General features: G+C 35.6%; 2 pseudogenes across 1 annotated transcript; one reads left to right on the forward strand and one right to left on the reverse strand.

The window, feature by feature from the left end:
* The first annotated feature begins 58,209 nt into the window (after positions 1-58,209).
* On the forward strand, positions 58,210-115,764 carry LOC140502442 (alpha/beta hydrolase domain-containing protein 17A-like; annotated as a pseudogene).
* Positions 115,765-116,374: 610 nt separating this feature from the next.
* On the reverse strand, positions 116,375-119,255 carry LOC140501000 (beta-arrestin-1 pseudogene; annotated as a pseudogene). The gene has a single exon (XR_011966011.1). The product of XR_011966011.1 is annotated as a beta-arrestin-1 pseudogene (transcript).
* Between the last annotated feature and the right edge of the window lie 24,924 nt (positions 119,256-144,179).

Genomic DNA, 144,179 nt, shown 5'->3' on the forward strand with positions numbered 1-144,179 from the left:
TGAGTGGAGATAATAAAGAATATACCTTTTTCTCAGTAGTACATGGCACATATACAAAAATTGACCGTGTATTAGGCCATAAAAATCTCACAATCCAGTGCAGAAAGGAAGAAATAGTCAATGCATACTCATCAGATCATAATGCAATAAAAATTATATGTAATCAAAGGTCGTGGAAATATAAACCAAAAATTAATTGGAAACTAAACAATCTAATCTTAAAGAATGAACAACAAATTATAGAAACAATCAACAACATCATTCAAGAGAATGATAATAATGAGACAACCTATCAAATCTTATGGGATACTCGAAAAGAAATTCTTAGTGGAAGTTTTATATCATTGAATGACTACATGAATAAAATAAAGAAAGAGGAGATCAATGAATTGGGCATGCAGGCAAAAAAGCTAGAAAAACAACAAACTGAAAATCCCCAAGTAAATACTAAATTAGAAATATTGAATACCAAAGAAGAGATTAATAAAATTGGAGTGAAAAAGCTATTGAACTAATAAGTAAAACTAAGAGTTAGTTTTATGAAAAAATCAATACATTGATAAACCTTTGGTCAATTTGATTTACAAAAAAGAAAGAAGAAAACCAAATTACCAATATCAAAAATGAAAAGGGTGAACTAACATCCAATGAAGAGGTAATTAGAACAATAATAAGAAATTACTTTGCCCAACTATATGCCCATAAATTCGACAATCTAAATGAGATGGATGAATATTTTAAAAAATATGAATTACCCAGATTGACAAAAGAGGAAGTTGAGTACTTAAATAACCCCATTTCAAAAAAGGAAAGTGAACAAGCCATCAATGAATTCCCTAGGAAGATATCTCCAGGGCCCGATGGATTTGCAAGTGAGTTCTATCAAACATTTAAAGAGCAGTTAATTCCAGCACTATATAAACTATCTGGGAAAATTGCTGAAGAAGGAGTCCTCCCAAATTCTTTTTATGATACAAATTCCGTTTTGATATCTAAGCCAGGAAGAGGCAAAACAGAAAAAGAAAATTATAGACCAATTTCTCTAATGAACATAGATGTAAAATTTAAAATAAGATATTAGCAAAAAGAATGAAGCAACTTATCACAAGAATAATACGTTATGATCAGGTAGGATTTATACCAGGAATGCAGGACTAGTTCTTTATTAGAAAAAAAAAAAACTATTAGCATTATTGATTATATCAACAACAAAACTAACAGAAACCAAATGATTTCTCAAGATTCAGAAGAACCTTTTGACAAAATACAACACCCATTCCTGTTAAACACACTGGATAGCATAGGAATAAATGGAACTTTCCAAAAAATAATAAGCAGCATCTACCTAAAACCATCAGGAAATGTTATATGCAATGGAGATAAACTAGATTCATTTCCAACAAGATCAACAGTGAAACAAAGATGTTCATTGTCACCACTGTTATTCAACACGGTATTAGAAATGCTAGCTGTAGCAGTAAGAGAAGAACAAGAAACTGAAGTGATTAGAATAGGCATAGAAGAAACCAAGTTATCACTCTTTGCAGATGATATTATGATATTCTTACAGAATCCCAGAGAAACAAATAAAAAACTACTTGAAATAATAAACAAATCTGGCAAAGTTGCAGGTTACAAAATTGTTGTTGTGCTCGTCCTTCATTCTCAAGGACGACCACGACATCAAGATGATGAAATGACTTGCAGCTGACTGTGATTTTAGTGAGAGAGGGCTGTGTAAGGCCACTAACCTCACTTTCTTCTCCTGAGCCATCTTGGTCCAGTGGGCTGATATTCATCTGAACAACTGGAGATGGCCCAGGATGCAATGTGAGACACTGGCCCTTTCAGGCTAAGTTCAGATTTATTCTAAGAGTATTATATAACTTATATTTTATGTACTATATTGTATATCATTTTATTTATTTGTATATTATAGGTATTAGAAATTTTCAAGCAAATTTTTCAACAAATTTACTGTATTTTCAGAAATTTGTATCAGCAACTATCTACATGTGTCATATTTCTCATCCAAATTTAACCCTATGATATATGATGAGGGTCTTTTAATATCAGTTTAAAATTTAAAATCATCATTCACAGGTTTTATTTTTTTGGAAAAAGATATAAACTTGAAAGAAAGTCTTATAGGGCTATATAAATAAGCTCAGTTTTTAGAAATAAAAGATACTTTGTGCTAGTGAAATGGAGGGTGGCTAAAGACAAACTCGCTAGAACCAATAATTTTCTATCAGAGTGGTCAAGAACTCAGTGTCACCTTCTGTACTCAATGAGTTATCAGAAGAGTCCTTTTGTTGTGCTTCTTAAATACCAACGCTAATTAATACACATAGACTAAACATGCTGCATTGGAATCATCTTTGACCTCCTGAGTGGGAAACCTAGAGTAATATGCATATACCATCTCCATTTAAAGACATCTTGTTAAAAATATTATAGATATAATATCTGGTATAATACAACTAAGGGTTTAATTATAAATCATCTGCATTTCTATATATTACTAACAAAGCCCAGCAACAAAAGAAAGAAAGAGACATCCCATTTAAAGTTATGGTAGATACTATAAAATATCTAGGAGTCTACCTGTGAAAACAAACCCAGGGCCTATATGAACACAATTACAAAACACTTTCACACAAATAAAATCAGATCTAAGTAAGTGGAAAAACATCAGGTGCTCATGGGTAGCCCAATTTAATATAATAAAAATGACAATTCTACCTAAATTAATTTACTTATTTGTTGCAACACCAACCAAAACTCCAAATAATTATTTTCTAGAGCTAGAAAAAATAATATCACAATTCATCTGGAAGCAAAAAGATCCAGAATATCAAGGGAACTAACGAAAAGAAATGCTACGAAAGGTGGCCTAGTCCTAAGAGATCACAAATTGTATTATAAAGCACCAATCATCAAAACTGAGGGGTAGAGCAGTGGAATACGTTAGGTACACAAGACACAGTAGTTAATGAATACAGCAATCTACTGTTTGATGAACTCACAGACACTAACTTCTGGGATAAGAACTCACTATTTGACAAAAATTGCTGGGAAAACTGGATAACAATGTGGCGAAAATTGGGCACAGATCAATGCCTGACACCTTACAGAAAAACAAATTCCAAATGGATATATTATCTAGGTATAATTATTGATACTATAAACAAATTAGGGGATCAGGGAATAGTGTATTTGTCAGATTTATGGAGAAAGGAGAAATTTATGACCCAACAAGAGATCTAGAATACTATGAAGTGCAAAATAGATAATTATGATTACATTAAATTGAAAAGTTTTTGCACAAACAAACCCAATGCAACCAAGATTAGGAGGGAAGCAGAAAACTGGGAAAGAATTTTTGCAACTAGTGTTTGTGATAAAGGCCTCATTTCTAAAGTATATAGAGAACTGAGTCATATGTACAAGAATACAAGTCATCCCCCAATTGATAAATGGTCAAAAAACATGAACAGGGAGTTTTCAGAGGAAGAAATTAAAGCTATTTATAATCATATGAAAAAATGTTTTAAATCATTATTGATTAGAGAGATGCACATCAAAACAACCTTGAGGTAATACATCATAACTATCAGATTGACTAACATAAAAAAACACGAAGATGATAAATGCTGGAGAAGATTTGGGAGAGTTGGAATACTAATTCGTTGTTAGTGGAACTGTGGGCTGATCCAACCATTCTGGAGAGCAATTTGGAACTATGCCCAAAGGGCTACTAAAATGTGTATACCCTTTGACCCAGCAATATCGCTTCTAAGACTGTATCCCAAAGAGATCATAAAAATGGAAAAGGGTCCCACAAGTACAAAAATATTTATAACAACTCTCTTTGTGGTGGCCAAAAACTGGAAATCAAGGGTATGCTCATCAATTGTGGAATGGCTGAACAATTTGTGGTATATGAATGTAATGGCACGATTCAGTGCAGAAAGGCAGAGATAGTCAATGGATCCTTTTCAGAATATAATGCAATAAAAATTATCTGTAATAAGAGGCCATGGAAAGATAGACCAAAAATTAATTGGAAACTAAATAATCTGATCATACAGAAGGACCTGGTTAAAAAACAAATGAAAGAAATAATCAACAACTTCATTCAAGAGAATGAAAATATTGAGACAATCTACCAAATCTTATGGGATACTGCAAAAACGATTCTTAGGGGAGGCTTTATATCTTTGAATGCCTAGGTGAATAAAATAAAAAAAAGAGATCAATGAATTGGGAATGCATGTGAAAAAGCTAGACGAAGAACAACTACAAAATCCCCAAGTAAATACTAAATTAGAAATATTGAAAAACAAAGTAGAGATTATTAAAATTGTAATTAAGAAAACTATTGAACTAATAAATGCAACTAATAGTTGGTTTTATGAAAAAACCAATAAGATTGATAAATCTTTGGTCAATTTGATTTAAAAAAGAAAGAAAGAAGAAAATCAAATTACCAATATAAAAAATGAAAGGGGTGAACTCACCTCTAATGAGGAGGAAGTTAAAACAATAATTAGAAATTACTTGGCCTGACTTTATGCCCACTAATTCCACAATCGAAATGAGATAGATGACAATTTTAAAAAATATATAAATTGCTCAGATTAATTGAAGAGGAAGTTGTATACTTAAATAACCCCATCCCAGAAAAGGAAATTGAACAAGTCATCAATGAACTCCCTACATAAATATCTCCAGGGCCAGATGGATTTACAAGTGAATTCTATCAAACATTTAAAGAACAGTTAATTGCAATATTATATAGACTATTTGGGAAAATTGGGGAAGAAGGATTCCTCCAATTTTTTTTCATGATACAAATATGATTTTTATACCTAAACCAGGAAGCGTCAAAACAGAAAAAGAAAATTATAGACCAATTTCTCCAATGAAGATAGATGTAAAAATTTTAAATAAGATTTTAGCAAAAAGAATACAGCAACTTATCATGAGAATAATACATTATGATCAGATAGGACTCACACCAGGAATGCGGGGCTGGTTCAGTATTAGGAAAACTATTAGCATTATTGACCATATCAACAACAAACCTAACAGAAACCACATGATTATCTCAATAAATGCATAAAAAGCTTTTGACAAATTATGACTCCCATTCCTATTAAAAACACTGGAGAGAATAGGAATAGATGAAACTTTCCATAAAATAATAAGCAGTATCTACCTAAAACCTTCAACAAGCATTTTATGCAATAGAAATAAGCTAGATGCATTTCCAGTAAGATCAGGGGTGAAACAAGGGTGCCCATTATTACCACTGTTATTCAATTTGATTCTAGAAATGTTAGCTGTAGCAATAAGAGAAGGAAAAGAAATTGAAGTAATTAGAACAGACATAGAAGAAACTAAGTTATCACTCTTTGCAGATGATATGATGATATAATTAGAGAATCCTAGAGATTCAAGTAAAAACTACTTGAAATAATAAACAACTTTGGCAAAGTTGCAGGTTACAAAATAAATCTGTACAAATTTTCTGCATTTTTGTATATTAGTAACAAAGTCCAATGGCAAGAGATAGAAAGAGAAATCTCATTTAAAGCTAGAATAGATATTATAAAATATTTTGGTGTCTAACTGCCAAAACAAATTCAGGGATGATATGAACACAACTACAAGACACTTTTCACACAAATAAAGTCAGATCTAAATAAGTAGAAAAACACCAGTTGCTCTTGGGTAGACTGAGCATTTATAATAAAAATGACAATTCTACCTAAATTAATTTACTTATTTAGTTCCATACCAATGAAAGTATCAGATAATTATTTTCTAAAGCTGGAAAAAAAATAATATCAAAATTCATCTGGAAGAACAAAAGATCCAGAATAGTAAGGGAACTATTGAAAAGAAATGCTAGGGAAGGAGGCCTAGCTCTACCAGATCTCAAATTGTATTATAAACAGCAATTATCAAAACCACTTGGTACTGGATAAGAAACAGAAGGGTAGACAAGTGGAATATGTTAGGTACCATAGACACAGTAGTCAATGAATATAGCAATCTATTGTTTGATAAACCCAAGGACTCCAGCTTCTGGGACAAGAACTCACTTTTTTACAAAAATTGCTGATTAAACTGGATAAAAGTGTGGCAGAAACTAGGCATAGACCAATGTCTGACACTATACACAAGAAAAAAGTCCAAATGGGTACATGATTTAGGTATAAAGATTGATACTATAAACAAATAGTGGAGCAAGGATTAGTGTATTTATCAGATTTATGGAGAAGGGAAGAATTTTTGACTAAAGAAGAGACAAAAAACATTATGATGTTCAAAATGGATAATTTTGAGTACATTAAACAGAAAAGTTTTTGCACAATCAAATCTAATGCAACCAAGATTAGGAGGGAGGCAGAAAACTGGGAAAGAATTTTTGCAAATAATGTCTGTGATAAAGGGCTCATTTCTAAAGTATATAGAGAACTGAGTCAAATGTATAAGAATAAAAGTCATTCCCCAATTGATAAGTGATAAAAGGATATGAACAGGCAATTTTCAGAGGAGGAAATCAAACTATCTATAACCATATGAAAAAATGCTCTAAATCATTATTCATTAGAGAGGTGCAAATCAAAACAACTCTGAGGTACCACATCACACTATCGGATTTGCAAACATGACAAAACAGGAAGATGATAAATGTTGGAGAAGATGTGGGAAAGTTGGAACACTAATTCATTGTTGGTGGAGCTGTGAGCTTATCCAACCATTCTAGAGAGCAATTTAGAACTCTGCCCAAAGGGCTTCAAAAATGTGCATACCCCTTGCCCCAGAAATATTGCTTCTAGGACTATATCCTAAAGAGAGCATAAAAAAGTTAAAGGGTCTCACATGTACAAAAATATTAATAGCAGCACTCTTTGTGGTGGCCAACCACTGGAAATCAAGGGGATGCCCATCAATTGGGGAATGGCTGAATAAATTGTAGTATATGAATGTAATGGAATACTATTGTGTTATAAGAAATGATGAACAGGAAGACTTCAGAGAAGACTAAAAAGACTTATATGATCTGATTCTGAATGAAAGGAGCAGAACCAGGAGAACTCTGTACACATCAACAACCACATTGTGCAAGGATTTTTTTCTGGTAAACTTAGAACTTCATTGCAATTCAGGGATCTAAAAAATTCCCAACGGTCTTTTAAAGCAAAATATCTTCCACATCCAGAGAAAGAACTATGGAATTCAATCACAGAATGTAGTAGATCATTTTCTTTTGCATTATATTTTGGATTGTTATATGATTTCTCCCATTCATTTTAATTCTTCTACACAACATGACTATGGTGAAAATGTATTTAGTAGGAATGTTTGTGTAGAACCTATATAAAATTGTATGCTGCGTCAGGGGGTAGAGGAGAGGAGGAGGGAGGGTAAAAAAATCTATGTTATATGATAGTGATTGTAGAACACTGAAAATAAATAAAATAATTTTTAAAAAATGAATGTAATAGAATAAATACTATTGTGCTATGAGAAGTGATGAACAGGAAGACTTCAGAGAAGCCTGGAAATACTTATATGAACTGATGCTGAGTGAAAGGAGCAGAACCAGGAGAACTTTGTACATGCCAACAACCACAGTGTGCAGGGAATTTTTCTGTCAGACTTAGTACTTCATTGAAGTGAATGGACTTAAAAAATTTCCAATGGACTCAAGGCAAAAACCTTCCCTATCCAAAGAAAGAACTATGGAATTGAATCACAGATAGAAACAGACCATTTTCTGTTGTATTATGTTTTGTTTTGTTTTATGGTTTCTCCCATTCATTTTAATTTTTCTATGCAGCATGCATTTAATAGGAATGTACATGTATTACTTATATAAGATTGTATGGTGTCTCAGGGAGCGTGTGGAGAGGGAGGCAGGACTGATGGGGAGGGAGTGGAAAAAAGTCTTAGATATAAGGAAGTGATTGTCGAACACTGAAAAAAAATACAATAATTCAATTTTTAAAAAAGAGAAGAAAGAAAGTTTAGAGGAGCCACTATGGAGAATAGTATAGCAGATCAATTAGGGTTGAGTAGGCTAATTGCTTTACTGTAGTGATTAAAATTAAGATTAGGCAACTGAATTTTGTGTTGTACTACTTAGCAAGGTATTTGATTTCATGGAGCTTCATTCAGTGGCATGTGGATAAGAATGAAAAAGGCAAGTGATGAGTTAAGGTTCAAAATTGTAGAATCAGATAAAGGACAAAAGCCATAAGGATTTGAAAGCTGAGGTGATTATTGACTGAATGATAGTAATTATTGCTCAGTCATTTCAGTTGTGTGCTGCTCTTCATGATCCCATTTGGGGTTTTCTTGGCAAAGATACTGCAGTGGTTTGCATTTCCTTCTCCAGCTCACTTTACTGACAAGGAAACAGAGAAAAAGGGATAAGTGGCTTGCCCAGGGTCAAAAAGTAAATATCTGAGGTCACATTTGAACTCTGGTCTTTCTGACTCCAGGAACTGTGCTCTATCTACTTCACCACCTACCAATCAAAGTATCAGGTCAAATGAATTACAGTGTTGATATTTGCTAAAGACCTGATGGTTGATGGTTTTAATAATTTGCTGATAATATTCTTTTATAGTTGAGAAAATAGCCATTTAAGTATTTAGAAATATGTATCAGTCCTCACTAAGATGGTAATGGTTTTAATTTCTACATATTATTTACAAACAAAGGCATTATATACACCCCACATTTCCATTTTCAACTTCAGATGGAAAACGTAACATTTAACTTTCTTCTTTGTAAAGTAGGGAGTCATAACTAATTTGAGGGAGACAAGAAATACTTTAACAAAAAAATTTCTACATTTTGTGGGGTTTTCTTAGAATATTGTTACCACATAACTTTTTTTCCTTATATTTTCAAAACTATAAACCTACAGGGATCATCAACTTGCAAGTATATCAGATTAAATAAAGTTGACAACCAACCTTGGCCAATGGACCAAATATTCTCCACTTTTTGTTTATATAAAGCATTAAATTAATACTGAATTTCCAGAAGAAATTTTGGATATAGGAATGATGAGAGTAGACAAGTCACAGCTAACCACATGGGCCATTAAAAGTGGAGTAGTATGTCACACACAAATAAACCTGACCCAAGCATGAGCAAGAATAAATAACAGTGTTATAAGCAACTCAAATATTTGAGATAGTGTTGAAATTTTTCCGAAACTGTAATTAATGTAAATTTTCTGACCATTATTAAATTCTGATTCAAGCATCTTTCTCCATATCTCACAAAGAACAAAACTTACTTCAAGAAGCATTATATTTAGAAGCAGTGCCACACACAGGTATAAACACAGTGGGTGATTATCTATATGTGTGATTTGAAAGATTTTTTTTCCCCAAAACTATCTCCCTACCTATTTCATGCTGTTTCCATTGCTTGAGATTCTAATATGATCAAATCACCAATTGAAAACTTGATGATTTTTTTTTAATCCTAATAATTCATTATACATGTATTGATATTTTGGGCAGCACCACTTTCATCACAACACAACTTACTAGAGGGGCCATCTACTGTCTTCTAGGTAACAGTAATGGCATGGGCTATAGTCATGAGTCCTTCCACAATGCCAAAGTTGTCATGAATGACCTTGGTGAAGGGGGTCAAGCTTTTTTTGAATGTCAATATTTAGCTTAGAGAGGATAAGTCTATGATCAGTCCAGCACTTTGCACCACACATTACTTCAATCACTCTCACATACTGTCTATCTCTTCTCCTTACAATCACATAGTCTACTAATGCCAGTGTTTGTTGTTGAGGGTACATTCATGATGTTTCATTGCATTTAGGTAAATGGAAGACAGTGTTGGGGATGAGATCACAAGATACACAAGTCTTCAGTAGTAAGTGACTATTGCTGTTGCTGTTTCCAACTCCATTCCTCCCTACGACTCTTGCTAAGTCTGGTAGTCTGAATCCACTGTTTCATTAAAATCACCCAAAATTCTGAGCTAGTCCTCTTTTGGCACATTGATGATAAGGATCTTTGTGTCTTCATAAAATTTTTCTTTGACCTTATCAGGGTTCATCATGTATGCTGGATGCGTAGGCACTGATGATAGTGGTGTAGCACTTTCCTAAATGTCAATCACATTGTCATGAGCCTGTAATTTACTCTTTTTGGTATTCACAGAAGCTTGTTGACTAGATTAGTTTTGATTGCAGAACCTATGTCTGCCTCATGGCACTGCACTTCATGCTGCCTCTCTAGAAAAATGTGTATACAATTCTGACTTCTCTAAGCTGGCCTTCATTTGCCAATCTTGTTTCACTCAGGGTTGACATTTGGATGTGATACGCATTGAGTTTCCTTGAAATAAGAGATATTGGTATTTCAGGCCTATTGGACTGTGTGACATATATAAGTTTGTGCACATTCCAATCTCAATTTTCCCAAAGACCCATTGTTTTCAATCATCTCATGTTCAAAAAATTCAGTGGCACTCTTAGTTTCCAATTACTTTTTCATTTCTTTTTTAAATCACATTAATTCCCTTATCTTCTTAAGGCAGTCCTCCCAAACCATAATTTGTAATTCAAGAAAAGTCACAAAAAGACACAACACATAGGTAGTAAAGGCTACTTATTTAAAAAGAAAAATGATGCTATCCTAAAATAATTCAATGCTGCAAATGTATTTCTACATTTTGCATGTCATAAAAAGAAAAAATCAAATAAAGTTTCTCCTATTCTTCTTATCTCAATGGGATCAAAACCTCTTTCCAAAAACTCCACATCCTTTATTTTCAAAGCTTCATTCACACTCAGTGTAAACAAACTACAATTTTCTATACTTTTTTTTTTTTTACATATTCTCCTCTCACTGCTACTTCCTCAAACTTTTTTTTTTCCTATCTTCTTATGTTCTCCTAATGGACTTTGATTAAGGGGCTTCAAAACTGCGTCATTCTTTTCTCATCTGATGCTTCTCTTGCTCTCTTGTACCTTTTTAATTCCTGTAGTCTTTATTTTCCAATTTTATCCCAGGTTATTTGCAGAACTAATCTTTACTCCATTGAATATTTTCTTTATAATTAAGAACAAGTTTTTATTATAAAAAAACCCAATAAATTGCAAGACTGTTGCTTTTGGAATTTTTAAAAGCTCACAAAAACATGGTCTACTTCAAAGACTTTTATTGATTTTATCATTAGTTTACATAAACAATTGAGTTTTTTTACATTATTCATAGGAGAAATATGTTGGTAACACAAAACATTCTTTCAAATTTTATTTAATTTTAATTTGCTTCTTGATTTAATCAAGTTTGTTTCTTTTCATAATCAAGAAAGAATTAAAAATAATACATGTTTAAGTACGAGATAAATTTAAATTACAGGTTGAAAAATGATTTTTTTTATGATTTTGCATCTTTTCTGATGCTATTTTCAAACTAGCTCAGTGAAATAATTTTTCTCTCTTGCACTAAAGCAATAAGTCAATCACTTTGCATGGATAAAAGATCAAAACATTGCTTTTGTGGAGTTTTCATGGAGCTTTATTCTTATTTTTCCATAAAACAAATGCACACAATAGTACTTCAAAGCTCATTAAAACATTTCAGCATTTTTAGAAACATTAAACCCACAATTTGAATTCTACAATTCAAGTGGAATTTTTGTGACATTTTTTAAGTCAGATGACAGTGGGGAAGAGGAGCAATTTTATGAAATCTAAATCAGGTGACTTACATGTAGTTGAAATGGAACTTCACAAAATGGCGGATAAAAGCAAAATGGAGTCACCAATGCTAAATTTTAATGTGACCATGGGTAAAATCATCAGACACATACTCAGGGAAGATCACTTTGAAGATAAGTTGAGGATGGATTTAAATGGGGCTGGAAGAGGGAAATAGACTTGTGTTAGGAAAACTAACCAGCAGGCTATTGTAATAGACCAAGAATTAAGTGATGAGGGACTGCAGCAGGGTTTTGGCAGTGTCAAAGGAGGGAAGGGGATATATATGTGAAATTATATAAAGAGAAAACTCAATAGGCCTTAGCAATAAATTGAATATAGGGGTGGTAAGAGAGATAAAGAAGTACAGGAAATGGTAGGGAGCCAAGATGGTAGAATAAAGACAGGGGCTTGCCTGAGCTTTTCCCAAAAGCCTTCCAGTTACCTTTTTAAAATGACTCTCAGCAAATTATAGACCAGTAGAATCCACAAAAAAAATGGAGGGAAACAAGCTCAAGACAATTTGGAAGGTTGGCAGGAAAGATATGTTGCACCAGAGTAAGAGAGGAGTACAAAGCTCAGACCATGACAGCACAGTCACAGACAAAATAAACCAGGAGCAGGTCTTGGGAGTGCCTCAATGCCAGCTGTTGCTTCTGGAGTTCTTAGCCCACAGACAGGAAGGGGGTTGAACAACTGGTCAGAAGAAGATTACAGGGATCTTTTTGCTAGCACTGTGTCAGGACACTGTTGCTTTATCCATACTAGGATGAAGGTGACAGTCCTGAATGGCAGTCCCAGGGCAAGGAGGAGTTTGTGGCCACAGTAGAGGGGGGATCCTCCTCACAGTTCCAAGACAAAAAAAGGAGTACTTGTGGTCACTCACAAACCAAAGCATAGGCCAGGAGAGTAGAAAACACCTCTCATTAGATTATAACATCTTGGAAGAACTGAAAACTCACAAGTCCCCAGGAGTACCTCTGAAAGCAACTTCACAAAACCCCTAAAGCTTGAGACAGTGTGCCCTCCACCCTGGAAGCAGAGCCCTGTTTTTCAAAGATTCAAAAGTCAAATAATAGGTTGAGAATATGAACAAATAATGGGAAGAAAAAAAAAACCTGATTGTAGAAAATTACTGTGGTTACAGGGAAGATCAAAACACACACTCAGAAGATGACAACAAAGTCAAGGCTCCCATATCCAAAGTCTAAAAGAAAAATATGAATTGTTCTCAGACCATGGAAGAGCTCAAAAAGGATTTTGAAAATCAAGTAAGATATTTAGAGGTAGAGGAAAAAGTGGAAAGAGAAACGAGAGTGATATAAGAAAATCATGAAAAACAAGTCTAGAGCTTGGTAAAGGAGATGCAAAAAAACACAGAAGAAAATAACACTTTGGAAAATAGATTAGGTCAAATGGTAAAAGAGGTTGAAAGAACCAATGGGCAAAATAATGCCTTGAAAAGCAGAATTGTCTAAATGGAAAATGAAGTCCAAAAGCTCACTGAGGAAAAGAACACCTTAATAATTGGAATGGAGTAAATGGAAACTAATAACATTATGAGAAATCAGGAAACAATCAAACAAAAATCAAAAGAACGAAAAAAATAGAAGACAATGTGAAATATCTCATTAGAAAAGCAACTGACCTTTTAAATAGGAGCAGGAGAGATCATTTAAAACTTACTGGACTATCCGAAAACCACAATCAAAGAAAAAGATACTAGACATGATCTTTCAAAAAATTATCAAGAAAAGTTCCCCTGATATTCTAGAACCAAAGGGTAAAATAGCCATTGAAAGAATCAACTAATCACCTTCTGAAAATGATTACAAAATGACAACTTTCAGAAACATTTATAGACAGTTCATTAATTTATTTTTCCTTTGAATCTCTGTATTTGTACTTATAACAAGGGGACTGTCCCCTGTAATTTGTCAATGGGTCTCCCTTCCCATATTCATATATAAAAGGGAGATAGATGAAGAGAAGAATTCACAGTGGAAAGAATGTGAGGAGGTATTTATTGATTAGATTTAAGTGTGGAAACAGAAATTTTAATATAAAAGGAAAGGAGGAATATGGGTGGGATGTGCTTGAAACTTGTGCCACCTATTCCCCTATCCCAATTCAGAAAATCTTTAGCATGATTGGGAAACCAGTAGACAAAGTTATGGAAGGTTATTGCATTTAAAAATTTTGAAGTTGTTTACTATCTTTTGTAATTATTACTATTAGTTATTAAGCTCCCAAGTCTCATGCTTGGAAGGCACACTTTGTCAGTATTAATTTTTTTTTCGGTCAATCAATAAACATTTATAAAGTACCTACCATAATAACACTGTGCTAAGAATACCAAGAAAGATAAAAAGACAATAAATTCCTGCTCTCAAGAACTCAACAATCCCTCCATGGGATACAACATGCTTGATCCTGTATGAAGGGACATACACATAAGAAGCATATGTGTCTAGGGCAGCTTGTTCTCACAACAGTACAGAGATGCTGATGTCTGCTGGGAATACTCCCTGATGGTCTTCCATGGTATACAGTCCCTGAGGGATGTATAGTCACCATTGGATGTAATCTACGCAGGTTTTGCTATTTGCTGGTTTCATGTAGAACCTGATCAACACTGCACTCACTGGTTGTTTAATGATAGATTGGGCTTCACAAAATCAAGGCTGTAGACCTTCCCTCTGCTTTTAGGTAGGTTCCCTCTTCCTCACAGGAAGAAGGGCTCAGTCATAGTCCTACTATTATTAGTTTAAAATCCAGAGCCTTTCCATAGCTCTTTTTAGATAGCTAAAGCCTTAACACAGTGAGCCATCAGACTAAGTCTAACAAAACAAACTTTAGCTTTTAATCTCTGAATGGCATGTTTATTTCTTTCATAAACTTGACAAGAAAAGAGCCATGGTCCCCAAAGAGAATACTTTCTCCAGGTGCCAAACTCTCTGGAACATATAGCATTGTAGAGAGAGTAAGCTTAATATTGTAGATTAAGTAGAACCCTTAGGTACAGTTCTAGATCTTGAATCCTATTTCTTGATCATTTCCTCTTGGGTTTCAATCAGAAATGGACATCTTACTTAGGGCTACAAAAACTGTGTCTCCTGATCTGATTTCTAGGAATTCAGCTTTACCCAGTCCCTACCCAAGTAGAGGCTACTCTACCAGCAAATGGTCGATGGTTTTGGGTCTAGGACAGCTGGGTTTCTCAGTTCCAAAATTATTTCAAATGCAAATGAATGGGGGATGGGGAAGAAGAAGTGTTGGGGCAAAACTAAGCCTCAGGGCAAGGTCATTTTACTTCTTCCTAGCCACTTTCCAGCCTTTTTTTTTCATTTATTTATTTAACTTTTAACATTCATTTTCACCAAATTTTGGGTTCCAAATTTTCTCCCCATTTCTCTCCTCCCCCCACCCCAAAACACCAAGCATTCTAATTACCCCTATCACCAATCTGCCCTCTCTTCTATCATCCCTCCCTTCCCTTGTCCCTATCTTCTCTTGTCCTGTAGGGCCAGATAAATTTCTATACCCCATTGCCTGTGTTTCTTATTTCCTAGTAGCAAGAACAGTACTCAACAGTTGTTCCTAAAACTTTGAGTTCCAACTTCTCTTCATTCCTCCCTCCCCACCCATTCCCTTTAGGAAGGCAAGCAATTTAAGATAGGCCATATCTGTGTAGTTTTGCAAATGACTTCCATAATAGTCATGTTGTGTAAGACTAACTATATTTCCCTCCATCCTATCCTGCCCCTCCATTGCTTCTATTCTCTCTTTTGATCCTGTCCCTCCCCAAGTTTTGATTTCAAATTGCTCCCTCCTCCCATTGCCCTCCTGTCCATAATTCCCCCCACCCTGCTTCTCCCCTTCTTTCCTGTATTGTAAGATAGGTTTTCATACCAAAATGAGTGTGCATTTTATTCCTTTCTTTACTCGAATTTGATGAGAGTAAGCTTCATGTTTCTTTCTCTCACTTCCCCTCTTTTTCCCTCCACTGAAGAGTCTTTTACTTGCCTCTTTTATGAGATAATTTGCCCCATTCCATTTCTCACTTTCTTCTCCCAATATATTTCTCTCTCACCCCTTAATTTCATTTTTTTTTTGGATATGATCCCATCCTATTCAATTCACTCTGTGCTCTTTGTCTGTGTGTGTGTGTGTGTGTGTGTCTGTGTGTAATCCCACCAACTACCCAGATACTGAAAAATTTCAAGAGTTACAAATATTGTCTTTCCATGTAGGAATGTAAACAGTTCAACTTTAGTAAGTCCCTTATGACTTCTCTTTGCTGTTTACCTTTTCATGCTTCTCTTCATTCTTGTGCTTGAAAGTCAAATTTTCTTTTCAGCTCTGGTCTTTTCATCAAGAATGCTTGAAAGTCCTCTGTTTCATTGAAAGCCCATTTTTTCCCCTGAAGTATTATACTCAGTTTTACTGGGTAGGTGATCCTTGGTTTTAGTCCTAGTTCCTTTGACTTCTGGAATATCATATTCCACACCCTTCTATTCCTTAATGTAGAAGCTGCTAGATCTCGTGTTATCCTGATTGTATTTCCACAATACTTGAATTGTTTCTTTCTAGCAGCTTGCAATATTTTCTCCTTGACCTGGGAACTCTGGAATTTGGCCACAATGTTCCTAGGAGTTTCTCTTTTTGGATCTCTTTCAGGCGGTGATCGGTGGATTCCTTGAATACTTATTTTGCCCTCTGGTTCTAGAATCTCAGGGCAGTTTTCCTTGATAATGTCATGAAAAATAATTTCTAGGCCCTTTTTTTGATCTGGCTTTCAGGTAGGCCCATAATTTTTAAATTGTCTCTCCTGGATCTATTTTCCAGGTCAGTTGTTTTTCCAATGAGATATTTCACATTATCTTCCATTTTTTCATTCTTTTGGTTTTGTTTTGTGATTTCTTGGTTTCTCATAAAGTCATTAGCCTCCATCTGTTCCATTCTAATTTTTAAAGAACTGTTTTCTTCAGTGAGATTTTGAACCTCCTTTTCCATTTGGCTAACTCTGCTTTTGAAAGCATTCTTGTCCTCATTGGCTTTTTGAACCTCTTTTGCCAGTTGAGTTAGCCTATTTTTCAAGGTGTTATTTTCTTCAGCATTTTTTTGGGTCTCCTTTAGCAAGGTGTTGACCTGCTTTTCATGCTCTTTTTGCATCTTTCTCATTTCTCTTCCCAGTTTTTCCTCCACCTCTCTAACTTGATTTTCAAAATCCTTTTTGAACTCTTCCATGGCCTGAGCCCATTGAATATTTATTCTGGATGTTTGGGATACAGAAGCCTTGACTTCTGTGTCTTTGCCTGATGGTAAGCATTGTTCTTCCTCATCCAAAAGGAAGTGAGGAGATATTTGTTCACCAAGAAAGTAACCTTCTATGGTCTTATTTTTGGGTATTTTTTGCTTCTTCTGGGCATTTTCCCAGCCAGTCACTTGACTTCTGAATGTCCTCTCCATGCCCTCCTCACCTCCAGATCTGCCCAGCCAGTGCCTGGGGTCTGAGACTCAAATGCTACTTCCTAGCCTCAGGGCTTTGAGTGGGGGCAGGGCTGCTATTCAGTGTGAGATTAAGTTCAGGTGCTCAGATGGCGACAGGGCTGTCTCATGGGGCTCAGTTCCCTCAGGGTGTTTATCTGGAGACCTTCAACAATGAATCCAGACTCCTGCCTGCTGGGGAAGCCCTTGTCTGCTGCTGCCTCTGCTGTTGCCTCCAAGCCATGGAGACACCCCACTTCCCTCCTGCGAGCCAAAAAGACCCTCTCATTCATCCCTGGTGCCTGTGGGTGGAGGGACCTGCGCAGCCACTGGACATTCCATCCCTGAAGCCCACTGGGATCTGCTCCTATCGGTGCCATGCCCCCAAGGCAGGGCTGGGCTCTGCTCTGGGTCTGGTGAGTGATGGACCTTTGGTGTCTGTTTTCAGGGCTCTCTGGAACAGAAATCTCCTCCACTCTGTTGTTCTGTGGCTTCTGCTGCTCCAGAATTTGTTGGGAGTTCTTCTTTACAGATATTTTATGGGCTGTGGGTTCAGAGCTAGCATATGTGTATCTTTCTACTCCACCATCTTGGCTCCTCCTCCCAATATTAAATTCTTTAGGCCTTTTTTCTTGGGCAAGGAAGGAGGGTGGGTGCCAGGGTAAACAGATGACAGAGATGATCCTGATGATGGGAGGAAACTGATAAGCAATGTGAGACTCTTACAGGAATAAGAACAAAACATTGGTTGAAAGTGGGCATGTAAGAAGTCTTCAAAGGAATAAACTAAGAGGAGGGATTGAATGGGAACAGATTTAGTGAAGATTTCTCAGGGATGTGGAGTCTTCTCCGTAAAGCAAAAGAGACCTTAGGCCCACGTTTTCATTCCTCCAGTCAGGTGATTTCCATATAAGACTACCTAGTGCATTAGGATCAATGATTCGATATGACTCACTAACTCCTCAATACCTAATTTGCATATGAGCACACAGTCCTCACATAGGTCCATCTGATTTGCATAAGTTCTCAATGCCCAATTTGCATGAGTCGTCAATGCTTCATTTGCATATATTTTCAATGCCTAATTTGCATATAATGATGAGTATTTTCACAGGCTTCTTAAAGGTCTAGGGAGGGGAAAATTTGAACTGGGTTCCAAAAGGGATTGGTTAGATTCTGCACCTAGAATGAAAGACCTTGCTTCTCAGCCAATGAGAATAAAGCTCAGTGGTGGGAGGGGGATTTCCTCATCAGGGTCTATATAAATTATGATTCTGCTTCTATAAGATGCCTCTCTACTCCAGCTTTACTGGTCAAGGCAATGCCCACTTCTCGGGAGAACCGAATAAAGGAGATTTTCGGTTTAAAAAAAAAGAAAAGAAATAGTATAGAGAAATTCCAAAATTCTTAGGTCGTGGGGAAAACTTTGCAAGCAGTCATAAAGAAACAATAAGGATAGCACAAGATTTAGCAGCTTCTACCTTAAAGGGTTGGGGGCTGGGAATATGATATTCCAGACGGTAAGGGAGAGAATTAGAACCAAGTATCACCTACCCAGCAAAACTGAGTACAATCTTTCAGGGTAAAATGGAAATTCATTGGGATAGAGAAATTTAAATCATTCTTTATAAACATAGTAGAACTGAACAGAAAATATGATTTCTAAATACAAGACACAAGAGAAGAATAAAAAGATAAATATGTAAGGCACATCATAAGGGACATAATAAGTTTAAACTATTCACATTCCTACATGGGAAGACGATATTTTGAACTCATAAAACCTTTCTCATTATTAGGGTAATTATTAGAAGTTTATACAGATGGAGGGCATAGCTGTAAGTTGAATATAAAGGAATGATATCTAAAAAGTAAAATCAAGGGGTGAGAGAGGAATGTACTGGGAGAAAGAGAAAGGGAGAGGTAGAATGGGGTAAATTATCTCACATAAAAGAGGCAAGAAAAAATTACTACAGTGGAATGAAAGAGGGGAGAGGTGAGAGAGAATGAGTGAACCTTACTCTCATCAAATTGGTTCAAAGAGGGAATAACATACACACTCACTTGGGTACAGAAATCTATCTTCCCTGACACAAAAATATTAAAGGAAGAGAGGTGATAGAAGGGAGTGAAGACTGGGGGATGGCTAGTCAGAAGCAAAATAGTTTTGAGGAAGGACAGGATGAAAGGAGAGAGAGAATAGAATAAACAGGTGGGAAAATAGGATGGGGGGAAATACAGTTAGCTATAGTAAATGTGAAAAAAAATTGAAGCAAATTTCTCCAACAAAAGTCTCTTTCTCAAACATGTAGAGAACTGAGTCAAATTTATAAAAAAGAAGAACCATTCCCCAAATGATAAATGATCATGATTAGTTTTGAGATGAAGTAATTAAAAGTATCTATTGTCATATAAAAAAATACTCTAACTTGGGGAATGGAGCCAAGATGGCAGAGTAGAAAGAAGCACCTCTAGAAACTCTCTGCCTACAGCCCACAAAATATCTGTAAAAAATGACTCTAAACAAATTCTAGAGAAGCAGAAACCACAAAACAACAGAGGGAAAGAGATTTCCAGTCCAAGGCACCCTGGAAAGCCAACAGGAAAGGTCTATCTAAGCAGAGAAATTTTGGGGGGGCAGGGTGAGTTAATTAGCTTGGTTTGGATATGTTCAGTTTAAGATATCTCTAGGAACTTTAGTTTGAGATGTCCAATAGGCAATTGGAGGTGCAAGAATGAAAGTCAGGTATGACCTTCAGAATGAAGAGGATTAGGTAGGTCTTCATAAGTAGTTCTGAGACTCATCAGTGCAGAGATAATTATTGATTCCCTGGGAACTGATGTGACTAACATGCAGAAGTGGGACATCCATGTTTAATGTGCATGATCTTGATGAAGATCCAGGAAAATAAAGTAAAGAGTAGTCAGACAGGTAAGAGGATAACTATGAGAAAATGCTGTCTCAAAAACTGGAGAGAAGAGATGAACAATGAAGTGATTGACTGTGTCAAAGCCTACAGAGAATTCAAGAAGAATGAGAGTAGAGAATAGATCATTAGATCTGACAATTAAGAATGAGATCATTGGGCTATTGAAAATAATTAACATAAGGTTGAAATATTTCTGGCATTCAGGAAATGATGAGCTGATGTTTTAGAAAAATATGAAAAGACTTGGACTTATGAAGGAAGATGTTATCCACCTTCAGAGAAAATGAACAAATAAGTATAGTACAGTCTTACATAGATGCATATAAATGTATATGTGTATATAGATGAATGATTATAGATATATATGTATATGCATGCAAGTATATGTATGTATACATGCTTGTGTATATATCTGTATATATGAATGCACATATATAAATTAGTATATGTACATGTATACATGGTACACATATGTGTATATATGTATGTACATATATGAGTATATGTATTGTGTATATATATATGGGACTTGGTGTGTGTGTATCCACACTTAATTGTATCCTTCTTGGGGAGGAAGGAAGAAGGGGAGAACAAAGGAAAAAGTGCACATCAGAGAACAAAATAAAACTTACAAGGAAGTAAAGATGGACAGTTCTGAACACAACACAAAGTTTAGTATTCGTTATATAGCCTTTTTTGGGATGTTTTTTATTATTTATATTTAGTTTTCAACATCTCTCCCCCTCCCCGCTCCAAGACACTGTGAATTCTGATTACCTTTTCCCTCAATATACCCTCCCTTTCATCACACCCCTCCCTTCCCTTATCCCCATCTCCTCCATTTTCTTGTAGGGCAAGCTATGTTTCCATAACCCATTAACTATATTTCATATTTCCCAGTTGCATGCAAAAGCAATTCTCAACATTCATCCCTAAAACTTTGAGTTCCAATTTCTCTCCTTTCTTCCCTCCCTACCCATCCCCACTGAGAAGGCAAGCAATTCCATATAGGCTATACATGTGTAGTTATGCAAAAGACTTCCATAACAATCATGTTGTAAAAGACTCACTATATTTTCCTCCATCCTGTCCTGTCTCCCATTCATTCTATTCTCTCTTTTGACCTTATCCCTCCCCAGAAGTGTTTATTTCTAATTACTCTCTCCTCCCATTTGCCCTCCCTTTTATCATTCCCTCCAGATCCCACTTATCCCCTTCTCCTCTACTTTCCTGTAGTGTAAGATAGATTTTCATACCAAATTAAGTGTTATTATGCTATTCCCTCCTTAAGCCGAATGTGATGAGACTAAACTTCACTTTTACCTTCTCAACTCCACTCTTTTCCCCTCCATTGAAAAAGCTTTTTCTTGCCCGTTTTACAAGGAATAATTTACTCCATTCCATTTCTCCCTTTCTTGTCCCAATATATTCCTTTCTCATGCCTTAATTTTATTTTTTAGATATTATCCCTCCCTATTCAACTCACCTTGTGCACTTTCTCTCCCTCTCTGTCTCTGTCTCTGTCTCTCTCTGTCTCTGTCTCTCTCTCTCTCTACACACACACACACACACACACACACACACACACACTTGTGTGTGTGTGTGTGTGTGTGTATGTATATATATAATCCCTCCAACTACCCAAATACTGAGAAAGGTTTCAGGAGTTACAAATATTATCTTTCCATGTAGGAACGTAAACAGTTCAACTTTATTAAATCCATTATGATTTCTCTTTCCTGAAAACATGCTTTTCTTGGTTCTTGTATTTGAAAGTCAGATTTTCTATTCAGCTCTGGTCTTTTCATCAGGAATGCTTGAAAGTCCTCTATTTCATTGAATGACCATATTTCCTCTGAAGCATTATACTCAGTTTTGCTCGGTAGGCAATTCTTGGTTTTAATCCTAGTTCCTTTGACTTCTGGATTATTATATTCCAAGTCTTTCAGTCCCTTAATGTAGAATCTGCTAGATCTTGTGTTATCCTGATTGTATTTTCACAATACTCAAAGTGTTTCTTTCTAGCTGCTTGCAATATTTTCTCCTTGACCTGAGAATTTAGCTACAATATTCCTAGGAGGTTTTCTTTTTGGATCTCTTTCCGGAGGTGATTTGTGGATTCATTCAATATTTATTTTACCCTCTGGTTCTAGAATATCAGGTTAGTTTTCTTGATAATTTCATGAAAGATGATGTGTAGGCTCTTTTTTTGATCGTGGCCTTCAGGTCATCCCATAATTTTTTAAATTGCCTCTTCTGGATCTATTTTCTAGGTCAGTTGCTTTTCCAATGAGATATTTCACATTGTCTTCTATGTTTTTATTCTTTTGGGTTTGTTTTGTAATTTCTTGGTTTCTCATAAAGTCATTAGTTTCCATCTGTTCCATTCTAATTTTTAAAGAACTGTTTTCTTCAGTGAACTTTTCAACCTCCTATTCCATTTGGGAATTCTGCTTTTTAATGCATTCTTCTCCTCATTGGCTTTTTGAACCTCTTTTGCCATTTGGGTTAGTCTATTTTTAAAGGTGGTTTTTCCTTCAGCATTTTTGGGGTTTCTTTTAGCAAGCTGTTGACTCACTTTTCATGATTTTCTTGCATCACTCTCATTTCTCTTCCCAATTTTTCCTCCACCTCTCTTACCTGATTTTCAAATTCCTTTTTCAGTTCTTCCATGGCCTGAGAAGTTTTTGATGCAGAAGCCTTTACTCTTATGTCTTCCTCTGATGGTATGCTTTGTTCTTCCTCATCCAAAAGGATGGAAGCAAATATTTGTACACCAGGAAAGTAATCTTCTACAGTCGTATTTTTTTTTTCCTTTTTGGGGCATTTTCTCAGCCAGATACTTAACTTTTGAATCATTTCCCAAGTGAAGGGTATATCTAGGAACCTGTAAGTTCTCAGTTCCTCCAAAGTGGCACAGTCAAGGGAGAGGAGTTTATTCCTTTCTTAACTTTTCTGCCCAGGATCTATGAGTAGAATTCCCTCTCCAGAGCCTCTACTAGCTCCACCAGTCAATGCTCCTGCTCACCCCAGGACCACCACTTAGGATTGATTCACAAATCAGCTGCTTGATTCTCCGAGGTTCTTTAGGCTGAGGGCTCCAAAAGTGAATGCTGCCACTATCAGAGGCCAGGGTCAGAACATATTCCCTTCTTACACAAAAGAGCTTTCACACTGACCATTGAAGCTCTCTTAGATATTTGTGGGTTGAGAAATCTGGGAAAGATAGCTGCTACCCAGGATTCTGTACCCTGAGGCCTGCTCCTGTCTTGTCCCTGCTGGGCTGTGCAGCCAAGGCTGGGCTGTACTCCATGGGCTGAGCTACAACCCAAGCCTGGTGTGATAGACCTTTCCTGTCAGCCTTCCAGGCTGCCTCTGACTGGAAATCTCTTACACTCTGTCCTTTTGTGGCTTCTGTTGCTCTGTAATTTGTTTAGAGTCATTTTTACCAGTATTTTATGGGCTTTGGTGGTACAGCTAGAACAGATATGTCCTTCTACTCCGCCATTTATATATAAAGCCTTTCTTGAAGTGGACATTTATTGCCTTATATTTTGAATCCTCTTATATTCTGCTATGCAAATGACAATGCTTTTTTTTTCTTTTCTTGTTTTGTATTTAAGTTTGAATTATTTTTTTAATTACACAAAAAGAAAGAGTTCATTAGTAACTTTGAGTAGAGTTAGTTCAGTTGAATGATGATGTTGAATGATGATGTTGAAAACCAGACTGTAGAGAGTTAAAAAGAGAATGTCAATGTATTTAATTTCACTTTCATGACAACACTGTGAATTACTTTACAACATGTTTTACTCTTTATTTTACAGATGCAGAAACTGAGAGTCATACCCAATAAATGATTTCCTTAAGGTTGCACAATGAATAAGTAGAAGGACTTGAATCCATGTCTTGTGAATACACATCTATTTCTCTAAACTCTTTTTAGTCATAGAAGTAACAAGAATTAATCTCCCCAGATTTTATTGTAATTTATCTCTGATATTACTAGTGTCATTCCTTACAAGGAAATTCCGTCTACCAATGTAGATACCTTCTCCATTATTTACATTCTTATACAGTTACCTGGAACACTGAGAGGTTTTAATCACTTGTCCAATGTCAGACATCCTATGCTAGAGGCCAAATCGCATCCAATTTTTTCCTAAGTCCAATGCCAGTTCTCTATTCATTATGTCTCACAGTCTCTCTAAGTATCATTCTCTTCTAAATGCATGCCAATCTTCATAAAAATCCTAGATTGTGATTACTTGTCATTATCTATATTTCATAAATGAGGAAACCTTCAGCAGTCAATAAGCATTAATTACCTTCTATGTGCCAAGCACTGTGCTAAATAATGGATATACACATAAGTAAAAAGAAAGACGGTCCCTTTCTTCAATTAGCTCACAATATGACAGACATATTGTGGGAAGAGGAAAAGGGGCAAGGCAGAGAAGTTAGGACAGTACGAGGTGAGAAATGAACGCAGTAAATTGTTATCACTTCTTATTTGGAGACTGGTTAAAATAATTGGTGTAGAAGCATCCTTGAGAATTAACTACAGTGAATGTTGGCAAAAATGTAACACTTGGAACTTTTCTTTTTGTTTGCTTATTCTGAGAATATCTTTATAATCAAAATATTCATGTGAAAGAAACAAAGAATATAAGAAGTTCTTCACTTTCCATAATTCATTAACAAAATACAAAAGACCTCAAAATTTAGCAGCTCCTGTGGTAGATGATTTAAAAAAAAAAAAGTTTGTCTATGTAAACTATATGGCATGTGTCACCAACTATGTGGCTGCAGTGAAATAACTATGGATGAATGCCACTATGTGTCAAAGCAAAAAGATCTGATTTTATAAGATTTAGTCTTCTTTATTTGTAAATTGTTTTTGTTCTGTTTGGATTCAGGTGAACTTTAAAATGTGAAATCAGTGCTAGGATACAAAAACCTCAATGAAGTGAAAAAGGAATTGAATTCTATTGCCCCAGCTGTCCCTTCTCCATTCACCCCATCCAGATTCCTCTCCATTCCATGAATCCCTTAGGGGAAAAAAAGTTACTGAGTTGATGATATACATGGGAGCTTGAGGTTTGAAGTAGGAGAAAACTGGGTCATGGTTAACATTTGAACTTAATCATGTGTTAATCAGACAAATTTTGTCTTTGATGGCTAAACTGAGACTGCTTTTATACAATTTCTTTTGTATTACAAGGCATAATAATTGATGATTTTTGCATATCTAGAGTAGAGTGTCACTGCCAGAACCTTCTTAGAAATTTTTTTAGAAGTAGATATGAATATAGGTGAATTACAGCAACAGATATTCTAACTAATATATTTACATAAAACACAAGTTTTATGTAAATTTCCAGTCACATTGTAATAGTGCCCTATTATTACATCATAAGGAGTAAAAATATATCGAAAATAAAGTGAATTTAAATGGGCCTGAATCTAAAGGGAAAGTCTTTATGAAGTGAATAGTGGCTATCAATAAACTTTCATTAAGTTCCTCTGACCTCCTTGGTGTGTTCCTTTTCCTCCTAGATTCCCACAGGTACTATTTATTTATTAGTACCAACAATGTGTAAAGCACATAGGAGAGAAATGTTCAGAAAGAAAAATAAAATTATAAAATCACAAACTCAGAGAAAAAATCAAGGGACCAAAACCTAGAAATTAGAGTACATGAGGTCTAGCCCTGCCTCTAATAAATACTAGCTTTGTCACCCAGGATGGTGTTACTTCTATGAGTTTCAGAGGAGATATCCATCTGTATTGGTAGAAAAAAAATTCTCTCACATATAAAACCTTTTCTGAATACCCAACTCTAAAGTGACGTCTTCCTTTTTGAAATTCTATAATTATTTCTACTTCTACTATTCCTCTGACAACTAATGTTGTGACCTTTGTAAACATCTTGTGACCTCCAATCTTATTGTTGTCTTAAAGTGATGTTAAATATTTTATTATTGTTGTTATTATTATTTGAGCTGTATTTCTATGAAATGAAAAGAGAACTTAGATTTAGAGACCCCTAATATGTAGAGTCTTCACTTTCCTGGCCTCAGTTTCTCATATGTAAAATGGATTAGATTACCTCTAAGATACCTACAGGTCTAAACTGATGAATCTGTGTTTTTGTCTTGCATCTCTACATTATGAACTCTTTGAAGTCAGAGACTATATCTCCATATCTTCCACAGTCCTTTACATAATATTGTGCATGTGTTCATCCTTCATTGCCGAAGACCATGACATCAGAAAAATAATGACATGACTTGCACTTGACTTTCTTTTGAAGGAGGGAGGGCTGTGCAGGTCACCAGCCCCTCTTCTTCTCCAGAGTCATCTGAATCCAGTGACCAGATATTCATCAGGATGACTGGAGATGACCCAGGATGAGGCAATTGGGGTTAAGTAACTTGTCCAAGGTTACACAGGTAGTAAGTGTCAAGTGTCTGAGGTGAGATTTGAACTCAGGTCCTCCTGACTCCTACACTGGTACTCTCTCCACTGCACCACCTAGCTACCCTAGATTTATGAGAGAAGATACTTCAAGAAATTTAAAAAAAAAGACAAGGACTATTCCATGGCCTAAAATCACAAGAGGAAAATTGCCCCAAGATGGGCAGAATACAAAAGTCCCACTCTGTGACAACAAAAATACAAAGGATTCTAATGATGAAGAAAAAGTGGGTCTAAAGAGACCACATGGAGGTACTGAGAACTCACCAACTCAGACTTTTAAAAGATTGTAGAGAAGATAGAAGGAGAGATAACAGGTTAAAAGAGAGTGGCTACTCAAACATTTGTTGATTTCATCAAAAATAAATTTTAAAACTATTTCACATGTATTCAATATGTTATTTTTGTTCAACAAATCTTTATTAGAAGAAAATTCATCAGAATGGACTCCTGCTGCTCCATGGATTGATTTACCAGGAATGGGGAGAAAGGAGGACTATCTCTAGAAATCTATAGAGTAGAGGAATTGACATTGCATAGAAAAGACTTGTCAAAATTCAGCAGTACCCCAAGGAATCAAGGAGGAAAATTAGAGGCAGATCTTTATGAGGAAGGTTTATATGGGATTTATTTGCATTTGCATTTGCATTTGCACACTAAAGCTGTGTCTTCATCAAAAGTCCCAGTGAAACTGCCCCTTTCCAGATATAAATTTCTTATCAGTTCCTGAGAAGGTGTGGAGGATCAATCACACTACCAGTGTCTAAGTCCACCTCCTTACAAGTTGTTCTTGAGCAGAATTTCATAGACAATAACAATAACCTCAACAACTGAATGATAAAGCCACTTAGCTCAATTTTGGGAGGGAATTCAGCAGTCATATTTCCTGGGAAGATGTATTCTTGTCTGTACTCTCAAACACACACACACACACACACACACACACTCACACACACACACACACACTCACACATTATACATATATTTGAGCCATGAAGTGTTCCTTCCTTTTACCCCCAAGTTATGCTTCTCTGGCATAGTAAAAAGAGCATTGAACTCAGAGTACTAAGAATTGTGTTTAAATTAATCATTATTCTCTCATTTGGTAGTTATATGATCATGGATAAGGCATGTAATTTATCCCTGTCTCAGTTTCTTCATAGGCAAATAATGCTTGAACTACAAATCTGACACTTAATAAGAGTCCCAACTCTGCCTCTTAAATAATAGAGTGGCCTGAGATTAAATCACTTATCCTCAGCATGCTTCAGTTCCTTCATCTGTAGAATCTGGAAAATAATATTTACATTAAAATAAGAAACTGTGAAGACATGGATAAATTGCATTTATCACTAGCTTGTTAAAGGGGAGAAATAGCTGATGAACAATTCACATCTTTGACTAGTATCATTACAAAGATAATTCCAAATAGCTGAACATAAATATGCCCAATGGGTTTTGTTTATAAGAAGAAATGGTCTAATGCCATTTGAAATAGAAGTATCCAATGAATTTTAGAAATGTTTTGATATAAATATCTATTATTCAAAAGTTTATCTTTTTGAATCCTGACACATAAAAGTAGCCTGTTTAAATATCAAACCATACCCCTAAAATGAAGCTGAACTTTTTTATGCCAATTTACAATCCTCTGGAAATAATGTATTTATATGAAATACTTGTTTCTCCTACATTTATTGTATGAATAAGTCAGGAAAACTGAAAAAAATCTCAGAAATTATTATGACTTCCATGTAGATTTGTGTACCCCTTGTGGAAGAAGATACCTGTATATTCTTCCATTATCACTATAAAGACAAATAAATGAGTATGTCAGAAGAAGTAGGAGGAGGAGAAAGGAAGGTCCCCAGTATGCTAGGTGTATGACTTGGGACAAAATTATGAGGGAGTAAGGACAAGAGCCAAAGTATGAGTAGGTGAGAATGGAATGTGATCTGCACTAATATTTTCAAGGACCTATTGGAGTAACTGAGAGGTAATCAAATTCTAGAGCTCAGAATCAGTTTGGAACACACTTTTATTGCTTATTATGTATGACAAAAATTTATTGTTATTATTTTTAAAGTTCTTTTCAGAAGAGGTGAAGTGTACAATGAACTGGCCTTAGTAAGACCTGAGTTTAAGGCCTGCCTATGACAAATATTGGCTCTATATCACTAGGAGAGTCTCAACTTCTTAGTACTGTGGGACACACTCTTAAGACTCTAAGTTGAAGAACACTTGGAGCACTGGCAAAGGAAGGAATTTTTCTATTCTTATGAAACCACAGGTCCAGTACAAATTATGGAATCAGAAGAAATCGATCCAGTGCTTGGAATAGTTACTGTCTGAATGATTTAAGGAAAAAAATAAGAATAGGCATTAAGCTATCATCCCTCTCACTCCTGTATTTGTTATGCCATACTCAGTACCCTTAGACAATTAATCACTTAATATTGGTCCTGCACTAACTTCCATCTTGCCAGGTTGGCAGTCTCCAAAGTTTCGACTGAGTAGATTTGGTCAAGTCTACCAATCTGGTGCTGAAAGGCGTGAATGCCAAGAGAAAGAAATAAAAAAAAAAAAAACAAAGAGAAGAAAAGAAAAATGGAAAGAGATGAAGAAAATCAGCTTGACTCTGTTAGAAACTAGTGGAAAATATGACATTTTGGTAAATTTTCTGGAACCATTACAACTGAAACAGATAAAGAAACCTATGTTCACATTTGAAAATTTGTGATTTGATATCGCATGTGATATTTATCACCTTGATAATGGCTTTTTAACCTGTAAAGCTACACATGAAGGAGATGATGAGGACCCCAGTATTCTAAAAAAAGCTTATAGCAGTCAAATGGCCAGATTTCAGAATTGCCTTCAAGTCTGGCTATGAAAAATATCTCAGAATTAATTTAAATGATCTTCTTGTAAGATAACGTATTTATAAGATGCAATGAAGTAGGAGATATAGAAGCCAAGAGAAAGACTGTGGGAGAATGTTACCAAGTTTCATTCTTGTTCAGAAAAAGAAACCAACAGTAAAGGAGACCTTCCAAAAGACAACGGAAATATGAAGCAACATTATATAAGCTATGTAAAAACAAACAATCCAGGGTTTCTAAGAATGCAAACTTAAAATAGAGTAAGTACAATATAAGGTTCTTTAAAAGACCTGGATAGATGGACCTTTTCATTAGATACTCCTAGACAGGAGAGTAAAATTGAAAGCTCATATATATACTGTCAACAAGGGTAACAAATCAAGGCCTGAGTATTACTGGGCACAGAGAATGGACTGGAAAAATATGTTCCAAAGGAAGAAGAGGCAAGATTTTAAAAAAAGAAGAGTTTCATAGTTTGGTTTTCAGAATTACAGAATGTCAAAGTTTGAAGGAACACAAATTTAACCTGATCAAGACTCCTCTCTAATGCATTCCCAACCCATGCTTATCCAGGTAATAGTAGTCATTAATATCTTAACACAGATTAGTTCATAAGGTTAAAAAAGATAAAAAGTAGAACAGAAGCATGTCAGAATGGGAAAAATCAGGTATGAATTGGTGGTCAACACAAGTCAGGGAAACAAAACTTTATGGGAGTGTCAGTGTTTCAGCCAAGGAGTATTGTGAACATTTTAGAAGGTGGTTCCAGAAAGGAAACTCAGGAAATGTGGGGAAGGGAAAAGAAAATCACAATCTTGCCTATTACAAACCTTGTTTGCTCTTTTAAAAAGGATTCTGAATTTTTAATATTTCATCCATGTAAAGGTTGTCAATCATATCTGTCCATCAATTTAGAATTTAGTGTTAAATCTGATTGGTTGCACTGCTCATTTTTCAGGACTCTCTCTGCATTGTGTGGACGTTAACAGGTGTGAAAATCAATGGACAAAAATATACTTTCTAAGGAGCAAACAATCCCAAGATGTACTTGGCTCAATTTGCCAAAGCACTAAGTGTAGAATTGTATCTCCAATTGGGACAGCACCATTAGACATGATAAAAGAAATAAAAAGGGGACCAGCTGAAAGAGACTCATTCATTGCCCTTAACAATTCCTTGCATTAATCATTGCATAATGTATTTTCTCCAAAAATTGAAAATACTAATTTCTGATGAAGGAAGAATATTTATTTTTGAACTCCATAATGGATTCACTGTTTGACAATAGTTCATCTTTGTCAAAATTTCAATCCCATAATTCCACTGAGGTCAGTGTCTATATGATCCATCTGCTGCCTTTGCACTGACTGATTAAGTTAAAATTGCCTGGGGGAAAATTAACATATGTGCCAGACTTTTCAAAATATATAGCTTTTCAGATATGAATTGAGATTCTTTTTTCTTTTGTACAAATTTCATCAACTACTTCATATTGTTGATGTGATTTTTAAAATGTGTATAAAACTTTGGCAAATTCTGAAGGTTTCTCTGTGAATTTCCTTTGGATAAGGTATGGATTGATTTGTAATTCAATTTATGGGAAAGGATGATTAATGCAAAGCATGAAAAATACACTTGTTGTCATCCTCCAAATTTTGATTTCCTTTAAATACTGAAATATAAAAAGTTTGATACGTATAGAGATACCTCAATTAACACGTCCTTTAGGAACAAAGTTTCTTTGAAGACAGCCATCCTAGATACAAAGAAGGATGGAATAATGTCCATTCTTCTTGGTACTTGGTACATTGAAGAACAGGAAGGAATGGTGCTCACTTTTGTGTAGGCATCTTGAGCATAGTCCAAGTTCACCATATTAAATAAAATTACCATACACTATCATAACAGTACCATAGAAGTAGAAAAGATTGGATAAATTAAATACTAAATGTATAGTACTTTATTGCTTCAAAAAAATGTGCTCTCATCATTGTGGATATCCCTACATTGGTTGGCAGGTTACAACCCATCCTCATCTTTTCATCTTATGTGATTCTTGTGCATGTCCTGCCACAATTCTTTCCAAGAGGATATACTGTATATATTAGAATAACTTCTCTAATTCTTGTAAGAAATTTATTAGTGCAGGACTCACCTATTATCTGACTTCCACAAAACTACCTACTTTTCTAATCCCACATTTCCTTTATTATAGGAGACCATGAAATGCTGTTTCTGGTTGAATTTGATTGTATCATGAAATCAACTCTGTCAACTTAATTATTCTCTTCTCCAAGGAGGATTACTGAATGATCTTTCCATTTAGCCACAGCATTTTAGTTTTCTACATTGTTTTATAGGGAGAAAGTCAATACTGGTAGTGCTTTATCAAAACTAATACCCTGATAAGCATTTGTCCATTTCATTATTTTTGTTTTTAATTAGTTTTTCCCATAAACTTATTTTATTGACATTTGTATATTTTTCCTCAAATGAAAAAAGTAAATTATGGTGAATCAAGTTTTGGTTAGTAGTACTTTATTACATTAGTCCATGGGCAGGTTTCTAGATAACAATAAAAAAAGAGTACCTGTCAGTAGATTTGGGCAAAAAAGAAAAAGTACTAAAGGAGATAGTTTTAGAATTGAGTGGGTGAAAATAATAATGAATGATGATGATGATGACCTACATTTTGTTACACTTTTTTAATATATGCATGTATACATATATGATACATACATATATAAGCATGTATGTATATGTTTTCCTTCAATCTTTCCAGACCTATCAGGAAAATAATGCAAACATTATTCCCAATTAATATAGGAGGAAACTGATCCCAAGGGAATACTGTAACCAAGGTAGCACAATACATCTGTGGCAGAGAAAGGATGTTTAACCAACTCTTCTGATTCCAAATATAGGAATCTTTTTATTGGAGCATGGCTGTCTTCTTGTTAGTACCTGAGGGAAATAATTTATTGAGTTAAGATCAGAATCATTAGCATAGGCAAAGAATGCTTGGAAGAGACATATTATTATAAGGAAAGGGTAATCATAAAATGAAATCAGTGATTAATGATAACCTGTGATTTATGTCGAAGCTATGCCAGTAAATTAGTAGCCAAAGGTATAAAGGGGTTATTTGGATAACTTGACTCTTTGAGTCAAATGTTATTGAGGGAGGAAAATAGTATGATGTAGGAGTTGCAATACTAACTATATTTTATCAGTCTGATACATAGTGCTGATGAAAAAATTGCATGTGTGATTACTTACTATCCAACCAAATGGTTTGAAATTAATAATAGGGAACGATTATTACATTATGTTCAATTGTTAATTGATATTTACAGCAGGATTGCTATATTTATGTTTTGTATTTCATCAAAATATAAATGCTGATTAAATAATCTGAGGTTTTTGTTATAGAAGTGAAGTGCACTGAGTTTTCAAAGTTCATTCTTATTCTTTAAAAAGAATCAGAATCTATTCACTGTCCCAGGAGGATTTTTATTAACAATATCTGAAGACTCACTTTTCCTATACACGTTCAAGAATCTAGCAGGTCAAATATATTAGGTGGTTCTATGATTCTTAGATTAGGTAAATATAGAAAGAATTTGTGAAGGATCGGTTATTTCCACAGAACAGAAAAATTTCACTATGGAATTTCCTTAATGCACACAGGTAACAGAGATTGGAACTTATTCCTTATTTAGTGTGAAAATCCTAGGGATTTAATTAAGACTCACAGAAGTTAAATGACTTACCCAGATGCAGGTGCCCTCCATGTCACATACTCTCCTGCTTTCCAACTATGGACTCATAAAGGAATGAATACTGTAATTACTACTGGAATGAGTATATTAATCTACCCCTCCAAAATTCTATTTACCACCATTATAATTTTCAAAACCATGGACTCCCTTGTCCACTACTCCTTTATTTACATTGTCTCTCCTACTAAAAAAGGACATGAAGAAAAGGACTTCTTTTCTTTTATGTTTATATATTCAGCACTTAGTACAAGAGTATAAAGCAAATGCTTAACAAATACTTCTCCATTCCTTCATCTATTCATTTATTCAATCATTAAATACCTATTATTATATACAATCATTCATTCATTTGTTAACTACTTCATTTAAGATTTTGTGTTACATGTGAGCATTTACAAAGACAAATAAGACAGTCTCTGCAAAAAAAAAAAGTTTATTTTCCAATAAGAGAAATGACATAATCAAATGTAGTGATTGTTTGAGAAATGTATGAAGGTGAAAGGAAGTTTCACAGATGCAAGTGCTCAATGTCAGCAGTGGAAATTAACAATAAAACAAGGGAGATGATATTTAAGTTAAGACTTGAAGGACAGGTCAAATTTCCATAGCTTATGATGGGTCCAGGATGATGATGATGATGATGATGATGATGATGATGATGATGATGATGATGATGATGATGATGATGATGATGTGATGATGATGACAATGATAGGGCAATGAAGATAACTAGAATTTATACAGTGTTTTAAGGCTTGCAAAATACTTTACAATATAATCTTATTTTATCTTCACAGCAATCCCGTAAGGTAGGTGTTATTATTATCCCCATTTTACAAATGAGGCAATTGAAGTTTTCAGGACTTAAATGATTTGCCCAGAATCAGAAAGCTAAGTAAACATTGGAGCTAGGACTTGAACTCAGTTCTTCCTGAATCCAAGTCTAACATTCTGATGGACTACATCACATAGGAGAGAATACACTGCAAAGGAAATGGTATGTATACTTTTCAGTTTACTCTTCGTCTCTATGTCTTGTATTTTCCAAATGGATAAGGCATACTGGTTTCTGTATTCTTGGAACAACATCTCCAATTTATTTTCTTTTGCCTTGGCAACTCAAGACCATCTTCTCCTTCCTAAAATCAATCTAATAATCTCATTGCCTTCACTGTAGTGGATCAGACCTAAGAGTACATGTGAGCTATGCAGTCTCCTAGGAATTTTCCTCTCTAATTAATGTTCTACTAGAATCTATTCTTATGCACCTGTGAAGACTTAGATCATATGTCCTATCCTCTATGAAGTCATTCTTGATCTTTCATACAGAAATGACCCTTCCATCCTCTAAAGAAGAGGCATTAAATATCCAGCCTACTAGACCATTTTGGCCCACACCAATTAAAAGTGTACTCAGGAAATATCTAATGAAACAAAAATATAATACAAAATAGATCATGTTAATGCATGATTTTTTAAGTTAGTATGTAATAGTAAGGATATTTATGTATACTTCAGTGGCCTCATTTCTACTTGAGTTTGACACTGCAGCTCTGAAATAGCAACACATTTTTTTTTTACCTCCTCTATGGATCTTATCAAATTTTACCTAGTATTAAAAACAGTTCCATAGGTCTCTTATCTCTCTTGCTAGATTATAATCTCAATTGAGACAGGGACTACGTATTTTTTCCCTTTTGATATTCCATTTTGCAATAATAAATTATTGTTTAATTGAAGCTAATGGGAAGAAAGTCAAGCAGGCAAGGATATAATTTCTAATATTTGGTTTATGAATATCTTCTCAGACAGCTACATCTGCAAAAGATGGAAACAGGATTTCCATCTGCCCTTGAAGCATTAAACAAGCAATGTCATCAAGACTTGGAGTCGTTCACTGATTTTGCAATTTGTACACAGCTCATAAAATCAGTATTGTGCAAAGGCCATGGCAGCAGTCTCCTTTGCTTTCCAATTCAGTTTACATTTTTCAAGTATCATCAACACTGAGCAGGAATATGGCATACACAAAAAAAGCCAAATAAAATTCCAGTTACATCAACAAATAACGTTACAATAGGTTGAATCACAACATATTGAGGGATAATGACTAATTCTGAAATAAATCCTCTTGAGTGCATAAAAACCATTAACACTGAGGAAACTATGCACATAAATTTGCTAAATTTTATAAATTTATTCTTTTCTTTCCTGAGAACAACTGGCCATCATCTTCTGTGCATAACCAAACAGTGAAAAGTGCTTACAAAATATTTACAATTTCCCTTATGCTGATTAACATTTTCCTTCCTTGTTCTTTTTCTGGGGAAAATAAGCATGCTGCTTATAGGCTTTCATTTTCCATTTCTATAAAATTATATGATGTGATCAGATTGTCTTTGCCTATCACTTATCCTTTATAGGAAAAGGATGGAGACATATATTAAAATCCTATTTCTATGTTAAGGAAGACACTGAGCCTTGGAGATTACATGAGAAAAATTTAACACAAACATGTATATATAGGGTGAAAGTATAAAAGTCATACAAAATAGCTTCTATACTTACAGAACAATAATAATTACTAGCATTTATATAGCACTTTCAGATTTGTAAAGCACTTTATAAATATTATATTGTTTTATCTGTACAACAATCCTCTACAACAATATCCCCACTTTACAGACAAAGAAACTCAGATAGGTAGGGGCAAATAAGCAAATGTATTTACCAAAAGTTGCCTAGGTAATAAGCATTTAAGGCCAGAATTGAACTCAGGTTTTCCTGATTCCAGTTCTAGGTGCTAGCTACTATGCCACTTTAGAAAATACTAATAATAAGGCAAGAAGGAAGGGGAAAAAAAGTCTAAAGTAAGACAGGTCACATGAACAACACTTTGAAGGACAGTAGGGCTCTAAATGGAGGTGAGGAAGGAGTATGTACAGTCTAGATAGTGGAGAAAGGAAATAAAATGGAGGACCAGAGAGAAGACCAGTTTTGCTGGATCAAAAAGGGTGAGAATGGAAGCAATATAAAATGAAACTGGAAAGATATGCTGGGGTTAAGTTGTAAATGATTTTAGGAGCTAAAATATAAGTCCAAATTTTATCCTAGAAGAAATAGGGAGCCACTAGAGTTTATCAAATAGTGGAGTGACATGGACAAATCTAAGGTTAAAAAAACCATTTTGGCAGGAGTGTGAAAGATAGAATAAAATTAGAAGAGACTTGAGAAAAAGAGATAGATCAATTAAGAGGCCATGAAAATAATCTAATTAAGGAGTGATGAAGTCCTGAAGTAATGTGGTAGCTGTGTGAGCAATGAAAATGGAAAGGATATGATAGATACCCGGGGAAGTGGAAATAGCAAGATTTGACAACTGAATGGATATTCAAGGAAGTATCACTTAAGTTATAAACCTAGGAAATGGAAAGAAATGTGGTGTTTTCAAGAGAAATAGGAGAGTTTCAAAGACAGTGAATTTGGGCACAAAGAAAATAATTTCTTTGTTGGACATAAGTTTGAGATATCTCAAATCCTCTCAAGGTGGTTGACTCTTCATGTAACCAGAATTTCATAGTAGATGGAGTGCTGGACATGAAGCTAGGAATGCATAGGGTCAATCCTAACCTCCAACACTTGGTAGTTTTGAGACCCTCAGCCAGTCACAATCTCTGGCCATAAGCTTTCTGATCTGTAAAAGAGGGATAATCGCACCTATCTTATGGAGTTTTCATGATTTATATAAGATAATGTCTATAAATTATTTGCAAAACCATAAATGGCTCTATTAATGTCAGTAACTACTAATAATAGTACCACTACAATTACTACTGCCACTACCACCACCACCACCACCACCACTACTACTACTACTACCACACTGACCACAAAAACCTACAGTGCTTAAATACTTTCCAGAAGCTCTAGCAGAACTGAATCTTTTAAATACTTTATTCAGCAACTCGAGCATATATGGTATTGCTAATCCATGAATTTGGTAATAATAACAATAATGGATAAAATATTTATTATTATTATTATTATTATTATTATTATTATTCAGGTTGCAAAGAGATGCAATGTGGGCATATATATCCACAGACTCTGATATCTGGTAATCTAGGTGATGGTAAAATTAGAATTAGTGAAAAATATCCATAAGATCTTTGAGCATTTTAGATTCTTGAAGTTGTTGCAGACAAAGATGAAGTTATACTTCCTCAAGATGATGTCTTTCTGCTCCAAATTTGTTGTTTAAAAGATATAGTAGTAGTATCAACAACGAGTTGCTGCTGGAGATCTTTAGTAGAAATAGGAGTCTTCTAATGCATCATTACCTACATTAAATGTGGAATCATATTCTTTCTAGCCAGTGTTGTACCTTAGCAATTCCATCTCTCCTTTCTCAATTGGGCATTTCTCTAATTTCTGAAATAGCTAGGGCTGGCATATTTGCTGCAGTATACTTCCAATTAATTTGTCAAGGTGTGACAAGCCCAGGAAGTCGATGAGTATATCATCAGACTAGACAGATATTTCATGTTCCAACAAGTTGTGAAATAATTATTCCGTAAACCTTTTAAAAATCTAAGTGGGCATTTCACAAACCAAATGTCATGATCTAAATTAATTCACACGGCCATACAAGTTCTGAAAGACTGTTTTTTTATTCATTACCTTTACAGGTTCATAAGGGAACAGAAAATTTCAGATTCTCACAATTAGAAGAAAACTCAGGGGTTTTATTTTTGAGAAAAGGTCATTTAAATTTGCTTGAATAACTCTAAGGAAGGGAAACTTACCATCCCTTGAGACAGTCCATTCTATTTTGGATATATTTAAGCGTTTCGGAGGATGAATACAAAAGTGTAGTCTTGTCATATAAAACATTGTTTACAGTGTTATGTAGAGAAAGATCTGAGGTTAGATAGGTAAGGTAAGTGCAATTTGTCATTTTGTTCTTATTGTTTGTTTGTTTGTTTGTTTTTTTATTTCAAGATAAAGAGGACAATCATAGGAAAAAGAGAACTTCTCACTGAGGACATTGATGATAAAAAGAAGATGGACATGTTTAATTATCTTTGTGTTTCAGTTATTTCAATCAAGAAGAGGATTTTTGGATGAGAAAGAATAGAATGAAAGCCAAGATAAGAATACTACTAAGTGAACTTCTAATTGTAATTGATAAGTTCAAATCAAATGGCCAAAGTAAATTATATTAAAATTATTGGGGGAGGAAGAAGTTGGTAGATGAACTTACTGAGGCATTATCAGTAGTATTTGAAAGACCATGGGGAAGGAAATAAGTACTATAGAATTAATATAGTCCTGTGCTATTTTGAAAAAAATAAAATAAAACTTGGTTAAATCTTGACTTAAATTCCAGAGTATCTTATGAAAGGATGTTGGTTAATTAATAGTTAAAAAAGGAAATAATAGTCTAGTATCTATTACAAGAACTTAATAGATGCCTATTGGCTCTCAGAGTCTGAGACCAAAGAATAAAATTTGAAGGCAGGGAAGATTCCTTTCTTGAAGGCAGAGACATTTCCAGGTCAAGGTTAGTTCTCCAGCAGGGACTGGGGTGTTGTTTCATTTTCCCTACACTCCTCCACCTGAAAGACCTCCACTCTATTTAGGCAGAGAGTGTCTTGACAGACTGCCACTGGTTCCTGAAATGCTAGGAAACTGTTCTGCTCTTTGTAATGGGGTTTCAAACTATGCTTGAAAGCAGCTCCTGAAGCATTAATGCCAGTGACATATGCAGGACAACACATGGGGCCAAATATGGTATTTCCTCTCCATTTCTGCATTGGAACAGAGCTCAGATCTCATTACCTGGTTACAGTCTCTGCAGCAGTTGTGTTCCTGTGGGACCCTATTTCCATTTCTATATTCACAACCCTGTCATCTTGTTCAAAAATTTCAAAGCTCTACATCAACTCCATCTTGGTGCTTTACTACTACCATTACCACTCCCATGATACCAACACAAAATTTATTCCTTAGAGATTACTTCATATAGCTATTTAAATTATCCATTGTGAGGCAGTTCTTTCCCTTGGGTAAATCTTACCTAAAAACAAAGCCCAAATTATCCCACAATTTTTATGCATCTGTGGAGAGATAACTGAGGTAGATTGCTGCAAAGTAGACATGCTTTATCTGTGGTTAGTATGCATAGGAAGATTGTTATTTTTTGTGTAAGTAGCAAAATAAAAGAGTAGTTTTAAGTAAGTTATTTTGAATAAGTTGTAGGAGGAGTGGTTTTGAGTAAGATTTTGTTGTTAAAAATAAAACAAGGATGAATATATTCCAGATGTAACAAGGAAGATGGAAGACTAATTTCTCATACTTTACCCTGAAAAACCTCAAAAGAAGAAAATATGCAATAAATATTGAGTACATGAAGCTAAATTCACAATCACACAAGAATTTCATGAAATAAGACCCAAACATTACTGAAAAGATAAGTAGTAAAAGGATATAAATAGATAGTTTTCAAAGGAAGATAGGCAAGCAAGCAATAGTTATATAAAAAAATGCTCCAAATCACAAATAATTAGAAAATACAAATTAAAGAAAAATTGAGGTTCCACCTCATAGCAATCAGATTGGCAAAGATTATAAATAAGGACAGATATGGGAGGGGCTGCAACAAGCATATTAATGCATTGTTGGTGAAATTGTGAATTGATTTAGCCATTCTGTAAAATAATGTGGAATTATGTTCCAAAATTTACTAAGCTATTCATATCATTTGACCCAATTATATCACTTCGAGGTCTATACCCCAAAGACATCAAGAAAGAGAAAGCACATTCATAGCAGCTTTTTTCTTTCCTAATGGACCAAAATTGGAAATAAAGTGTTGCCAATATCTTGTGGTACCTGAACGTAATAGAATAACATTGCATTATATGAAGTGATGGAATGAACTATTTCAGAAGAAATTGTGAAGACTTTTATAATCTGATGCACCATAAAATGAAAAGAACCAGAAGGTAAATGTATACATTGATAATAGCTCTATGAATAAAAAAAAAAAGTTTTCAAAAGGTTATAGAACTTTGATTAACGAGATCACAAACCAGGAGTCCAGAGCACTGAAAAGCAATCATGATATCCACCTTCTTCCTGAGAGGGAATGGATTTAAAACCCATAATGAGACATATAAACTTGGATATGGCCAATATGGGATTTTGTTTTTCTGGCCCATGCATAGTGGTTATGAGGTTTTCTTTTAATTGTTCATTTGGTAAGAGAGTGGGGCAGTTGGAGGGAGAGATGAAAAAAAATTAAAGCAATCTGTAAAGTACTATAAAAATGTAGTTTTATCATGAGACAAAATAAGATAATGCATAATTAGCACCTTTTAGAAAGTGAATAAGAAGAAAGTTTATTGATAGAGACAGTGAAAATCTACTGACATTTTATGAATAGACAAATATCCATGAATTTAAATATACAGTTGCAAAAAAACTTTAATTGGTTATATTGATGGTTAATATCACAGGAAATCGATATTTCTAAATAACAAGAATAAAGGCAAGTTTGATTCATCATTTGAAAAATAAATACTATAATTTTTCATACTGTATGGGTATTTAATTATTTTATTAAATTATTTTATTTGTTTTCAGTGTTCTACAATCACTTCCATATATCTTAGATTTTTTCCCCTCCCTCCTCCTTTTCCCCCCCTCCCTCCTTACTCCCTCCCTGAGATGGCATACAATCTTATCTAATTTCTTAACATACATTCTTATTAAATACATTTTCACCTTAGTCATGTTACATAGAAGAATTAATGTATAGATATTTATTAACCATAATAGTGGTATGTTAAAATTATATTTTGTTCTGGTCCATCTGGCCACCCAACCTTCCAGTTAGTGTATTAAGTTTATAAGTAGTCAGTACAATGTAAAATTAGCAGGAAGTAAGACTGTAAAGGGGAATCTAGAAATCATGTACAAACACTTCCAAAAATGAAAGATCATAATTTTAAAACTATGCAATATATTAACCATAAATCACAACCTGAGACTACATGCTAAGTCAGGAAATGTCATCTAGTCCTTACTGTCTGAACCTTTTGGTCTTCTGATATGTAAATCTCAGTAAATTCCAGACATCCCTAGTAAAACCATCAAAACCCCAACGGTGATGACAAACTTGAGATGGCATGATTCTATAAATGTTCAAATGTTACTGAAAATTTTGAGATGATTTGGATGTTAATAAATTAAAACCAATGTGACAGATAAAAGTTAGTCTGTCCCCAGCAAAATCCGAGAAAAATGAAACCTCAAATTCGTGCCCCCTAAGCACTCTTTCATCACCATCTGGGTGCATGTTGCCAAGTGCTGCCAACTCTAACCCATAGTTACATGAGACAGTCTCTGTGAATTTCCCCCTTCTTATTTTCTTCTCCATGCTTCCTGCCTTCTTCAACCTCCCCAATACCTACCCTCATACCATCTGCCTCTGTACACACATACACACACATACACACACATACATACTTTCTGGCACTTATATCTGTATTTTCTTTGCTGGTTCTCCTCTGAATCCTCTGTGCTTTATTAAAGTATGATTATGACCTCATTTCCCACTGTCATCATGGTCTTCTTTCTTTTTTAGTACTCAAACAAACAGGCAAGCCTGTCCCTTTTAATAACTTCATAAATTAATTAGCAATTCAAGTTACTATTCCATGATGTACTAACCCTGAACGCTGGCTGTTTCCAGATAGCTAAGTGGTGAAGAATTTGGGATTTGGGGATGATACAAAATCATTTTGTTCCTATGAGACAACAAGAGGAAATGGCAGACAGTATTATCCACTAAACCAGGAATTGCTGTTTACTCTTTAGGTCTTTAAGGGAGTGATCTCACCTTCTAAGACAGATAAGGTTGTTTGCAAAGCTAAAAATGTAGCATTTTATTATTGTTATTTAGTCATCTATACTAAGAGAAGAAATTCAAAACAAAAAAAAAGACATCTAGGACTTTGAGATCCAATCTCAAATTGATATAAACTAGCCAATGTGTTTTCCATTTCTGCTGAGGTGATGAAATAATTACTGAGTATGAATGGAGAAGGAAGGTTTGTTATTCTTACTCCTGGTGGTAGAGAGCCCAGTTCATCTTTTCTGATTTATTTCACATTAAAATAATAGAACCTAAGTAGGGAGCCCTGAGCAATACTTGAGCATCCAACCAACTTCATTCTTGGGAAAAGACAGGACTCAATATTCCTTCCTGGAAATAGACCTCTGCCTCACTAACTGGCCAGTAGTAACAAACCAAGCCATTTTCCACGATTGAATTCATTTTTACATATTGTCATTCCCCTTTAGAATATAAGCACCATCTCCAGACAAAGCCAGTCTTGCTTGATTGCATTTGCATATTAGTACTACTACAGTACCTGGCATGTTGCTGTGATTGTTGCTATTCTTGTTGTTTTAGGTTGTTAGGAGCATTTGAATCCATCTATCTATGATGAATTAACCTAGCATTATATGACTACTTTCTTGCTATATTATCTGACAATTGGTGTGCTCTAGATTCAAATGATGCTAACATTGTTCTACTAGTAGGATTATACCATTCTAAGTTCTTACTTAACGTCTAGAAGGAGGGGACATTCCTTTACAACTGGAATAAGAATCAAATAAATTTGCTTGCAATCTTATATCTAAGAATGTGATGAGTAGAGAGGATGAAGAAAAGTGGTGCTCAAAGATATCCTTCAATTCCTGAAGGAAAAAATTCACATTATGTTATAGAGGGACATTTCTTCCCTCTCTACATGGTTTTAAATATCTTCTTTATGTGTAATCCCTTTCATGAAGCTCTGTTCCCTTTGTTTCTAAAGTTCTAAAATATCTGAAGTCACTAAAGGAAACTATCAAGGCAATGAGAGATCATTTTATTGTCTAAGCCACAGGTGTTTATCATTTTATATTGATGACATTCAATGTACTATGAGGGGAAGAGCCAAAAGGGTGTCATAAAGGCAGTGACTTGCCTGAGCTCTCCCCAAACCCCTTCAAATACTGATAAAAAAGACACTGAACTAATGCTAGAGAGACAGAATTCACAAAAATACAGAATGAAACAAATTTCCAGCCCCAAGACAACCTAAAAGATTGACAAGAAACGTCTGTTGCACAAGGTTCAGAAAGGAACACAGTCCAGCTCAGGAGCTATTCTGCCCAACTGTATGCCAATAAATTTGACAGTCTTAGTGAAATGGATGAATATTTGCCAAAATGCAACTGCCCAGATTAACAGAAAAAGAAATAAAATACTTAAATAACCTCATCTCAGAAAGAAAGGAAATTGAATAAGCCGTCAATGAACTTCCTAGGAAAAAATCTCAAGGGCCAGATGGATTCACAAGTGAATTCCATCAAACATTAAAAGAACAATTAATAATACTATTTATACTATTTAGGAAAATAACTGAAGAAAGAGTCATATCAAATTTGTTTTTTATACCAATATGGTACTGATGCCTAAACCAGGAAAAGCCAAAGCAGAGAAAGAAAATTATAGACCAATTTCTCTAGTAAATATAGATGTGAAAATTTTAAATAAATTAGCAGGAAAGATTACAGCAACTTATTATGAGAATAATATACTATGACCAGGTAAGATTTATGTCTGGAATACAGGGCTGGTTCAATAATAGGAAAACTATCAGTATAATTGACTGTATCAACCAAAAACACTAACAGAAACCATATGATTACCTCAATAGAAGCAGAAAAAGTTTTTGGTAAAATACAATCCACATTCCTTTTAAAAATAAAAAACCACTGGAGTATTAAGGAATAAATGGAGTCTTCTGTAAAATGATAAGTAGCATCTATCTAAAACCATCAGCAAGCATTGTATGCAATGGGGATTAGTTAGAAACATTTACAATCGGATTGGAAATGAAATAAAGATGGGCTATATCACCACTGTTATTCAATATGGTCCAAAAATGTTAGCTTTGGCAATAAGAGAGGAAAAAGAAATTGAAGGAAATAGAATAGGCAAATAAGAAACAAAATTATCACCTTTTGCAGATTATATGATTATATGACATACTTTAGAAAATCAGCTAAAAACTACTTGAAATAATTAACAATTTTAGCAGAGTTGCAGGATATAAAATAAACCCACATAAATCATATGCATTTCTATATATTCCTAACAAAATCCAAAAGGAAGATACAGAAAGAGAAATTCCATTAAAGTTATTGTAGATATTATATTTTGTACTTTGTCTGCCAAAACAAACCCAGGAATTACATAAGCCTAATTACAAAACATTTTTCACTCAAATAAAATCAGATCTAAATAATTGGAATAGAATAAGTTGTTCGTGGGTAAGCCAAGCTAACATAATAAAAATGATGATTCTACCTAGTTTAATTTATTTATTCAGTGTCATACCAATAAAACTATCAAAAATTAGTTTATCAAGCTAAAAAAATAATAACATTTATCTGGAAGAACAGAAGGTCCACAACATCAAGGGAATTAATGAAAACAAATGAAAGTAAAGGTGGTTTAGCTATGCCAGAGCTTAAATTGTATTATAAAGCAACAATCATCAAAAACACGTGGTACTGGCTAAGAATTAGACTGGTTGACCAGTGGAATAGATTAGGTACACAAGACAAAGTGACCAATGACTATAGCAATCTACTATTTGATAAACCCAAAGACTCCCTCTTCTGGAATAAGAACTCTCTATTTAACAAAATCTGCTTAGAAAACTGGAAAATAGCATGGCAGAAACTTGCCATAAACCAACATCTTACACCATATATCAAAATAAAGTCAAAATGAGTACATAATTTAAATATAAAGGCTAAAAGTACAAGTAAACTGGGAGAGTAATGGATAATTTACCTGTCAGATTTATGGAGAATGGAAAATTTATGAACAAGCAAGAGATGAAGAACATTATGAATGGAAAATGGATAATTTTGAATACATTGAATTGAAAAGTTTTGCACAAAGTCAATGCAACCAAGATTTAGAAGGGAAGCAGAAAACTGGGAAATAATTTTTTATAGCCAGTATATCTGATTTCTAAAATGCATAGAGAACTGATTCAAATTTATAAGAATACAAGTCATTCCCCAATTGATAAAAGGATATGAACAGGTAGTTTTAAGAGGAAGAAACTAAAGCTATCAATAGCTATATGAAAAAAATACTCTAAACTACTTGATTAGAGAAATGCAAATCAAAACAACTCTGAGGTACCACATCACACCTATCAGATTGGCTAACATGACAAAACAGGAAAACAATAAATGTTGGAGAAGATGTAGGAAAAGTGAAACACTAATGTATTGTTAGTAGAGTTGTGAACTAATTCAACAATTCTGCAGAGCAATTTGGAGTTATGCCCAAAAGGCAGCATAAATGTGCATAACCTTTGACCCATACCACCTCTTGGTTTGTATCCCAAACAGATCATACAAATGGAGAAAGCACCCACATGAACAAAAAATATTTATAGCAGCTCTTTTTGTGGTGGCAAAGAACTGGAAATTTAGGGAATGGATGAACAAGTTGTGGTATATGAATGTAATGGAATACTATTGTTCTATAACAAATTATGAGCAAATGAACTTCAGAAAAAGCTGAAAAGACGTATATGAACTGATGCTGAGTGAAGTTACCAGAATTAGGAAAACATCGGACACAGTAAAAGTCACATGTGCAACAACTAACTTGGACAGACTTATCTCCTCTTAACAATGTTAAGATCTAAGACAACTACAAATGACTCATGATGGAAAATGTTATCCACATCCAGCAAAAGAACTATAAAGTCTAAATGCAGATCAAAGACTATTATTTGCCGTTTCTTTTTTGTTTCTTTGTTTTTGTGGTTTCTCCCATAGGTTCCAATTCTTTTTTATATGATACATTATTTTATTTATAGTTATTATAATTACATAAATAGTATTATCTTGGGGTGGGGGAGGGTAGATAGTTGGGAACTCATAATCTTATGGAAGTGAATGTTGAAAACTAAAAATAAATTTAAAAATAAGATAAAAAGTATTAATGGTATTCTACACAGGCAGACTTATGCATGGCAGTTAAGGCAATCCATGGGACTGAGGAGAAGACCCCTCTATGAGAAGAAAATGTCTAAGTCAGAATCCAAAAGAACAAAGCTCAGAAGGAGGGCTGAATTAGAAACTAAGTTTTCTTAGAACGCCAAAATCCAATTAGTTGAAACAGAAGGAAATCCAGGGCACTAAAAGAAAATTTTAAGTGAAAAGAAATTTATTGATGATGCTGCTGCTGCTGATGATGATAATTACAACAGCAACACACTCTAAGGACTAGAAAGCACTTTAAAAATACCTTGATTTTTCTTCACAACAGCCTTGAGAGGAAGACATTATTATTATCCCCATTTCACATATGTGAAAACTCAAGCAGATACACGTTAAGTGCCTTGCCCAGGGTCACACAGGTAGTAAATGTCCAAGGTAGCATTTGAATTCTCCTTTTCATGACTACAAGTATTGTGCTTCATTACCTACTTATCTGTATAGAATTAGGAGACATGTTATTAGGAATGTTGGAACAAAGACTTTTTTCTGACACAAATTGCCTGTGTAAAACCTTTACCATGTGTTTCACCAGCATCTGGTTTCTGCTTTCTCCTTGCACTTATGTGCAAACATGGCTATGGGCTGAGTATGTTGTACCCCTCTTCCGTCTAACCATGTCCATAAGACTATGGACTTGGATCCTCCATAGTACATGTATTGGTAGTAAGATTTTAGAAATGTCTCATAATATTACAGAAGAATGGCACAGCAATCTACATTATGTAGAGTAGTGAGTTTAAATCATTTCCAAATTATGCTGAAAGCTTTCTTGGAGATCATCAATATTCAAAGTGCTGTCAAAACATACTGCTGTTTTTCTAACCAATTGATAAGGTGGATTTTTTTTTATTTTAAAACTTAAAAATTAAGTACTTACCAGATTTTTCAAGATTTAGTAAGTTTCTTTATGACTCCATGTGTCTTCATAATTACAAGTAACCAAAATTAATAATTTAATACTTTAAGTTGCTAAATAAAGTATTTATGTGTTCCATTTATGTTACTAGATGGCACTAAGTATTTTAGTGTGAATTTAACAAGAGTCATAATTTCAGTAACCATAGAAGATTATTTAGAATCTAAAAGTTAATTTCATGAATTATTCTAATATTCCTTATTACGTATTATAATATTTCATGCATTTTTCTAGTATGAGAAGTAAAGTATATTATGTATGTTTTAGTGATGATCTAAGCATTTTTAAATGATGACTTACATACAAAAATGGTAGAAAAGATCACATCAAGGAAAAGTATGATACAGGAAGAAAGCGAGCTGGTCAGGTAGAAAAGTTGAGAGATATGAGACAAACACCTTAAAGACACCCCTTGAAACTACAAAATGCAATAAATCTAGTGGCATACAGAAACAGGTGGATCTTCTCTAGAGGTTCTCTGGGAAAATAGAGACATGAATCACACAGAATGAAAACGTATAGATTGGCACAGTATAGCATAGCGTACCACAGCATAGTATAGTAGTGTGGTGTAGTGTAATGTAGCATAGTATGGTAATGTAGTATAGTAGAGTATAGTTATATAGTATAGTAAAGTATAGTATAGTAGTTTGCACTGGTAGGGGAATATTTGCACTGAAAAAACAAATGAGGTAAAAGTTCAATTTATACATTATGTCAACCTATAATGAGAATTCTAAAAATGTCATTTTTGTGAGAGACTCATCAGATAGCAATAAAGACACAGAGAGAAATATATAATTGGATATAACTTAATATAGACTCCAATTCTCTTCTGGTTTTGTGTTCTAATGATTATGGGTATTGCCTCCAATAATTTAGACTTTGTCCCTTTCCATGCTTGACCATCTCATTAAAGATTTGTCTATGTCCTTCAATTAATTTGCCATAAGAGTCCTCTTGATATTCTTGTGGACTTATTTGAATTCTCCCAACACTGTAGAAATACAAGTGAAATATATTGAGGTTTCCTTCAGTTATCTTTCGCTCTTCCTATGATGAGCCCATTTTTTAAGTCACAAATTCTCTAATGGTAAAGTTTATTATGTTTTTCCTCTGTAAATTTTCATAAGCTTCATTTGTAATGTATTTCAAATTGTTTACAACCTTTATGTACCTCTACTTTAGCCTTTGGATGAAACAATTTCAACTTTGTAGACTGTGATATTCCATGACTGAAAGACTTACAACATTATCAGAATAGAGTTATCAATAATTATTTCACATAAATATCAATTGTTAAAAATTACTCTGTAATTTCCCAAAAGAGATCCATACTAGTCTTCTCATATTTGATTTTAGGCACAACCCAATCTCCATATATAGTTTCTGTCCCCAAAACATATACTCATTCATCTCCATAGTCTTTTGTCCAGTCCACTAAATCAAGACTATAGACTTTCTCTATCTTTCTAATTTTATTTTACTGTCTGACAAGGCAGACCAAACTCTCTTGAGTGATTATTTTATTTTATTTAGAATAATCTCTTCTATCTTTTTTTTCATTTTCTAAACAATATTTTCAGCATTGAAGTGGGTGCCAATAAAACTTACATGGCACTCCTGTTGCTTGAAATACAGATTTAATGAATGATGAAATTTAAAGACTTTCCAAGCAAAAATTCTCCTAGCATTTTCTCCACAGTTTTCTCTCCCACCATCATATTCTCTAAATGAAAGATTTTCTCTCCAAATTTTCCTGGTTTGTTGTAAAGTAAATCCACCATTTTACACATATTCTGTATTACAAACAGTTTTATAAGCTCTGTTTTGCAAGATGTCTGTTATGACTTTGTCATTTGCATATGAGAAGCTTTTGGTTGGAGAAAGGCTTTTAAGGTGTCATTTGGTTCTACAAAATCAAATGTTATGTATATATATATATATATATATATATATTCAGCAAGCAATAAACATAGTAATATTCTAAATTCCGTATTTTCATTCAATTGTAGGATTACAAAAACTTGATCTATTGTCGATTGTCATTTGTGAAAGTTAGCTTAATCTCATTACCTTCATGAAGGATGACCTCAATGCATATGCATATTATTCTAAAAAGTTTTCATGTGGTAACATAGAGTAGTCATTATTGACATGTTCTTTGTTACCGTTAGTGATAAGGACTGAGTTTTTCTCCTATTCTTTTGGTATCTTCTGCTCTTTCATATGACTTCCAAATCAATACCTCCATATTCCCAAAATTTTCACCTCCAGCATATAATTATTATATGTTCAGCCATCATAGTTCAGCTGTCTTGTCTCCCTCAGTGTCAAACTGTGATGGTAAGAGTCCAAATGTGGTGATGCAGCTGTTAATGTTTATATATTGTTGGATAAAATGATCTGTCATAAAAATCTTTATAGATAATTATATATATATATATATATATATATGTATTTACTTTTGTTTTCCTCCCTCTAAATATATAGTGCTTTAATATTTGTGAAGTATTTTGTATACATTACTTTAAATGAACTTTTCAACAACCCTGTGAAGTAGGTGATATTACTGTCATTCCAAGTTTTCCAAAGAGTTAATAAGGATGAGAGAGGTTAAATGACTTACCTAAAGTCACACACAACTAGTAATTGTTGGAGATAGATTTGATACCCTGTCTTCCTGATTACAAAACTAATGTTTTATTCACTATTCCCCCTAACTACTTCAGGATAATTGCTATGCTAACTCCCTGCCTTAAATGCTCCCAGGATGACTTTGATTAGTTCGTTCTTTCATCAAGTTTAAACATACCATCCCTTTTACTATTTTCACTGTTTTAAGAGGTGATAATTTTTTATTATATCAAATTTTCTTTTTCCATGAGATCTTGTAAAATATTCTGTTATAGACTGTTATTGACCTTGGCTGTCATATGCTCTTACTTTTCCTCTTCTTGGCAAGGAAAGCAAGCATTTGCTGGTTGAACTAGGTTCTAAGTTCTTTTATTCTTATTATGAGAACTGATTTACATTGGTTATTTGTACATGAAATTGGGAAAGTTGTTGTCAATGTCTTTTTCCTGTATCAATTTATCCTTTTTCAGCACTACTGGTATGACCAACTAGGTCAGTTTGGGTTGTTTTAATTGCACATCATAACATCTTTCTCATTTTTATTCCTCCATGTTTGTATTATTTTCTTATATGATGCAACAATTCCATGGCTTGATTGTACAGACAGGTGATTGAGTAACGACTCCCACATTATTAGTGATTCACTTCCCATCCATTAAAATGTAATCTGTTTTCACTTTTGAGATATTATGTAGCATTTTCCATGTCTGGAGACTTTCAATTATTTTCCTGGAGAAAATAATAATGATGAATACTTGGAAGGCTTCTATATAACCTGAAAACTTTTGGCTTCTCTAATTTCTTACTCTTGAACCATAATTTTCAACAGATTTTTTTTGCTGTCTTCCTTTATGTCCACTTTAATAGTGAAGTCATTGAGAATCAAAATATACATTGCTTTATTTGAAAGGTTTTATCAAATTCTTCATATACATTATAATAATTTTTACGTCTTTACCTAAATAAGTATCAGACAATCTGACCAGATGACACATAACAACAAAATCATCTCCATCAAATCTTTATTTGTTTCTACAAGGAGAATCTGTGAGTCATCCTTTTAGATACAATTTAGATACAATTCCTGGTTTCACAAACAGTAAGAGTAGTATAATTGATGGTGTACTTCCTCTAACAATTCCCTATTGATTGGTCATTAGATAAGCATCTCTTATATAGAATGCCAACAAATAAATGAATTATTATAGACTGCCTAAAACCTGTTACTCATCATTCCTTGGAAGAAAGAGCCAAGGAGTACCAGATGTTAAAGTATACTACAAAGTAGCTAGAGAATATAGTGAAAAGAGAAGCTGAGACTTGAGTCAGAAAGACCTCAGCTCAAAGTGGAACTCAGATTGTGTTACCCTCAGCAAATTATTTAACCTGTGTACCTCAGTTTCTTCATCTGTAAAGTGGTGGTAATAATAAAGCACTTGCCTCCCAGACTTGTAAGGACAAAATTAGACAGTAGTGCTTTGCAAACCTTAACATCTAATTATCAATGATTATGATTATAATTAATAATAAAATAATTTATTTTTGCTCTTGTCCCATTTCTCATCCCTTTTAAGTTCTTTGTCTTTGGAAAGAAAGATCTAATAGTCAAGGTAAGGTGTAGAATGTAGGAAATGGGGGAAAGTAGCTTAATGGGTAGCACAATTATAACTCAACATTCAAAAAGAATATCTACAAGTATTTGATAAGTATTTGACGAACCTAATATAATATGTTAGAAAAGCATTGAAAGTAATAACTCCGGGGGGGGGGGGGGGGGAGCCAAGATGGCAAAGTAGAAAGACGCACATACACATAGCTCCGAACACACAAACCACAGAACGGCTAGAGGGGACCAAGCCAGGGCGAATTCTGCACCCAGAGACCACGGAGTATTGGAGCGAGGGAGATTCCTGCTCGGGAGAGACCTGAGGACCTCTCGCGGGGGGTCCTTCGCGCCGCGGACTGGGCGCCGGGATGGGGAGCGGAGTGCTGCCCTGCCGTGGCGGCGACACTGAGGGGAGGAAATCCAAGAGGGCTACGGGGATGGGATCTCCAGTGGCCACGCAGGTCCCCCCACCCACAGAGGGACCTGCAAACCTCTCGCAAAAGGTCCGTCGCGCTGCAGACGCGGAGCCCAGCCTGGACCTGTGGCGACGGCAGCAGCCACGGCTCCGAGAGGCACAGATCTGAGAGGGCTCCGGAGGCGGGATCTTCAGCGGCAGCACGGGTCCCCCCACCAACAGGTGACTGACGGGGGTGGGTGAGAGAGTCTCTTTGGCGGGTTGAGAGGGGAGTGGGGTGCCCCCAAGGCTCGGGCCCCCCCCGGGAGGTGGGGGCTGAGAGGCGGCTGCGGACGGGGTCTCCCCAAACTGGCAGGAGCCTGGATCCATTGTGGAAGGTCTGTGCATAAACCCCCAGAGGGAACTATGCCTGAGAGGCGGCCTTGCCCCTGACCACCTGAACTTAATTCTCACACTGAATAGCAGCCCTGCCCCCGCCAAAAATCCTAAGGCGGGAAGCAGCATTTGAATCTCAGTCCCCAAACACTGGCTGGGAGGACCAGGAGGCGAGGTGGGTGTGAGGAAAACATTCAGAGGTCAGGCCACTGGTTGGAGAAAATGCCAAGAAAAGGGAAAAGAAATAAAACTATTGAAGGGTACTTTACCGGAGAAAAGACACTTCCTCCCTTCCTTTCTGATGGGGAGGAACAATGCTTGCCATCAGGCAAAGACACAGAAATCGAGGATTCTGTGTCCCAGCCCACCCAATGGGCTCAGGCCATGGAACAGCTCAAGAGGAATTTTGAAAATCAAGTTAGAGAGGCGGAGGAAAGACTGGGAAGGGAAATGAGAGGGATGAGGAAGAAGCATGAAAAGCAGATCAGCTCCCTGCTAAAGGAGAACCAAAAAAAATCTTGAAGAAATTGGCACCTTGAGAACTAGCCTAACTTAGCTGGCAAGGGAGGTGCAAGGGGCCAATGAGGAGAAGAATGCTTTCAAAAGCAGAATTAACCAAATGGAAAAGGAGATTCAAAAGCTCACTGAAGAAAATAGATCTTTCAAAACTGGAATGGTACGGATGGACGCTAAGGACTTTATGAGAAAGACAGATATCTCAGAACATACCGCGCAGATTCGAAAAATGGAAGATAATGTGAAATATCTTCTTGGAAAAACAACTGACCTGGAAAATAGAATCAGGAGAGACAATGTAAAAATTCTGGGACTACCTGAAAACCATGATCAAAAGAAGAGCCTAGACATCATCTTCCATGAAATTATCAAGGAAAACTGCCCTGAGATTCTAGAACCAGAAGGCAAAATAAATATTCAAGGAATCTGCAGAAGACTGCATGAAAGAGATTCAAAAAGAGAAACTCCTAGGAGCATTGTGGCCAAATTCCAGAATTCCCAGGTGAAAGAGAAAATATTGCAAGCAGCTAGAAAGAAACAATTCAAGTATTGTGGAAATACAATCAGGATAGCACAAGATCTGGCACCCTCTACATTGAGGGATCAAAGGGAATGGAATAGGATATTCCAGAAGTCAAAGGAACTAGGACTGAAGCCAAGAATCACCTACCCAGCAAAACTGAGTAAAATACTTCAGGAGAAAAAAATGGTCTTTCAATGAAATAGAAGACTTTCAAATTTTCCTGATGAAAAGACCAGAGCTGGAAAGAAAATTTGACTTTCTAACACAAGAATGAAGAGAACCATGAAAAGGCGAACAGCAAAGAGAAATCATAAGGGACTTACTAAAGTTGAACTGTTTACATTCCTACATGGAAAGACAATATTTATAACTCTTGAAACATTTCAGTATCTGGGCACTGGGTGGGAGTACACACACACACACATGCACACACACACACATACATAGAGACAGAGTGCACAGAGTGAATTGAAGAGGATGGGATCATATATTAAAAAAAAAATGAAATCAAGCAGTGAAAGAGAAATATTGGGAGGAGAAAGGGAGAAGTTATATGGGGCAAATTATCTCTCATAAAAGAGGCAAGCAAAAGACTTATTAGTGGTGGGATAAAGAGGGGAGGCAAGAGAAAAACATGAGGTCTACTCTCATCACATTCCACTAAAGGAAAGAATATAATGCACACTCATTTTGATAGGAAAACCTATCTCATAATACAGGAGAGTGGGGGACAGGGGCACAAGCAGGGTGGGGGGGAGGATGGAGGGGAGGGCATGGGGAGGAGAATGCAATACGAGGTGGACACTCATGGGGAGGGAAAGGACCATAAGAAAATAGAAGTAAAGGGGGACAGGATAGGATGGAGAGAAATATAATTAGTCCTATACAACACAACTAGTATGGAAATCATTTGCAAAACTAAACAGATATGGCCTATATTGAATTGCCTGTCTTTCAAGGGGAAGGGGTGGAGAAGGAGGGAGCTAAGAAGGTTAGAACTCAAAGTGATAGGACCAAATGTAATGTTCTTACCACTGGGTAACAAGAAATACAGGTTAAGGGGTCAAGAAAGCTATCTGGTCGTACAGGACAAAAGAGAAGACGGAGACAAGGGCAGGGAGGTAGGATAGAGGAGAGAGCAGATAGGTCACAGGGGCAATTAGAAAGCTCGGGTTTGGGGGGGGGAGGGGAGAAAAGGGGAGAAAATTTGTAACCCAAAATTCTGTGAAAATAAATGTTAAAAATTAAAAAAAAAAAAAAAAAAGAAAGTAATAACTCCAGTTCTGTCGTCTGCTCCTCCATTTACTAGTTATGTGACCTTGGTCACATTCCTTCATCTCAGATGTCACATTTATAAAATGGAAACAATATTATTACTACTATTTACTTCAGAGGATTGTTGAAAGAACAAAATGAGTTTTGGAACTATTATATAATTGTAATATTAATGAATTACAGTAGCTTAGCATTTTACAACAATAACATAGAGTTCTATTATAAATGACTAAATATGGTAGATTCTTTTGTGAAAAGAGGTCAGGAAAATTTAGGCTACAAGCTCACAAATATCCTTTAAAAGTTTACTTTGACAAGTGCCATTTACTTTCAATTACTAACAATGCTGACTAAAATCCTGCTAACTCACCATGACTATATTTAATACCAAACAGGAATTTATCTTATCACGAGACCTCATCATGGGAGGTTGTCTGCTATCAAATACTTTCTTGGAACAGGGGTAAGACTGCAATGATATGATTTATAGATTAATAAAATGAAAGACGAAAGTTCTATGTATGACTAGTAAATGATTAGTGATTAAGGACAGAAAAGTTCTCCTCAGTTTACCACATTAGGAAGATTATGCATTCTTTATAGACAACAGTTCCTTTAAATCCCTGTAATTACCAACTCTCAAAACTAAATAAAAAGAACATTTTGGAATCCATTTCTGATTTGTCATTAAAGATCAGACCTCCTCAAAAGTAAGAGTTCTGGTATTGTTTTCATATAACTATTCTAATTACCATGTCAGCTGCATAAAATATAAAGTCAGCATAATGTGTGCAAACAGTCCCTGAGGCAGTGTGCTACTATCTGCCTTAGGGGAAAATAGTCCATTATTTTATTGTTCTTACTAATACTCCTTTCCTTAACTGTCATGTAAAAATATTGTCAAAGTAGGTTACTAAAACTATAGCCAAATGGTCAGATTCTAATTGAAGGGAAGCTAACTATGAGATTTTTACAAAATGAAAAGTAAAAAAAAGAATCCATTTCTCCCATGTTAGTTCTGTGGCCTCTTTTTGATTTCTACTTCGTCCTACATGGAGAAACAATGTAGATAAGTCTAATTCAGTAGTCAAGTGATTTAAAATGCAAGAAAATTCTGGGAGGATGCAGAGGGGGAATCTTTAGGCTTAAGGAGCTGAAGTTTATTAAAAGAGGCATGACCCAGGATGAGGCTAATGAGGAAGCCAGGATGGGGAAAGGGCAGGGGAGGCAGGAAAGTGGCAAGGAGGGAAAGGGCATATAGAAATGCCATTGCAAAATGTCTTCCATATTTGACACTTTTCCAGGGGACAGAATAAACAGTTTGCAAAAGAATACTAGTACCTGTTTTCTTCAAGAAATTCAAAAGCTTGAAAATTCAGTGAAAGGCCCTAACAATCATTAATCTAAAAGTGCCTTTGAGAGACAAAATTCTGAATTCTATTAAGAGCTAATCTAGAAGCACAATGGCTAGCTAAATGTCACATGGTTGAGATCACAGGGGCTAGAAATTACCTGCAATGCCTACCCTCATCCCTGACTTTATCAGCCATTTTTAGTTAGTTCATGTTTTAAATCTTGGCAAAGCCTAGTTTCTTCATAAGGGAAGTAGGCTCCCCAATTCTCATGGTCCTCAATTCTTCACTTCACCTCATCTCCCTAGGGAAAGTTTTTCAGTATAATACAGTAAAGTCATGTTTACACATAGTCCAAGGTTTCTTCAAAAGTTGTTGGGGAGGAAGTAACAAAGGCACTCATTATAGAAATATAAATCAGGTGAGGAATAGGAACAGGTTTATTCTCACTCAGAAAAGGGAATACTAAACATAAAAAAATCGTGGATTACAGAATGATTAGAATAGAATTTAGTAATATTAAAAAAATCATAGGGGCTTAAACACTTCTTTCAATGCTGCCAACAAGCCATTTTACATTCATCTCTACTGAGCACTGTCTAACCAATCACCAAGGGTAATTTTTACTGTGATGGCCCAATCTTTTCAATGCCAACTCTTATCTTGGCAATAGTACATTGCTTTCTACCGATAAGATAGTGGCAAATATTCTGGTAGATGGTGTTATTTCTTGCCAGCATTAACAGAACTACCAAGACCTTGTCAAAGCTAAAGGGAGAGGACACATAAAAGAAATAAAGCATAGCCAGGAGCCCTGGTTAATCTTGCTAGTTGAGTCTACATTAGACACTGGGAAACCTGCTGATATTATGTCAGGTAGCAGAAGAGTTATTCTCCATCCCTTGCTGAAATCATATCTTATCACCTGGAAAACTGTAGACAAAGAAGGCCAAAACTACAAGCTTTTCTTTTATCACATGTATCACTGTATCCCTTTCTACTGTCATGGAATATAAACAGGGACAGAAAAATGAAGAAAAAACTAAAGAGCATCAAAAAAAATGTCCTTTTGAGCAATATACTACAAGAAGTTTGTGATCCCAAAGACCCACACATTGAGTTGCTTTGTCCTTAGAGTACCAGAAAGCTTTCATGAGAGTTCTGAGTCAATGATATCTATGAGCTCATTCATCTTTGTTGCACTAAGAAATAACAAAAAAAATACTTGAACACCAAAGTCAAGTTAATTTCAACTTGCTCAGTTCTTTTCAAATGAACTAACAATTAGACACCGATAATTTAAGAAACAATTTAGAGAAATGAAGAGTTTGAATAGAATGCTTTAAGTCTTTGATTCCTGAGTTATTCTCACCTTCTGGACTAGTGAGAAAATCTTTGAAAACAGTGATACTGAAAGTGACATCCAAATGACACCACATTTCCCATGGATGAGGACTGAAGAAAACAGAACTAAAGAAAAATAAAATGGAAATGTTTACCTGATTCTCACACCTCCTGAAGAGGCATTGATCTTTGCATGTAAAATATTTTAAATCGGTAGGAACACAATATGTAAAAAAAAGATGTAAATCCACTTCCAAATATGAGAGCAGAACAATTTACAAAAGCAGCAGGAGCAGCAATTGTATTAATGCTGAAGCATTTTGTCCTGTGAATTTCAAGTATAAATATAGGATATGTTGTGGGGACTTCTGAGAGCCAAGATGGAGGAGTAATCAGTAAATAACCATAATTCTCCCATATTTACCTCCAAACAACTATAAAACAGTGCCAGAAAACAATTACTGGAACAGGAGAACCAGCAAAAAGATGAGATGAAAAAAATCTTTTTGCCCCCCAAACTTGGAAGATTGCCAAAAAAGATCTGCCTGACTCAGGCAAAAGGAAACACATCCCAGGACAGGAAACATGCCAGTAAACCAGCAGCAAGCCCCACCTCTGCAAACCAGTGTGAGATCCTGAGCCCCAGTAGGGTAGAGCAAACCTTAACAATAGGACTCCCATGTGTCACAGTATAGCCATGGGAATAGGTAGACTCCAACTCTGAGAACCATCACAGTGCTTCAGCATAGCCCAGGGCAAACATGCAAGCAAGCTCCAGCATTCAGAACACCAACTACTTCACTGCAGCCTCTGGGAAACACAAAAACACTCCACCAGTTTCAGCACAGGCCAGACACCAGGACTGGGAACCCAGATCAGTATCAGGAAATTTGTTAGATTCTTATGGCCTCCAGCAGCACCAGACTCCTCCATCCATCCTTTCAGCAGTGCAGCAGATACTAAGGTCCACTGTGGTCCTCAGGGAAACATCACTGTGGCCAAGGTATGCAGCCAAGGCTTGCAGCCTCTGGCATAAGAAACCTGAGACAATGTTCCTTCCAACCCAGGAGCAGAGTTCAAGTTTAGAAGAAAGAAAAAAGGCCAACAGTGTCAAAACACCTATGGGCAAAACCTCAGAGGAAAATAGGAAGTTGTCTCAAGCCCAGAAAGAACTCATAGAAGAGCTTAAAAAGGAGCTTAAAAACATATGAGAGGTAGAAGAAAAAAATGGAAAAAGAAATGAGAGTGATGCAACAGAATTGTGAAAAAAGAGTTAACCACTAGGAAAAAGAAAACCACTGCTTAAAAACTGCACATGGCCAAATGGAAAAGAGATTATCAAAAATCCAAAAAAGAGAATAACTCCTGGAAAAGCACAATTGGCCAATGGAAAATGAAGTACAAAAGCTGAGGAAAACAAGTCCTGACAAGTTAGAATTGGGCAAGTGGAAGCTACTGACTCTATGAGGCATCAAGAATCAATCCAATTCAAAAGAATGAAAAAATAGAGGGAAATGCAAAATATCTCACTGAAAAAACAACTGACAGAGAAAAAAATATCCGGGAGAGACAGTATTAGAATCACTGGACTACCTGAAAGATATAATAAAAGGGAGGACCTGAACAGCATCTCTCGAGAAATTATCAGGGAAAACCGCCCTGATATCCTGGAACCAGAGGGTATAATAGGTCTTGACAGAATCCACTGATTACCCCCAGAAAGAGATCCTAAAAAGAAACTCCAAAGAACATTATATCCCAACTTCAGAACCATCAGGTCAAGAAAATAATACTGCAAGTGTCGAGAAAGAAACAATTGAAAAATCAGAGTCGCAATCAGGATTACACAGGATTTAGCAGCTGCAACAGTAGAAGTTCAGAGGTCATGGAACATGATATTCTAGAAGACAAAGGAGCTAGAACTACAACACAAAATCACTTACCTGGTGAAATTAAGCATAATACTTCCATGGAAAAAATGATCATTCAATGAAATAGAAGGATTTCAACTTTCATAAGGAGATCAAAATTGAGTAAAAAATTTGATCTCCAATGTCAAAACCTGAGAGAAGCCTAAAAATATAAAAAGAGAAAAGAAACTATAAGGGATTCAATGGAGTTGAACTGTTTACATTCCTACATGGGAAGATGATACCTGTAATTAAAAATTTTACCACCAATACTACAACTAGACTTGACAACTGGACTTGTTACCAACATAATCAAATGTAGCCACAAATGGGAAAAAATCCATATTCAATCCCATTCACCACCCCCAATCCTTTAAGTTTTCACTGTGCCCATATTTTTACATAAATGTCCTTTAAAAACATTAACAACTTATTTGTGACCAAGATATACCCACAGGGTAAGCTCCCTAAATATTATATAATTATTTAGTCATTACACACCTACCTACCCACCTTCAATCACCTCATAGCTATAGTAGGCATCTCTTTGTCTTATTACCTGTATTAAAATAGCTTTCTGATCAGTTTATCCTCCTTGAGTTTCCAGTCCCCACTTCACACATCTACCTGTCAAAGGGATTTTCCTAACATGCAGGTATGACTAAGTTATACCTCCTGATTGCCCACTCAATAAACTCTATTGACTAAATAATAAAATATAAACTCCTGTTTGATGTTTAAAATCATTCACAATGTAGCCTTACCCTAATTTCCCTTCCTTACCATAACTGCCCTACTTTACCATATATACTCTTCTTTCTGAACACTACCATATAGCCAAACAGGCCTAATTATTTCTCACACTCAGGTAAAAAGTACCAATACATATACAGGAATTTAAGGAATGATATCGATAGATAGTAGCATTTAATGAAAGACAAATAGATTAATATTGAAATTTTCTGTGGAATTGATGTGAGTAACACAGTTCTGCTTAGTGATTCTGCATTGTTTATGGCAAATATCTACACAAACGGAATCATGACTATTTTTTGAAATATATTTTATTCATTTTGTTAAATATTTCCCAATTTTATGCAAAAAATAATGATAATTTAAAAAATATATTTTAAATTCCCTCTCAATTCATTCCCCTCCTTGAGGAGGCAAGCAATTTAATACTGATTATGCATGTGAAGTCACACAAACCATATTTCCAAAGACATGCTGTAAAAGAAAATGGACAAAAAAATTAAACAAGAAAAAGTTAAAAAAGAATTCTTCAATCTTCATTCAAAGTTCATCAGTCCTCTTTCTGGAAGTGGACAACTTTTTTCAACAGGGGTCCAACTGTCTAGGATCATTGCCTTCATCAGAGTAGTTAAGTCTTTCACTTCATCATTCTTAAAATATTGCTGTTACTATGCACAATATTCTTCTGGTTCCACTCAATTCATTTTGCTTGAGTCCATGTAAGTCTTTCCAGGTTTTTCTGAAAGCATCCTGCTTCTTGTTCCACAATACTATTCCATCAAAATCATGTAGCACACTTGTTCAGTCATTCCCTGATTAACAAGCATTTCCCGGATTTCTAACTCTTAACCACCATAAAAAAAAAAAAAAAAAAAAGAGTTGCTAAAAATATTTCTGCACATGTAAGTATTTTTCTCTTTCATTTGATCTCCTTGGGAAGCAGAAGTAGTAGTAGGAGTAGTATTGCTAGGTAAAAAGAAATGCATAATTTTGTAGCAATTTGGACATAGCTACAAATTGTTCTCCAGAACACAACTCCACAAATGGTGTATTAGTATCCCAGTTTTTCCCTATCCTCTGCAGCATTTTTCATTTTCCTTCTCTGTCGTGTTAGCCTGCCTTATAGGTGGGAGGTGATAGCACAAAATGGCTGGATTTTCATTTATTTAATCAGTAGTAATATAGAACATTTTTCATATGGCTATTGTAGATCCGATTCCTTTATCCAAAATATTGCCTATTCATATCTTTTGATCATTTATCAACCGGGAAATGACTTTTTTTTTATAAATTTGGCTCAGTTTCCTATATTTGAAAAGTAAGATCTTTATCAGAGAAACTAGGTATAGCTTTTTAGTTTTGGCAGCATTAGTTTTTGTACAAAAGCTTTTTTAATTTCATGTATTCAAAATTATCTGTTTTACTTCCTGTGACCTTTCTTTTTCTCATTTTGTCAATAACTTTTCCCTTATCACAAATTAAACAGGTAAATTTTCCTGTGCTTTCCTAATTAATTTATATCACATTTTGTGCTTAAACTGTCAATCCATTTTGACATTCTCTTGCTATATACAGTGTGACATGTTTGTCTATGCATAATTTCAGCCAAATTGCTTTCTAGTTTTCCCAGCATTTTTTCAAATAGTGAGTTTTTGCCCCCAAAGCTGAGATCTTTCGGATGACCAAGCACTTGGTTACTAGGGTCAATTACTACTAAGTGTTGTGTACCTAACCTACTCTATTGATCCACCACTCTTTTTCTTATCCAGTACCAGATTGTTGTAATGACAATCACTTTTTAATATTGTTTGAAATTTGGTCCAGCTAGCCCACCTCTCTTCGTATTTTTCATTGTTTTCCTTGATATGCTTAAGCTTTTGTTATTCCAGGTGAATTTTATTATTATTTTTCTAGTTCTAAAATTTTTTTTTAGTAGTTTGATTGGTATGCTGCTGAATAAGAGGTAGAATTGTCAGTTTTATTACAGTGGCTCAGCCTACCCATGAGTAATTAATGTTTCTCCAATTATGTAGATCTGTCTTTATGCGAAAAATGTTTTTTTTAATTATGTTTGTACAATCAGTCTCTGGGTTTGTCTTGGCAGGTAGACTCCCAAATACTTTATATTGCCATGGTTATTTTAATTAAATGCTATTAAATGAAATTAAATTGTGCTAAATTCCATTAAATGGAATTTCTCAGTCTCTTGCAACTGAGTTTTGTTGGTAGTGTGTAGAAATGTTGATGATTCCTGTGGGTGTTTTTTATATCCTACAACTTTGCTCAAGTTGTTAATTGTTTCAACTAATATTTTAGTTGATACCCTGGAGTTTTCTAAATAAATCATCATATAATTTGAAAAGTATAAGAGTTTTATGGAAATTGTCTATTTTTATTTCTTCAATTTCTTTTTCTTGTCTTGTTGTTATAACTAGCATGTCTAGTACAATATTGAACACTAAAGTGATAATGCAAATCCTTGCTTCGCTGCCAATCTTATTTGAAAGGTTTCAAATTGATCCCCATTACAGATAATTCTTGATAGTGGTTTTAGGTAGATACTAGCTATCATTTTAAGAAAGGCTTCACTTATTTCTATAATTTCTAGTGTTTAAATAGGAAGGAATAATGTATTTTGTCAAAAGCTTTTTCTGCATCTGTTGATATAATCACATGGTTTTTATTGTTTTGTTGTTGATATAGTCAATTGCACTGATAGTTTTACTAATAGCTAACCATTTCTGAATTCATGTTATAAATTCCTCCTGGCCTTAGTGTATGATCCTTGTGATATATTGTTCTAATTTTCTTGCTATTATTTTACTTAAGGAAATTAGTCTGTAGTTCTTTTTCTGCATTTGTTCTTCCTAGTTTAAACAATAAAATCACATTTGTGTCATAAAAGGTAGACTCCTAAGGAGTCTTAGATAAAAGGACTTGAATAGGACATCTTCCTTATCTATTTTTTTTCAAATAGCTTATAGAATACTAGTATTAATAGTTTATTAAATGTTTAGTGGAATTCTCTCTTAAATCCATCTGGGTCCTGGCTATTTTTTTTTTTTAAGCATCTTAATGATGTCTTGTTTATTTTTTCTAAGACAGGTTAAGCATTTTATTCCTTCTCCCATTAATCTTGGCAATTTATATTTTTGGAAATATTTATTCATCTCACTTATGTTATTAGTTTTGTTGCCACATAATTGGTCAAAAATCTCCTAATTATTTAATTTCTTCTTCACGGGCAGTGCTTCAACTCATTTCATGCTTTATTCTAATAAATTATTTTCCCTTCTTTTTTTAAATAAAATTAACCAATGGTTTCTCCATTTATTGTTTTTTACAGCTCCTCATTTAATTTATTTGTTCATTTTTTTTACTTTAATTTAAGTCTCTTTTGCTTTCCTGGATTTCTATTTGAAGGATTTTTATTTTTGTTGTTTTTCTAATTGCATGCCAAATTTATTGAAGTGCTCTTTCTTTCATTTATTTATCTGTGTATTTAGAAATATAAATTTCCCCCTAAGCACTGTTTGGCTACATCCTCAAAATTTTGGAATGTTTTCTTATTGTTATAATTATCTTTAATAAAATAATTGGTTGTTTTTATAATTTCCTCCTTGACCAACTCATATTTTTTGTGATTAGATAATTAAGTTTTCAGTTGATTTTTATTCTAAACATTGATGGCTCTTTATAAAATGTAATTTTTATTGCATTGTGATCTGAAAAGGGTACATTTAATATTTATGATTTTCTGCATTGATTTGTGAGGCTTTTATGCCCCAATACATGGTCAGTTTTTGTTTAGGTGCCATGCACAGACTAGAAAAAAAAGACCTACTCCTTTCTATACCTATCCAGATTTTTTTTTTCAAAAGTCAAAAAGATGTTATTTCCTTGACTTTGTTCTTATTTATTTTATGGTTAAACTAATATAAATCTGAAACCAGAAAGTTGATGGCCCCCACTAGTATAGTTTTACTATTTCCTCCTGTAATTCATTTAATATATCCTTTGAGAATTTGGACATTGTGCCATATGTTTATTATTGAAGTTGGTTAATTTTCTATGGTTCCTCTTAGCAAAATGTAGATTCCTTGCTTATCCCTTTTACTTAGGTCTATTTTTTTTTTTTACTTGTCTGAGATAATTATTGCTACCACTGACTTTTTTTTCTTCAGCTGAAGAATAGTAGGTTCTACTCCAGTCTCTTATTTTAAATCTTTTTTTTTCCTTTCAAGTGTTTTTCTTGAAAAAAGAAGTTGGAATTCTTTTTTTCTAATCCATTGTACTATTATGGGTGATTTCACCCCATTTACATACACAGTTTTGATTAATAACTACATTTCCTTCCATCCTATTTTCTTCTATTTATTTTTTCCCTCTCTTTCTCTTGTTATCCTTTCCTTTCTCTGGTCTATTTTGACCAATGTTGTCTTTTATTTGCCCTCCCTTTTATCACCACCCTTCTTTACCCTAATAACCTGCCCATTCTACTTTGCACTTGGGTAACAGATTTTTTTTTTACCCTTTGTGCAAACATATACATACACACATATGTACATATATGTATATATATGTATTTATGTTTATGTATGTATGTATTTTCCTGAACCAAGTTAGATGTGAATGAGGTTCAAGCATTTACTGTAATGTGCCACTCCCCCATTCTACTGCAAAAAACTCTTTCTCCCTTACCTGATTTATGTGAAATAATTTCCCCTCACTGTTACTCTCCTATCCCCCTTCACCTAGGACATAACTTTTTTCTCAATGATCCATTTCTTTCATTGTTCCAAAATAATCAAATCACTCTTTTGCCCCCTTTCTATGTAGAATCCTTCTAACTGACTTAATATTGATAAGTTCTTATGACTTTCATATATCCTCTTCCTATATAGAAAGACAAACTCTTCAAACTTATTGAGTCCTTTATACTTTCTCTTTCATGTTTACCTTTTATTGTGTCTTTTGAGTCTTGTATCTGAAATTTTCTTATCAGCTCTGATCTTTTCATCAGAAATGCTTGAAAGTACTCTATTTCATTAAACATCCATTTTTTCCCTTGAAAAAGTATACTCGATTTCACTGGGTTGTATTTCCAGGTTTTTTGCCTTCCAGAATATCATATCCCAAGTCCTCCACTTCTTTCATGTGGTAGTTGTCATGGGATTTTGATGGTGGATGCACAGTATTTAAGTGGTCTCTATTTGACTATTTGAACTATTTTCTATTTGTTACTCTGGTCTGTTTACTATTTTTGTTCTGCCTTTTCTTTCAAATAGACAACACAATTATCATGCATTTTTTCTTTTTTTTTCTATCCTACTCCCCCTACCCTAGAGATGGCTACCATTAGAAAATACAGTTGTGTATGTATATGTGTGCATATAACACATGCAGGGCAAGTACTCACATACTGTCAGAAGAAGCAATAAAAGAATCCTTTGAAAGTCTCTCTGAAGAACTTTGCAATCAATTGCATGACATGTGAAACACTGACATAGGACTGCCCAGCATGGCATGCCCTCATCAGAGAAGGTGCCATGCCCTATGAGCAAAACAGATTGAGGTAGCTCAAAAAAATAAGAGATACCCAAATTTGGAGAATCCATCCCAAATGTTTACATGGACTGTTTCTGCTCAACATGTGGAAGAATATTCTGAGCTTGTATTCGTCTGATCAGCTACAGTCAGATTCACCGCAAATTGATTCTAACATGGTGATGTCATTTTGGTTCAATCTGAGAACAGCAGACAACTATATATATATATATATATATAATATATATATATATATACATATATATATACACACATATATATAATATATATGTGTGTGTGTGTGTATGTATGTATATATGTGTATATATGTATATATACATGTATATATGTATATGTATGTATGCATGCATGTACCTTTGTGTGTACATATATATGTACATATAAAATGTTTATGTGTATATACATGGATATATGTAAAATTATTCTATAAAATCTTCTATTTATCAATTCTTTCTCTGGATACAGATAGCTTCTTCCTTCATATGTACTTTATAGTTAATTTGAGTATTAATAATAAAAAATAACTTATTTGCTCAAAATTTTTCTTGAAACCATATTGCTATTATTTTAGACAAAGTTCTCTTGGTTCTGCTCATTTTACTCTTCATTATTTCATGCAAGTCTTTCCATGCTTTTTTCTGAAATTATTGAGCTCATCATTCCTCATACCACAGCAGTTTGCATCATAGTCATATATCACAACTTGTTCCCTAATTTATTGGTATCTCTGAAATTTCCAGTTCTTTTGCACCAAAAAGATAGCTGCTATAAACGTTGTCAACTTATGTGTTTTTTCTTTGTCTCTAATCATTTTTGGAAATAGACCAAGTAGTGGTGTTGCTGGGTCAAAGGGTGTAGGTAGTTTAATCATTCTTTGGGCATAAATATATATTGCTCTCCAGAATCATTTTAGAATATTACAAAAAATGAAGCAATGTACCAGTTTTTCTATATCCTCTCCAACGCTGACATTTTCCCCAATCATTACTTTATCCAAACTGATAGGTGTAAAATAATATCACAAGATTGTTATAATCTGAATTTGCTAATCAGTAATGATTTAGAGCATTTTATATGACTATAAAATATTTAGGTTCCTCACTGGAAAGCTACCTGTTCATATCCATTGACCATTTGTCAATTGTAAAATGATTCCTATTCTGATAGATTTGAAAAAGTTCTATTTACTATTTGTGAATTTTCATCCATTTATTTTTACTCACTATATATTCCTCCCCTTACCCTCTTGTTTACTCTAAAATTCCCTCCATTATCTTCTCACCCCACCCTCCTCATCTAATTCGATAACCCTTTTAAAAGTCCTTCCTCTTCATTCTCCCTCAGTTGAAGTTCAGAAGATTTCTAAATATCTTCTGATATACACTGTTTCCTCTTCAACCCAGATGAGAGTAAGTTTCCACCATTACTAATCCTCCATTCCTCTCTCTTACTTCTGTCTTTCATGCCCCATTTTATCAGATAATTTCTTCTTTTTACTTTTTCCTACCCAGTTTTGCTTTATTATCATCCCATCATACATAACTCACCCACAATCTTTCATTCCTTTCTATCATACCTAAACTATGATCCCAGTATTAAGAATACTGATACATTTTCATGTATCGTAAGTAAACAGTTTAACCTTTATCAGTGCCTTATAATTACTCTTTAATGATGTCCTTATATTTCTTCTGGATCTTTCATATAAAATTTTCCACTGAATTCTGGTCTTTTTTTTTTTTACACAAATACCTGAAAGTCTTTCCACTCATGAAATACACTTTTTATATTTAAATTCAGGATGATAATCAACTTTGCCAGAAAAGTTATTGTTGGATATAACCTCAGCTCCTTTGTTCTCTGAAATATGTTTCAAACCTGTGGCCTTTTAGTGAGGAAACTGGTAGGACTTGTGAAATCCTGATTGTTTTTAAACAGCGTTTTAAACAGTATTTAAAATAAGTACTTAAAAAAAGTATTTAAATAGCTGTTTTTGTTGTTGTTGTTGTTTGCAATATTTTTTCTTTAACCTGGGGATTTTGAAATTTGGCTTTGAATACAAGCATTCCTGTACATTTTCTTCCTAGGATCTTTTCCGTGTAGGGATTGGTGGGTTCTTTCTATTTCTCCTTTACTTTCTTGTTTTAGAACTTCAGGGCAATTTTCCTTAATAATTTATTGTATTATATATCCAGATGCTTTTTTTTTTATAATAACTTTCAGGAATTCCAACAATTCTTACATTGTGTCTCCTTGATCTTCTCACTGAATCAATTGTTTTTCTAATGAGATTTTTCAAATTCTCTTCATTTTTTTTTATTTTATTACACATTGGTTTTTAAAATATCATTTGATTACATTGTCCAGTTCTAGTTTTTGAGGAGTTATTTTCTTCCTTTAGAGTTTGTATTTGCTTTTCTAATTGATTAAATTTTTTTTCATAATTATCTTGAGTTGCTTTTTTTTAAAAAAAAAATTTTCCTCATTCTCTCTTATTTGATTTTTCTGTTCCTTTGTATTTTCTTCCTTAAGATTTTGTATCTCTTTTTTCAATTGGTTGACTTCCTTTTCACACTTTCTTTAATTGTTTTGATTTTTTCTTTTTTTCCTCATTCTCTCTTTCTTAACTTTTTAAAAATTTCTTTTTAAATTTTTTTTTACATTTCTTTTTGGTCTTGTGAGCAGTTTACATTTACTCTTTAGGATAAGAACAGCTTTTTATAAAAATCTCACCATCTTCCTCTGAGTATGAACCAAGATCGTCTTTCACACCAAAGCAGCTATCACTGGTTGGGCTCTTTTTCCTTTGTTTACTCATTTTTTTTTTTTTTTAGTTTTTAACTTGTCTTATTTTTTAAACAGCTCAATATAATTATTATCAAACTTTAATCCTTAGTTTTGAATAATGTTGCCCTAGGCCTCAGGTCCTTCTGTTGTTTTCTGAATTCTCCCTGAGATCTCAGCCTCAGAGAGTCTTCTCTTTCTCCCCTAATTCCCAGCCACACTGTCCCAAAAATGATCTTGCTCCCTGTAAAACTGCACTTACCTGGCTTTTACTAGCTCCTCCAATACATAGCCACAGTCATAGCTGGGGAACTAATCTGAGCATCACCTCTAGACCTAACTTCCAGAAACAGCAAAGGGCATTTCAGTTTTCCCTCATTCAGTCATCTGCTGTTCCTTAAATGAAAATTTGTGAGGTAAAGATTCATGAGGTGAAAGAAATTCCTAAGCCTGCAAGATAAAAATTCTTGAGGTGAAATTTCTTGAGGGCATGAATGATGTGAAAGTTGATGTGAAATTTCTTGGGACACAGTCTGCTTCCCTCAGGGTCTACTGTTTTTTGATTCTCTGAAGTTGGTGTCTACATTTCAAAGGCAGAGGAAAGCACTTTTGATGAAGAGGGGACAGGAGTCCTGGGGGCGATTATTTGTCTTCTCCATTACTCTGCTTGTCTGTACTCTGGTTCTTACCCAGGAAAGACTCTGATCCCTTAGGATAGAAAGCTCATTTTGTGACCAGAAATGATACTGTTTCTCAGTGACCCTGATTCTTTGGAACCTGAAATGATACTTTTTCACAGGGCCTCTAGTCCTTTATGGTCAAAAGTGATGCTACCCTCCAGTGTTTCTGCTCTTTCTTGACTGATCTTCACTTCCCTTGAAGTATGACCTATAATTGGATATTGGTAATAGAAAAGACAAATAATTGCCCCAGGACTCCTGTCCCCTCTTCATTAAAAGTGCTCCCTTCTGTCCTTGAACTATGACGCAGAAGTAGATATATGCAATGGAGTTGGCAGACAGCATCCTGTCTTGTGTCCAGTGCTACCACAGGAGTCCTCTGTAATTACTTTCTGACCAGTTTCCAGGTTCCCTTACCATCTCTGTTTTGAGAGCTCCTAAAGCTACCACTGCTTCTTCCCCTAGCTCCTGATCCCACTACTGATATTTCATCCATGTGAAATCCAGGCCAGCTTTATCTCCCATGTCACAGATCTCTTCTTTTGACCTTATATCTTGGGATGGAATAAATTCTCACTCTGACCTTTTGTTGGTTCTGCCACACTAAAATTGTTTTTGTGGTGTTATTTTAAAGAAGTCTGTAGGGGAATGTTGGGAGAGGTCAGCAGAATGCTTTATCTACTCTGACATTGTTGTTCCACCCCCTGCAGCATAACGTTTATTAAAAAGTTGTTATGTACACAGATATAACTGACCCTTTATTTCATTTTATACTGTATATTTTTCAATTAAAACAAATTTTAAAATTCATTTGCTTGGCTAACTAGCTACAATGATCAAATTGGTTGAACTAAACAATTAGTGATGAATTTGAAACCTGATATTCAATTGGTATAGACAACTTCCAGGTGATGCGACTCCCTCTACCAAGGAAGATTGGTTACTTTCTTATGATTAAAGAGTGGTCCAGAGCACTGAGAGGCGGAGTACTGTGCCCAGGGTCACAGTCAGTATATAATAGATGTAGGAATTAAATACAAATCTTTCTGGCCTTAAGGCAAATTTTTTTTTACCCATTATGCCATTCTATCTTTCAATAATATATTATTAATAATTTATTACTAACAAACAATTATTATTTAGAAGTATACTCTTCCTCTTTCATAAATAATGAGATATCTAAACACGTTGCTATCATTCAAATGTTTTTTTTTATTTATGGAATAAAATAAACACTTTTAATAAAGAGTATAATAAAAAGACAATTATGTATGAAACTGAAAGTCTATCCACAATTTGCTGTTCATTTCAAATACACAACAAAACTATTAATCAATTTTTTTCTTTTTTTCTTTCCTCCCTCACTCTAGAGATGGCTAGACACAAATATGTGTGTGTGTGTGTGTGTGTGTGTGTGTGTGTAAAATTATTCTAAACATGCTTCTACGTATTAGTTATTTCTCTGAATGCAGATAGGATCTTTCTTCATATGTCCTTCATAGATAGTTTGGGCATTTATAACAAACAAAATAACTTATTCACTCAAATTCATTACTAAAACAATATTGTTATTGTTGTATACAATGTTCTCCTGGTTCTGCTCATTTTGCTCTGCATCATTTTGTGCAAATCTTATCAAAGTTATCTATCACCAAGGCAATATTCACAGCATTGACAGTGACTCTGACTATGAATATGTTGACATAGTTTTAAATCACAAAGTGTAACAGATTCTCCAACAGAAGGAAAACATTTATTTAACACCAGAAAGATGAATCCCAGCACCAGAAAACCAAATCCATCATAGCAACAACAACAAAAAAATCCATCATAGAAACCAAGAAATCTATACACATTATCAGATCTTCCTACAAATAGGATCCCCTAAGGAAAAAAAAAATGCCCTTCTCTCACTCATGCTAATTTCTGCTTTCTATATCCTTTCCGGCTCTGACTAGTCTGACCAACTTCCTCTCAGCTCTGCTCCAGTTCCACCTCTTCTTGTTCCATCCTTCCTGCTTTACTCATTCAGCCAGCTCCTCCTACCACAAGCTTCATGCGACTCAGATTCACGTGATTTAGGTTTTTATGTGATTTAAGCAGGTCACATAAGCTTATTAATGGATGAGAAAGATCTTTCCATTCCATTAAAAATACATTAATTCCATTAAAATACATTAATAGCATACATTATTAATAACATTTTAGTGAGAGTAAAAAGGGCTGTATACTACAAATAAGTAAAAATAATTTCTCAATTTGTTATCCAATCTGTCTCTTTTTATTTTCTACTTTTGTTTATATTTTATAGCATACAAATTTGTTGTTGTTCATCCTTTATATTTGAAGAGGATCAATGGCAGCATGATGTCAGGTACAGTGTGTTCAGTTATGGGTGATTATTCTGACTTGAGCTTGGAAGGATCTCCCACTGGTCAAGCACAAATAGTCTGTTTGAACATTTGGGATGGAGATATCTCTAGATTTGTACATCTTATGATTCCTTTGTACTGTTGTGATTCTGCTTTGCTCATGGAGCACAATGCTTTCTTTGCTCGACACATCAGATGTAGTTAAAGCACTCTGCTGAACTTTCCCAATATTCCCCTGCAAACTCCTTTAAAATAACACTGCAAATATAATTCTAAAATGGCATAGTCAACAAAAGGTCAGAGAGAGACATTATTCCAACCTAAGGCAAGCTAGTATTCCCATGCCAGCATCTGCCATACATCACAATAGATACTGAAGTTCTTCAGAAAGACCTTGAGAATGTTCTCATACAACTTCTTCTGACCTCCATGTGAACACTTGCCATGTTCTAATTCTCTGTAAAATAGTCTTTTAGGTAAACATGTGTTTCGCATTTGGGTTAGGTGACCAGCCCATCAGAGTTGTACTCTCTCCATTAGAGTTCTAATACTTGGTATTTCTTCTTGAGACAAGACCTCAATGTCTGGTACCTCATCTTACCAGGTAAGAATCTTCTTCTGAACCTTTCTAAGACAACTCATATGGAAGTGGTTCAATTTTCCAACATGGAGCTGGTAGACTGTTTAGGTTTCCCAGGCATACAGCAATGAAGTTAACACAATGACTCTATAGATTTTCCATTTGGTAAACAACATAACAATTTTTCTCTTGCACACTTTCTATCAGCGCCTCCAAAATGCTTGACTAGCTCTGAATGTGTCCATCAACCTCTTCATCTACATGGACATCCCTGGAAAATATACTTCCAAGGTAAGTGAACTTATCCATAGCATCCAACATTTCTCCATTTGCTATTAACATGGTTCCATGTATGCATGATATGGCAGTGACTGGTAGACAATCTCTGTTTTCTTGACTTTGATTGTCAGATGAAAATTAGAACAAGTGGCAGAGATTTGATCCATACTCTTGCATCTCAGTCTCAGAGACAGCCTTGAGTGCACAAATCTTCAAACAAAAAATTGAGCACCAACTCTCCCTCCATGTTAGTCTTGGCTTGTAGACTTTTCAAGTTAAATAGTTTACCCTCAGTGCAGTAGTTGACCTAAGTGTTGTCTTTGTCCTCATTGAAGTCATTTTACAATAACCTAGAAATATCATGCTGAAAAGCATGGGACCACACACACAACCCTGCTTCACTTCATTGGTGACTAGGAAAGCATGACAGCATCATCCTTTATCCAGAACTCATGAAAGCAAGTCATCATGAAACTGGCATACAATACTGATCCCACTCTAGCCAAACTTCCAACTGAAAAAGAAGTATTGATTGCCCTTAGGTTCCTCTCATGTGGAAAAGTGCCTGGTGCTGATTCCATTGCTGTAGAGATCTACAAGGCAGATGGTACAATACTGATACAGAAGTCAACTGAAATCTTCCGGTTATATAACAAGTGGAGGTTATCTCCTAGGAGATCAACGATACCTCCATTGTTCATCTCTGTAAAGGAAAAGGAAATAGAGTATTCTGTGACAATCATGTGGTGGGGGAGAGGGGAAGTTCTCTCTTCTTAGACATTGCTGATAAGGTTCTTGCCATAGTCCTACTTAATAAACTGATCCTTTATCTAGAAAATGGTTTTCTACCCAAGAATTAGTGTAGCTTCAAAAAGGGCTGAGGAATCCCCAATTGATAAATGGTCAAAGGATATGAACAGGCAATTTTCAGAGGAAGAAATTAAAGCTATCTATAATCATATGAAAAAATGCTCTAAATCACTATTGATTAGAGAGATGCAAATCAAAACAACTCTCAGGTACCACATCACACCTATAAGATTGGCAAACATGACAGAACAAGAAAATGATAAATGCTGGAGAGGATGTGGGAGAGTTGGAACACTAATTCATTGTTGGTGGAGCTGCGAGCTCATCCAACCATTCTGGAGAGCAATTTGGAACTATGCCCAAAGGGCTACAAAAATGTGCATACCCTTTGACCCAGCAATATCGCTACTAGGACTATATCCCCAAGAGATCATAAAAATGGGAAAGGGTCCCACATGTACAAAAATATTTATAGCAGCACTCTATGTAGTCGCCAAAAACTGGAAGTCAAGGGGATGTCCATCAATTGGGGAATGGCTGAATAAATTATGGTATATGAATGTAATGGAGTACTATTGTGCCATAAGAAATGATGAACAAGAAGACTTCAGAGAGGCCTGGAAGGACTTATATGACCTGATGCTGAGTGAAAGGAGCAGAACCAGGAGAACTTTGTGCACAGCAACGACCACAGTGTGTGAGAGTTTTTTCTGGTAGACTTGGATTTTTGTAATAACGCAAAAACTTCTTATAAAAAAAAAATCCCAAAGGTGGTTCTCAAGGCAAAATGCCTTCCACACTCAGAGAAAAAAATATGGAAGTCACTCACAAAAATGTAGCAGATCATGTTTGTGTATGTGTATGTGTTTGTGTATCATGTTCTGATTTGTTATACGATTTCTTTCATTTATTTTCGTCTGACTACATAGCATGACTATAGTGAAAATATACTCAATAGGAGAGTATATGTAGAATCTATACAGAATTGTATGCAGGCGCGGGGAGGGAGGGGGTTAGTGGGGGGTAGGTGGGGGGGATAAAATCTCAATTGTATGGCAGTGATTGTTAAACATTAAAAAATAAAAATAAAATTAAAAAAAAAAAAAAGGGCTGAGGAAGTCAGTATGGCATTTGTTGCCCAACAACTCCAGAAGGAATGGCAGGAACAGAATAAAGATTTGTACACAATGTTCTTCAGTCTGACAAAGGCTTTTGATACTGTTTGTCAAAAGGGATAGTGGAAGATCATGGCAAAATTTGGTCTCCCAGAGAAGAGCTTCAGTATTCTATACCAGTTATATGATGGTGATGTACAAAATATATTCATACAAAAGAATACATTCATACCTTCATAAACATATATATATATACATTTAAAATAAATTTTAAAAATTTATTGAGGGTGATTGGCTAAATATGTTTTATTAGTAAGAAGGAGAGGCTGATTCCAAAAGATTGGATTCTACTGTACTAAATCATCATCACTAAGATCTCTTGTAGCTCTAAATCCTAAGATTTTATGAAGTACTTCTAGTGATAGGCACCATTATACTCCCAGTTCCCCAGACTCCCAACCTGGTTAACATCCTTGACTACTCAGTATCTCCCATTCCACATATCCAATCTGTTGCCAAGACCTGTGGATTTTACCTTTGCAATATCTCTCACATACATTCCCTTTGCTTCTCTGACACTGATCCTAGTCTGATGCAGGCCCTCATTAACTCATACTTGTTCTTTTTGCAGTAACCTGCAAGTGGACCTATTTGCCACAATTCTCCTCTCACCATAATCCATCCTTCATTCTGGTGGAAAAAGTAATTTTTTTAAAGTGTTTGTCTACACATTTCACCCCCTTACTCAATATATAGTAGCTCCCTATAGGCTGCAAGATCAAATACAGTATATTCTGTTTGGCATTCAAAGGACACTGTGGCCCCCAAGACTCATCTATCTGGTCTTTTTACACGTTACTCCTTGTCGTATACTCTTCAGTCCAGTAACACTGGCCTCCTTGCTGTTCCACAAACAAGACAAAAATTTGTTCCACAAATCAATCTGTAGGTTCTAGGTTCCTGGATTCCCTGACTTCTTTCATGTCACAAATAAAATCCCACAATCTAAAGGAAGCCTTTCCCTAACCCCTCTTAATTTTATTGAGTTTTCTCTTTTATTTCCTTTTCATCATTCATATATATGTATATATATAATAAGTACATTATAATATATATGCATATATATGTATATATAGAGATACATATAGATATATATACACATACACACATATATTCTTTGTATGTTTTTGTTTTCTTGTTTTCTGTTTCATTCAATTGTGAAAAAATTCTTGAACACAGGAACTTAATTTTGTCCCTTTTTGTATCCCCAGTGCTTGGTACATTGCCTGGTACATGGTAGACACTTAATAAATGGATGTCAAGAAATGATTGACTGAAGGACAGACTTTTGTATGTATTGTTGCTTTAGTTGTTCAATCATTCAATTGTGTCTAACGCCTTGTGACCCTATTATGGGCTTTTCTTTGAAAAATAATGGATTTGTCATTTCTTTCTCCAATAGTTTAAAGAAAATAGAAGTTAAGTGACTTGGCCAAGGTCATCAAGTTAGTAACTGTCTGAGGCTAGAGTTGAACTCAGGTCTTCCTGACTACAGGTCCAATACTCTATTCACTAAGTCATCTAGCTGCCTCTTAATATATACAGGCAGATGCTATAATTTTTGAAATGCAATTCTATAGCCACATTTCCTAGTTAGGTTGTCTTTTAATTTGGGTTATCATTGCAACTGTAAAGTACAATAGTAAATCCAGGTATAAGTAATCTCTGTCTCCTCAGTTTTTCTAATAGCCCTTTTTTTAGATCCCTTCTTCCTTTGATCTCATTGCTTGCATCATTTCTATGTATAAAATTCTTCCTGTATTACAGTGTAAATTTCTTGAGGAGAAAGATTGTGATTTTTTCTCCCAGCATATTTGCTTCCTCATTTTAGACCTCAGCAATTCCATTCATTACCCAAATAAAGAAGCAGAACTAGAGAGAATAAGTGTTCCCCCAATTAGCTAATTGCAAATTCAGCGTTAGAACTCATGTCTACTCACTCCTCATAAGACTTCTTTCTATGAAACAACAATCAATAAGTATATAAGTAAAAATGAATACTCTGTCTCTGTTTCCCTGAGGACTAGACAGGCCAGTTTAACTCCCCCATGCCTGAAATGCTTTCCCTCCTTATCTCTGCCTTCTGGGTTCCTTGGTTTCTTTCAAATCCCAACTAAAATCCCAACTTCAAAAGGAAGACTTCCCTAATCCCTCCCAATTTTATCAAATGCAGTAGAAGATATGCAAATGTCTATGTGGAAACAATTTGATTGTGTGTTCCTTAAAGATAGGGACTGCCTTTTGCCTTTTTTGCATCACAACCATTTAGCATAGTGCCTAGTGGTGCTTAATAATGCTTATTGACTGAATTGTTTTTACATTTCCACCTACTTTCAGAGGGTTCTTTTGTTCCTTACATTTTGGGGGTCTTATTGTCTCTGCCACTGGTTCAGTCCCCTACTAATTGTATTGTCCCAGTTTAATTTTTCAAGAATTGCAGTACTACTAAATCATTTAACATTTGGTTTGACTTTTAGTAAAGAATATTTCTACAAAGCTTTGGAGGAACAATGATATTACGATTTCTCCCTAATGTCAAGGGCAAGAGGCTGCTCCTAGACCTGTGGCAGGCCAATTTAGAAAGCCTTCACCTAAAAGTAGGTCTCTGGCATCAGTTATATGTGTTTCTGTCTTAGGTGATCTAAGCACTTGCAATCACGTATGGAATGTGCATATAAAGGTGTTTATTCCTTAAACATATTCAGATTCACATTTAGATGTTGATGCTATATTTCCTTACAAGTTAAGAATCTCTGGTTGCTCATCTTAGCAAGTAATTGACCTTCACTTTCGGAACTGTGTGCCTGGTGATAAGAAAGCGAGAGGGACCTTCAACTTAAATTCTTTTCCAATTGAAACATATTTATGCACTGTGTGAAATAATATTTTCTGAACAATAAGATAAAAATACTTGTTATCTAGTGAATGACTAAACAAAAAATTCATTCAGTTAGTCCATCAATACATATTTCTTGGAAAGAAACTTCAGAAAAACAGTAAACTAGGAGTAGAGTGGCATAGGATGTAAAGAGTAACTATACTGTGTTTTTAATTTCAAGCATTTCCATCAGACAACGGTCCATGACTACCACCATTCATGAAGAAATTCAGAAAAGCCAAAAGGTAGAGATGAGAAGCATGGGCTTTTCAATTGTGGAATTTGAAACTGCATGGATGGTTGAATTTAGTACTCACATCAATGAGATCTTAAATCCTTCAAAGTACCAAATCTGTATCCTTTCTCTCTCTCCTTACTTCTACATGTAGACCTAGGAGTGAGTTCTGACTATATCTATTTGCTAGCTAGTTCACCATCAGCAGTTCTCTTCTCTGAGCCTAGTTTTCTCCACTACAAAACAGACGTATAAAATCTACTCTATTTCTCAGAACTCTTTTGAGAATCAAAAAGTATGTATTTGTAAAATGCAAATACTATACATTAAGGTATTGTCACTCACATACACTTTCCCCAACATATAAATTGGAAATATGTGTGTAATTCTTCTTATACTAATTTAATCCAAGTCTGATTTTGCTTGTCAAATGCAGCTGCTACCTGGTAAGACTGTCACTTTTCATGGCTCCATTTCCCCTTATCATGGATAACCCCCTAGGTAGCTCAAAGCAAATCTGTTCTTGCTTTGTTGGCTGCCAGACAACAAGGTCTATCTGTTGTTGTCATTACCTGCCATTATATGCAAATGAGATGTTGCACATCAGATCTGTTCCATATTGGAGGTCAAAATAAATTCAGATGCTTTTGAAATCTGACAGCAGCTACATATAAAAGCATAGTTAGATCACAACTAGATGTTGGTTGATACATTTTCTTATAGGTTTAGAACTGCGCCCCCCCAACCCCACTACTCATCTGAACAAGCAATCAACTCTCAGGTTATGAACCAAGTACCTGATGATAAGAAAAGGGGGAAAAATTCTCCAGCCTAAACATTTTTGTAATTGATTTGACTTGGGCTGGCTTTGGTCTTAAACTCTGAAGAAGTACAAAAACAGAATTGTGTTAATCACTTCCTTTTTATTAAGAACTAGATTCATTTAAATATTTAACATCATGTTTTAAACTTTCCTTGATTATTTTAGTCATAACATTTTGATCCTTGAGAGACTAACATTTATTTTTCAGCCACATTGTTAGCAGACATGATAAATCATGAGGAAAGATTAGATAGCCTTCATGTACTTTTTAAAGTCTTGCTTAACAATAAAGAGTAAGATTAAAAATCCAGATAATGTTATGGGACAGTGGGAGATTTGCAGCTGATTGCTCCTTTCTAAAGGTCAACCTGAACTTTAAAAAGTGTGCATATTCTTGTTTTGTATAGGTGTTTGTGGGCATATGTTTTTGTATACTTCTGATTAAGATATGTTTTCTCTTTTTCATATTTTAACAGATTTTGTTTGCTTCATTAAATATTTCCCAGTTGTATTGTTTTCAAAAATTTTAACATTCATTTTTAAAAGTTTGGAATTTCAGATTCTCTGTCCTTTCTGCCCTTGTCCTGTCCTATGAGAAGACAATTATATATGTAAAGCTATGCAAAATATGTTTCCATATTAGTCAAAACATATTTTTCTTAATAGTATTTCTCTGCACAGAGTTTAATGCCAGCTTCTCATTTCTCAGTCTATTGAGTTTTTTGCTCAAATCCTGTTGTTTAATGCCCCCTTTTAATGACATGCATTGCTCTTCCATGTGCATAAAATGTTTTTGATTTCCATACTTTATTGGCTTAAAGGTCATTATCAATTCTAGCTATCTCCTTCGTAGCTCTCCTTGCTTTCAAACTATTTTCTAGCCCTTTGCTGACCTTTACAAAGCTCACAAAAGTTATGGTGATTTTTATCTGAATTTGTAGGCTTTGAAGCATAGCCGTGTTCCATCACATACACATATAACATGGCCTTCACAAACTATGATTCAAACATTTACTCTTTAAAGTAAGTTAAATGCAGAAATGCTGTTATTAAAGAAATGTGAACTGATTTAAACTTAGTGTGAGGTGTCCCGGGCTTCCTACGCTAGCTCTCCCTCCCTGGGCTTCACTTGGAATCTTACCTCAAGATCTAGATCTCTATTGGTCTTCGGACATCTCTGGCCCCTCCGGTGGGGGAGGGGAATAACTAGACAGAACACCCAAGTTGGCAGCTGCACACTCTTTAATGGTTACATCACTCCCTCGATCCCCCAATGCACCCAGCATATATTTGGGCATCTGAGCTCCTCCCATGTTCCTCCCCATAGGCGGAGCTTATCCTGTTACTGAGGTGTTCCCAGTACCACGCAGCTTACTAGACCAGGTAGTGCCACATAAGCAGGTTAGCACCTCCAGGCATCTCAACTCTCCATACAGGAGGCCACAGTCCAGAGCTGGGCCCCAACAGTGAGGCATTAACCTTTCCATTCAGTCAGCCATTTTGACTGAATAAGTGCTTACTCAATTTTTTGTTGCTTGTCAGTAGAAACGTATTCCATCAATAAGCAATAAGTTAAAGAAAAGAATTGATGTACTGTGCTATTGGGCAGAAACAATAGAGATGACTCTCTCTGAATTCAAATTATTGAGTAGTTTCTCTGTTGTTCTGCTTATTAGCTTAAATGAGAACAGTTTGTAATGCCAGGTACATCACAGCATCAGTCTCAACTGGTCATGGTCTCTACCTTAAATATCATGCCACATTTGGGGACTTCCAATCATTATGACAATTTTTTTCCTGAGGAAAACTGGCCTAATACCACATTTAGGATATGTCTATTGGCAGTCAAATGTTCAGACTTTGCGGTCTAGGATCAACGATGTCATCCAGAGTGATTTACCATTGTGCCTTTCATTTGTATATCAAAGGCAAAATGATACCCAGTAACTAATGAGTTCTCTGAATAATGAATACCAAAGATAAGAAACATTTATTTAATTTTATTTTAGCTCCTCAATATCCCACAATAAAAATGCAATCATATCACTATATCTAAAAGGAAATAAGGTCATTGATTAATTAAGATAGAGCTAACCTTTATTTTTTCTTCACATTATCTTTATTATACTTGCATGTAAGATGGACATAGATATGTTTTAAATTTAAAGGCAAGCAGCCCTTAATTAATCAGACTCCAATTTGTATCCAAATAGCCACTTTGAAACTGGATTCTCCAAACTGTAGTATTTATACAAAAAACCTCATGACATAAAGATTTTCCCATTTTCCTTATGTCATTGCTTTTTTATGTAGTAGAATTCTACCATTGACTTCACTTCTCCACTTTCCATTGATTTTTAGGAAAAATTGAAAGGCATTTTTAAACTGAAATTGGGATTTAATTAATAAGAAGCTCAGATTAGAGAACTTCCTCTATCAATGAAGATAGGATATGCTATAACTTAAAGTCTTAGAAAATTTCTTGACATAATTAAAGTTGAGTGATTCTGCCAGGATTATATAGTCAATATTGATCAGAGTCAGAAATCTGAAACCAGGTATTTTGTCTATTTCTCTGTGTTTACACCACACACCACCCTTAATTGAGGCCTATAAAGCAGTGTTTATCCAGAAAGACCCAGGAGATTAGTCACTATCTAAATCAGACCAAGTAGTTAGGAGGATGAAAAAGAATAAAGATGTCCCAAATCTTTGTCAAGGAACAAAAAAGAGTAATTCAAAAAGAAATTACACAAAGTCCAGTTCTGATACCTAGAAGGAATCATAGAAGATCAAGATAGCATTCAAGGAAATTTATTTTCAAGTTGTTCAGAATTTTCAGCACCCAATTTCTATTCCAGCTCTCCCCTTAAACACACATCTGGTTCATTTTCAGCTAACTTTGCTGCCTTGCCTTCTCCCACCCTCCCTTGAGACTTCTGGACATACGAAGAAGATGAAGAATGAGTTAATGAAGTCCAGTCAACCTTCTTTAATCCCCACCTCATCCACTTGACATTTATTGAAAGTCTCTTAGAAAGCATGAATAGATCTTCCTCTTACTTCTCTGGTATTGTCTTCTCCCCTACCCCCACTCCATTCTAATCCCATAGCACTCTATCAAGATCTAATGACAAAATTCCCAAAAGTCTACTGTTTCTCATAAGTGAGATGAATCTGACTTCAATTTTTCTTGTACTTGAGGACCCACTTTTAAATTACCCATATGTCTCTATGCATTTCCTTACTGAGTCTATATGAAAAAGAAAAGAAAAGTGGGAAGGGTGTGTGGGTGGAGGGACGGAAATTAGTCTTTCAAATCCCAGATTTTACTATTACTACCAAAGTAAAACAAAGTAGCAAATCTTAGAAATGCTCAAAAAATCTCTATGCTTCCTTCATAGATATTTAGGTAAGGGAGAAATTACAAGGATATGTTCTATTCAGTTCTGGTGTTATTGAAAGCAGAGAAGCATTACTTGACAGTATTACTTAAACAAACATACCAGACAAACCCTAGGCCCTTCTGACAAGAAAGGGTGAAAGAGTCAGCCAAAACTGGCTCCTCTCCTTTCAACCCCTACATTTTTCCATCCTTATTATATATCTCTTTCTTCATGACCTCATGGATAGAGTTCCTATTTTTAACCTTGGCAAGGTACTTCAGTGACTTGGGGCTGGAAGAATTTCTTTCATTGTTTGGAAGGTGAGAAAATTTGGGAGAGTCCTCAGCACTATACTTGGCATGTTTAGACGTGGGAGAGAGCAAAAGACATCTGTTTCTAGATTAACTAATGTAATGATGACCTAGTGCATGTACAGACTACCTGTGATGCTATCTCCCTATATATCACAGCTGAGAAGCCTGATTATGGAAGAGCTGTTATTATGTGTAATGTAAATGCCTTAGGAAAGCTGTGGAGTATGATTGAATGTTATGTAGATGTTTCCTTTAAGCTAAGCAAATGAATAAAGTTTGTTTTTTTTAATTAGCTTTATATTTAGAATTGGAAGTAGCTTCAAAAAATCTTGAATCACCTCTGTCCTCGCAACCTTTCATCATTCTTTTTGTCTCTTTGGCTATGTACTTGGTGGTTCCAGAAAATTCTTTAGCTCATAAATTCTGTGGAAAGAAAATACTGTCAGGAGAGAGGCTTAAAAGCATTCTCCCCTCTGTGAGTTGTGCCTTGTTTGGACATGAACTTAGTAGGACCAGTACTATGTTAAAATTGAGCCGAGCATGTCCTTGAGGTGTTAGGGGAAACACGTAGTTTTTATTTTGATATATGTTTGAAGTAAACAATTCTTTGTAAAAGCTAAGCAGCATTATGTGACTAAGGGGAACTGGGATATTACTCACTGGCTCACAATACTTTGGGGTAAGAGAAAGGAGGGAAAATAACCATTATGGGCTTGAGGTATTAGCTTAAGAGAAAAGCCATTTTCCCTAGAACCCTGAAAAGCATAGGAGGCCTGTCTGGCTCTGTAAAGAAATATTCAATACGCTAAGCTGAAACTTCAAATGCATTTTTCCATAGACACATATATAGCTTCTCTCAAAACTTATGCTGTGACTTTTCTCAAGACAAGTTATAATCTAACTTTTCAAGAGGCCTTTCTTGGTATATCCCACATGCCCTTCCCCATGTTACTCACTACAAGATTTTGCCCTTCTGTAACCTCAGCACTTAGCAGAATGCCTGGAACATAGTATTTAATAAATGCTGATAAATATAGCAATTAATAAATGCATGTCAGTTAGCACTGTAATTTCAGTATATCATTGTAGTTAATTCAGTCAGTTAGACAAGCATTTATAAAGTGCTTACTGTGTGCTGGGCATCCTACTAAGTGATGGTAATACAAATACAGCAAAAGGAAAGACATTCTCTGATCTCAAGCAACTTATATTCTAATTGGATAAAAGGTGGGCAATGGGAGGAGAGAAGAAATTATCCCAGATCCACAAGGCAAGATGGAGAAGTCCAAAGTACAACCTGGTGAGAATTGAAGAAATGACTGATTTGAGAATACTCCTTAAACAAAGGTTTTGGGAAGAGCCATCTGAAAACAAAGGGAAGGATGTCAGGGTTGAAGAGTACTTCCAAGGTATGAGTTCCATGCCTGAAGTGATTGTTTATGATAAAGAGGTTTTGGGGCATGATGGTGAAGTCTATAGTGTAGACAAATGTGTTTTGAGTTAAATACACCTTGTAGGTTGGTCTGGGAACTCAACAATCGGGTAGAATAGCATTTATAGAAGAATGTAATATGATTACTGAAAAACAATTTACCAGCAAACATTTGTAACAATATCAACACATTTGTCCCTGAGTCACTGAATCTAGAAGTTGTATAATCTAATCATTTCTTATGCTTGAACCTTTTCTGAAAAAGTCCTAACACAAGGATATCCTGCTTTTTTACTTAAAGACCTCTAGTGAGGGAGAATCCACTACCTCCTTAAATAAGGAACATTTACATTAGGTTTGTTCTCTATAAAGCCTAAATTTTCATTTTTTAAAAAACTACTCTCCATCCTCTGAGCCACATAGAAAAAAAATGAAATTCTTCTTTCAGATGACATCCCTTCTGATACTATATTCCCCCAGACCTCCTCAAATCCAAGCTAAATATGATGTCCAGAACTCAACATAATACTCCAGAAGTGACCTGTCCAGGGTAGAGTATATGGAGACTATCATCTCCTTTGCTCTGGATATAGGCTCACTTTTAATAGAGTCTAAAATAATTAGCTTTGTTTCACTTCCATGTTATACAGTTACTAATACTGAACTTTCATACTGAAACTGGTTTCAAAAAGAATGGAAAAGAAAACAAAAACAGAATGCTATTTCATTCAAAATGGAAGTATTTTGCCCACATAGCCTTCCAATTCCTTTCTAGCTCTTGGTCTAGAGCTCTATGATCCTGTGACTTTATTGTAAATCATTGCAATGTTGAGAAATTAAAAATAAGAAGAAATAAATAATGGAAATTTCAAAAAGAAAAGATTCAAAGGATTCATATGTACACACATTTCTGACCAGAGTACTAGAATAATAAAACCTTACAAAAGGCCTTCATATAGAAATGATCATTTTGAAATGTGACCAATAGGAAAATTTTACACTATAAATATTCACTTGATCAGATAATATGCCTTCCTGATTCCCAAAAACTCTAAAAGATTTCTGAATGTGTTTCAGGCCTTTGAAACCATTAAGCCTCAAATATTCCTTTCACAGTTGAAAACTTTTCATGTCACTCTGTACTCTTCCAATCAACATTTCCCCACTCTTTTGAAGAATTTGGAGAAAAGAGATAAAAGGCTTTTACTTTGGATGAAATATTAAATGATTTAGGGAGGTCATTGTGTGCTTATATTTGCCAATTTAGCCAGAGTCACTCAGGCTAGGCAAAGCCAATAATCTTGTTAAAATCAGAGTTTTCAATCCAAATATTACATTAGATTTGCTTTTTTTAAGATAAAGAATGTTCTAAATGAAAAGAAATATCTTTTCTAAAATGCTTATTTTATTTAGCATTTTTGGTTAGATAAGTTATAAAAAGGTTTAATCTCAATAAAGGCAAGAAAATATAAAACTTGACTGAATTTTATTAAAATATTTTTTCAAAGATAAATTTAAAGGTTCTAAAACTTAATTTCCATAGAGCATTGCTTCTAATAGTTTCATCTGCTATATTTCACCAAACTAGGCTCAGTAACTCCAATCATTAAAGTTACTTCTCTTTTGTCACCTTCTTATTCATCTTGCCCTTCTCTGAGAATATTTAAAAGGTAATAGTAATCAGTTCCTTTTTTTTCACTTTGCCTTCTCAGTCCACACAAAATAACTGTAGAACCCAAGCTAAAAAGATTCAATATCACATTTTGTTGTTGTTGTTTCTGCTATGACTATATTCTTACAAATAAAAGGCATCTGGCAACTTTCTTTACTGACTTACTATCCTTTCTCTTCCAGTCTTTAGAGGCTTCCTGTTGCCTTTGGAATCAAATACAAACTCCTCTTCTTGACAATTCAAGCTTTTGATAAGCTAGCTCTAATCTACCTTTGCATTTTTATTACATATTGTTCTCCTTTATCTATCTTTGGTTGAACCAAACCAATTTTTCTGCTTTTTCTTATACATGATATTCTGTTTTCTCCATACCTTTTCCTATGCTGTCCCACCATGCCTATGAGGCCCATCCCTTTTCATCTTTTTGAATCCCTAAATACCTTCAAAAACTCAGTTCAAATGTTTCCTCTTACATGAGATCTTTTCTGATCTCACCAAGTGATAGTACCACCACATGAAGCTGTATAGGCATATACATATATGTGTGTATGTATATATATGGCTATATATGCAGATATATAGACATACATATATGTACACAGTGCATCCATGACTTGATATATACTTCCATGTATATACATACACGTGATTGCATTTGGGCATATTGTAATGTGTGTGTGTATAGATGTACACATGCAATCCTTGCTAATTGGTCAGGGGGATGAAAGGAAGTTCATGTTAATTTTCTTATGTTATTCTTTTTAACAGTTCAAACATGTCCAAAATTCTGCTACCAAAGATTGCTGTGTCTATAGCAAGCTTCCAACACAGTACTTTGGTTTTACAACTGTCTAAACTTACCTGTGCATGACAATTACATCCCACTGTCATCTTGTGCTTTCTCCTCAAGAGAAGGAAAAGGAAGATGCCCATGTCCTTTGTCCTCATTACTTGATCTTCTTTTTCTATTTCATATGCTTTCTATGACCTACTCTTCTATTCTTCCCTGAGATTATATGTTAAGGGAAAGGAGAGATATACTATGCATCATCATTCCCATGCAGGCTTCATTCAACACTCTAAATTCTCCACTGTACCAGAGAAGTGTCTTCACCTTAGAAGGTCACACTACTCCTGGACTTCTCACACTGGAAGCTAAGTGAATTGCAGTCCTTTTCTCTGATTGGCTGGGTCCTCCAAAAAACATCCATTTTAAGGAAACTGGTAAAGCTAGTCATGTTCTCTCTTCTCTTTGCTATGCTCCTGAACTTCCAGATTTTCTCTACTATGCCACCTTTTCTCTTCGAGTCTCCTCCTCCTTAATTTCTTGCCTTCCATCATATTTTATGTGCTTTCTTTCCCCATTAGAATAGAAATTAATTGATGGCAGAGACAGTCTTCCTGTTTACATTTTTATTCCTATAACTTAGCACAGTGCCTGACACAGAATAAGCATTTAATAAATGGGAGCAGAAAAAATCGACCTGGTATTACACAGAAAGCCAAGTTCTAGATTGTGAAATAAAGTCCTTGGGGGAGACTGTATTTTTAATTCAGAAGCTTCTAAAACAGTCATGACATAATGTTATTGCCCTTGTTTCCTGATTACTACATTAGCAGGAAAGCAGTTAAAAGATTTGCATATGTCATCTTATTTGATCTACATTATAACTCAATAAAGTAGGTAGCATTAGTTTTAGAACATTATTTGCAGACAGTCCAACAAATATGTGATATCAATGATGTAGTTATTATCTCTTAAGATATAGATCATAGCCCCTCATGTCAGCCTATTTCATGGGGCTTTTGTCCGGGTTCTTCCCACACATTAGATACAGTAGTTCCACCCAGTATACCAAGAGTCTTCCTTGTATTTTTTTTTTTATGTAGTGAATGTCCCAGTGGAGCATGGGGACTCTTCAATAGCTATTTCTCATTTCCACCATACAAGCTATTCATTTCCTTTTTTGATCACACATTTCTTTAACAACACTCTTCGACCTTTATGTTGCCTTTCGGATTGCCTTTATGTTGCCCTTTGGATGATCCATAACTTCAATTTAGTCATGTAATACCACCTGAAAAAATGTTCAAATATATATATACATGTATTTTTATAGTTGTAGATATTCTCTCCATGATGACAATAAAGATGATGATGATGATAACTATGAGGATGGGGATGATGGTAGCAGTGGTGGTGGTGGTGGTGGTGCTGGTGGTGCTGGTGGTAGTGATAATGACAATGATGGTAGTGATGATGATGATGGTGGTGATGATGATGATAGAATTTATATAGCACTTTAAGGTTTGCAAGGTATTTTACATGTGTTATTTCATTTGGTTGACACAACAACCCTGCAACTTGGTGTTATTATCATTCCCATTTTACAAATAAAGAAACTGAAGCCAAGAAAGCTTAAGTGACTTGCTCTGGATTATGTAACTATTAACTGTCTTAAGTAGGATTAAAATTCAGGTATGCCTAATTCCAAGTGCTTTATCCATTGTACTACCTAACAACTTCTGTGATAATGATTGCTAGCTATTATTTCCTGTCTGTCCCATCTAGTGCTTGTCAATGTATTTTCATAAATTTTCCACAGGAGCTTCAGCCAATACACTGAAGGCCTTCCTCACTTTCTAGTAGTATTACAGGAATTCTACTGGTGTGCACAAAATGTTCAAAGACATATATGTCACTGGATTGATATGATGATAAAATGAGATATGTATAAAGAACTGAGCAGAGGGTCTGGTACACAGTCTATTAGAGGAGACAATATGCAACCAGCTATACATCAGATAAATTGGACATAATAAGTAGTAGGAAAGTACTACATAGCCACAGTAGATGTACCACTAGAGGAACTCAATTTTATCCAACCTGACATTATTAGAATAACTAAAACCAACAAAAAGGAGGAAGTTACAATTAAATATAGAGATGGTTCTTTTTGGAGGAGAAAATAAAACAGTTGATGGAGTCAATTTTAAAGTGCATCCAAAGGCAACAAGAAACATCATTTCATGGAATATTTGGTCATCTTGTATTGTAACACTCATTTGAAAAATGTGAACATGAAACTTCTCTTAATCTTCTATACCAAATGATTAATGAAACCAAGAAAAAAATTTAAATGGGTCTCAGTCCTACATTTCCTCTTTCTGGTGCATAAAAGCAAGAAATGTGGTAAAGGTGGCAAAGGGTGCTAAGAATCACATGTTATTTCACAGACTGACTTGGCCAAAAACTTCATTAGCAAACTATCAGTCTGACTAACAATGAACCCTTTCATATGTGATTAGTTTAGTCTTTGAACTTGGTATGTTACAAGAAGACACTCTAAGTTTTTTGCAACACGATAGAACCTACGAGAGTTTGTGCTCTACAAGCACAGCCTTGGAGAATCCAAAGTCACCTCAACAGAAAGATGGGAGATATCGTCATATTGTACAGGAAGAATACTGGTTAGAGGATAGATCTTTTATCAGTACTGTTTACAAGGAAGCCAAATCTCAGAGGAAAACAAATCTGGAATTTAACTTGCTTTAGAGTGATTAAATAACTTGCACCCATCTAGTAAATAACAAAGTCAACCCTTTGCCTCAGCCCTTTTGATTCAAAGATCAATGTTCTTTCCAATATATCATACTCCTTTCAGTATTACATTGTGTTGCCTTGCTAAAGAGGCCATGGTAGAAGAACAGAAGTCTGAGAAATAATTGACAAAATTTATCTAAGAGCAATATAAACATACCAGAACTAGAGCCAAGATGGCAGAGTGGAAAGATGCACATACTCTAGCTCTTCCCACACAGCCCATAAAATACCTGTAAAAAAATGACTAGACAAATTCTAGAGCAGCAGAAGCCACAAAATGACAGAATGAGAGATTTTCAGTCCAAAGTAGCCTGGAAGGCTGACAGGAAAGGTCTATCACACGGTACAAGTAGAGGAACGCAGGCCATGGAGCCCAATCTATCCCTGGCCACATGGCACCAGCAGGAACAGGACCAGAACAGGCCTCTGGGGTGGAATCCTCAGCAACAACAGTGGTTCTCAGATCCCTCTACTGACAAATGCTAAAGACACTTCAAAGGTCAGTGAAAAAGCTTTACCTCCTGGGTGAGAAGGGAGCAAGGTCCTCCCCTAACCCTGACCCCAGAGTGACAGCAGTGGCTGTGGAAAGAGCATCCATTTTTGGAGCTTTATGCCTGAAGGCCCTGAGGGAACTGAGCCACTGATCTAGGTCTCAGGCCTGAGTGGCTGTCCTGGGGTGAGGAAGAGTACTGGCTAGAGTGATGGAGCTGGTGGAGGTTCTGGAAAGGGAATTCTACTTGCAGATCCTGGGCAGAAAAGCTTTCATAGTACACAGACCAGAGTGCAGGCCAGGAAAGGAGTAAACTCCTCTCCCTTGATTGTGCCACCTTGTGGGAACTGAGAACTTATAGGTCCCCAGAGTATACCCTCATCTTGACAAAGTATTCAAAAGTCAAGTAAGAGACTGGAAAAATACCCAAGAAAGAGAAAAAAAATAAGACTACAGAAGGTTACTTTTTGGAGAACAGATGTTATCTTCCATCCTTTGAGATAAGGAAGAACAATGTTTACCATTAGAGGCCTCCAAAATAGATATGCAATGGTCTCAGGCCATGGAAGAGCTCAAAAAGGATTTTGAAAATCAAGTAAGAGAGTTGGAGGAAAAATTGGGAAGAGAAATGAGAGTGATGCAAGAAAATGATGCAAAGTGAATCAACAGCTTGCTGAAGGACACCCAAAAAAATGCTGAAGAAAATAACACCTTGAAAAATAGGCTATCTCAACTGGCAAAAGAGGTTCAAAAAGCCAGTGAGAAGAATGCTTTAAAAAGTAGAATTAGCCAAATAGACAAGAAGGTCCAAAAGCTCACTGAAGAAAATAGTTCTTTAAAAATTAGAATGGAACAGATGGAAGCTAATGACTTTATGAGAAACCAAAAAATTACAAAACAAAACCAAAAGAATGAAAAAATGGAAGATAATGTGAAATATCTCATTGGAAAAACAACTGACCTGGAAAATAGATCCAGGAGAGACAATTTAAAAATTATGGCACTACCTGAAAGCCATGATCAAAAAAAGAGCCTAGACATCATCTTTCATGAAATTATCAAGGAAATTTGCTCTGATATTCTAGCACCAGAGGGCAAAAAAAATATTGAAAGAATCCACCCATTACCTCCTGAAAAAGATCCAAAAAGAGAAACTCCTAGGAACACTATAACCAAATTCCAGAGTTCCTAGGTCAAGGAGAAAATATTGCAAGTAGCTAAAAAGAAACAATTCAAAGTGTAGTGAAAATACAATCAGGATAACACAGGATCTGGCAGCTTCCACTTTAAGTGATTAAAGGACTTGGAATATGATATTCCAGAAGTCAAAAGAACTAGGGTTAAAACCAAGACTCACCTACCCAGCAAAACTGAGTATAATACTTCAGGGAAAAACATGGTCATTCAAAGATACAGAGGACTTTCAAGTATTCTTGATGAAAAGACGAGAAGTGAATAGAAAATCTGACCTTCAAACACAAGAATCAAGAGAAGCATGAAAAGGTAAACAGGAAAGAGAAATTATAAAGGACTTTCTAAAGTTGAACTGTTTACATTCCTACTTGGACAGAAAATATTTGTAACTCTTTAGACTTTTCTCAGTATTTGTGTAATTGGAGAGATTATACACACATACACATACACACATACACATGCACATGCACACACATATATAGACAGAGAGCACAGATTGAGTTGAATAAGAAGGGATGATATCTAAAAAAAGTAAAATTAAGGGGTGAAGGAGGAATATATTGGGAGAGAGAGGGAAAAATGGAATGGGGCAAATTATCACTCAAAAAAGAGGCAAGAAAAAACTTTTTCAATGGAGGAGAAAAGGGAGGAGGTGAGAGGAAAAAAGTGAATCTTACTCTCTTCACATTTGACTTAAGGAGGGAATAACATAATCACTCAATTTGGTATGAAAATCTATATTACACTACAGGAAAGTAGGGGACAAGGGGACAAGTGGGGTGAGGGGGATAATAGAAGGGAGGGCAAATGGGAAAAGGGAGTAATTAGAAGTAAACACTTTGGGGAAGGGACAAAGTCAAAAGAGAAAATAGAATAAATGGGGGCAGGATAGCATGGAGGGAAATATAGTTAGTCTTACACAACATGAATATTGTGGAAGTCTTTTGCAAAACCATACATACGTAACCTATGCTGAATTGCCTGCCTTCTCAGCGGGGATGAGTTGGGGGGGGGGGGGAAGGGAGAGATGTTGGAATTCAAAGCATTAGAAATGATTGTTGAAAACTGTTTTTGCATACAACTGGGAAATAAGGAATACAGGTAACGGGGTACAGAAATCTGTCTTGCCCTACAATAACAAAGAGAAGATGGGGATAAGGGAAGGGAGGGATGTGATAGAAGGGAGGGCCTATTGAGGGATGGGGTAATCAGAATGCAAAGCATTATGGGGTGGGGGGAGGGGAGAGATGTGGAGAAAATTTGAAACTCAAAATTTTGTGGAAATGAATGCTGATAACTAAAAATAAATAAACATTAAAAAAACTTTTTAAATATTTTAAAAATTGCATGGGGGAAAGAGGCTCTGAGATTACATCATGATCAGATCAGCTAATGAAAAACCTACTTCCACTGTTGTAGATAAATAATTATCTATAACTTAAAGTCTTAAAAGTGTCACCTGGGGCCTGGCAGTATAAAAAATTATTTTTCAGGGTCTTGTCCAGGATTGCAAAGTAAGTATACATAAGAGGCAAGACTTAAACCCAGGTCTTCCTGATTCTAATCCCTACCCTTATCTCTAACACTGTACTGATTCTCAGAAACTACTAATATACTTGCTTATAATGATAATAGCTCTTCTTAATATTATCATGCAAATCCTATTAGCATGTTTTTAAGGTTTCAACTTCAAATTTTCTTTACTTTATTGAAAGCAAGAAAGAAGGATCTCTATTAACGACCACTCAGCCAGTTTTTTTTTTTTGGTTTTTTTAATCATTTGGTTTGATGAAAATCTACTCTGAGTTATCGGAGGATGTGTCAAGACCTGGACCTGGCTGTTTCTGTAAAGCTGGAAAGGACTGCATGTACATAACTAAAATTGAATCTCCCTACCTCACCACCTCCCGCCCCTCAAACACACATTTTTTTTTTTTTAAGTCAGAATCTACAAGGGAATATTCATTAAATAAAAGTGCACAGAGTATGTATCATTCAAATGCCAGCAATGTAGGATTAGAAAAGCTAATCATAAGAAGGCTGGCAATCCATAAGTGATTATTTGTTTTGTTTTGCTTTGTTTTAGGAGAGGGGCAAGTCAGCTGATTTTAACAATCTATTAAAACATGGGGAGTAAAGGATGCTGAGAAATGGGAAAAGGAAGGGAAGGTAGGAAAAACGTGGAGTTGAGATATATAACAGTATCGATTTTGATGTAATTAGCAAACTTCATAGGCTTGAAGTGTTAAAGAAGTCATAGAAAATAAAAATAATATTTCTAATTACAATTACCCCTTTTCTACATTGTTGTTGATTTATAATTTTCCTATATGTTACCAATATACTCAATATAAGTTTGTGGGCTATGATTAAGGACCATGAATAGGATATATTTTGCATCCAAATGAAAGGTTCATGAGGATAAAACTATTCTCCTGTTCGCATTTAACAGTTCTTACATTGAATGAAAATAACAGCCAGAGATTGTTAGATATACACATTAGATATATACATTTATATGTGTATGTGTCCTGATGACTACATATCTCTGTAAAATTCAGCTTTGCATATATCTATATATAAATTACTCTTTGTAAATTAAACTGAACTTTGAAAATATCAAGTCAGAGATGTGATTAGAACGTGAAAACTGAATTTAAAATAATTTCTCTCTTTAATTTACTGTCCTATCGAGTCCTGTCTTGTAGATCATCTATACAGAGGGCCTTTGTCTGTTTACCTCTTCTGTCTGAAAACAAAGACAAGAATGTCTGAATGAGGTTATCCAGAATGACAGTGGTACATGACAATAGAAAATAACAATGATGGGTAATAGAAGGAAGTAAAGATCACAACAGGAAAGAAATCTGTATTCAATGACACATTTCTAAATATCAAAACTGCCTCAACATTCAGGCTGGGAGCTAAATTGCTTCAAAAAACAAGTGTCTTGTTTCACAAGATGGAAAAAAATCAATACCAGGGCGAAATAGGGACATGAAAGGAGGAAGGGAAGTTGACATAAAAAATATTACTTAATGAGACTGAGCCAACGCATTAGAGACTCACTGCAGTTCCATCCTCAGGGTCCATATTATGAAATTGTCTTATAGGGGAAGTTTCTTGCATTTTTTTTAAGAAGGGTATATTTCAGTAGCTCAACTACCCTCTAGAGTCCAAGATGAAATATGCAATATCAAATCCCTCTTGAGTATAAATAAGACAACAGCAAGGTTTCCACAGAGCTAGTAAAAAGTACTGCAATTTTTTCCAGGATCATCTAATGATTATTAAAAACTACTTAGTGAATATTAAAGTCAACATCATCAGTAGGTTATTGGAAAGAGCAGCAATAATTCCCTTCCCTTCCATCTATCCCAAAGGAAATATTTAAAAGAACCTTCAGAGGTACTGTTTTTGGTTTCTTACTTTTAGGCAAAGCAATGGTATTTTATTACTTTTGGGGAGGAAGTGGTATGGACAGGGATCCATCATATTTTTTCCTTTGTTTTTTGAAAGAAAGTTTCTAAATTTAGGTTGAGTAAAGTATAAGATTTCAAGACATAGTTCAAGTAAACTGAGGTAATACCTAGAAAACAAAGTAAAACAAGACATCATTGTGGATAAATAGAATAAGGAAGGGTAATCAGTGATAACAGAAGCAGGTGGGATCCATTGGGATCTAATGGAAGGGGGGATCCAAAACAGTAAAATCTGATGGGTTTTTGTAGAATCTGGGAGAGAAAGTAGGGCCAAGATGACAGGACCTGGACCTGGTTTCTGGTGTTGATTTAGGCTGGGGTGGAACACCTGGGAAATTAGCAACTAGTTGACATTCATACTCCCTACCAGTAAGTAAACATTTTTCTACCACCATGCAGTAACTCAAGCAGAGTAACTCAAGGGATTTCAGCTTCTCTGGGACTTCATTTCTCTTGCTAGAAAGCCTATTGAAGTCCTTGAGAGAATGGAGATGAAGTCAAAAGAAATTCAATGCCTGGCACAAGAAAGGTGCCATAGAAATATTTATTTTCTTTCATTTCTCCTTCTTTTCCTAATGGCTACCATGCTCTTTATTCTAGATATCAGGCAATACAGTACAGTAATAGAAAATGCCTGATTACTCTACAGCAGAAATTTTTAACCTTCTTTTGTGTGCGACATAGACCCCTTTGGCAATCTGGTGAAGGCTACAAATCACTTCTCAGAATAATGTCTTGTAGATACACTTCATGATTGAAGTATAACATTGCTTACTCTAGCCCCACATCCTGAATGCTAGGTGTTTTATATTTCACTCTTGTCTCAGGGTTCTCAGGTACCCTTAATAGGTGATTGAGGAAGAGATTAGTTGTGACCAGTCTCTCTTAAAATTGCTACAGCTTCCAACAATGGTGTTTTTCCCACTATAGGGGATATGTCCCCCATACCTCAGTTCCATACCACTAATAGAAATATTTATTTCAAAAGTATAATAATGAATATACGAATATACTCTTCAACATGTGGTAATCATATATCCTCCCCAATACCACTCAATCTCTGGGGAATAGAAGGAGATTAGGCTCACAGTTTAGTTTAGTTTCTAAAGGGTATGGTCCCAAATTCCAAATTCAAACCATTACCTGCCCTCAAGTCCAAGGCATCCTGGCTTTTCTGAACATCTCTGCCAGGTTGGATGGCTGCAACCTTTTATCCTAGATCCTAGACCCAAGGTTGACCAGAGGTCAGACTCCCAAATCTGATGGATATTGCTGCCTGCACCTAAAAACTGAAGACAAAATAAATAAAACAAAAACTCCAGGCACACACAGAAGCAAATCCCTCCAGCCCATTTCTCAAAGTCATGAGGTACAATGATGAGAAAGGTAGAAAAGACATTCTTCTGTCTTTTCATCATGACAGCCAAGCTGGGAAAGAATTGTTTGTGATCTTTACACTCTGGATTGAGCAGAAAAATGTGATATTATCCAGTCTGGCAGTTTTAAATAGCTTGCTTTGAATATTCCACTAATCAAAGTATGTTACTCTGCCCTCTCCTTCCCCATGAATGTGGTAGGGAAACACAGAGAAGCAGGATGCCTCCCTGTTAACCAATCTGGGCATGTTCCAAGTTACATTGCATAAGAAAATGTCAAATTTAAGTCAGAGGTTGGTAGAAATGACTATTTTTTCTCATCCAAATTTATGGACCTCTGGTATCTATCCACAGACCAGGGGACCATTACACTCTAAGTTAAGACACCTTGCTTCACATATAATATGGCAGGCATGGAGAGATTCAGAGATTAATCAAAGACATCTTCCACATCTTTGCAGTTTACATTTTAACCTAACATCTAGCAAACTCATACAACAAAAACCTAAACTCTGATCAAGAATGTAGATAAACAGATCCAAAAAAAAGTTTTTATTTAAAGTTTTGCATTTCAAATTTTATTCCTCCTTCTCTCCCTCCCTTTTCCCCTTCCTGAGAAGCTAATCACTCAGATATAGGTTATACATGCGCAATTTTGTACATTTTCATATTAGTCATTTTATGTGTATGTTCATCTTTTATTGCCAAAGAATACCATGCCCTCAGAGAAATAATGACATGACTTGCACTTGACTTTGTTTTGAGTGAGGGAGGGTTGTGCAGGTCACCTGCCTCACTTCTCCTCCAGAGCCATCTGAATCCAGTGACCATCAGGATGACTGGAGATGACCCAGGATGAGGCAATAGAGGTTAAGTGACTTGCCCAAAGTCACATAGGTAGTGAGTGTCAAGTGTCTGAGGTGAGATTTGAACTCAGGCCCTCCTGACTTCTGCACTGGTACTCTATGCATTGCACCACCTAGCTGCCCCAAGTCATTTTGTACAAGAAGTATCAAATAAAAGAAAAAAGAATTTGAAAAAATGCTATGGTTTAGTCTGTATTCAGATAATATCAGTTCTTTCTCTGGAGGCAGATAGTATGCTTCATCATTAATTCTTTGGGATTGTCCTTGATCATTGTATTGCTGAGAATAGCTAAGATATTCAGAGTTCTTCAATGAATAATATTGCTGTTACTGTGTACAGTGCTCTCCTGGTTCTGTTCACTTCACAATATATCAATTCATGTAAGTCTTTCCAGATTTTTCTGAAATTATCCTGTTACTCATTTCTTACAGTACAACAATATTCCAATATAACCATGTACCACAGCTTGTTTATTCATTCCCCATTTGAAGGGATCCATTCAATTTCTAATTCTTAGTCACCACAAAAAGAGCTGCTATAAATACTTCTGGACACATATATCCTTTTCTCTTTTTTTTGGATATCATTGAGATAAGATCTAGCAGTGGTATCACTGGTTCATAGGATATGCATAGGTTTAGAGATCTTTGAATTTAGTTCCAAATTGCTCTCCAGAACGTTTGGATCAGTTTACAACTCCACCAACTATGCATTAGTGTCCCAGCTTTCCCAAATTCCCTGCAATACCAATAAATGGATGATAATACAACAGTTCTGGAGTCCAATCTTTCGGGGTCATGACTTGGTGAATCACAGTACCAGAGTTCTGTGACAGGAACTGGCTCTGCAATGTTTTGTTTGCTTCACTTAAGGTACACAAAAAATGACTGTGAGCATTGTCAAAATTTGATCATTTCAAGTTGCATTATAAGTCTGACTCAACCTAGAAAGAGCAATTTTGTAAATCTAATCTATTAGGATATTTATTATACATATCATATCAATTATTAGGAATATCATAATTGCACACCTGCATTATTTATTAGTTCAATGATTTCCTTACTTTCTATTTTCAATTTTATTAATCTCTTCTTTGGCTTTCCAGATTACCAATTTGAAGCTTAATTGGAGATTTTTATTTTGCTCTTTTTCTAGTTCTTTCTTAGGTGCATACCTGGTTCATTGATTTGCTTTTTTCTCTATTTTATTGATATAAGCAATTATAGGTATAAATGTTCCCCTAAGTACCACTTTTGCTGCATCCAATAAATCCTGGCATCTTATCTCATTGTTGTCATTTTCTTTAATGAAATTATTGATTGTTTCTGTGATTGGTTCTTTGACTCACTATTTTGAATTAGATTAATTTCTAATTTAATTTTTAATCTCTCTTTTCATTGTCTATTACTGAATGTAACTTTTATGGCATTATGATCTCAAAAGGATACATTTATTATTTTTTGTTTTTCTGCATTTGGCTGTAAGTTTTTTCTATCCTAGTTCATGGCTAATTGTTATGTAGGTGTCATGTATTACTAAGAAAAGGTTCCTGTCTATTCTCATTCAGTTTTCTCCAGAGATAAAACTTTTCTGGGAATTTATTTGCCTTTTAACTCTGATTTATTTTTTGGTTAGATATATTTAGTTCTGAGTGGTAAAAGTTAAAGTCACCCACTAGCATAGTTTTATCTATTTCCTCTAGTAATTCTTTCAACTTCTCCTTCAAAAATGTATATGCTATACCATTTGATGCATATAGGTTTAGTATTGATATGACTTGTTTTCTATGGTACCTTTCAGCAAACTACAGTTATCTTCCTTATCTCCTTTAATTATATTTTTGTTTTTGTATTGTCTAAGATTATGATTGCTACTCCTGCTTTCTTTGTTTCAGCTGAAGCATTATAAATTCTGTCATCAGCCCCTTACCTTTAAGCTGTGGATATCTCTGATTCAGATGTGTCTCTTACAAACAACATATTGTAGTATTGTGGTATTTTAATCCATTCTGCTATCCAATTCCATTGTATGAGTGAGTTCATCCCATTCACATTTATAGTTTTGATAAGTAACTTATTTTTCCTCCATTCTGTTTTTTCCCTTGTTTATCTCCCTCTCTCCCTTACCTCCCCCCACCCTTCCTGTCCTCAGAAGTGTTTTATTTCCGATCACCACCTTCCCCAATCTCCCCTTCTTTTTATCAGTCGTCTCCCTGGATTCTATGTCCATATGCAACTCTGTGTGTGTGTGTGTGTGTGTGTGTGTGTGTGTGCACGCATGCACACACATTATTCTAGGTTCAGGTCCTTACTTCAACATTCATTGAGGTCTACTAAGTTCAGTACTACTACTTCTGGTGTCAAGGTGACAGAGTGAGAAGGAAACTTTTGAATCCCTCCCAGATTTCTTGCCAAACAACTAGAAAACTGCCTCAGAATTGATCTAGGAGCAATAATACAGCTTACCAGCAAGGCAGAAAAGGTCTATCTCATTGGGGTGGGGAATGATTGAGGTCCAAGAGCAGCAGCAGCAACAACCAGTCTTGCAGCAGAAGGCCTGAAGCAAGACTCTGAACCTGAGGCAATCCACCAGTGAGAACCTGTACTCCTGCTAACCAGCAGCAGCCCTCTAGGCAAATGAGCAGTTTATGCAGCACAGAAAGAACCCACCCCAATGACCTCACCTGCAAGATAAGCTACCAGCAAGACCTTGATCTCATTGTTGACCAGTAGTGAAGAACAACCTCAGGGTTGGAAAATAGCAAGACCCCAGCCCAGGGGCCTGACTACAAAGAGACCATGTTTCCATAGCAACCCAGCACCAGGGTTACACCCTGGAGAGGATCAGCAACAAGATTTCTCCTCCAAGGCCAGCCACCAGAAAGACTCAGTTAAGGATAAAAAAAAGAGTGTGGCACTGGCCTGAAAAAGTGGTGTTAGATGCACTAAAACTCAGAATAATCTTCACCTGGTGAAGAAAGCTAAAAACAAGAAAAGAAACAAAAAAGAGTTCTGTTTCAGTTATATTAGGAGAAAAAGGAGCATAAAAGAGAAGTGAGGAACTTTGCTTTTGGTACACGGGACAATAAGCAACAAAAGAGAAAAAAATAATTAGTCAATCATTATTTTTTTTTTTACTTTCTCTGCAAAACAAAATTATTTTTATCCTGGAAATGATGGAACAAAAATTAATACATAATTGACAGAGACATAAGCAAAGAAATAATAAAAGATGACCTTCTTTTCCTCAATGAAATTATATTAACTGGACCTGATAAACTACATTATGAGATGCTGAAGGAATTGACAGATATTATTGCTGAGCCACATCAGATATCTTTGAAGAAAATAAGGGAAAACCAAAGATGCAATAAGATTGGTGGTCCTCAATTTCAAAAAAAAAATTAAAAAAGGAAAGACAACAGAGTTAACAAGTTGCTTGACTAAAAATTATGGGGAAATTCAAAAAAGAATCATAAGAGAGATGTTTGGTGAAAATCAAGAGGAAGGAATGATGGCAAAGAGCCAATGTACTTTCTTTGGGAACAGGGCATGCCAAACTCTCTTTCTTCTTTTGAGATAATTGCTAAAATAAGAGATAATGAGAATTCTAAGAAATGTAGTTTACCTGGATTTTAGCAAAGCTTTTAATAATGTTTAATTATGTTAATTATGTTTTTCTTTTGAAGAAGCTGAAGGATCTGAGGGAGTAGACAGGGGCATGAATGATAGCTGTATTTTAGAATTTAAAGGGTATTATTTGGAGGAGATAATGAACTTGTTCTTTTTAGCCTCAGAAGGCAGAATCAGGAGGAATAGGTAGAAGTTGAAAAGACTACAATTTAGGCTTGATGACATGAAAAAAGGAAAAAAGAAACTTCTTAAAAATTAAAACTGTGAAAAATCATGCCTTGAGGGATGATGGGTTTCCCACTCATAGATGTCTTTATTTAGAGATGCAATAGCTGTTTATCTAGCATGTTGTAATAAAGATTCTTTCTTGATTATTCATTGAACTAGATGGCTGCTGAGGTCCAAGTTCCAACACAAATCTTATAATTCTGCATTTTTCTTTGTTTCTTAGGTTTTCAAAGTCAAATAATTCATTACCAAGTGACTGGTATACTGAAGATGAGCCCTTATTTACTTAGCTTGAAAAGTAAACAAATACTAGTATCTTGGAAAGCAATCACATTCTGTTGTTGGAAGCACATGTGAAGCTTTTTGCACAGGATAGAAGCTACTGAATTTTCCAGGCCACAGACATAGCCTTCAAGAAGCAGACTCAACAAGCATTTATGAAGCACGTAACATGTGCCAGGAACTGTTATGAACACTGGTAATCTAATGAAAGAAAAAGTGCATAAACTAGGTTATAAAGAATTCTAGGTCACTTCAGTGCCATGATGAAGAGTCAGAAGAGGACTATGTGGTCTATTTGAGAGCTTACATAATTTCCTGTTAATGTCCTTTAAAATGCTTGTTGTGCTGCTAATACATTTTGGCAACTTATAATTTGAAAATGAATATAGCCATAATACTTTCAATTCTTCTGAGTGTTCAGTCAAAACACCAACGGGGGGTGGGGGTGGGGGCGGAGCCAAGATGGCAGACTAGAAAGACACACTCACACAGAGTCTTCCCCACAGCCCATAAAATACCTGTAGAGAGGAACTCTCAACAAATTCTGGAGCAGCAGAAGTGGAGAACAACAGAGTAGAGGAGATTTCCAGGCCACAATGATGTGAAAAGCCCACGGAAACATCAGTTGTACCAGACACAGAGCCCAGCACAGAGCCCAGCCCAGCCTTGTCTGCACAGCTTGGTGCAATGAAACTCTGGGAGGAGGACATCTCCAGGGCAGAATCTCCAGTCGCAGTAGTGGGGCCTCACATCCCTTGGCCCACAGGCACCAAAGGTCAGTGATGGGGTTCAATCAGCAGGCCAGGAAAGGAGAAGGGCTTTCCCATGGCTCCAGCAGCAGGCAGTGGCCACAGAGCCTGCACAGCAGCCCCTATGGAAGCTCCATTGTTTGAGCATAAAAACCCCTGGAGGGATTGTAGAGCTGAGTCTTGCCTCCGCCCTGGGTGGAGTTGGTCTTTGTCGCACACTGAATGGCAGCCCTGCCCATCCAGCTTATCTGAAAATCAGCCCCCAGTGCTGACTTGGGAACTGGAGGCCAAGTGGCTGTTTAGAGGTATCTGCTAAGATTCTGGGCATAAAAATCCCTCTCTTTATCCAGACCAATACACGCTTGATTGTGCCACCTTGGAGGAACTGAGATCTCACAGATTCCCAGAATATGCCCTACTCTTGACAAAGGACCCAAAAGTCAAGTAACTGGTTGGGAAAATGCCCAAAAAAGGGGGGAAAAATAAGACTATAGAAGGTTACTTTCTTGGTGAACAGATATCTCCTCCCATCCTTTCAGATGAGGAAGAACAATGCTTACCATCAGGGAAAGACATAAAAGTCAAGGCTTCTGTATCCCAAACATCCAAAATAAATATTCAATAGGCTCAGGTCATGGAAGAGCTCAAAAAGGATTTTGAAAATCAAGTTAGAGAGGTGGAGGAAAAACTGGGAAGACAAATGAGAGAGATGCAAGAAAAGCATGAAAAGCAGGTCAACACCTTGCTAAAGGAGACGCAAAAAAATTCTGAAGAAAATAACACCATGTAAAATAGGCTAACTCAATTGGCAAAAGAGGTTCAAAAAGCCAATGAGGAGAAGAATGCTTTCAAAAGCAGAATTAGCCAAATGGAAAAGGAGGTCCAAAAGGTCACTGAAGAAAATAGTTCTTTCAAAATTAGAATGGAACGGATGGAAGCTAATGACTTTATGAGAAACCAAGAAATCACAAAACAAAACCAAAAGAATGAAAAAATGGAAGATAATGTGAAATATCTCATTGGAAAAACAACTGACCTGGAAAAGAGATCCAGGAGAGACAATTTAAAAATTATAGGACTACCTGAAAGCCATGACCAAAAAGAGAGCTTAGACATCATCTTTCATGAAATTATCAAGGAAAACTGCCCTGAGATTCTAGAACCAGAGGGCAAAATAAATATTCAAGGAATCCACAGAACATCACCTGAAAGAGACCCAAAAAGAGAAACTCCTAGGAACATTGTGGCCAAATTTCAGAGTTCCCTGGTCAAGGAGAAAATATTGCAAGCAGCTTGAAAGAAACAATTTGGGTATTGTGGAAATACAATCAGGACAACACAAGATCTAGCAGCTTCTACATTAAGGGATAGAAGGGTGTGGAATATGATATTCCAGGAGTTAAAGGAACTAGGACTAAAACCAAGAATCACCTACCCAGCAAAACTGAGTATAATACTTCAGGGGAAAAAATGGTCTTTCAATGAAATAGAGGACTTTCAAGCATTCTTGACGAAAAGACCAGAGCTGAAAAGAAAATTTGACTTTCAAACACAAGAATGAAGAGAAACATGAAAAGGTAAACAGCAAAGAGAAGTCATAAGGGACTTACTAAAGCTGAACTGTTTACATTCCTACATGGAAAGACAATATTTGTAACTCTTGAAACTTTTCAGTATCTGGGTAGTTGGTGGGATTACACACACACACACACACACACACACACACACACAGCACAGAGTGAATTGAAGAGGATGGGATCATATCTTAAAAAATGAAATGAAGCAGTGAGAGAGAAATATATTGGGAGGAGAAAGGGAGAAATGGAATGGGGCAAATTATCTCTCATAAAAGAGGCAAGCAAAAGACTTTTCAGTGGAGGGAAAAAGAGGGGAGGTGAGAGAAAAACATGAAGCTTACTCTCATCACATTCGACTAAAAGAAGGAATAAAATGCGCACTCATTTTGGTATGAAAACCTATCTTACAATACAGGAAAGTGGGGGAGAAGGGGACAAACAGGGTGGGGGGGATGATGAAAGAGAGGACAGTGGGAGGAGGGAGCAATTTGAAGTCAACACTCTTGGGGAGGGACAGGATCAAAAGAGAGAATAGAAGCAATGGGGAGCAGTATAGGGTGGAGGGAAATATAGTTAGTCTTATACAACATGACTATTGTTGAAGTCATTTGCAAAACTACACAGATATGGAGTATATTGAATTGCTTGCCTTCCCAAAGGGAATGGGTGGAGAGGGAGGGATGAAGAGAAGTTGGAAGTCAAAGTCTTAGGAACTACTGTGGAGTATTGTTCTTGCTACTAGGAAATAAGAAATATAGGTAATGGGGTATAGAAATTTATCTGGCCCTACAGGTTAAAAGAGAAGATGGGGATAAGGGAAGGGAGGGATGTTACAAGAGAGGGCAGATTGGTCATAGGGGCAATTAGAATGCTCGACATTTTGGAGTGGGGGGAGGGTAGAAATGGGGAGCAAATTTGGAACCCAAAATTTTGTGAAAATGAATGTTAAAAGTTAAATAAACTAATAAAAAATACACACCAACCCCTTCAAATGACTGTGCACACAATATAAATTTTTCCCTTCATTAAAGACAGAATAGAAATGTCAAATCCATTAGTTGAATAAATAAGCAGAAACTCATTTAATAGCTTTTATATTCAGTTATATCAATTTTCCCATTTCTATGTACATTTTAATCAAAACATTATTTTTTATATTCAAGTTAGTTTTCATTGGGGGGAAATGGCAATAAGAACAGGGGATCACTATTGATAGGAGAAATACAAATTAAAGCAATTCTAAGGTACTACCTCATACCTATTAGATTGACTAATAAGACAGAAAAGGCAAATGACAAATATATAGAGGATTTGGAAAAATTAGAATACTAATGTACTATTGGTGAAGTTGTATTCTAAATCAACCATTCTGGAGAATAATTTGGAACAATGTCCAAAGGGCTATAAAACCATACATACCCTTTGACCAAGCAATACCACTACTAGGTCTTCATTCCAAAGAGATAAAAAACAAAAAAAAATAAAGACATATGTGTACAAAATGTAGCATCTCTTTTAGTGGTGGCAAAGAATTGGAAACTGAGGGTATAGCCATCAATTTGGGAATGGCTGAATAAGTTGTTGTACATGATTGTGATGGAGTACTATTTTGCTTTAAGAAACAATGAACAGGATAATCTCAGAAAAATACACAAAAATTTAAATGACTTGATGCAAAGTAGAATGAGGAGAACCAACAGAAGATTGTACACTGGAACAACAATAATGTATGCTGATCTACTATGAATAACATATATTTTTGCAATACAATGATCCAAGACAATTCTGCAGTACTTATGATGGTGCTGTCCATCTCCAAAGAAAGAATTGATAGAGCCTCAATGCAGTTCAAAGATACATTTTCTTCATTTTCTTTATGGGGGGGGAGGTGTCTGTGTTTTCTTTCACACAATAACTTACATGTAAATGTGCTTTGCATAATTGTACATTTATAATCTAATTCAAATTGCTCGTCTTCTGTGGGGGAGGAGGGAAAAGGAAGGTAGGGAGGGAATTTCAGAATCAAAATTTGAAAAAAAAAGAATGCTAAAATTGCTTTCACATGTAATGAGGAAAAATAAAACATCAAATAAGATTATTTTAAAGAATCTATTACCTCATATAACAAGGCTTTTCTGCCTTTTATATTTTCCATCTTATCACTTATCACTGGTTCTTCTGAGAGTCACTTCCTTCCTTCCAACTCTCCTTGAAAAAGTATTTGCTGATTGACTAATTAAATTATTTTTTTTAATTTTGTAAAACCCAGTCATCACTGGAAGGTCTGAGAAGCAGTTAGCGTACAGTTGCACTTTTGATGGAACTGGAAATTCTTATTTTTTAAAGTAACATGGTATTTTTTTCTGTTTTTCATTGGGCTACAATAATACAATTAAAATGACTAGAATAACAAAGTTAACTTATGGTAATAATTATACAGTAATCAAACTATCAAAGAAATATTTTATGGATTCTCCAAAACAAGTTTTTGTAGAAACACAAGGTTTAGAATGTCAAAGGAAATAATAAAAAAAGATAAATATGAAAGGGGATAGTACTGACATTTTTAGATTATATTATAAAGTAGTAGTCATCAGAACTATATGATGTCAGTTTAAAAAAGAGAGTCAATCAATATAAATCATCAGAAAAGGGAGAGTCAACAACAATGGAACTCAATAACCAAGTGTTTCATAAATCTGAAAATGAATTAATAGAAAAATACTGAAGAAAATAAAACCTTAAGACACAGAATTAGCCAAATAGAAAAAGAGCTACAAAAGCTCATTGAAGAATATAATTCTGTAAAAGTTAGAATTGGGCAAGTGGAAGCTAATGACTTTATGAGATATCAAAAAATTATTACACAAAATCAAAAGAATTAAAAAATAGAAGAAAATGTGAAATATCTTACTGGAAAAACAACTGACCTGAAAAACAGATCTAGGAGAGATAATTTAAGAATTATCAGACTACATGAAGGTAATGATCAAAGGAAGAGCCAGACATCATATTTAAAGAAATTATCAAAACAACTACCCTGATATCCTAGAATCAGATAGCAAAATAAAATTGAAATAATCCACTGATAAGCTTCTGAAAGAGATCTCAAAGTAAAAACTCTTGGAAATATTATAGCCAAATTTGAGAGCACTCAGGTCAAAGGGAAAGTACTTCTGACAGAATTCTGAGAAGATGGCAGAGTAGATCGGAAAATTCTAAGCTCCCCAGATTTCCCTCACAACAAGACAATATAGTACCTGGAGGCAAACATAGAGTGGTAAAAATAAACAAGAACTGGAGAAGAACAGTAGTCCTCCTGGGACAATTGAAGAAGAACAGAAGAAAAATTCCAGCATTGAGGTTTGGTCCCTGTGAAAACTAAACATCTCCAGGCTAGTTCCACTAAAACAGAAAGCAGTGAGCCCTGGGGCTACTATTTGCACCTCTGGGATGCTGTGGGGAGAATGGTATCTGAGTAAGGAAAGATTGAGGGAACCTCTGCTGACGAGGGACACCAAACCTGACCGTGCAGCTTAGATGCAGCTTTGGCCAAGAAAGAACTAGCACATACCCCATTGAGGCAGGGATGCCACTGACTGTGAGCACTTACCAGAAAGTGGAGTTCCTGGTTTCTGCCAGAGGGGAGAACTGAAGAAGAACCTGAGACCAGAGGCACATAGCGCCAAGGCAATATTCAGAGTGCTTACAGTGGCCATGAATATCCCGGCACAATTCTGAATTGTGAAATACAACAGACACTACACATGGAAGACAGAACCAAAACATTTATTCAGATACCAGAAATCCAAATCCATCATAGTAACAAATATCTATACACAATAACAAAACAGAGAACAACACCATCCCCAAGCTAGGGCATTCCCACAAACAAACAACCACTCATGAATCTAGTTGTCTGCCTCCTCTCTCTCCCTCAGTTCTCATTGCTCTGACCAAATTTCTTCTCAGTTATGCTCTAGCCCTTACTCTTCCCATTCCATGTGACTTAGATACCTAAGACTCAGGTTTTCATATGACTCAGGCAGGTCACATATGTCTATTAATGAATGGGTAAGATCTTCCCATTTAAATTACCATTATAAGGCACTATCACCCCAGGACTAGAGGTGATTACAATAAGTTGCTATAAATAAAAACAAAAATAATAAAAGTTAGCAAACAAAGGAGAAAATTCAAATATAGAATGTTACTATTGGAACAGAGAGGACTGGGGCTCATCTTCAGAGGAGGATAATAAAGCAAAAATAGCTTCTCTTACCCCATATGATCACCTGACCCAAAAGAATTCATAGAAGAACTTTAAAAAGATTTTAAAATCAAATGAGAGAGACTGAGGAAAAAGTTAAAAAAATAAGAACAATCCAAAAAACACCAAGAAGATTATGAAAAGAAAGTTAAGCAACTGGAAAAGGAGATCCAGGATCTTAAGGCACAAAATGACTCCTTGAAAATTAGAATTGGGCAAGGTGAAGCCAGGGAAGTTGAAAGACCAAGAAATAATGAAACAAAATATAAAGAAAAAAAATAGAAGAGAATGTGAAACATCTCTTAAAAACAACTGATCTAGAGAACATAACAAGAAGTATAAACATGAGACTAACCAGACTACCTGAAAACTGTAGTCAAAATAATAATAATAATAAAAGAAATAATTCAAGAAAATTATTGTGAAGTATTAGAACAAGAGGGGAAAATAGAAATGGAACATACATATATGTTCCATTTCTATTATATATATGTGTGTGTGTGTACATATATGTGTGTATGTATGTATATGTATATATGTATGTATGTATATGCATATGCATATATATGTGTGTATGTATATGTGTGTGTATATATGTATATATATAAGTGTGTATGTATATATATATATATATATATATATATATATATATATATATATATATATATATATATATATATATATATATATATATATATATATATATATATATACACACACACACACACACACACCAATCACCACCTGAAAGCAATCCTTCAAGGAAGATCATAGCTGAATTCTGAAACCCCCAGCTCAAGGAAAAAATTTTTTTGAGAAACAAGAAAAAAAATTCAAATATCGCAGAGCCACAATTAGACAATTAGAATCACATAAGACCTAGCAGTGGCTACAGTAAAAAGGCCACAGGTCTTAAAACATTATATATGAAAGAGAAAAAGAACTGGAGTTGTAGCTGAAATTGTCATACTCAGCAAAGCTAAACATAATCGTGAAAGAAAAAAATGGATATTCAACGAATTGCCAGACTTTCAGGATTTTATTGCAAAAAAGTCTTAATTTTTAAAAATTGACATATAAGACCCAAGAGCAATATAAGGTAAACATCAAAGACTAAATACAAGGGACTCAATAAGGACAGACTACTTAAATGCAAACTGTGTGTCTGAGATTGTAAATAGTAATTGGTTATTTCAAAAGAAAGATTAGGATAGAGCTGAGTGTGATATAAACCTAAAATATAATACTATATAGGAAATGATAAAAAGAGTAAATATCTAATTCAAAAGAAGTGGGAAAGGAAGAATTGATAGAGAAATTTGATAGGAGAGGAGGGCTGGTAGTTCCTGAGCCCTACTCTCATCTGGAATGGGTTAAAGACTGCACAATACATATAAAATTCAGGTAGAAAGAATGCAAAGAAGATAGGGAGGTGTAAGAGTATAAAGGAGGGATTTTTAGAGGGAATCCTACTCACGTCAAGTCTGGATTGAAGAGAGAACAATATATACACTTAGAAAGGAATAAAAGCTTTGTAAATTCATAAAGCAATAAGAGGGTGAGGCAATAGAATGAGGAAGGGTATAGAAGAGTGTCTAGATTAATGGGATAAGGGGAGAGGGTGGGGAGAGATCTTTGGCGGGATTAAGTAATAAGAGGGCAAGGTAGCAGGTAAAGGTAAAGAAGTAGAGTTAGGAAGGATAGGAAATGAGAGATATATGCAAACATAAAATAAAGATTAGGACTGGGATTCATTAGAAGAAAAGCAGAGGTAGTAATCATGATTGCAACAAAGGTAAAGCTAAAATGTATTTAATAAAAAGAGAAAAATAGGGGTACTACACTGTATGTCAGCCATATTAATAAGCATTGTTTTAGACTCTTTAAAATAATTAGACAGTATAAGGTTGAAATATTGCTGTGGTGTAGGAAATGATGAGTTGGTAGACTTAGAAAAATATGAAAAACTTGGACTTATCGAGGAAAATGTTATTCACTCTCAGAGAAATAGCAAACAAGTATAGTACAGTGATACAAAGATACATATGAATGCATATGTCTGTACCTGAGTATGATTGTAGATATCTAAGTATTAGCTAACTATATGTATGAGTATGTAAATATATGTATGCATGTATACATGTGTTTGTGTGTATAAGTCTGTATGGGTGTGTATGTATATAAACATATATGTGTATATATACACATATATGTATTGTATAGAAGCATGTATGTGTGTGTGTTTGTGTGTGTATCCACACTTAATTGTAGCCTTCTTGGGGGAAGGGAGGAGGAAGGGCAAAAAGAAAAAAAGTAAAAAGTGCATAGCAGAAAACAAAAGAATATTTACAAGGAAGCAAAGAAAAGATGGACAGTTCTGAACACGTGTAATATTTGTTATATAAGCTCCCCTGAAATGGAAATTTATTGCTGTATACTTTTAGTCCACTTTTATGTTTTGCTGTGCACATGGCAATGTTTTATTCTCCCTTCTTATTTTGTATTTAAGTTTTAGTATTTAAGTTTAAAATGTTTTTTTTCTTTTCTGTTGTGTATTAAATTTTAGTGTTTGTTTAAAATAAATCAATAAAATAAAAATATTAAAGAGAGAATACTTCAAGGACAAAGAAAGAGGGGGCAGAGCCAAGATGGTAGAGTAGAAAGACACACATATGCTAGCTCTGAGCCCACATCGCATAAAATATTTCTAAAGAAGAACTCCCAACAAATTCCAGAGCAGCAGAAGCCACAGAACAATGGAGTGGAGGACATTTCTGTTCCAGAGAGCCCTGAAAACCTCTTGCAAAAGGTCCATTAAACCCCAGACCTGGAGCCGAGCCCAGCCCTGCCTTGGCCACATGGCACCAAGAGGAGTGGATCTGAGCAGGCTTCAGGGATGGAATCTCCAGTGGCAGCGCAGGTCCCTCCACCCACGGGCCCCAAGGGTTGGTGAGAAGGCCTTCTCGGCTCATTGAGAGGGGAGTGGGATTCCCCCATAACTCAAGACCCCTTGGGAGGCAGCAGCGGAGGTGGCAGCAGACAGGGGCTCCCCAAGCAGGCAGGAGCCTAGATCGATTGTTGAAAATCTCTGCATAAACCCCCTGAGGGAACTGAGCCCCATGTGGTGGTCCTGCCCTGACCTGAGCACCTGAACTTAATCTCACACTGAATAGCAGCCTTGCCCCCGCCAAAAGCACTGAGGCAGGGAAGCAACATTTGAACATCAGACACCAAGCACTGGCTGGGAGGATCTGGAGCAAAGTGGGCGTGAAGAGAAGTCAAGTCACTGGCTGGAAAAATGCCCAGAAAAGGGAAAAAAAAATAAGACTATAGAAGGTTACTTTCTGAACAGGTATTTCCTCCCTTCCTTTCTGATGAGGAAGAACAGTGCTTACCATCAGGGAAAGACATAAAAGTCAAGGCTTCTGTATCCAAGCCCACCCAACGGGCTCAGGCCATGGAAGAGCTCAAAAAGGATTTTGAAAATCAAGTTAGAGAGGTGGAGGAAAAACTGGGAAGAGAAATGAGAGAGATGAAAAAAAGCATGAAAAGCAGGTTCACACCCTATGAAAGGAGACCCAAAAAAATGCTGAAGAAAATAACACCTTGAAAAATAGGCTAACTCAATTGGCAAAGGAGGTTCAAAAAGCCAATGAGGAGAAGAATGCTTTCAAAAGCAGAATTAGCCAAATGGAAAAGGAGATTCAAAAGCTCACTGAAGAAAATAGTTCTTTCAAAATTAGAATGGAACAGATGGAGGCTAATGACATTATGAGAAACCAAGAAATCACAAAACAAAACCAACAGAATGAAAAAAGGGAAGATAATGTGAAATATCTCATTGGAAAAACAACTGACCTGGAAAATAGATTCAGGAGAGACAATTTAAAAATTATAGGACCACCTGAAAGCCATGATCAAAAAAAGAGCTTAGACATCATCTTTCATGAAATTATCAAGGAAAACTGCCCTGAGATTCTAGAACCAGAGGGCAAGGAATCCACCGATCACCGCCTGAAAGAGAACCAAAAAGAGAAACTCCTAGGAACATCGTGGCCAAATTCCAGAGTTCCCAGGTCAAGGAGAAAATATTGCAAGCAGCTAGAAAGAAACAATTCAAGTATTGTGGAAATACAATCAGGATAACACAAGATCTAGCAGCTTCTACATTAAGGGATAGAAGGGCATGGAATATGATATTCTAGAAGTCAAAGGAACTAGGACTAAAACCAAAAATCACCTACCCAGCAAAACTAAGTATAATACTTCAGGAGAAAAATTGGTCTTTCAATGAAATAGAGGACTTTCAAGCATTCTTGATGAAAAGACCAGAGCTGAAAAGAAAATTTGACTTTCAAACACAAGAATGAAGAGAAACATGAAAAGGTAAACCGCAAAGAGAAGTCATAAGGGACTTATAAAAGTTGAACTGTTTACATTCCTACATGGAAAGACAATATTTGTAACTCTTGAAACTTTTCAGTATCTGGGTACTGGGTGGGATTACACACACACACATGCACATGCACACACACACATAGAGACAGAGTGCAAAGAGTGAATTGAAGAGGATGGGGTCATATCTTAAAAAAATGAAATCAAGCAGTGAGAGAGAAATATGTTGGGAGGAGAAAGGGAGAAATGGAATGGGGCAAATTATCTCTCATAAAAGAGGCAAGTAAAAGACTTTTTAGTGGAGGGAAAAAGAGGGGAGGTGAGAGAAAAACATGAAGTTTACTCTCATCACATTCCACTAAAGAAAGGAATAAAATGCACAGTCATTTTGATATGAAAACCTATCTTACAGTACAGGAAAGTAGGGGATAAGGGGATAAGCAGGGTGGGGGGGATGATGGAAGGGAGGGCATGGGGAGGAGGGAACAATTGGAGGTCAACACTCATGGGGAGAGACAGGATCAAAAGAAAGAATAGAAGTAATGGGGGACAGGATAGGATGGAGGGAAATATAGTTAGTCTTATACAACATGGCTATTGTTGAAGTCAATTTGCAAAACTACACAGATATGGCCTATATTGAATTGCTTGCTTCCCAAAGGGAAGGGGTGGGGAGGGAGGGAGGAAGAGAAGTTGGAACTCAAAGTTTTGGGAACAACTGTCAAATACTGTTCTTGCTACTAGGAAACAAGAAATACAGGTAAAGGGGTATAGAAAGTTATTTGGCCCTACAGGACAAAAGAGAAGATGGGGACAAAGGCAGAGAGGGATGATAGAAGAGAAGGCAAATTGGTGATATGGGCAATTAGAATGCTTGGTGTTTTGGGGTGGGGAGAGGGGAGAAATGGGGAGAAAATTTGGAACCCAAAATTTTGTGAAAATGAATGTTAAAAGTTAAATAAAAATAAAAATAATATAAAAAAAGAACAAAGAAAGAAACTATTCATATATTTTGAGGTTACCGTTAGGATCACACAATATTTAATAGAACCATGTAAGCGAGGCAGAGGGCTTGGAATTTTATCTTCTGGAAGGCAAAAGAGCTGTGATTACAACCAAAAATAACCTACCCAGAAAACCTGAGTACAATTCTTCAAAGGGAAAAAAAATTGACATATAATGAAATAGAAGTCTTTCAAGCATTCCTGATGAAAAGACCAGAGGTAAATAGATAATCTGACTTTCAAATACAAGACTCAATAGAACAATAAAAAGGCAAACACAAATGAGAAATCATAAGGGATTCAATAATATTAAGCTGTTTATCTTTCTATATGGGACGATAACATGTGAATTTTAATCCCATCATGATTAAATCAGTTAAAAGAAGTCTACATAGAATGAGGGTATAGAAATGGCTTGATTATTGAAAGATGATATAAAAAATGAAGGGCTGAGAAAGAGGGATGACATGAGAGAAGACGGATGGTAGAAGAAGAATGTGGAAATTATATCACATAGAAGAGGCATGTAAGAAAAAACTTTACAGTGGTGGGTAAATGTGGAGGGCAGGCAATGCTTGAATCTCACATCTAAATCAGTTCAAAGAGAGAAATATATTATATGTATATATATGTACACATACACGTATATATACAGATGTATACACACATATATTTATATATGTAATATATAAACATATGTATGCACACATATGGTCAAAACATAAATATGAGGAATATCATATAAATATGATAATAGTAAGGGTGAATAAAAGAAATCATTAGTCAAAAGCAAAACAGTTTAGAAGAGAAACACAGAAAGGATAAAGGAAAGAAAATAGGCAAGAGAGAAAACACGGATGGAATTCTGACTGTGTAGTTGAATTTGATGAACTGGCCCATAAAAAAAGAAATAAATATCAGAATGGATTAGAAATCAAAATCTAATAATATGTAGTTTACAAGAAACACACTTGAAGAAGAGTGCCACATACAAAGTCAAAATAAGGAGTTTAAGCAGAATCTACCATGCTTCAGCTGGGGTTTAAAAAAAAAGAAAAAACAAGGTGGGGGTAGCAATCATGATCTCAAACAAAGCAAAAGGAAAAATTGACCTAATTAAAAGAGATAAGTAGGGAAACAACATCCAGCTTATAAGTGCCAAAGACAATGAAGTATATCATTACTAAACATATGTACCAAATGGCACACCACCCAAATTCTTAATGAAAAAGTTAAATGAAAAGCAGGAGAAAAGAGAAGAGTAAAACTGTGCCAATGGGGGATGTCAATCTTCCCATCTCAAAGCTAGATAAATCTAAACATAAAATAAATAAGAAAGAAGTTAAGGAGATGAATAGAATCTTATGAATATTAAATATAATAAATCTCTGGAAAAGATTGACCGGGAACAAAAAGGAGTATATCCAACCTCCACATCCACTGGGGCAGTGAGGTCGAGGCAAGAGCAGGGACTGCAGCCCAGAGCAGCCTTCCCTAGCTGGAGCTTAGAGGAGAACATCCCAGATGTGCCTTATGAGTGGGCTCTGACCCAACATGTATTTTGTACAGGGTGGAGGCTGAGGGGAAGCACAGCGCCATCTTTCCCACTTGTGTTTTGGAAAACAAAAAATTAAAAGCAAATTCTACTTTGAAAGATATTGTATCCCCAAAGCTTTGGACATTGCAGCCTTGGATCTGACATCCTCCCTCACATAAGCGTGTCACCCTCTCCGCCATGAAAGGCCCTATCCATCAGTGAACACCTCTTCCGCTGCCCATCCTGTCCTGGCCAAATCGCAGCCACTCCAGAATGTATCTACTCTCTTGTGGTCAAGTCTGAGCAAGGTTCCAGTGAAGGGGGCTCCACCCTGAAGCAGGGTTCTGGGGGATGGTGGTCCTGGGCTGCTGTATAGAAGTAGGCAATTTCCAGTATGCATAGTATGATCTAGACACGATTGAGGTCTTCTTTACCAAGAGCATCAGGAAACTGAATTTTCTATCCATGCGACCTCTGTGTGCCAGGGGCCAGGTTCATAGTTCTATTCTCCCATGGCAATGCAGTATACCAGGGCCAGATGAGCTGCTTCTCCATTGGTCTGGGCACCCACATCAACTGTAACATCTTCTAACTACTCAGGCTATGGGGCAAGCTTAGGAAAAGCCTGGGAGAAGAATCTCTATGTTGACATAGACGTTGTTTGGCACAGGCCCTTGAATCAGGTATGGCATCAGCCCAGAGAACATCATCTTGTATGGGCGGAGCATTGGAACAGTGCCCACTGAGGACCTGGACTCGTGCTATGTGTGTGCTGCTGTGGTGCTGCATTTCCCCCTCACCTTGGGCATGAGGGTGGCCTTCCCTGATACCAAGAAGACATTGCTTTGATGCCTTCCCCAACATTGAGAAGGTCACCAAGATCACATCGTCTATGCTGATAATCCATGGCACTGAGGATGAGTTGATTGACTTCTCACATGGACTAGAGCCATCTGAGCTCTTCCTGAAAACTGTGGAACCACTTTGGGTGGAGGATGCTGGGCACAACAACATGGAGCTCTATAACCAGTACTTGGAGCATCTTCGAAAGTTCATCTCACGTGAGCTGAAAACCCACGCAACTGTGGTCCCCAGAGAATCCCTTGGACCAAGATGGGAACACAGGCTCAGGGAACCCAAGAGGAGCTTGGAACCACTACTGATGAGTGCTCAACAGGGTCAGCATGCTGGAGGATTGGGAAATGGGGAGAATTCCCCACCCCCTGAGCTTGCCTCTCCAGATCTGGTACCCATGACTTCTACTGACATCCACTCCCCTCCCAGAAGAGGGGAGGGACAGAATGACCCCCATCTTTCTCCCCATGAAGTCCACAGTGATGTCCCCAAACTGCTGTTAATACTAGGGCTGCCCCTACTACCAGGGAGGGGCTGGGCAATCCAAACCCCTTTCTCTCCTACTTTCCTTCCCTCTACCAGGACAATAGCAATAATCCATCTGCCAAGTGTGGTAGGGGAGGAACTCAGTGGATCTCATTCTTCCCCACATCCCAAATTCCTGGGAAGGCAGTGACTTCATGAGAAACACCTGTCCTCCCTCCCCCTACAGCTCTCCCTGCCATTCAGGAAGGGAAAGTCCTACTGTAATCCAAGCCCCAATGTGGCTCCCTCCCAGCAGGGAAATTCATGATTTCAGACACCCAGACTCCCCTTCCCCACTCTCCCAAACATGCACAGATATATAGATGGAGGGGAATATATCTACATTCATTCTGGAAGCAAAAATAAAGAAATTTAAAAATTTTTTTAAAAAGTATATATACCTTTTCCTCAGCTGTACATTGCACCTGTGCAAAAAAAAAAAAAAACAAAAAACACCATATATAAGGGTTTAAAAACCTCACAACTAAATGCAAAAAGGCAGAAATATTAAATGCACCCTTTTTACACCATAATACAATAAAAATTCCATTCAATAAAGGGCCATGAAAGCATAGGTGAAAAACTGGAAACAGAATAATCTAATCCTACTGAATGAATGGGTCAAAAAAGAAATAAAAGCAATAATTTCATTAAAGAAAATGGCAACAATGAAACAATTTATCAAATTTTGTGGGATGCAGCCAAAGCAGTACTTATGGGAAAATTTATAACTCTAAAAAGAAGATCAAAGAATTGACCATGCAACTTAAAAATATTAGAAAAAGAACAAATTGGAAATCCCCAATTTAACACCAGAATGAAAATCCTGAAAATCTCGGAAGAGAATAACAAAATTCAAAGTTAAAAAAAATAAAACTAGTAAATGAAATTAACATCTGGTTTTATAAAAACACATAAAAATCATTGGTTAATTTGATTTTTCAAAAAAAATATAAAACCTACTCTTTCTGCTTAATTCTGAACTCTTTACCTTTGTAGCATTGTACTGTTTGTTCCTGAGATATGTAATGACAAGGACGAGCTGTGAGATAGCAGTCTAATCGAATATTATAGTCTAAGACCAAGACGCTAGGCATTATTCATTTTTCATCCATTGAATTACATTATGGAGTTCCCACAGTATTTTAGAAATTCATGTAATCAACAAAATATCATCTGCAAATAAGAATAATTTGAAGACATATAGTGAATTCTTCTTCCATTTGAGCTTTACAACAGAAATCCTCAATGACACCTCTGGTATGTATTTTTTTTCTTTTATATTTACTCATTTTAGTCATTAAAAGGCTGTCACATGCAGTTGTCTTTGTTGTTACATCAATTTTGTATAATTTTGGCATATTCAGGGGAAACAGTATTGGAAGGGAGTCTTTAAAGGAGCTTTTTTATTTCATTTAATTCTTTATTTTTCATAGTCAAGCAATAATCAAAAAAGGAATTTTTATTTTCTAAGCAACTACATAACTGTACAGATGTGGACTCCGATAAAATATTGCTTTCAGATGCCTGGGTTTTTTTTACTTTTTGAGTCACAATTAGTAGTTATAGATTTTACCATGTACTTTAAAAATGTATGTTAATTTTACCATGTCTTTGGTAATTTGTCTTTAAATTTTTTTAATGCTTATTGAAATTAATTGCGTTGCTTTGCATTGCTGAATGGAAGGTTAAAACTCTGTCAGCCCTAGAGCGGATGAATGTCTCACTCAGGAGAGAAGAGTCTCTCTGGGAAAAATACACTGATTCCTTTGCTACCAGAGACTCAGGAACAAGACATGCCTCCTCTCCTCACTTCAAATACAAGGTCTTTTTTTTATGGATCATTAACAATGCCCATCCTAATATAAAAATGATATACCCAGATCTCTCTCTAATACATATAAGATACATATCACTTAAGAGACTAAGTTCTGACAATATTAAAATGTTCGTGCTAATTCTTGTGACCGGCATTCAACTTGGTAACTACTGGTAAGAACATCAATTTGACTGCTTTTGTTATGTAGAACCATTATAACACCATCACCATCCAAAATATTGGGAAGGGGGTGGAAAATTAGGGAACCCAGGTGATGGCTTTTCCTCGTCCTCCCCAGTGAATGGTTCCCCACTTACTACCTTCATCTCTCTGTCTCAAGGTTCTCATTGGCCATTCTGAGCATGCCATTGACTAGAACTATGCCACTTTCCACGCCCTAAGTATCTGTACCTAGAACCCCATGCTCTCACCCCCAAACACATATATACTGGCAATCCCTTCCCCTCTCCCTCTCCAGAGTCCACATTCATATGCTCATTTCCATTAGATGGATTCCACCCAATGTGTGTGGAAGAGACACAATCCAAAGATTGTGGATTGGGAAGACCCTGGAGACTGGCCATATGGAGAACACTGAAGGTCGCCAGGCTGAAGGGGATTGAAGGTGAGGCAGAAACAGAGAGAGTTTGGGATGGATGAAGGGCAGAAGAAGATTAGTAAGTCATTCACCCATTCTCCAGGGTGGAAATTAGGTGTCCACTGGGGAGGCTCAATGATATGATGATGACCGGATCAAAGACAGATGGTGAAGATCCCTGATGATACCTACATAAATCCGCTGGAGTCTCCTGGTAGAAGTAGAAAAACAGAAGGGGACAGAAATACTAGAAAAAAGAAGGGGCAGAAGAAAAACAAGAATAGATAACAAGCTTCCTAATTCACAAGAGTTAACCAGGAAACACCTGAGAAGAAGAGCAAGAGGAATCCAGTCTTATGTGTTATTTAAGTGTGGCGAGTTTGGGACTTCCACCTCTTCCTGGTTGTCCTTTATCTGTTTCAGTCTCTGTCGAGCAAAGTCCTCAAACACAATATCATCATCGTTTGTATCAAGCTCTATGAGATTGGTATCTATGGGCACTTCATTCTCTGGAACTTCTTGAAGCACAGGTTCCTCCCTAGGCTTCGGGTGCATCAAGTTGAAGGGCAGTTCTACAGTCATATCTCTGGATGCAAGACCTCCCAACAGGCCCCCCCGGGAAACGACCAGCTTCACTTTGACTTTGTAGGACACAATGATTTGCAAGACCTCTTTATTAGTGCTGTCCCTCAACCTGAGGGTACTGGAAGCCAAGTTGGTATCTTCATGCTTCAGCTTGCCATCCAAGACCAGGCCTCTCTTCTCACGGTTGTTGGCAAGGAATGGGGTAAGGGTGTAGACTTTGCAGAATGTTGAACTTGGAGCCACCACATCATTAGCCTCCTTCACAGCCACAGAACATTTGTACTGTGCCCTACTGAACAGGCAGATGGCAGCATATTGGCTTACCGAAATTTTTATCTTTCTTACTGTCTTATTGGTGTAGTTGGTGACATGGACAGTAACACTGATGGGTTCCCCGTGGTAGTAGATCTCCTTGTCCAGAGAGGCCTCCAGGTGCAAGGACTTGTCTGACATCAGAAACTGGCGAGTTTTCTCAGCTGTGGGCTGAGGGCCAGGCCTCTCTGGGGCATACTGGACCTTCCGGATAACCAGGCTCACAGAATTCTGCTCATGAGTTTTCTCCTCCAGATTTTCCGCACAGAAGGCCTTGACTTCATAATCCACACCACAGGCCTTCCCTGTCTCCTCGGGCCCTGACTGAAGCGTCACTGAGCAGGGCAAGTTTGGAGGGATTTCAAAGGTGAAGGGGTAGGCATGCTCTCCCAGTTTCCTGATGAGTCCTTCTTGGAGCGGAGTAAGGGGCCTGCCCACAGGGGCAGGTGGGAAGGACTGAATGTTGGCTACAAGGAAGTCCTTGCAGAAGGTCAGGTCCAGCACATCCATGTCTTCTGGGCCATAACGGAAGACGCAGGTCAGAGTCACGTACACTCTCCTTTCCTTGAGGTACTCAGGATCCACCAGGACCACGCCATCGACAGGATCGACGAAAACAATGTGGTCCACAAAGTCTCTCTTTCCCAGGTAGACTGTGAGCTTTCCGTCTGGACTTGCCTTCTTGAAAACTCGCGTCATTTGATCACCCATGGTCCCGGTGGCAGCGGGGTCAGAGCCACGGCTGGAAAATCCCCGCGCGGGAGCCGTTCTCGCCTTCCTCCTCCCCCCTCTTCTTACTCCTCCTCCTCCTCCTCCTCCTCCATCTCTATTTGCTCCCTTCCCTCTCCCACTACCCAGGGTCCTGGCCCAACATGGTCCCCGCTCAGACTCGGGCTCGGAGTATCTTTCAATTTTCTTAAAAATGAACCTAGAAATTCCCAGAATCATGTCATCACGAGCATGATCCTTTTCTATGAATACTTGGTCTAGTCCAACTGTTTTATTGTTGTTTTTTCTTTTTCTTTGCTTTTATTTAGTATTTTATTTTTCCCAGTTCCATGTGAAAACAATTTTAACATCTGAATTTTTAAAACTGTGAGTTACAAATTCTCTCCCTTCTTCCCTCCCCAAATCTCATATTGAGGAGGCAAGCAATTTGATATAGGTTATACATGTGTAGATATGAAAAATATATCCATAAGAGTCATGTTGTAAAAGAAAACAGACAAAAAAAACTCAAGGAAAATAAAGTTTAAAAATCTGTTTCAGTTTTGTACTCAGACACCATCAGTTCTTTCTCTGGGGATGGATAGCATTTTTTGTCTTAAATCCTCTGTATGGCTGAGAACAGCTATGTTGTTCAGAGCTGATCATCTTAAAATATTTTTGTTAATTTGTACACAGGTATGGTTCATTTTGCGTCAGCCCATGCAAGTCTTTCCAGGTTTTTCTGAGAGCATTGTGATCATTGTTTCTTAAAGTACAATAGCATTGAAACATAATAACATCACAACTTGTTCAGCCATTCACCAGTTGATGGTTTTCCCCTCAATTTCTAAATCTTTGCCCCCAGGAAGCAGCTGCTACCAATATTTTTGTACATGTAGGTCCTTTTCCTTTTTGTTTTTATTTTTTATCTCTTTTTAGATAGACCTACTAGGGGTATTGCCTAGATCAAAGGGTCTGCATTGTTTTATAGCCCTTTGGGCATAATTCCAAACTGCTCTACAGAATGGTTGAATCAGTACACAACTCCACCAATGGTGAATTGATGTCTCATTTTTCCAAAACCCCCTTCAACATTTGTCATTTACTTTTTCTATCCTATTGGACAATCTAATAGTTGTGATATAGTAACTCAAAATTGCTTTAGTTTGCATTTCTACAATCAATATTAAGAGTATTTTTTTTTTTAATATGGCTATATGGCTTTGATTACTTCATTCAAAAACTGATCATATCTTTAATCATTTATCAACTGGGGAATGGCTCTTATTTTTATAAATCTGGCTCAGTTCTCTATATGAGAAATGAGGCCTTTATCAGAGAAACTTGCTTCAATTTTTTTTCACAGTTGCTATTGCTAAGTGTATTTTCCTCCATCCTATTTCTCCCCACCCATTTATTCTATTCTATCTCTGCTTTCACCCTGTTCCTTTCCAAAACATTTTTGCTTCTGACTACTCTTTCCCCAAATCTGCCCCCCTTGTATCTTCTTCTTTTATCCCCTTCCCCTCCTACTTTCCTGGAGATAGATTTCTATATGAAATAGAGCGTGTATGTTATTCTCTTTTTGAGCAAATTCCAGTAAGAGTAAGGTTCACTCACTCCCCTTCACCTAATCTCTTTTCCCCTACATTGTAAAAGCTTTTTCTTACCTCTTTTATATGAAATAATTTACTCCATTCTACCTCTCCCTTCCTTTTTCTCCCGGTACATTGCTCTTTCACCTCTTAATATTATTTTTTTAGAGATATCATCCCTGCATGTTCAGCTCATGCCTGTGCCCTCTATCTATATATACTCCTTCTAACTAGCCTAATAATGAGAAAGGTCTTATGAGTTATAAATATCATCTTCCTATATAGGAATATAAACAGTTTAACCTTATTAAGTCCCTTATAATTTCCCTTTCATGTTTACCTTTTTCTGCCTGTCATGTCTTGTATTTGAAAGTCAAATTTTCTACTCAGCTCTGGCTTTGGTATCAAGAATGCTTAAAGTCCTCTATCTCATTGAATATCCATGTTTTCCCCTGAAGGATTATGCTCAGTTTCTCTGGGTAGGTGATTGTTGGTTGTGATGCCAGCTCCTTTGCCCTTCCAAATTTCACATCCCAAGTCCCTTGATCCCTTAATGTAAAAGCTTCTAAATCTTGTGTTATCCTGACTGTTGCTCCACAATACTTGGTTTCTTTCTGGCTTCTTACAATATTTTCTCCTTGACTTATAAACTCTTGAATTTGACTGTTATCTTCCTGGTAGTTTTCATTATAAGATCTCTTTCATGAGGACATCAGTGGATTCTTTCAATGACTATTTTACCCCTGGTTCTAGAATATCAGGGAATTTTTCCTATATAATTTCTTCAAAGACCATGTCTAGGCTCTTTTTTTGATCATGGCTTTTAGAAAGTCCAATAGTTTTTAAATTATCTCTTCATTTTCCAGGTGAGTTGTTGTTTTTTGTTTTTTTTCCAATGAGATATTTCACATTGTCTTTTCTTCATTTATCAGCTTTTGTTTATTTTTTGATTTCTCATGATATCATTAGCTTCCATTTGCTCCATTCTAATTTTTAAGGAATTATTTCCTTCATGGAACTTTTAGAACTCCATTTCCATTTGACTAATCAGTGTGTGTGGGGTGGAGGGGGGTTGTTGTTGATTAATTTATTTTTAGTTTTCTACATTCACTTCCACAAGATTTTGAGTTCCAAATTTTTTCTCCCTCTCTCTCCTCCCCCCACCCCAAGACAGCATGCATTCTGATTGTTCCTTCCCCCAGTCTGGCCTCCCTTGTATCACCCCCACTTCTTTTATCCTCTTTGCTTCTATTTTCTCTTAGGGCAAGATAGATTTCTATACCCCATTGCCTATATATCTTATTTCCCAGTCAGAAGTTTGTATCCCATTATTTGCTCACATTCCCAGCCTATTACTTGATTTTTGAGTCTTTATTAAAGTAGGTCTCTGCTTCCATGGTGGAGAGCATACTGTCTTAAGTTTCAGGGGTTTTATGCAACTGTTTTCAGAGACCTTAATTTTTTAGTTCTTCCAAGGTGGTATCATGTAAAAAAAGGTGTTTACTACTTTCCTGAACTGTACTTTGGTCTGTGAGTGACCAAAAGTACTCTTTTTTTATCTGGAACTGTGAGGAGGGTTCCCACTCCACTATGGCCACAAGCTGTGCTATGCTTGTGCTCCTCCACACCCTGCCACCAAGGACTGCAACCCATATCTGAGTATGGGCAAAGAAACAGAATCCTGCCTAAGTGCTAGCAAAAAAATTACTTCTGACCAGTTGTTCGACCCCCTTACCATCTATGGACTGACAGCCCCAAAAGCAACAGCTACCACTGCTGATTCAGTCACTCCCAAGGCCTGCCCCTGGTTTGCGGGGGCCAAGGCTGTGCTGTGATGGCTTGCATTAAACTGTGCTCCACTTTCATCTCCGTGCAATACACATTTCATGCTGACTCTCTAACTTGTCTTCTAACTTTTGTCTTCTGTGAACTGAGAGATCTGGAAACTGCCACTACTACCAGTTATTCAGTCACCCTGCTGAAGCCTGCTCCAAGTCAACTGGGGCCCAATTTCTTCTCTCACCCTGGCGCAACAGACTTTTCTTGCCAATTTTCCAAGTTGTCTTGGACTGGAAATTTGTTTCATTCCATCTGTTTGTGGGTTTTGCTGCTCTAGAACTTTTAGCACCAATTTTCAAGGTATTGGGAGGGGTTTGGGAGAGAGTTCAGGCAACTTCCTTCCTTTATTCTACCGTCTTGGCTCTGGTGGTCAGAAGAAGTTATACAAGCATACTCTCAAGGTCTCCCTAAAGTACTTTGAAATTGATTGCATGTCATGTGAGACACCGGCATAAAACCATCCAGCATAGTCTGTCCTCATCAAAGACATCAGAGAATGTGCCTTGCCTTATGAGCAAAACAGAATTGAAGTAGTTTAAAAGAAACATGAGATGCACAAATTTAGAGAATCCACCCCAAAGGTTCACGTAGACTATTTGTGCCCAACCTATAGTAGAACATTCTGAGCTCATATTCATCTGATCAGCTGCAGTTGGATTTGCTGTAACTTGACTCTAATATAGTGATACCATTTTGGTCCTCTTTGAGAACAAAGGGTAACAACTAACTAACTCCCTGGTTATAGTATATCACGGCAGTTTGTTTTGATAATTTCTTGAAATATGATGTCTAGGCTTTCTTTGATCATATGCTTCTGATAGTCCAATAATTCTTAAATTATCTCTCCTCAATCTATTATTCTGGTCACTTTTTTGCCAATGAGATATTTCATATTTTCCATTTTTTTCATTCTTTTGACTTTGATTTCTTCTTCATGTCTCATGGAGTCACTAGCTTCCATCTGCCCTACTCTTAATTTTCAAGGAATTACTTTCTTCAGTGTGTTTTGTGTCTGTTTGCATTTGGGCACTTATGCTTTTTAAAGGGTTTATTTTTTCATCAAAGAAATTTTGTAGCTCTTTTTCCATTTGGCCAGTTCTGTTTTTTGAGGTATTACTTTCTTTAATATTTTTGTGCCTCTTTTGCTAAGCTATTAATTTTCTCTTCATAATTTTCATCTTTTTATCTCATGTTTTTACCTCATTTTCTTTCCACCACTTTAATTTTATTTTGGAAATCATGTTTAGATATTCCAAGAAATTATATGGGTTTTTGTACAATTACTATTTTTTTCCACTTGAGGCTTTGCTTGTAGCTGTTTTGGCTGAATTTTCTTCTTCTGAGTTAGTGTGTTTATCTTCTCTGTCACCATAGTAGATTTTTATTGTAAGGTACTTTGATCTGAAGGAAAAAATGGTAAACCACTCTGGTATTTATACCAAGAATACCCTAAATGGAAACACAAAAAAATCAGACATGAATGAAACTGGAAAAAAAAAAAAGACTATGAGATTTTAAAATTTGTTTGCTTTTTTCCATGCTGTTTTTTGATTTTGAACTTTATGATGAAAATGGGCTCTATTCCCAATTTGGGGATGAGGTGCACTCTCTCAAGTTTCAGACTTTTTCACACTGCTATTTTCAGAGTCAAAGATAATTGTTTTATTTAGCAAGAGAGATCTTTGACACCCTGTAGCAGCAAGCACCCTGACACATCCAAGATGGCCTGCTAACCAAAAGTTTTTAGATCTGCTTTTCTAAAAGCAAAGCAACTTTTGAGGGGTCAACAATCTTCTTTAATCATATATACCAACAGAGAAAATACAAGAAGAGAAATAAGGACCAATAGACAGTGCTTCTAACTGTCTGACCATAAGCAATACATACATCACAGATCAACCAACAGATCCAACTCTCTGACCATTACTTACATACATAGTTACCAGAGACAGAAGCACTAACATCTGGGTTTTCAAATTCAAGGAGCTCCTTAATAGAAGAGTAAGTCCCAAAGCAAAATCTCACCTCAGAGAATGTGTGTGTACACACATACACACACACACACACACACACACACACACACACTTTTCAGAGCAGGAAGGCATAAAGATGCTCATGACTCAGTGCAACGTTAGAAATAAACACAAGGTGTGGGCCTTCCTGCAAAACAAGCCTCCCCTAATCAACCTTCCCTTGCTGTGCTCCATCCACCCGAGGCTTATTAATGGGCAGGGAAGATCTTTAACTCTCATGAACATTACACACTCAGCCATGAGTTGACCCCTAGTACACACAGAGGCAACAATAGCTGTGAGCCTTCAAGATATCTGGAACAGTGGCAGCCACAGCTTTGGGAGCTCTCTGCCCAGACAGTAAGTGGGCCAGACAAATGATCAGAAATAGGTTACAGGTGATCCTGAGCTGACGCTTGGATGATCAAACACTTTTGGTAGCTATTGTTCATATGTAATTCTGGGTTGAAGTTCCAGGGCAGAGAGGAGCTCTCATGTATTGTCGCAAGGGAACAGGAACTATCGTCATAGCTACAGGGCAGAGGGGAGTGTGTGCTTATGACTAAGGGAAAGCAGGGGCTCTAGTTACTGTTCCAGGGCCAAAAGGAGTGCTAGAACTGAATAAGTAAACAACAAAAACAACAACCATACACAATGAAATAATATTTTAAAATATATCAAGTTTACCTTTTAAAGAGATAATTTCTTTTGTAGGGAACAGTAGTCAAATTTATAAAAATAAGAACCATTCCCCAAATTGATAGATGAATAAATGATTATGAATATGCAGAAGTCAAAGCTATCTATAGTCATATGAAAAACTTTAAATCACTATTGATTAGAGAAACTCAAATTATGTAAAATCTAAGGGACCAACTTATGCCTATGAGACTGGCTAATATGGCAGAAAAGAAAAATGACAAATCTTGGAGGGGATGCAGAAAAATAGGGATACTAATATGTTCTTCGTGGTATTGTGAATTGATCTATCATTTCTGGAGACCAATTTGGAACTACTCCCAAAGGACTTTAAAACTTTAACATAGCAATAAATAATACTAGGTCTGTATCTCAAAATGACCAAAGAAAAATGAAAAAAGATTAATATGAATAAAAATATTTATAGAAGCTCTTTTTATGGTGGCAAAAAATTGAAAATTGAGCGGATGCTCATCAATTAGGGAATGGCTAAACAAGTGGTGGTATAGGATTATAATGAAATATTGTTATGGATTAGGAAATAATGAGGATTGTTTCAGAAAAAAATGGGGAAGACCTACATGAACTGATGCAGAACAAAGGGATGAGAACCAGGAGTCTGTTATTCATAGTAAGCATAATTTACATACATAATTGCTGTCATATTGCTTGGCTTCCCAATAGGTAAGGTAGGAGTTACAGGGAATGAGAAAATTTGTAACTCAAAATTTTCCCCCTCATACAGTAGTTTTGAAATGGCAAAGGGAGGTATATTGAGAAAAAAAAGAAGCCTTCTGGCATTATTGCCCACATTCCCCAGTTATTTGACTGAATAAGAAAGAATCAAACTCAATATCAAATATGTAAAAGAGTAGGTTATCATATTCTAATCATAAAAAAGGAGTTTAAAAAGTATAATTATTTTTCATTCCTTACCAATGATTCTTTTGGCATTCACTATGACATAAAATTTCATAAATATGTTGTCAGTCCTCAACTACTCTCTGTCTTCATGGATGAACTAGAAATTGCTGTTCCCTACAAGAGAAATGATCTTTAATAGATGAACAATAAAATTTTTAAAATGAGATTTCATTGTCTATGTTTGTTGTTTAGTTATTCAGTTGTGTCAGTTCTACCACTCCTCTTGGCCCTGAAACTGTGACCAGAGCCTCTACATTCCCATAGCCATAAACATGCACACTCCCCTCTGCCCTGGAACTATGATGAGGGTCATTTTTATGAGAATGATCTTCATAGATGGTGAGGCAATCCATGATGGAAAACAGGGGAACAGATATGGGCTTTTTTTTTTAGATATTTTTTTTTCTATAACTAACAACATCTTTACAGTTACAAAATTAAATGAAAGTTGTCAGGTACACAAAATCCTACTGCTCTGTGTATTATTTGTTGATTACTCCAAAAATGATTAAAGAATTGATTTTGTCAAGCAAAATGTCACCTCTAATATGGAATCCCTGATATTTAAAGTAAGATAATAGAAAATTACTTGACAAATGCAACCATAGAAATAACTCTGTTAAATGGCATTCATTAACATTAAATAAGGCATGGAATGGGTTGTTTGTTCAACATAGATCCTTCCCCTCTCTGTGGTCACAAATTATATCTCAGTCAAGGTCCAAATGAAAGTGGAATTTTATGATCTTTTCTTTTCTGCTTTGCTTCTTACTCATAATCATAACCCTGTTCCTGGCTTTTAAAGTAGATCTCTGTGTCTGTGGCACAGGGAGCTCCATACCACAGTTCTTGTGCCTAAAACTTGAGGCTTTTTGTATTGTGGTCTCTGGTCGTTTCTGCTAGAAACTAAAATGTTGCAGCTTTCCTGGTGGTGAGCTGGCTGGTGTTTGAAAGTAAAGGTCAGGTGAGATCTTTTTGGGTTTTCCCCGCAGTTACCCTGGAGTTAGCTCGTTAAGTGTGGGGTAGGGGTGGCCTTCATGGCACAGGTCTCCTCGGTTGAGCTAGAGCATAGCAAGCTCAGCTGTCTGTGCTAGTGTCTTCCCAATTCCACTGGGGTGGCACACCTGGGTTTCTGGTGTTGGCAGTTGCTAGCTTCACCTTCCTGGGGTTCAGGACCTTGTCCTGGTTTGTTGAGGTGGGGCTGTCCAGGACAGCTCTGATCCTGCACTGGTCACCTTCAGCCACAGCAAGAGAACCCTCGTTAATGATATTTCTAGCCTCACAGGCTGAGGATCTCTTTACCCCTTCGACTGCTCCCACTGTTCCAGGGTTTTTCGCAGGGAGATATTCTCTGGGTTCATCAAGGTCAATAAGGGGAGTGAGATAGTAATTACCAATCACTCCACCATCTTGACTCCCGCAACCTGGAAAATCAATAACAAAAGATTCTTATGAAACAGTGACAAATGTGTTCCATGACATGTCTATTTGCTATCTTCCTGGCAATAGTATCATGATTGTTCTTAGAATGATATGGCTCATTATGTGTCAGCCTTTCTTTAAATTTATTTTGCCTTCTACCCTTTTGTGCTTTTAGGCAACATTCCACATAATCTTCAAATACTGTTGGAGTATTCTATATATACCATAGTATACTATGAAAGGATAGTATTTAGCTTTCAGATTACTCATCAAGAAAAGCAAATATTTTATTTCTGTGGAAGTTTCTGTGCTCTTATGCTTTTTTTCATTATGGCAATTACTTTATATTGGTTCAATCTTTGTAGGAAATGGTGAGATTGAAAGGCAATACATTTCCCTTTGTCTTTTTCAGTTTTAATAAATATTTATTCCCTAGCAAAGGTCAGATGGAACATATTTCAATCATTTGTGATGTCTTCTTCTCTTTAGTTTTTCTTCTAATTTGTTTTTATTTGAATTTTTTTCTAATAGTCTAACTGTATGTAGACAATTGATCTTGATATGACCCACAGTAGAAAAATGTAATTTCTTTTATTTTAATAAATAAAATTTAAATTAAAAATTTATAAATAAATGAAGAATATTTAATGTTTTAACATGGATATTTCTTCCACTGGCACAGATATAAACCATCTTTATATTAAATCTGAAGATTTAGTTCAGAAAAAATGTATTCTTTTGCATTTAAACTGAAGATAAACCTTCTTGACTTAGACTTGTCTTTAGAAATTGATCTTATAGTCCACCAAAAGGTAAGTATTTAAAGGTCTTTATCAGTTTGTTAGAATCTGCCAAATATTGAACTCACCTGGTCCATCTTTTGAGATCCCATGATTACTGGGAAAATGTCAATATTTATAGGATTCTGTTCTTCTAATAACATTTTGGCTTTCTACTTATTGGAGAAAGATTTCAGTTTAAGAGTTCCACAGCTGTTAGTATTTTTATGGTAATTTTAGCATATTCTAATCCCTTTTCAGTCACTACAATACTGTCACTGTAGAAGCAGAATAAGACCAAAATGAAGTGAGCATCAAGTCAACTTATTTTTATTTTTTTATTTTTTTTGCTGCATGGGTTGATACAGCCAAAGATTTAATCAGTTAGTGGCCGGCCAACTAGTGAAGAGATGCCCTATTCTTATTTGAGTCGTTCTGAAAGAGAAAACTATGTCTTTTATAAAGGCTGTACTGCAAAACTGTCCAGCATGGCATTCCATCATTTATGTGAAAAGAAAAAATGCGTTAATAATTGTAATAGGATAATGGCTAAATTTGAAGAATAATAAAATAAAGAGAATAATAAAGTCATTGGGTGTGTCTAAGTATGAATTTGCAAAGTAGGTATTACCTTGGATGTGATTATTTACACAAAACATTCTTTTTTAGTTTAAAAAATACAATAATAATATTAACTCTTCAATTAAATATTTGGTAACTAATAATCATGAAACAATAAAAAATAGAAAATCTTGAACTCAAAGTATTAGGAATCTGCCAAATAAAGAGACTATTTGCATTCAAAAATACTCTTACCAATTCAAAAAGTTTATTACCAATTAAAATATTAATTCACTTAAATGTTTCATGATTAATCATTAATCATGAGACAGCTAACAATCCTGAAGTCAATATGGTAGGAGTCTGCCAATTAAAAATCAATCAGAATTAAAATAATTCAGCACTAATATAATGTCAGTGGAAAATTCATTCAATTTGCAAAAATAGGCTTTACCTGTACTTTTCAGGAAAATAATTATTATTACACAAAGGAATTATATCTATGATGAATATGAACTGAATCACTGTATCTCAAGGAAGACAATGAAAATTTCATTTTTAGACACATATTTGAGAATCAAAATTTTGGGCACAGAAGGAACTTTGCTAATTACTAGTTCAATGTCTCTCATTTTGTAATGAATGAAATTGAAGCCTAGAAAACATAAAGGATTTAGCCAAGATCACAAGGTTGTTAAAAGGCAGATCCTGGATTACACGTAGTTCCTAAATTAATGCCCTTTCCACTTTACCATATTGTTTATCTACAGATTAGTTTTTGTTTCATAACTTATTTGTAGTATGCATGATTAAGAAGAAAAGTCCTTTGTACTTAAGTTCCCCTAATTTGGGGGTCTGAATGAGCATGTTCAGGAGGAAAAGTTCTCTGAACAACACTTCTATGAAGATAATTTCTCTACTCAAAGAGTGGATATGTTACTAAGTAAATACCTATGTTAGTAAAGAAAATATGAAGGAGGCCAGATTTTATAAGTAGACCTGCAACCACTAGGTAAGCAAAGATAGGAAATCAAGCAACAAGGCTGTGATCAGAATGGAAGACAAGAGAGAATTTTCTGGAGCAGTATAGCCATTGCATCCCCTACCAGGAGTCTCTACATACGATCTCAGAGTCAAGTGAAAGGCTTCACAGAACTTCAGCTTATTGCTATCTACAGTCATATGAAAAAAATGCTCTAATCACTATTGACTAGAGAAATGCAAATTAAAACAATTCTGAGATACCACATCATATCGACCAGATTAACTAACATGACAAAACAGGAAAATAATAAATTTTGAAGAAGATGTGGGAAAATTGGAACACTCATGCATTGTTGATGGAATTGTGAATTGATCCAACCATTCTGGAGGCCAGTTTGGAACTATGTTTAAAGGGCTTTAAAACTAGGTATACTATGTGATCCAGCAATGCCATTTTTATGTCTGTATCCCAAAGAGATCATAAAAATGGGAAAAAGGACCCACATGTACAAAAATATAGAACAAGAAATCCAGGAGATGTTCTTCAATTGAGGAATGGCTGAACAAGTTGTGCTATATGAATATAATGGAATATTATTGTTCCATGACAAAGGATGACCAGACAGACTTCAGAAAAACCTGGAAAGATTGTGCTCATCCCTCCAGATCAGGTTCAAAGATTGGGGAAGACAAAGGAAGATGACTGCCTATGAAGATCAATGATTTATAAACTCAGAGCTAAAAATTAAGGAATTTTAGAAAGGCTGGGACACTGACAACTTTGTAAAATTATATCCACTGGTTGGAAAACAAGAATGAAAGTAACATCTAGCATAGTCAAGATTAAACCAAAATATAATGAGTCTAAAATCAAATACGTGTAGGAAAACGTCTAGATCCAAGGAGTAGAGACTAACAAAAACAAGCCCTGGTTGCTTTAAATATAGATCAAGGGTGAGAACTCACTAGCCATACTTTTGTAAATTTTTATTCCTTCATTTAAATTGTATATAAAATTTCCTCTGTGCATTACCCAGCAGTGTCAATAAAATCTTTTCAAAAACCTAAACGAAGTGATGTGTGCTATTTTGTGGAATCCAGGAAAGAAGGCCTCCTTTGTAAGCTAAGTATGGTATGGAAGTAACCCTCTCCAAATATGAAAGTTTTTATGTATTGTAGACTCATAGGAGTTAGCATTAAGTTTATTTCCAGGTAAAAGAAGAGGATGTGACGATACATGTAGTACAGGAGACAGGGAGTCTGTGGAGTCACAAAAGTTTAGTTCTTTATTTTACTTTGGAGTGAACTTGAATGATGATCTCCCTTTTTTAAATTTACTTCAGTGGCCAATTTTACATTAAATAAAACTGACATGGTATACATGTAATTACATGTTTCACATGTGTAGAATTAGAAAAGATGAGGCATTTCCCTTCAAAATGATCCCTTCTCCCCCATTAAAATGTGGTTTAATATTTTACCTACTCTCATCATTAAATCTAAAAATGTTGCACATTCATTCTGAAAGTAGTTAGTAATGTCAAGCATAATTATCAAGCAATCTGTAAAAGCTTGTAATTGCTTTGTGCTGACATGGCAGTTGTAATGTAATTGCTTGTGGAGGATGAATATGAGAGCACCCATAGAAATGAAATCATAGTTGTTTTTAAGGCAAGAAGAAGAAAGAGATGAAGGCTATTCTTTTTCAGTGCCACAATGAATCTCTTTTCCTAAGTGATGCAAGAAAAATTGGTATAGACAAGATGAAAAATGGAGGTCAGAGTAAAGTAGAGAGGTTAGGAAAAGAACAGGAAATCTTATATGACCTCAGCATCATCAAGCAATTTTGATTTTCAAGGGCTTAATAGTTCTCTTTCTTTGGAAGATATAGCAGGAAGATGGGAAAACATTTTCTGAATTTTTTTCAAATATGCATAGAAAGAGCCTAAATATATGCTTTTCACAAATACTTTTGAAAAACAAAAGTAATGATGTGTGGCCAAAACACCAGATTCCCTATTTAGTCTAGGAGCTTCCCAAATAGGCTCTGAGTGCTAGACCTGATCTTATTTGGGGGTGAGGGGTTATATTTCTAGCTCAATTAAGTCACACTCATGTCTTATTTAGTCACTTTTGCTATGTCACCTACATATTATAAAGGAAATGACAGAGGATCAGAACCAAGGACTCAGAAGGTCAGTACCCTTTTCTTCAATTGAAGGGATAGATATAGGGATTAGACATGTGGTTTTGAACTCTAAGGAAACTTCCTCTACTAAGCTTTCTTCAATGCTGAGTTACATCTTACATTTCTCAGCAGTTAGTGGTTTCCCTCACACCACACACATACACACAAACACACACACACACCTATGTATAACTGTATATATATATGTGTATATATATATGTTAATTACATATAGTACACATTTTACACTAGATATATAAACTATATTTTATGTGTTATATGCATGTATAGAATATTTTATCTATATATACATATACATGCTTATATACAATATAATATTTTGTAGTTTTTTATCTGTGTAGATTTGGGATTCCTCGGGTAGAACATAATTGTTTTGAAGGCAGGTAGTTATTTTTGCATCTATATGTACCCAAAACCTGCCCTGATGCCTTTTATATACTGATATTGAATTGTTTGTTGATTTCAATTAAAAAGGCAGAGCCAGAACTAAAACATAAATGTCTTTGCTCCTAGTCAGTCAAGAATATTTTTTTACTAACTTATCCATATTTATGTATACAGAAGATTTAAAAAAAAGATATTAAGAAGGTGCTTATATCTTCCCTGAAGGTACAAAAGGTTAAAATAGTAACTCTAGCATGTCAAGTTGAGGTTAAGAATGAGTCATAATGTCCTAATAGCTTGAATGGTTATCAACTAGAATGGAAGAGCTAGGATGTTTTTGAGCCTTCTTTAATGAAGGTCTTTAAAACCAGGGTAAAACCAGATGCAGTTCAGGGTTGGTTCAAAAAGGTGGGACAACATTCAATAAATTCTCCACTCTTTCCCAGTCTGTCAATATGTATAGGTATTTCACTGGTAGTCCTGAATATTGCCCAAGGGTGTATTTTCATTAGTCCTTCAATAGTGCAATGTTAGTTTCAGCTGATAAAATTATTTTCATCTTTTCCCTCAGAGAAGCCATTGATTTAACAAAATGGAATAAAGTCACCAAAGAGCTTGCTTTGTTTCAAGTGCAAATTTTTGTGGAGTATTTCTTATAAAGATTTGAATGCAAGACATTGCCTTTGTTTTTATGATTAATTATGATATCTATCCCTTCCTATCTTACATTTTTTTTAAAAAAATATATGAGGTCCTTTGTTTTTTACTTATTTTATCTTAACTTCTGGTTACCAGTATAATCAGTTTACTGTAACTTAAGTTATTTGATTTCTTTGAAAAAAATTAAATTTATTAACAAGACACACTGGAAAACAAGAAGGATATAAAGATAATTATAATACAGGGCCTATAAGAAAGCATGAAGAAGTGGATAGAGATAGTCTAGAAGTCCCACCTGAAATTCCTGCCTCTGATATTCTTCAGTTATATTACTCTGAGTGATTATTAATCTAAGTTTCCATATCTGTAAAATGGTGATACTAATATATGCAGTCCCTATTCCTCAGTGTGGCTGTGAGGATTAAATGTATAATGAATAAAAATCATTGTGCAAATATTGAAAGCCCTATATACGTATCAATAATTTTATTCCCAATGACCTTATAGTCAAATGTGTGAGAAATAAGGATGCAGACTATGACAAGATATAGAAGAATGTAAGAAAAGTGTAAAGAGGAGATCTGGGAAGAGCTCCATGTAAGAAATTGTTTTCACCTTGGGTCTCGAAAAATGAGAAAGTTTCATGAAGAGGAGGCATCACTTAGAATAAAACTAAAAGGATAAGGAGGACCACAAGGGGCGAAGTGAGGGAAGGGAAGTCTCTCTGAGAAATGGTGGATGAAATAAACAAAGAGAGAGTAAAAGGAAGTACTATATAGTAATACAGAGTGAAATTCTTCCCCTCAAATGCAAAGACACTCACCCAGCTCCAGAGGGAGGGAGTTAAATATGGTGACAAACATCTCAGAGGAAGTACATGCTCAAAGTAGGGTTCTGAGCAGGAAAGGTTTATATCCTAAAATTGATCTGCATTGAAAACGGGTAATTGATATCAAATGTATGAAAAGAGCATTCTTAATCAGATCCAGTTGTGCTGACGAAACTATCAGGGTCATTTACTGATACCAGACTCAGGTGGGGAGAGTTTCCTTATAAGAAACACAAATTTGGGTATTTAGTTTACCTATCTGAAGCAGCAGAAATGGAGTAGGTCACAAAACCCTGTAGTTGGCCTGAATTCTTATCCAATCAGAAACTGCTATCACTGAATGCTTAACATAGGGTTAGAAAGGAACAGAACAGTGTAAAATGTCCAAACCATCTACATACACACACACACACACACACACACACACACACATATACATGCATTATATATTGCATTAAATGTTAAGCATCCTCCAGTTTCGTTCCACTCAGCATAGCATGCCCACATCAGAAAAAGTGCCATGCTATATGAGCAAAGCAGAATTGAAACAACACAAAAGAAATGTAGGATGCACAAATTTGTAGTATCCACCCCAAATGTTCCCACAGACTATCTGTGCCCAACCTGTGGTAGAGTATTCGAAGCTCTTATTGGTCTGATCAGCCACAGTTGTACACATTGAAAGTTCACTTCATCATGGTGATGTCATTTTGGTCCTCTTTGAGAATAAAGGACAACAACCATTGTATTACATAATATTGTATATTATATATTATTGTATTATATATCCCACAAGATTTTAATATAAAGGAAGAATTCTTTATAGAATTCTATTCTATAGAATTAATAGAAGAATTCTAAAGCTTTCTCTTTGATAATATGGCACTAATGTTGTTTAACTCATATTTTTCTGAACTGCTAAGTTTTTATTCCATCCAGTGAAATATTATCTATCTTATTCACATAAAATAGTTTAGTCAGTCATATACTATATACTTTATTGTTGTTATCTTGACCCACATTAACAAGAAAGCATAGAATAAGAGATTTCATAAGAAGAGAGAAAGAAAGGAGAAAGAAAATATAAAATATATCAATAGTTCATCAAATATTTCAAATATTATAGAAAAGTAACTAAATTCCTTCACATTTTGTTCTCATTCCAATTAAAAAAACTCAATATATTTACTAAAGATGACACTTGCTACCAGGGTTTTAGTTTATGATAATAAACTAATTACATATTAACCCAAGAGATTTGTCACACTCTGCAGATGCCCTTTCTGTTTCTCTTAAGAAAAATACATACCAGTTTAGTGCTTTGTAATTACTCTCAAATAAAATGCCTAATTACATGCTGAGTTGATAGACTACTTCACTAATATCCTTGGTGAAATTAAAAAAAAAAAAGGACATTCACTTATATCACTGATGAAGAGTAGTTAATAAGTAGGCATTTAAGTTGTTTACCATAGATATGAAAATAAGCACTGGTCCTCCTTGCCTAAACCTAAAAGAAGTTATAGATAATATTCATTAACAGAAAGTTATAATGTTCTGCTTCTCCTTTCCATTCTTTTTTGCTTTGATGTTCCCAGATTTCATCTGCTATGCAAGGACATCTGTTCTATTAGCCTAAAGATAGAAGGAGGGATCAGAGGAGCTAAGGATAACTAGTAGAGGGAGGAGTAGCGTTCCTGAAAGTCAATGGAACTAATAAAAATTTTGTAGCTCAAAATTGGAATGGCAAATATCAAATTTCAAAGATGGAGTTAGAACTCCAAGGATTTTTGCTTAGAGATTATTACAAATAAAAGTGATGTCTAACTGTGCTGCCCTTCTTTCAGTACAGTGACAATTGGTTGTTTCTATATAAATAATAGAGAATAGTGTGTCCATATCTGTCTTATGTAAATTTCAAAGATTAAACCCCTAAATGTCATGCATTTTTTTTTGCTGAAATGTAAACACTGGGTTTATTACAAAGACGTCTCCATATAAAGTCTTTGAGAATGGTAGGAAATAGGTGAATACAAAGGATGTAAGACTTCATAATGTAAGTTTTCCTAATTCTCTGCTTTCACAAACATTGTCAATATGTAGTTGTAAGTACCTATGACTCCTCTCATAATATACCCCAAAATGTAGAGATGAATTGAACCATATTACTATCCAGAGCAAATCTAACTTTTGAAAGCTCCTCCAATAGCCTGTTCATTTTTGAATCCATTTTAATTACATTTTTTTTCATGATTTTTCTAAAGCATGTATATCTCACAATACTTTTCCCTTTCTTTTTTTGTCCTTCCTTTCTCTTTTATGATTATTTGGGTTTTATCCTAAAGATTTTTTTTCTTCCTGAAATTTTCTATATCTTCAGCTTCATTTTTAATTTTTATAATGTGATAGACATTTGAGGATATATGGTGCAAGCAGCCCAGGAATAGCTCCTTTTGGATCTTCTACTCTAATATTTCTATTGCCTCCAAATGTCAGTGTAGTAACTCCCTCTGTGTCTCCAGAGTTAGGATGCTACATCATATGCCCTGAGAATCAAAACATCCCAAGTAAATAAAGAAAAACAAAGATAATCCACAGCTACATACTTATTTTCCTTTACTTCATCCATTTCTACCCCTTGTAGTACTTTTCTGTCCAAAATGTTAAATATTCCATACAGTCTATCATATCTTTTGTTTTGTTTGCTTTGGGCTAGAAAGGCAACATAGTACTAAAAAAAATATCATTGATATTAGAGTCATATTTTATTCAAACTCATGTTTGAATCCCAGCTCTGCCACTTAGTGCCTGTTTGACTTTGAGCAAGTCACTTCACTTTCCTCAGTTATAAAATGGGTTGGACTGAATATACACTGAGGTCCTTTCGGCTTTAAATCCATGATAATTAGAACATAGCCTGATGAATGAAAGGAAATGATAGAGCTGGAACTTAAGTTTATTTTTTTCCTTTAATCATAAGACTAAAATAACAGTTTTTATTTATACTAGAATATATATGGTTCAGAATCTGAACAACAAATGGATTTTGAGATATATGCCATTGCCAGAAACTTGTTAACTTCACTGTAGGCTCATAATTACACCAGCATTTCTGACATCTGTTAAAGTAAGGATAAGTGTAGTAAACTTGCCTCATAAAGTAATCATAAAGAATGCTTTCTATAAATGCAACTCAAAGGTACATGTATGGCCACTGGCAGAATTTACTCAGGCTGATCATTGGGGGCCAGTGCACATGGGTTATGAAGCTACAATATCAAGTCAGGGAACAATGCTTCCATGTCTCCTTCTTCCCCTGAAGTCATATAGACTTTCAGATATGACAGACAGAGCTGAAAATTCCAGTTACATATGATTTGGTAAACATTATAAAATATTCAGCCATTGATACCCATGGAACATATTATCCAAGCCCACTCATTGTCATTTATTCTTCCAAGTGCCTTTGACCTTTACACAGAAAAAATAAAGCAAATGAAGGGAAAAATTCTCTCTAGTCAATAATAAAATTAATACTAAAATTAAGAATACATTTTTACACGTAAAACAATGATGAGAATTGGCTGTCAATTTTCTCCTCCCAGTGTGAAAAATATGTAGAATTTCATTAAGAAAATATTCATTGTTCATGATATGTCTGTAATAGTCATCCTCATAGTAATTTATTTCACATTTCAACTTATCTGATTTTGTAAGCCAATACAATTCATTTAAGAAAATATGATTAATTTTTACCTATTTCATGTGAGCATCCATATGGGGATATGCATATCTTAATATTTATTTGTTAAGATAATTAGTTAATGCTTTTATCATTTCCACTAAACACCAGACAAAAGTCCAAACATAAAAACATATCCCAAAATATTAACAGATTATTGACTTTGAATTATTTCTAGGGATGATTTTGCAATGACTACTAAAGGTATTAACGAGTATGAAATATCTAAATTAATAGAAAACCAAATAGATTTAGAAATGGAAATGGCTATTAGGAATTACCTAAGAAAAATTTCTCTCCTAGTGGATTCACAGAAGAATTGCTCTAATATAAAACAATTAATACTAATACTACACAAATTATTCTAAAAATTTGAGAACACTCAACCAGATTTTTTTTTGAGACAAATACAGACTGAACCCTTAAGTCAAGGAACAACAAAGAAGGCAAAATATGGACAAATATCATTAGTAAATATTGATTCCAAATTCCTAAAATCTTGTTAATAATGAATACATAAATTTAATCAAACCATTCACTGTCATTTATATGAGGAAGATAAGGATAATTTAACATTGGGAAAACAACATAATTAATCACAGTAAGCACCAAAATACACAAAACCACAATTACTTCGATAGGCATAGCAAGGAAAAGCCTCTGACAAAGTACAACGCTACATTATGCTAAAATTCCTATAAAGTTTAGGCATACAGGGACCTTCTTATTATCAAAAAAGTAGGAATTAAGGGAGAATTTCACTGTCATATCTCAAATTACATTACAAAACAGCAATCGTCAAAACCATTTAGTATTTTTTTTAATTCAAAAGTAGATCAGTGGATCATTTTAGAGAAGAGTGACTCACAAACAAGACTCAATAACTCAATGTTCAGTGAATCAAAAATCAGAAATTACTTAGGAAACCTCTATATTTTTCTCACTGCTGGGAAAATTGGAAAGCAATCTAGCAAAAATTAGGCTTAGATTAGAATATTAGACTATATTCACAAAATAAAATTTTTAAATGGGTATGTGACATTAATATTAAAGATAATACCACAAAATATGTAGATAATAATGAGATTATATATCTTTCACAGCTAGAATTAAGAAATTAATTTATTCTTAACAAAACCAGGGGCAGAGGAAATTACAAAAATGAAATAAATAATTTTAATTACAACCCAAGCCCCAAAGATGCTGATATAAGACTCTCCCGTCATTGGTCCCAGCAACTGGTCTTCATACTTATTCCACATCACCATGACAGGTACCAGAGTTGGTGAGATATGGAAATAAACATGTTATTGTCTCCCAGTCTAGTTGGGTTCCTTTAGTACTTAATTCTCAGGGAGAAGGTCCATGATGTCAGCATCATCACATCTCTGAAGGAAGAGAATATTTAAGGAAGAAGTTAGCGTAAAACTTTGATCAGGTCCCCATTCCGTAGCTTGCCACACACTAAAGACTTTGGGGAAATTTCCCCTTTTAGTGAGATCAGGGATACTCTCTCTTGGGTGAGTTATCTCTTGCACAGTAATACCTCCTTTTATCTGTGTTATCTGTATATAGTCTATGTGTATGTGGAGAAAATAGCTCCTTAAAGGGAAAAATTGGCCAGATGGAAAAGGAGATGCGAAAGCTAACTGAAGAAAACAATACGATCAAGATTAAAATTGGGCAAGTAGAAACTAATGACTCAATGAGGCAACAAGAATCAGTCAAACAAAATCTAAAGAATGAAAAGATAGAAGAAAATCTAAAATATTTAATTGGAAAAACAACTGACCTGGAAAATAGATCCAGGAGAGAAAATCTAAGAATTATTGGCCTGCCAGAAACCCATGATGAAGAAAAGAGTCTGGACAATATCTTCCAGGAAATCATCAAGGAAAACTGCCCAGAAATACTAGACTCAGAGGGCAAAATAGTCATCGAAAGAATCCACCGTTCCCCACCGGAAAGGGATCCCAAACTCAAAACCCCAAGAAATATAGTTGCCAAATTCCAGAGCTATCAAGTGAAGGAGAAAATACTACAAGCAGCCAGAAAGAAACAATTTAAATATCAAGGTCACACAGTCAGGATCACACAGGACCTTGCAGCTTCTACATTAAAAGATCGAAAGAATTGGAACCCAATATTCTGTAAGGCAAAGGAGTTGGGACTCCAACCAAGCATCAACTACCCAGCAAAGTTCAGCATAACATTTCAGGCAAGGAGAAAGTCATTCAACGAAATAAGGGATTTCCAGAGCTTCCTGACCAAAACACCAGAACTCAATAGACAATTTGATCTTCAAATGCAGGTCTCCAGAGAATCATAAAAAGGTAAACAGAGGGGAAAAAACAAAAACAAAAACTTGCAACTCAATTAGGGCAATCTGTTTACCTCCCTATAAGGGAAGATGATACCTGTTAATCTTGAGAACTGTGCAGCTATTATGATAAAAGGGATATATGTAGAGGGAACGGGCATAAAGTAAATGATGTCATGTCAAAAATATGATTTAAGTATGAGAAGGGAATGTAATAGGAGGTGTGGAAAGGGGGAAGCAGAAAATGGCAAATTATATCACAGGAAGAAGTACAAAACTATAGTAGAGGGAAGGAGGGGAGGGAGATGAGCATTGTTTGAGAGGTACTCTCATCTGATTTGTTCAAAGGAGGGAACAATAATCTTAAGCAGATAATCCTAACTAGCTCTATAGGTAGTAGGAGGGGAAGGGGGAAGAAAGGGGAGGGTGGCTAAAAGGGAGGAAAGAAGCAATAAGAGTAAAGGGGACTAAAAGGGAGGGGGGCTAAAAGAAGGAGGGGAAGGCTGCAGGAGGAGGGGGAGAAAAGTGAATACTATTGAGGAGGGGAAGGGAGACGGGAGAGTTAAAAGCACAAATGGTGGGAAAGAGGGTGGAGGGAAATACACAGATTGTAATCATAACTGTGAATGTGAATGGGATGAACTCTCCCATAAAACGGAGACGGATAGCAGAATGGATTAAAAGCCATAATCCAACAATATGCTGCTTACAAGAAACACATTTGAAATGGGGGGATACACATAGGATAAAGGTCAAAGGATGGAGCAGAATATATTGTGCCTCAGCTCATGTAAGAAAGGCAGGAGTAGCAATCCTAATCTCAGACAAAGCAAAAGCAGAAATAGATCTAATCAAAAGGGATAAGGATGGAGACTATATCCTGCTAAAAGGCACCATAGACAATGAAGCAATATCATTACTAAACATGTATGGTCCAAGTGGTATAGCATCCAGATTCTTAGAGGAGAGGTTGGGGGAGTTGAAGGAAGAAATTGATAGCAAAACTATACTAGTGGGGGACCTCAACCTCCCCCTCTCTGAACTAGATAAATCCAACCTCAAAATAAACAAGAAAGAGGTTAAGGAGGTAAATAAAACTCTGGATAAGGTAGATATGATAGATCTTTGGAGAAAATTAAATGGGAATAGAAAGGAATATACCTTTTTCTCAGCGGTACATGGAACATTTACAAAAATTGACCATGTACTAGGACATAAAAATCTCACAATCCAGTGCAGAAAGGTAGAGATAATCAATGCATCCTTTTCAGATCATAATGCATTAAAAATTACATGTAATAAAAGGCCATGGAAAGAGAAACCAAAAATCAATTGGAAACTAAATAATCTAATTCTAAAGAAGGATTGGGTTAAAGAAGAAATCATAGAAACAATCAACAACTTCATTCAAGAGAATGACAATAGTGAGACAACATACCAAAACTTATGGGACACTGCAAAAGCAGTTATTAGGGGAAGTTTTATATCTCTGAATGCTTACATAAATAAAATAGAGAAAGAGGAGATCAATGACTTAGGCTTGCAGTTGAAAAAGCTAGAAAAAGAACAAATTGAAAATCCCCAAGTAAATACCAAATTAGAAATACTGAAAACCAAAGGAGAGATTAATAAAATTGAAATAAAGAAAACTATTGAATTAATAAATAAAACCAATAGTTGGTTTTATGAAAAAACTAATAAAATTGATAAACCTTTGGTTAATCTGATCAAAAAAAAGAAAGAAGAAAACCAAATTACTAACATTAAAAATGAAAGGGGTGAACTCACCTCCAATGAGGAGGAAATTAAAACAATAATTAGAAACTACTTTGCCCAACTTTATGCCCACAAATTCGACAATCTAAATGAGATGGATGAATATTTTAAAAAATACAAATTGCCCAGATTAACAGAAGAGGAAGTTGAATACTTAAACAACCCCATCTCAGAAAAAGAAATTGAACAAGCCATCAATGAACTCCCTAGGAAAAAATCTCCAGGGCCAGATGGATTCACAAGTGAATTCTATCAAACATTTAAAGAACAGTTAATTCCAATACTACACACACTATTCTTGAAAATTGGGGAAGAAGGAGTCCTCCCAAATTCTTTCTATGATACAAATATGGTTTTGATACCCAAACCAGGAAGAGACAAAACAGAGAAAGAAAATTATAGACCAATTTCCCTAATGAATATAGATGCAAAAATTTTAAATAAGATTTTAGCAAAACGAATACAGCATCTTATCACGAGATTAATACATTATGATCAGGTAGGATTCATACCAGGACTACAGGGCTGGTTCAATATTAGGAAAACTATTAGCATTATCGATCACATCAACAACAAAGCTAACAAAAACCACATGATTATCTCAATAGATGCAGAAAAAGCTTTTGACAAAATACAACATCCATTCCTACTAAAAACATTGGAGAACGTAGGAATAAAGGGAACTTTCCATAAAATAATAAGCAGTATCTATCTAAAACCTTCAGCAAGCATTATATGCAATGGGGATAAGCTAGATGCATTCCCAATAAGATCAGGGGTGAAACAAGGTTGTCCATTATCACCACTATTATTCAATATGGTACTAGAAATGTTAGCTGTAGCAATTAGACAAGATAAAGATATTCAAGGAATTAGAATAGCCAAAGAAGAAACTAAGTTATCACTCTTTGCAGATGATATGATGATTTACCTAGAGAATCCCAGAGATTCAAGTAAAAAATTACTTGAATTAATAAACAACTTTGGCAAAGTTGCAGGGTACAAAATAAACCCACACAAATCTTCTGCATTCCTATATATTAGCAACAAAATTCAACAGCAAGAGATAGAAAGAGAAATCCCATTTAAAGTTAGGGTAGACAGTATAAAATACTTAGGAGTCTACCTGCCAAAACAAACCCAGGGACTATATGAACACAATTACAAGACACTTTTTGCACAAATAAAGTCAGATTTAAGTAAGTGGAAAAACATTAGTTGCTCATGGGTAGGCCGTGCTAATATAATAAAAATGACAATTCTACCCAAATTAATATACTTATTTAGTGCCATACCAATTAAACTATCAGACAATTACTTTCTAGAGCTGGATAAAATAATATCAAAATTCATTTGGAAAAACAAAAGGTCCAGAATATCAAAGGGACTAATGAAAAGAAATGCCTGGGAAGGTGGCCTAGCGCTACCAGACCTTAAACTGTACTATAAAGCAGCAATTATCAAAACCACTTGGTATTGGCTAAGAAACAGAGAGGTAGACAAGTGGAATAGACTTGGCACTCAAGATGCAGTAGGCAAGCAATATAGCAACCTTCTGTTTGATAAACCCAAGGACCCCAGCTTCTGGGATAAGAACTCATTGTTTGATAAAAATTGCTGGGAAAACTGGATAACAGTGTGGCAGAAATTAGGCATAGACCCATACCTGACACCGTACACAAGAATAAAGTCCAAATGGGTACATGATTTAGGTATAAAGATTGATACCATGAATAAACTGGCGAAGCAAGGAATAGTGTATTTTTCAGATCTATGGAGAAGGGAAGAATTCTTTACTAAAGGAGAGATAGAATGCATTATGAAATGCAAAATGGATAACTTTGATTACATTAAACTGAGAAGTTTTTGCACAACCAAACCCAATGCAACCAAAATCCGGAGGGATGTAGTAAACTGGGAAAAAATTTTTACAGCTAAACTCGGGGATAAAGGCCTCATTTCTAGAATATATAGAGAACTGACCCAAATGTATAATCATACAAGTCATTCCCCAATTGATAAATGGTCAAAGGATATGAACAGGCAATTTTCAGAGGAAGAAATTAAAACTATCTATAATCATATGAAAAAATGCTCTAAATCACTATTGGTTAGAGAGATGCAAATCAAAACAACTCTGAGGTACCACATCACACCTATAAGATTGGCAAACATGACAGAACAAGAAAATGATAAATGCTGGAGAGGATGTGGGAGAGTTGGAACACTAATTCATTGTTGGTGGAGCTGTGAGCG

Source organism: Notamacropus eugenii, chromosome 4 (assembly GCF_028372415.1).
Source record: "Notamacropus eugenii isolate mMacEug1 chromosome 4, mMacEug1.pri_v2, whole genome shotgun sequence".
Classification (NCBI taxonomy): Eukaryota; Metazoa; Chordata; class Mammalia; order Diprotodontia; family Macropodidae; genus Notamacropus; species Notamacropus eugenii.